General features: G+C 41.3%; 1 protein-coding gene across 5 annotated transcripts; it reads left to right on the top strand.

Moving 5' to 3' along the window:
• Nucleotides 1-1,713: 1,713 nt before the first annotated feature.
• RASSF3 (Ras association domain family member 3) lies at nt 1,714-108,023 on the top strand. Of its 5 annotated transcripts, none has more exons than XM_027738911.2 (6): nt 1,714-1,782; nt 30,489-30,613; nt 101,951-102,058; nt 103,381-103,648; nt 104,707-104,822; nt 105,179-108,023. In XM_027738911.2, the coding sequence occupies exons 2-6, from the start codon at nt 30,560-30,562 to the stop codon at nt 105,326-105,328; spliced, it is 696 nt and encodes a 231-aa protein (XP_027594712.1). In that variant the 5' UTR covers nt 1,714-1,782; nt 30,489-30,559; the 3' UTR covers nt 105,329-108,023. The 5 variants fall into 5 exon arrangements, with proteins under 5 accessions (XP_027594712.1, XP_027594708.1, XP_027594706.1 ...); XM_027738907.2 differs by lacking the exon at nt 1,714-1,782 and adding an exon at nt 1,970-2,027; XM_027738905.2 differs by lacking the exon at nt 1,714-1,782 and adding an exon at nt 16,001-16,233.
• The last annotated feature ends 3,970 nt before the right edge of the window (nt 108,024-111,993 follow it).

The raw sequence follows: 111,993 nt of genomic DNA, 5'->3' as shown, positions 1-111,993 counted from the left end.
TAGAATAGTTTTGGTTCTGATAGTATGGCAAGGATTGAAAAAGCTGAATGGGAAAGATTACTTTTGTGGGTTTTTATGCTTGAAGGCTAGAAGATGAATAAGCTGCAGTTGCATAAACTTGTTTGAGTAAAACTAAAGCCAGAGCTGTTCTTAAGTAGTTGCACAGCCTGCTGTTATTCTGAAATCCCTTCCAGAGAGGGCACAGTAATGGGTCTGAGTAGCCACATTTGGTTAGCTACACCTGTGCTGGCTTCTAGCTAAGGACCTGAAAAACAGTGGGATTCATGCCCACCCCCGTCTGTGCAGAGGAAAACTTGTTTGCCTGTGACCAGCCTGATGATGAGCACTTTTAAACTTAAAAATTAACCTTCTAAAACACTTTCAAAATTAAAAGGAATACTGGCCACTTAAAGATAATTTAGGGGAGAAAACAAAAGGATGGCTGGGGTCTGGACTGGGAAAAAAATGGGAGTTGTTGGCTGAAAGAAGGGAATATTGGAAGGAGAAAGCAAAAGTCTTTGGTAATCAATCTAAAGGCTGTTACAGAAGATCAGCATTTACCATGTCTGCAGTGAAAGGATTATAGATTATTAATATAAACTGTAATGCCTGAAACAAAAAAAATCCAGCTTACAAGTTTGGAAAAATCTTTCTACTAGTAAAGATAGGCCAGGTGCCAGAACAGATTATCCTGGGAACCAAGCAATATCGTTTGAAGAGGGGTTATAGGAACAGGTTAACTGTTGGGAGCTCCTGTAGCCGGTTCTGCCAGTGGCAAGGCTGCCTCACGACCTAATCTTCTGTGCTCTTAACAGCTTTTTTTGGGGGGGCTGTTATTTGTTCCATCGATCATTAAAAAAAATGTGGTTAGGGGTAGTATCCCTCAGTGGCGTTTGCTATTTTGACACTGGTACCTGCCCAGTCTGTAGTAGTTGTAGATATACATCTTTTGGAGAACTTCGCTGCTTGTTGGCAAGTAAGGTCGGCAGCGGCAGGTTGAGCTGCTGATGCGTTGCAAACAGGGGCACGCTGCGCTTGTTCCAAGTTGTGGTCTGCTCCTGGAAACGGACACAAGTGTTGAATGAGCGCTTTGACTACCCAGGCTTCCACCCAGGCTACCCTCCCCATCCAGGTGTGGGTTATGTCACCGCTGTCCAGCCCTGGGAAACATTTCCCCTAGTAGCTGCTTTAAGGCACTGAGGCATATCATTTTAATGGGAATCTACTGAAGCGCATCGCCAGCTCTTGCCAGCTCCCCCGTGCCAGGGGCTGCTTCAGCATCCCCGAGTGCGTCTATGCCGAATGACGCGGAGTTTGTTCCTCCCGGGCGCGGGGCCGGCAGACCGGCGAGACGTTTCACGGCGAGAGGACTCGGGAAGCGACGCGGCGGCCGCCAGGTCGAGGGAGGACGCGGGCGCAGTGCCTCCTTCGCCTCCGCCGCCTCCCCGCTCCCCTCGCCCGCGGGTGTCGTGCGTGAAGCGGGGAGAGGTGGCGGCGGCCGGCGCGCCCCGCTCCGCATGGACCGGCGGGAGAAGCCGCGGCGGGGCCGGGCAGTGCTTCTCCCGCCGCCGCTGCTCCCGCCGCCGGACGCGCCCGCCGGCGCCCCGGGCCCCGCGTTCGGCGGCCGCCGCCGCCCGGCGCCGCCGCGGCCCCGCCACGTCCGCACCATCTTCGACGCGGCGCAGCCGCCAGAGCCCCCGCACCGGTTCGGGCCGGCGGCGGCGGGAGCGTGGTGCGACCTGTGCTGCCGCTTCGTCCTCTCGCAGGGCCTGCGCTGCGCGGGTGAGCGGCTCCGCGGGGAGCGGGGCCGGGAGCGGCGGGGCCGGGAGACCTCGGGGTTCACAAAGCCGAAAGACGCGGGGCCAGGGCGGGCGTCTTCCGATCCGCCCCAGAAAACGTGTTCCTCGCCCGGCCCGGACGGGGGCCGGTGTTTCCCCACGTGAAGCGCTGGAGCACGAGGGGTGCCGAGCGGGAGCTGTATGGCCGGGAGTACGGGCCGGCATGGGGGTGGATGCAGTGTGATCCAGGTAAAAGTGGTCCGTCCCCACCCGACAGGAAGGTAACGCGTATTACAAGGTGTGGGTAGTGCTGCTCCGAAGGGTTCATGTGTACTCCCACCCCGGCAAAATCCATGCGGTCTGCTCCCTGTTCGTGAGGTGGAAGGAGGAGGAGGCTGTTTCCTGTGGTGTCCCACGTCCCATGTACACACCGCGTACATGTCCTTTTGCTCTCTGGGCTCTGATTCATAGAAAGCAACTTTTCTGCTTTCCATCCCTTTCATTACCACTGCTATGCTCTAAAATAGAGTAATTTAGTTCACCTGCTAGCTCCTGTCCTTTACAGTAGGAGAACATACATAATCTAGTGCTGGTGAAAAGTCCTCTTTTGCCATCCTTTGATTTGAAAAGGCTTTGGCCACCTTGTTGGGTTTCATGGTGACCCCAAGAGTTATTCCAGCACGGAACCCCATTGACGTGCTCACTTCAATGGCTGTTCCTCACCCATGGCTGCAGTGCTGCTGCACTTTCTAGGACAATCTAGTGCTTTCCCTAGTGGAGTGACATGTTAAGGTGTGTGGTTTGTTTTGATTTATGTCACTCTTTGTTTAACAGCTGATATTTGAAACACAAGGTGGGAAAGAAAGGTCAATGTTTTATTTTTTTCTGTCTTAAGGAGATGTAGTAACGTCATACTGTCTTCTGCTGATATATAAAATTTCTGTTATGAGACAGTGTTCTCACAGTTACATTCACTTTCAACAGCTCTATTTTTACAGTTACTCTGGGAATGGAAATACTTTGGCCGTGAAAATAAAATATTTTTTATTTATCATTTGCATTAGTGCACTGTTTGTTCTGACAGGATGTGTAGTGCACTGATGTGAAAATAGACCTTAGAAGTAATATTTTTTCTTTTATGATCAAATGCTCCATGACAAGGACTTCAAGTGTCACATTGGATTATGTATCTTCCAGCAACATTTTCTCAGAACGATTACAGTTTACAATGCTTTTCCCTTCTCTGTGACAAGCTCCATTTTTATGAGGCATATTATTTCAAGCTGCTCTCTTAAATTGCTTTTTAAGTAGCAGAGGAAACATTCAACTTTTATGATCTAGCATGAATATAGTATTTAGAAGCTGTAAAGTGCTATGGAGATTAACGGAAACAACTAAAGCAACAAGAATTGCTGTGAGAACCTCTGTTCTTGCCCAGTTTGCAGGTACAACCAGCAAACCAGATCGATGAACAGATCTGGCTGAAAAATTGGCTGAGGGCAACAAAGGAGTGACTGAGTCAGGACAGCTCAGTGGCTGGAAGGAGCATGTGACCGGCTGCCCTCCTGGCTCAGAGCTGCTAAATCCACTCTGTGGCCAAAGGTCAGTCTGCACCCATAGTCACCGGCTCTTTTGTAAGCAAATATAGGACAGGAAGATGTCCCCTGCTTTGGGAAGTAGGCAGACACTGTTGTGCTCAACATCTAAAGTGTGTCTAAACTGGCCTTGAGAGCTGATTTGGATACATCCAAGACTACGGCTGAATTTGTGGTAGCCTCCATAAAAATGCCATTGTCTCCTTTGGGTATCCCTTGGGAAGCAGAGATTACAATGGAGGTTAAAATTGTAAGTACCTTTCAAAGATTTTAATCTGCCTGGCAAAGTGTCATAGTGCTGGATGATTCCCAGATAACCCTGTGTTTTCCAGAGGCCACAAGTGGTAGAGAAGTTAATTTTATATCGTTTAAAAAGCAACAGCATCTTCCAGATGGCCCACTGCTGATAAAGAGGGAGGAATGTACTGAATTGTCATGATTCTGAGTCACAGACATAGTATTATATTTATTTAAGTTACCGTCTCTGAGTATTGACTGAAGTCAGTCCTCACTAGATCATTGCCGTCAGATGTATCAAAGTCAAAGGTGGTGAATTTGGTGACAAGAATTAAGAGCCATGAGAAATTTCCTCTGGGATAGGGATGCAGTCAAAGAGCACATCAAAGGAGTAATTTTAAAGTACTTAGATACAGACCTTTTTTCTAAAAGAAAAGATCTGTGACTTCTTTATGAGAATGGGTGTTTTCTTTGAGTGTCTCTGTTCTGCCTTCCCCACAGTGATTGGAAAAATTACTGAGCTGAACTTCAGCAGAGGCTAGACTTTACTCTTACCATTTTTCAGTGTGACTGTGGTCATCTTTGGGGTTTTGTACACATCATAAAGTGAGGTGGGATCCCTGGAGTGAATAAAGAACTACTGAAAAAAAGTCTTTCTGCCTTTTGTGAGATTTTTGTTTGTAATTCACAAGTTTGTTTTCAGACTTCTGTTAAAAATTGAAAAAATACTTTCATTTAATTCAGGGAAGAGAGATCAGAACAGAAAAAAAAATGTCAAGGAGATGAATGATTGTCTGTTCTAATGCAGTGCACAAGGTGAACATTATTCAAGCAACTTATTTCTTGAAAAAAAATAAGGCAGTGCTGATATTTCTGGACCCCAGCCCAGGAAGAAAGCCAAGTGTAATGAAATACCTCTGAAAAGGATGCTTTGTAGTATCTGACCTCTTGCTGTTGTTTTGGATTCCTTTTCAAGAGAGGCTTAATTGGTTTAGCAGTCCAGACTTGCTCTGCTATTCACCTTTTCACCTCTATTATTTGCGGTAAAAATCTGGTGCAGATGCAGAATTCCATTGCCTGGCCTGACTTCTCTGCACAAAGTCATTTGAAACAGAAGCAGTCAGGATTATTCCATGTTATACAATGGAATGGTGTACAGTAAAGAGGGTTTTTTCTTTTCCAGCATTCAGTTTTTCTTTCAGTTGAAGAGTGGTCTGGAGTGAAAAATCTTGGTTTCTTATATTTTATTGATGGTCTGTAATGTTAGGTAGTGTAGTTAAACTGGGGTTCTTGTGTTGTTTCGCCATGTCATTTGGCATTTGAAAAATGAGGCATTTCTCATGATTTTAGATGGAAGTCTGTACTTCCAGGCTTTGGAATTCAGTTTCTGAACAGTCTTACTTTCCTGACAGTCTGGTCAACAGACTGGGTGTACATAGGTGGGAGTGTGAAAGGAATTACTTTGTGGACTACTTGCTCTGGGCTCCCTAGTTAAATTCGGTAACTTTTGCTTTATATTTTACACTTTTTCATTGAACCAAATGGAAATGTTGCTAGGCCTTTTCAGAAGTTTTATTCTTCATTTAAGAGAATATAGAGATATTATAGGTCCTACATGACTTTCATTTCAAACTTTATAAGGTATTTAAGCAGATGGTGTTTAGATGTGCCATGGAAACCAGATTGCTCCTTTCCTGTATTTAGTGATAAGACATGGTTGGGAATTCGTGGATTTCATTAAAAGCACCGGTGAACTGATATTTATTACTCTTACCAACTGTATATTGCCCATGCAACAACATATGTATTGGTGTACATTCTAGGTTTGTGTGGCAAGCTTGGAGAGGCTGCAGGAGTGAGAAGACCAGGACATCGTAATACTTTAAGGACCTGAAGCAGAGACTCACAAGTATTTGTTAAGTGGCCTGTAAAAGGTTGCCTGCTAATGGAAAAAATAGAGTATTTCTATCAGATTTCTGGTGGTTAGAGTCCTTTATAAAAGTGCAATTGATGAGCATCAAGTCAGTGGGTATGCTTTAAGCAGTAGTTGGAAGTGATGTCCCCCAGCCTGTTTCCTGCTTGCCTATAGCGCTACTGCAGCATTATGCCTGTAGTGGTACCTGGGTGTCGTGTGATCCACGCGCAGGCAGACGCCACTGTCCCAGCATAGAAGCCTCTCCAGTTGCAAGGTGCTCTGCAGAGGTGCAGAAGCCCATGGGAACAGATAGACTTCTTCTCAAATCTACCAGGCAGGCATTTCAGCTTTGTTCACTGAATCTTCTCTACATCGTTCTTTTACGCATTTTTTGGACTTTGTTTTTTGAATGACTTTCCCTTGTGAAGTATATAGCTTAGTGTCAGGGTCTGTCAGGCCCCTCTGGTTGGTTTTTCCCTGCTGAAATGGGTAGTTTGGTGGGGGCCTCGTTCAATTTCTAACATGTTTTTATATTGGCTCTGAATATTTCATAGCTGACTCCTGGTTTAGTGCAGCTGAAGAACAGAGGTGTTATGTTTTAATGTGTGATATAGCTCTCCTACTACAGGGATTTTTAAATATCTGTAAAAACAAGCAAAGCTCAGAACAAAAACCTTGGAAAAAAGTAGAGTATATTATCTATATGCCTCCTAATTGTCAGGAATGACAAAGAAATAGATTCCCTTATAGAGCATAAAGTGCAGAGGAAAGGAGCAAACACAGGGATTAGCAGGATTTTTTCCTTCAGGAGGATATTTTTTTGACCATCAAATTTCTGTAACATATTTTTTATTATTCTTAAGTAAAAGAATAGCCATTGACCATGTATCTCTGCAGTAGGAGTACATTCATATTGAATTACATGTAATGAGGGAGTTAAGATGCTAAAACTACTAGAGATACAACTTGAATTACCAAAACTGTTCAGGGTTGAAGGAGCCTCCTAAACATTTTATCTATAGAGTGAGGACTGAAAGTCAGATTAGAAGTAATGGTGGTAGGAGCCTGCTTCCCTTTCCCATTCTTTCTGCAGAGAGTTGTTTAATGATGCACAGTTGCCACAATGCTATATATTTTCTTTTAAATCCAAAATTACTACATTTTCTCAGAATCCTTAGGGGCTGAAACAGCAGGAGGTAGCAGGGTTTAGGTTGTGCTGGTGGAGCTCAGCTCAGAAAAAGCCCCACTTTCCTCTTTGTGGGATTTGAAGGAGGGTGGATGGTCTGCTGTCCCAATGGGGTATTTGCTGGAGCTGGTGGAGCTGGAGAAAAAAATTATTCCCTGTGCAGCGCAGTGAGCACTGTGCTCTGCACTAGGCATTGGACCATTCCTGGTGCAGAGAGGAAGGCAGAGGTGTGGAAATGGAAAGCAAGAAGCAGCTTTGGTGGAGCTTTGGTAGAGCTCTTCAAGAGTAATACTTGCTGTCTTCCTTGGTGCCTCTCCACATCCTGGGGCGTTTCTGTGGTCTCTGTAGCCACAGCAAGGTTTCCACTGCTGGAAAGCTGAGCTGTTTCCCCCACTGTTTGCAGAGAACAGTAACTTCTCACCAAGATCCTTGGTTAGTGTGGGTCCTGTTTTCTTGGCCTCTGACATTTCTTTTCCTGTGTGAGTCCATCTTCCACCCCTAAACCATACGTCTTCATATGTAGAAGCTTTCACCTGTTTTGGAGCACCTCTTCCTTTGTCCTTTTCACCATCTCATGAACAGTTAATTATTAATTATAGTGTTCTTCAGAGTTTGGGTGTCCCAGATACAACCCTAAGAGACTACAGAGAATATCAGCACTTGTTTTCAGGTTGCATAGCAGCGAAGAGAAAAATTTTCAAAATCACCCTGTAACACTCAGATGCCAACACTGAAAGGCTCTGAAAATGCTGTGTGGTTTTCCCACTTGTCTTCCTCATAGGCTTTGGAGCTGCTCTGTAGGGAGCTCTTGTGGAGGCTTTTTTGAGTGGGCAGAAGCCCCCTCTGCCCAGGGCATCTTGACATGGAGATACTCTGTGTTTCATTTCATATGCAGGGGGGAAGGAGACCAGATGCTGTAAGGCTTGGTTTCGAACAAACGAACATTTGAGAGATGTTACAGAAGTAGAAAGGAGTCTGCTAATGAAAAAGTGATAAAACAGGTGTTTCTGCAGGCAGTGTTCATAACCTTGGATGTATTCAAGATGTGTAATAAAATATCAAAGCAATGATGTGTTTAGAAAAGCAAAGAAGATCTTAGTGCTAAAAATGTTGCCATTGCTCGCCAGCATGATAACTCCTGATGGTCTGCTTGCTGAGAAAGCCTTGGGGAATCAAGGAGAAACTTGACCTTGTCACGTGAAAGCTTTGAAGAGCTTCCTGTGTCTTGATGCCTGTTTAATGCAATCATACCATGCTCAAAGTTCAACAGATGGTTAGCACTACTTGGCCAGGAGTTTGGGTCATTGTAGGAGGTAATTATACAGGTGCCTTTTAAATGATGATGTGCCTATATGCTATATACGCATTGCTAGTATCTGTGCTTTTAACACACTGGTAGAATTGAAGGTTTTTCTGGATAGTGTATTTTATGATAAATGGCCAATACAGTTCATTACTAAAGGGTTTTTTTCAATAGCTTTTTTTTTTTTTTTGCATTTACTGATAGCAATATCAGTTGTCACACAAGTCCTCAATAGAGAGGACTCAATAGAGAAGCAGCCCCCACTCAGAAGTGCTATGAGCAAAGCAGACAGAGATGAAAGCACAGAGATATGAAGTGACTTTTTCAGTGTTACCTGTGAGGTCACTGGCCAAACCAGCATTAGAGTTCAGCTCTTGTCCAGGAACTGTGGTCGTCTCTTCCTTCTGTTGCTAAGTAGTGTTGACCAGAAACCTCCAGCCTGCTTGGAAGGATCTCTTTATCCAGACAGTTAAATGCAGGTCAGCGGTGTGGATTTGGAGCTGTTAGACGTGACTGTTTTCTCCGCACTGTACTGAGTGCTGATGAATGCCTTTTTTATTTTGCTCAGTAAGGGAAGAGTACATTGTGTACAGTAGCTTCGGTATAGCCTGACAGTGAGTGTAGGAGCTCGGAAGAAAGGATGAAGGGCTACATCGAAAGTTCTTTTGCATATTTTTCTCTTATAATCCTGTTTGAAATACTCACCTATTACCTAGGAGCTGCCATGGCTAAAGTAAGAAACAGTAGAAACTCTTCTAAGTGAGAAGAAATGTCCAAGGTGCACCCTTGTTAATCTCAAATGCAAACAGCATCTGCACTCATACTACATGCAGATATCTAAATAAGGATGGTTACAACTAATTTGAACCCTCAAAAATGATCAGGTTTTAATCAGACCAGATTAGGATGATCAACCTTAACTGTTTTAGCAACATTTAACATATATTTCAGTTTTTCTGCCTCAATCTGATTTCCCTTAATGATAGTTCCATGCAAGCTCTCACTGAGAAGTCTACTAATTTTGGCACAAAATCTCCCAAAGCCCACAGGCAAGTTGGTTTGTCATGTGCTGAGTCAAATCCTATGTGTCAAACTGTGTTACGAGGCAACTCAGTATCTTCTCTCTGGTTTTAGCCTTGAGTTTTATTTTTCTTGTACTCTTAAAGTGTAGCTGTTTATGTACAAAAGTGTTTTTTCTAAAGACTGTTCAGTAATTTCCCTGAATTTTCTACAGCTAGTATAATATCTACTACAAAACTAAAATTAACAGTAATCTGTTATTTTCACATTGCACTACTATTCTCTGCATTTAGCTTTTTAAGCTTATATTCAACTTTAATTTTGATGCACAAACCTGCAGACATATGGTAAGACCGTAACCAAACTACATTAAAATGAAAATGTGCAGCATATGGTACCAGCAGCAGTCTCCAGGAGATAGTGCATCATCTTCCCGATGCTCAGGTGGATCAAGGCAGCAATGCCCTCTCCCACACTCTCACTTCCATCACAGTACCGTGCCCGTCCTGCCTGCCTCTGCATATTCTCAGCATCTGCAAAAGAACATAAAACAAATTACAACAAATTTTACACATTGAAGTATTCTAAATGAAACCAGGAAAACCGTACAGTACAATGGATGATGCTGAAAAGAATCAAGCAGACATATTGCTGAAATACAGAGAGATATTCTTTTCCAGGTAAGCATGTTTGAAAATGTTTAGTTACAGTGTAATGTGTTGTAGAGTGAAACGAGAGCTAACTAGATGTGAACAAATGTGCTTTAGCACTGTGATTTTCTTCCTCAGAAACCAGGATGTGTTTCATTGGTCCTATTGGACCTTCCTACTCCTTACCTCTTCAGGGGAGAAAACCACTTATTCTCTAATAGATAGCCTGTAGAAAAAGCAGGCAATTCATCTCAGAGGACCTTGAGATGTGATTGATAGGCTGAGTTTGTGTTACATATTTTATTTTGAAGAAAGCTGACCGAAATACCACTACATTTTTGAGAGTGCTTCCGTGTGTTTGTGTCACAGTTTTGAAATGTTACCTGCAGTTGTTGGTTGCCTTCTCTGACAGAGATGGCATACCTGAAAAACCTCAGGATTTTTCTTTGAAGATGGTCTTAAGCTCTGCCAGGGGAGGTTTAGGTTGGATATTAGGAAGAAATTCTTTACAGAGAGGGTAATCAGGCATTGGAATGGGCTGCCCAGGGAAGTGGTGGATTCTCCGTCCCTGGAGGTTTTTAAGATGAGACTGGATGTGGCACTTAGTGCCATGGTCTAGTAACCACGGTGGTGTTGGATCAAGGGTTGGACATGATGATCTCAGAGGTCTTTTCCAACCTGACTGATTCTATGATTCTATGATTCTATATGCTCTGCCACAGAAGAGTCAGGGCACTGCTTCTTTTCTGTGCTGCTGCTCAGAGGAAGTGATGAGAAGGGCTCTCCCAGCCTCTGTTCTGCTTTCTACAATGGCATCCTGGCTTCTTCAGAAACTGTGCAGGGCACAGTTCATCTCATGGATTTTACAGCTTTACTGCAGGATGGGAATGAGTATGCCCAAGAGGCACTGGACTTTCTCTACTGACTGCAAAGGGAGCCGTGACGACCAGCTCAGCTGCAGACATCTGTATTCCGCTAGACAAAGCCTAACTACCTGCTCATAGAGAGACTTCCACAGACCCATGAAAAAGGGTTGAAGCTGCTCATGCTCGTTTAATGCTCATTAATGCTCATTTGCTTCCTCTCCAGTTTCATCCAAATCTCATTATATTTTACTTAAAAAGTCATTCCAATCAGGAATATGTCTGGACTAGAAGCGGTTTTTTTTCAGAAAAAAAAGGTCAAATGAGAATTTCTAGCAAACCCAAGCACAAACACAGGCTGGACAGAAAATGGATTGAGAGGAGCCTTGAAGAGAAGGATTAGGGGGTGCTGGTTGACGAGAAGCTCAACACGACTCAGCAATGGGCATCCACACCACAGAAAGCAACCGCATCCTGGGCTGCATCAAAAGCAGTGTGGCCACCAGGTCAAGGGATGTGATTCTGCCCCTCTACTCTGCTCTCATGAGACCCCACCTGAAGTGGGGCCCCCAACACAAGAAGGACTTGGAACTGTTGGAGCAAATCCAGAGGAGAGCCATGAAGATGGTCAAGAGGGCTGGAGCACCTCTCCTTTGAAGACAAGCTGAGAGAGCTGGGATTGTTCAGCCTGGAAAAGACTCCAAGGAGACCTTAGAGCAGCCTTCCAGTACCTAAAGGGGACTAAAGAGAGCCAGAGAGGGACTTTTTACAAGGGCGGTAGTGACAGGACAAGGGGAAATGGCTTTAAACTGAAAGAGGACAGGTTTATTTTCTGTATTAGAAAGAAATTCTGTACTGCGAGAGTGGTGAGGCACTGGAACAGCTTGTCCAGAGAACTTGTGGATGCTCCATCCCTGGAAGTGTTTGAGGCCAGGCTGGATGTGGATCTGAGCAACCCAGTCTAGTGAAAGGTGTCCCTGCCCCTGACAAGGGGGTTATAACTACATGATGATTGAGGCCCATCCCAACCCCAACCATTCTAAGATTCTGTGACACTGTGATACAGATCTGGTAGTGATTCAGTTTGATGTGCAGCAAGGTTTGTGTTGTGTGATCTTTTTGTGGTATTTTTGTCTCATCCATAGTGCTTGTGTAAGATTTTCAGCACTTCTCTGATGCTCTTTTGTCAGTAGTAGATCATTAAATCTGATAACAGATGTTTTACATCAGTTTGAATGCTACAGTTCTTCAATTTCCACCTCAAAGTAGGCAAGATTTTGGAAGTTGCAGATTGCCAATCACAGTTTAATTTTTAGTAATTTCTTTTTGTGTATGTGCAGCTGCTGAGAACTGAAAGTTTTTTTTAGAAAGCTCACAAATATAGCTGCGTGTTTGGATTAGGGAGGGATGAACAGCTGAGCTGGAAATTGGAAGTATTGTTCTAGTTTTGCTGAACTAAGGTAAAATGCAGCAGTTTTTTGTTTCTTTTCTTTTAGTAGTTGTGTTCTTTATAACCTTCCTAGCAACTGTGTAGCTTTGTCACATATGATGATGTTATAAATTATGTTTTAATATGAAAACAATGATGCTGTCTTGACAGTGTCAGGCTAATGCAGGAGTGCTGAAGCCCAGGGACTAGTTAGGCAGGACCCCTCTCTTGACAGTTGGATAACATTTACTCTGACACACAGCTGAACAGGTTTTAAGGAAGGAAGTGGGTTTTGTTTGTAATTTCTAGATAAATATGTTTCACACATTCCATTTTGTTCAGTGCATGGATACAGTGTTTCTCTGCATAACCCAGTTCTGGATTGCTAAAATCTTTTAGTCCATTTCAGATCTCTGTAAGGCAAAAAGTGAAGAAAAACAGCTCATGGAGGTCTGGAAGTCTCTTCTTTCTTCTCTGAAAGTTCAAGGTCCATTGATATGGAAAACATCCTTGTGAAGGCTGGCTTGTGAACACTTCTCCACACTGAACAATGACTGTTGGTGTGGCATATAGCATAGTGATACATACCCACACGGTAACAGGTTGGAAAGACACCACCTCATTTTCCAAATACTTTATTGCCTACAAAGAAAGCAAAACCTCATTTTGAGCCCAGTTAATGGGGCCATTTGCTAATGCACACAAACAGATATTCCTTAACACATTTAGCTTTTCCTACACAGAGCTCTTACTGTGAATAGGTATTTGTGATCTTTGTTCGGGAAACCAGACTAAATGGAGAAGTTCCAGTTGAAAGCAAATGAAATCCTGTGCTCATCCCAGCCTTTTGCTACCTAAGAAGTGGGGGGAGTGGAAATGGCCATAAGTCCTCACTGAGGAAAAATGCTCTTCTGCCCCAGAACAGAGAGACTTCTACATCTGCCCCACATCTGGCACCACTGTCTGTGTTCCTCCTCATTGTTAGACTTCATTTTTGTGGTATCTCAGCACTGCTGTGTTGCTCTACAAATGCTTGTCAGCAAAGAATTTGCTTTATATAAACTCAGCACACTCCAAGAGAATATTCCCAGTCAAACACCACTTTTTTTTACAGTTCATCATTTCAGACTATTTTATGCAGCAGTAAAGGTTAGTTATTTAGTTTTCTCAGCTCTGTCAGTGGGCATGGGAGGGCTGCAGTGAGGCAGCCACCAGGTCACTCTGTATCCATCTGTGTTCAGAGCTGGCCTGTCAAGGGACATGTCTGAACTGGTGGATGTTTCATGAGCACCTCTTTACTTTCCAACTGGTGTGCACAGGTTTCCATGTAAAAAGTGGGTTATGGGGCAGATGCTGAGAGCAGTATGGTGTGCCTGGCTCTCCTGCCAAGGTGGTGACTTCCCACACATCTCAGGCACCACACACATGGAGCCTGCATGTGCCATTTCTGCCCTTCTCAGGGGCCTGCTGAGATCTGACCTTTGCACTGGTGTGGGGAGGTAGGAGGTCAGAGGCTGCCTGCATAGCAGAGAGGACAGCTGCTCACCTCCCTTCCCAGGCAGGTGGGGTGGCAGTGTGGGCAGCAGTCATTCCCTCCCCTACTCCAGACACTGCTTAGATGAGCAGAGAATGACCTGGAGGTTGAAGTCTGCTGCGTGAAAAAGCCTTACATGGCTTTTTTCCTTAAAGGGAGTCAGGGATCATGAGCGTGACTCTGCTCACATTTCAGGTCCTTCTGTCCTCCATGGAAAGTATCTCTGTGTGCTGTCTCTTTGTCAGAGTAGATTGAAAGGTACACATGTAGCCCTGCGTAGTACCTTTTTAATACAGTGAATTCTTAACTTTAGTAAGGCATTGGTGTAATGTGAGGAATCAGAGTTGTCTTAGGAGGAGCTGTGTGGACTTTCCTGAGCCTGGTTGATGCTGGCTGACAGCAGTGCATTCCTGTGCAGAGCACAGTAGCTCATATTCTAAAGATGACAGTTCAGGTTGGGAGGAACCCCTATCATCGTCACAGACCCCTCATGAACTGTGGGGGACAGGCTATTGTTCATTAGCCCTACATTTTGGCCTAACTAGGGCCTAGAAATGTAAAGTGATGGGGCAGTTATGAAATTATTGGAAGGCTAACTACTGCTGCTGTTCAGTTTAGCTTGAATTTAGGTCCGTATTCACATTGGTATTAGCTGGTTTGTTGCATAGCATAATTGTCAGATTCATCCCACTGACTTTTTTTGTATGTAGTAAGTTCTGTTTGCCTTAAAATAATATAGGCACTAAAGGTATAAGCCTCCTGTAAGGTGTGTATATATATATATATGTGTATATATATATATATATATATATATGCAGGTATATATACCTGTAAGGTATAAACCTCCACAGGTTTGTTATTCTCATTAGCAAAGATAGTTTATCAACTTATATTGTTACAATCTGATATGTCTTACTAAGTATTTTTTAAAGCCTCATAAAATGCCAGTACAACAAAAATACTGTACTGGTATTTCTGTTAAGCAAAAAAAAAAAATTCCTGTGCCCTTCATAGCCTGCTAAAGGTCAATATATCTAAACGGATTCTTTATCAAATTGCAAAACTAGTCATCTTATTATATATTTATATATGGTCTGAAATAATAAAGGTTTTTATGCTGCTTTGATTTTCATGAAATTTTATATGTATAAATTTCAGAAAAAAGTAATTGTTTCATCTGGTATTTGGCAGATGCTCTTAAACATTCAGACCTGTGCTATTTCCTGAGAGAAGCAAGTTAGCTGTTGGGCCTTTGACTGTGCTCCTTGCCTGTTCTGAATTGGGTGACAGACCTCCTACTTGTGCTAAAACCATCACTTTGCTACTAAATTCCTTCTGATATGACAGAGTGGAACTGAAACAAGAGACAAAGTCCAGTGGCCTGAATCCTGCCTGCCTTCTGCTCTTCCACTGACACTGGCTGAAGAATTATGGCAGATACAGTATAAATAGAAATGTTTATTTGTTTTCAGAGATATTTGGACAACAGGAAATGCAATCTATCTAGCTTGTTCCCTAGAAGCCGCAGTATGTTAAAAAAGTCAGATGTATAAAATGGGGTTAAATACTTCACATATTTTAGTGTAGAAAAATACATTGTGAATTCTACAAGAGTTATTAACTATGTGCTGTGAACGTAGCTGCTGTAACAAAGCCCTTACTTTCTGTAGTTTAAAGGTTGATACAAAAGGATCTTTGTTTTGTAATGACATTAGTCATGATTTTTCAGGGGTTTCTACCATTCAGATCTAGCAGAAGAAAAAAATCAAATGTGAGAAGCTGAAGAGAAGCTTGACATACTCAAGGAAATCGTACCAAGCTTGGGAAATGGTTACATGGTCTTGCTGTTAAAAAATTGTACGCTAGAATTCATGATAAATGTTACAGGGGGCATATATTAGTTCATAGCATCTCTGTATTTATAATTTAATATGTATTGTGCTTGAAGCATGTGTAGTCTATGTACTGAGATGTTTTTAATTTCTTTGGGTAGTGATATTTTGATAGATGTTCAATTCTTAAGTAAACTTTGGCAGTGAATGATTTGGCTCCTATGTTTGCCTTAAAATGCATTAAGAGTAAAGTTGCATTTTTAATACCCTGTGTCTCTCTGTTAAATTTCCTGCTAAGAACCTTCAGAAGCAGGTCTTTGAGAAACACTCTCTCTAGAGAAAATCCCGATGATTTAAATCAAGGGATTTTGAAATGGACTTGTCCCTATCAGTTTTGGTATTTACTTGTTTACAGCCTAGAAAAGGTAGCTAGAGATGAACAAAGGAGCTCTTCAAAGCCTTTCTGCAGAAAACATGTTTTAACATCATTGGAAACACAGTAACAGGTTAAGACTCCCAAGCATTGGTCTTTCTTTAGCCAAAGCATCTATTAATATAGCTGCTTCTTGTAATAAAGGGGGAGGTCTGGAGGGCTCTGAGCGGAGTGACGGAGAGGGAGGGGATTTAGGACTAACAGGTGGTCCTGAGACGTGCTGGCTGACGCTGAGCTCAGAGCGAGCACACTCTGTGTGGGTATTCATGGGCTTTCCTCTCTCCAACTGGATATATGTGCCTGTTGTTCCTGGTGTAGCTGTGGAGCCCTTTCAGCTATGGCAATAAGAAATGACTTGAGCAAAACTATCAGGAGGATAGCACGTTTTTTTTACTGGTTTCCTAAATCATTGAGCAGTTCGAGGAGGAGGACAGTAAAACTTCTCTGGAAATCTGCTGGTAAGTCTGCTGCTCTATTTCTTCAGCCTTCTTTTCCTGCTTAAAAAAAAAAAAAAAAAAAAAAAATAATTTTCCATTCAACTGGTTAACTTTTTTGGTCCAGCATTGTTTGCATTTTGCCATTCTTTGAGGCTCATTAGACAAAACCATAAAAATATTCTGGAAATGCAATAGAAGGTTCGTGAGGCTTGTTCAGATAAAGAATTCTCTTGCAGATGCATAATTTATTCTTATTCATGCCAGTGATATTTGGTGTCCTGTTTTTTGTAGACCTTTTTTCTCCCTTAGATATGTATATAGGAGCTCTAATATGACTCAAATAATTTCCTGAAAATTATTTAGAATTGCCTTGAGCTGATAATTCATCTAGAAGGCTGTTGCAAAGACTGAACTGACTAAAGACCTCCATTAATTGTACCAGTGTTGACACAAAGCAGTGGGCAGCATTGAGAGGGCTTGTGTTCAGCAGTGATGCACTGGCCTTCACTTCCATTTTATCAGCTGAAATGCGTCTCAGCTCACCACTTAGTAAAAGGCAGTGCTCTTCATGACAATTCAGTGCTCTGATCCTTGTCCAGTCCTGGCAGAGCAGTGTTTGCATTTGTCAGATTAACATGCTCATAAACACCCTTAAAGCCCAAATACTGTTTTGTTCCCTTAGCATGGTCTGTTAAGGCCAGTGCTGAGGCGTATTCTCAGGGGGTTGGAAGAACACACGCTGCCATAGTGTAGGAAGCTGAGTTCTTTCTGTTCTTCTTAAGGGACTAATGGTACAAGATCAGTTTTCTTTTGATTGTGACTCTTTGGACCAAAATGGCGAACTTGTCAATTCTGCAAGTATTTCAACATTGGTAGCAAATTTTTATTTGTATGGGATGGAATTTGTGTAATTTCCACAGTTGAGCAATTTAGTATTGTCCTTCAGATAACAATCTGTGACTCTTGAGATGGGAAGGACAAGTCGTAACTTCTGAAATCTGTCACAGAAACATTGTTGGGCCACATGTCTAAATGACATGTGACTTTTTCCCTTGTGAAGGAGACCACAGATTTCAAATATTGAGGGAAATCCCAGCTCATCAAAGTCTGTACAAAACTTTCCTCGATGAAGCTAGAGTTTTGCTTAACCTCTCTTTGAATACTGGTAATCATCTCAAGTCTCCTAATACATAAAGTCATCGTGAGTCCTCGTAACACATCAGATCATTCCTGCTTCTCTTTTGTTACTGTAAAAAGTATCAATAAATGCTACTGAGAGCTTTAATTGCTAGCAGAGTTACACACGTGAAAATGTTTGCATGCATTATCTTTTCTCTCAGTAGTACGAAAAAATAATTGCATCCATGACTTGTAACAAGAAACAATGTGAACTCTGAGTTCTTTAAAAATAATACTTTTTCTGGGTTTTCTCCCATCTTCCTCTACATCTACTGGTTAGAATAAAATTTGCCTTTTTACTATTATTTTCATGTATCAGCATCTCTTTTGAACTGAATACTGTTTGAAGTGCCCTATATATCCTTTTCTACCTGTGCAGTGAGCGGATTACCAAAAAATTGTGGGTTTGATGGAAAAGTGTATTTTAACAGAGAATTACATCTGAGCAGAAAAATCTCAATGTGAAAATTCGACTCAAACTTCACATAAATTTAGAGAAACCAAGCTCATTGAGGACATCTGTAATAAACTGGAAGCTGAAGCCTGGTGCTCCTCACACAGGGGAGGGCATACAGCTCCTGCTTGCACTGATGTTTGCTCTTTAGTCTTTACAAAGACAGCGAGGGGCCTGAAACCTTAGCTACCCTGAAGTTCATGAACATTTCTGGCTTTTTCTTCAGTGTCCAGAATTCCACTTGGGTTCTTGACAAATTACAAAATTACTCACGTGCTTCCTCAACTCTGAAACACCCCGTTTTTGTAACACTTAACCAAACCGTCCTTATGTCCTTCTGAGAGAGTTCTTCAACACATAAGCTTAGTCTGAGCAGCATTGACCATCCCTTGGTACACAGAGAGATTTGTTCTTACCTCCAGCACACTAGAGTCTTCAACTCTTTCTGTGCCTCTGTCTTTCTCGTGGGTTTTACTCCACGATTGGCGCTAACAGAATTTTTTATTCAAGATGAGCCAGGACCCAGGATGAGGCAGCAGAACAATTCTGCATCACTGGGCTTATTCCACAGATGAATAATCCAGCTGACAATGAAAGCTTCCAATGATCCTTACTGATAGTTTTTAGCTACTTATGCTTTAATAGAAAAATTAACATTTTAACAACAACAAAAGAGAAACTTTCATGATTTGGACATGTTAGGAAGACCAGAGATTACATTTTCTAATATGCTTTGTCATAGACTTTATGTGATATCATTCGTCATGTGAACCAAGAGGTGTGCACTGTGCCTCTGCATAGTACCCTCAGACTTGTTGCTTTTGTTCTGCTTCTGTCCTTTCATATCTCAGGATGCCTTGTCCTCTCTGCTTGACCCAGATATAAAATCTGCCAAAGCACAACATTAGTTTTTAAGCATGAAAATGAATTCAGTACTGTTGTAGGTCACTGTGTTCGGGAAGTTGCATTTGGTGCAGTTTTAGAAAGAGCTATCAAAGCATAATTAGGTAGCTGTTCCTAAAAATCCTTAGTTTTCCAGCCTGTCCTTGGATGGATACTTTGGGATGGTTGACCACGGACTTTTGCCTACAGCTAATATGTTCTTTTCTAAGAACAAAGAAAATTTGAGAGTGCTCTTCAATAGCTGGTTTTTATTAAATTGCTTACTAAAGGACTAAAAAAATACCCTAGACATGCTTCAGAGTATATTAAATGTAGCTGATAGTGTTTTAAGTGCATTTAGTTTAATCAAGGGTACATAAAATTTTATAAGAGGCTTAAACTGAGGGATGTAGTAGTTAGGGTTCTGGAACCTTTATTTCTTTGAAATATGTTTCCTACAACATCTTAATAGAATTTGTGTTGACACATCATGTGACTGGAAGTTTTATCATGATAAAGTACATACATACAGGGAGATATATTGAAAGACAAAAGAATTAGAAAAAATGTGGAAGACCAAGATAAGACTATAGAAAGCAGTGATCAAAAAAAAAATCAAAATAGGCAAGTAGCTCCTATTTTCTCTGTCTTATAGCAGAGGAATAAGGTGAGGGGTGACAAATATAAAGGAGATAAAAGGATTTTTTATTATTTTAAATCCAGCATGTAATTAAATTGTAGGACTCATTACCAGAGGATGCTGCTGAGGTCAGGAATGTAACAAGATTTAAAGAGGGTCTGGAAGAATAAGAATATTCAATATTATGATAATTGAAGCTACAATAAGAGCTTTGAAATACATAAATCTTTTTGCTTCAGGGTTTAAGCTAATTTTTAACAATTAGTGATTAATTTGAGATAATTTTGTGGTTCAAATCCCACAACTGTTACTGTTTCTTGCAGTTTCTTCTGAAGCAACTAATGCTGTCTTTTGGTAGAGATGATTTTATGATCTGTATTGATTTAAACCTTTATGAAAATTTTCAGGCTTCTACAGGAGAAAACCAGATTTTGAACCTGTTTATAAAAGAATCCCATAATATCCTGTGGAAAACATGAAAAGCACAATGCTTGCTGTCATTATGTTTTACTTTGCAAAACTGCCCCAGGGGCAAACCCTGTTTGCTCTGAAGCCATTATAATAAATAAATAACTATAGAAATCAAGTTGATCTGAGGTGGGTGATTTTGTGTTGTTGTGTTTCTTACCAAATCCTGCTGGTTCATGAAGAGCTTTATTCTCAGGTCTCAACTGGGGAGAGTTCTCGTCATTTTGAGCTACTGTTTCTACTAGGTACTTTGGAAGGCTCTTTCAGAGGGCAGAAAGTGAGGATTTATTGACAAAATCTTAAACTAACTGTATTTCACACAAATGGAATTTGATTTTTACCCTTTACTGTTGGTTGGTGTTTTTGCAACTTTCCTTCTCTAGGGAGTTACCCCTTTAGTCTTCCTCTAATGTTAGAGTATTTTTATTGATTTTGAAGGACTTTTGGTCAGCATGGTCAAACATCCAATATAAAATCACGTTTACATAAGAATATGTATTATGGAAAATAAATGAAAACCTTTACATGGGTATGATATCTTTTAAACTTGTTACTTCTTAAAAGAATTAACATATAAAGCTTTAACTGATCATACAATAAGAAAAGTCAACTTTGAGCTATCTCTCTGAAATATATCCAGATGGCAAAATAGATCTATAGCGCGTATGGGAAGGGGGAATATAATTTTAGCGTGATATGTCAATTTAGAAAGTCTTAGTTTAAAATATTTGTAAATTCTCTTTTTTATTTTCATATTTGGCCAGCTAACATTTGATGGTTTATGCTGCAAACACCTGTGTCCTTATGTGATCTCCTTAATTGGGTTAATCTGGGAATAGTTTGGGTATGTAGAGGTAGCATCCCTGTCATTTGGGAGACTACGTAGCTGGGAAATTAATAAACAGATAATGCCACTGTATTTCTGTGTTCTTGTCAAAACCCAGTTGGTGAAAGCCATTGCCTCCTGGCTGCCTCAGACCAGTAGCATGTCACACCTCTGCAGTCTCTACAATCAGATCTGTGTCTTCTGCACAGATACTGCAACTGTCCAGTGAGCATCTATAAGTCTCCTGTGTTTTTAGCTGAAAAAAGTTCACCTGGTCATCCCCACAGTTCACTGAGGACCCTACATATCTGGGTTCACCAAGGCTCTTGCAGGACAAGCTTTCAGGGCTTGCAGAGGGGTACTCAGAAGGAGAGTGGAAGTGATGGAAAGAGTTTTGGCCTAACGTGGATGATAAATGGAGTGCAGAGGCATTTGGGAACTGCGGCTCTGGAGCATTCAAGCTCGTGTGTGTGGATAAGATGATTGCCTCCAAGGGAATATCATTTGAAGGATTAATTAGCTGTGTTTGGGAGAGGGAGCTGAAGGAGACTGTCTCAGTGGAAGCCAGCTAGGATATAAATCAGTTATATTTCAACCAAATGCAGTAGAAGACAAGGTGAGTTTATGATTGCAGGTGGCTGTTCTGGAGCGTGGATCCAATGAAAAAAGGTCACATCTTGTTGAGACCTGCTGGGGTGGGTAACCAAGACTTCTGATCCAACTTCTTCAGACTGCTGTACCTGTTTGTTTCCTGAACTATGGCTGTGATTTACATAGTGCTGGAGATGGGTAGGATACTGCAGAAGACTGGAAGCAGATAGGAGATGATGGCATTTTACCATCAGACCATCAGGGTGTGTAGACTTTTCCATTTATTTTGTTTATCTACTTTGGACATTTCAGCCCATTTGATTTGAATGTTCTTAATCATCCTTTAAGAGCCTGTGTCTAATATTCATTGAAGAATACGAGGATTATTGATGTAAGTGTGCCATTTAAAGATCCTTTGTGTTGTGAAAGCATGATTTTATTTCTAGTCTCCTTTTCAAAAACATCTCTCCATATGCTTTTCCTATGTCTTTTCATTTTAAGTAAATATATAAAATATTTTCCTTGTATGTGTGCTTAAAAGTGCAGTTACCTAGTTAGAAAGGAAGCCGTGCCTATATCTGTAAGAAAAATGCATTTATTAACAAAATGAAAAAGAAGATGAGTGTGGGATGTTAGTGTTGCCGGGTCACCAGGCTAGTTTAAAGTTAATTGTAGAACACTGTAGAAGAAACACATCGTACTGAGTGACTGCACAGTAAAACATAGCTCAGTGTGGATAAATATGAACTAAACCATATGGGAAAAATGCTGGCTGCACATATAGAGCAGTGGCTTCTAATTTAGCTGTTATCACTTGGAAAACAGAATTAATCAGGTGGACAGTTCTCTGAAGAGACTCATCTCAATGTTCAAGAAATCAAGTGAAACCCCAGAAAACTGTGCTGTGCCTGCATGTCACATGAAGCAATTTAGTCATCCTGCCCTCATATGGCAGTATTTGAAGATAAAACCAAAGATTTTGAATTAGCTAGGTTAGTAAACTCTTACAGACCAGGGCTTCTTCACTTGGTAAGAGGCAGCTTGAAGAGAATATATGTTTGTACTAATAAGAATAGTGTGGAGAATTGCAAACAGAAGAGTTGTTTACTGTTTGTCATAGTGTAAAAGTTAGGGCCACATCATGAAATGGCCAAGCAAGGGGCTCTTTCAAATACATATGCATGTACATAAATTCAGTAGTGGAACTGACTGACATGGGATGTTTAAGAGACTAGAAGACTCAAATTTGTTCAAGAAAGGATTACATAAATTCATGGAAGAAAGAGCCATCAAGGGATATTAAATAAAAAGATGCAGATACAGCCTCTGGATCATTTATTTGTTTTAAGTTGCAGATTGTTGGAGAGCAGAAAGGCATAAGGGGGAAATATCACTCAAAAGTCACTTTTGTTTTCATATATGTGTTCCCTAAGCATCTTCTGGCAGGCTCTTCCCAAGACAGGATACTGGCCTAGATAGATCTTTGGTCTAACTCAGTTCATCTGTTCTTGTGTTTTTCAAGTGCAATACTGATAAAGGCCAGGGAATACGAAAGCCTCTCTCACTATTGTTGTTTTCTGTGTGACTCTCCACCCATTAATAACTGATGGCTTTTTTGTTATTTGTGAGTCTGAATTTTTCCAAGAGAGATGCATTCTGTCAGTGTCTAAATAGTCCATGGCATGTTATTCTCTGTAGTGGTTTTCATTCATTGCTCTTGCCAGTCATGTGGCTTTTGCAAATTGCATCATGTGTTGTTTTATTCCATTTCTCAGATAATTAGATGAGATGAATGTGCCCTTCCAGTAAATTTCTTTTTCTTTGGCTCTATCAGTTTTAAATGAGACAAGAGAAATCTCTTTGTCTAATATGCCCCCCTTCCAAAGGAAAATCCTGATTTGTTCCTGGAGATTTATTCAGATTATCATAAGCCTGTGATAAATGTAAGAAAAAAAGTCTGTTCAGGGACTGAATTTCATCTAATGGGCCCAATCACTGCTTGGATGAGGGTTACCAAAGTGAATGTCTGTAACACACGAGAGATGTCAGTATCACCAGGAACTGCTAGTACCCCTGATGTCTATTGTGGGCTTGCTCTTCTGAAGTATTTCAGAAGATTTAATTTTACTTTCTGTTTTTCTGCTGCTACATTTCTTGTTTCCTTTGTCAGTGTCAAGCAATAAAGGCTGAAAGATGCTGTTTCTCTCCACTGCATCCCTGTGCTGCCCTGGGAGCTAGAAGGAAGATGAGAGAAAAAAAGAGGATGATCAAATGTTGTGCATTCAACTAAGCAACTCACCAGTACAGCTGCCTCAAGGTCCACTATTGGGGTTGGCGAAGATGACCTATAACATCTGAAATGAAAGCTATGGATTGGTCACTTATGAAGAGTAACATTAATAAATTAGTAGTGTGGAATTACCTGTTTTAAAGAGATAATGTAACATTAGAGCCCAGTATGTAAACATAGACCAAGCTTGGATGCGGTCTGCAGTAGCATGTTTAGAATTGAGCTGTACTCAGCATTAGAGGTGCACAAACACAACTATTTTTGTATTAAGCTTCATTTAATTTGATGGGTTTGATTCAACTTTTTTTCTCATTTCACATTTAAGCATAACAGACTGCAGGTTTTGTTTGGCAGGAAGTTCAAGCTTTTAAATTTCATGTGATCTGTCACTTAAATGTCTGGCTTCCATCCTGCTAGGATATAATTGCTGTTTTAACTCCTCTAATGGATTGATGATTAATCCTTCAGCAGCAATTTAGAATGAACTCCAGTATTGTGGCGAGGTCAGGTAGGAAAATCAGATTTCTTCTGGGCTCTCAGGACTGGTTTTCTGTGACCCATCTTCTCCATGGACTGGAAGCGGTATGTCTTGTTTGCTATTAATTCCATCAAGAACAGGGAATTTGATAACTCAGGTCTGGTTAGGAACTCACAGTTCTGGGAGTGTCCTAGGCAGCACAGACAGATAGATCTAAACTATACTTTTCTTTCCAGTTCTTCCTTTTTGGTCGTGTTTCTCCTAAAGGGAAAACAAAATGAAGTGCTGATTTGTGAGTATGCTTTATGCTGGCTATTTTGGGGATTCGGCAATAGAGGGCACTAGAGTAAACGCTTTCAAAAAGCAGTGTTTTAATTGGATTTGCATACAAGAGTGAGAGCTCACTTCGGTTTTTTATGTGGAAGGGATTTTCTACACATTTGTTTAGGTTTTTAACACTGGAAAGAGGATAACAGCCAGAACAAGTGGAAGTCCCAAGATACCAGCATGACACGTAGTGGAACTATGTAAATACTTTGGATCAATTTTTGACTGCTTAAACAGATATTCTTCTGTTACTTTCAATCACATTTGCAGTGCAGAAGTGTATGCAGCAATGTGTTCCTGAGCCAGGTGTTTATTGAATGTAGAATCTGATGATACCTTTAATTCTGTCAAAGGTGTATTTCAAATGAATTTTATGAAGCTGCCCCAAAAGGAAAACCAGGTGTGAGAATCTGTGTGCACCCACATCCCCATCCTTGTTCAGGCTCCGTTCTCTCAAAAGTTGGGAATTCAGCATGTGCTCTGGGCTGCTGCATTTTGTGGTTTCCACATGAAAATTTAATTTAAAGACAACCAGGGCTGCTTTTAAGCTATTGGTAGAATGTACTGGGTCTGGTGGATTAGGTAGGGAGTTGGGATTCAAATGCCTGTGGACAGGTTTGTCAGAGGAAATGGTCCATAGCTACTATTTTACCATCATAGCCACTCTGCTGCCACATTGCTGCTGCAAATGTAGATCAGTGCAATGCCAGGGCACTGTTCTGGCTGCCTGGCTGTGGGAAAAGTTGGAGAGAAGCATCCAGAACTTGTTGGGGAGCTGCTGATATCTGTCCCTCTGCCTGCTTCCAGCCTGACTCTGGGGCTGCGTCAGGTGGGGGGCTCAGCCCTCTGCTCTTCTCCTGTGCTGCTTAATGATTTGTAAAGATACCTAACAACTACTGCAGTCTTACACAATTTAAGCTTAAAAGGAAGAATTACTGGTTCTGTGGGAGATCAAATGTAAATAAATGATTGTAAATTGATTTCTAGGGCAGGTCAAATCTAGAATTTTATCTACAGGGCACTTTTGTGTGTGTGTGTTTGTGTCATAACTTCACTGCAGTTTTAACATCAGAAACAGAGAATCAGGTTTGTTTTCTGTGCCAGAAACACAATCGTTTTGCTCTTGAACTGAAGGAGAAATACAGCTCCTTTGCGGTACATTGGTGTTGTCACTGCTAGACATGGTCAATAAAACCTGTCACTCTCCAGGTTCATCAGATTTTCGCTGTCATTTTCTCCCAGTAGCCTGTGTGTGATGGGTGTGTGGTTTAATGTGTCTGCAGTACAAAAGCACTCTCTGAAGTCTGTCATGAAAGGATAGACAAGGTGATGCATCAAGTTATCTGCCAAGTTTTGTCTCTAATTCCTTGTTTGAAGTTACTGCACAGAGGAATTTGGCCTCCCCACCACTATCTGGCATGGAGAAGTGGGAGCCATAGGCTCTGTCTGCTGGACTTAATGAGCAGTTGTTTCTCTGGGGTCTCATCCCTGGAAAGGTGCCAACAGAATCTGAGCACTTAGTCATTCCTTTTGCCTTTGATGCAAAGCTTGAGTATGATTTATTAGTCTTTGAATTTATTAACAGGCTGAGTCTTACCAGATCTCACGATTTTCACATGTAGAGCTCTGGAAGACAGCAGGAACTGCAGTGCTACAGGGTGTTTAAAAAAATCAACTAAATCTTAAGGTTATCTTAAGGTTTTTGTCAGAGAGGGACAGTGTCCCTACAAGGGGACCTCAGAAAACTAGCTAGGTACATGGGAGGAGAAGCTTGCTTGCTTGAAACCCCTTTTTCCCAGTTTCATCGTTTCATGTTCAGTCTCACAGCTCAGAGCAGAAGGAATGTTATCAGCCCAAGAAGGTTGTTTCTTGAATTGTAGCCTGGAAGTTAAAAAACTAAAGAATGCCATAGATATGTGTGTATCAAGATGACCTAAGGAGAAATGAGGTCTCTCCTCTCCCTCTTGTTCTTGTGCCCAGGTACTTCCAGAGGAGCCCTTACAGGGAGGAGGCATTTCAGGCTGGGGAGGGAGAGCTCAGCCCTGTACCCCTCAGTTTGCCTCCCAGAGACTGGCATATCTAAGAGCTCCCAAAATCATGAGAGCCCTGGGACAGTCTCAGGAGGGGATGTATTTCAGCTTTCTAGCTAGCTGTGATACTGAAACAGATAAAGGAGATTATGAGAAGTAAATATAACCTAAACTTGTATTTTCTTGTCTTGTGCTTTTCTTTCTAAAGTGTTTCCACTATTGCAAATTTATGTTTTAACCCTTACCTCAATTGAATGAAATAAATGTTTTCAGCCTTGTTTGCAAACAGATTTTCTGATTATTTGCCAGGGTGGCCTGGCAAACAGTGGGTGTTCTGTTTCTGTGGGAGTGGTGACTGTAAACAGGACTGTACGCTGAGCATTATCTAGCCAAAAGAGGTGCAGTAGTATTCAGGAGCAGCAGCCTGTTTATAGGCTGGTTGTGTGGAATCCCAGGTTTGTGCAAGAGTGTCCTGTGACAAGTCTTAGCTGGATCCTGTTGGCAAGCACTGGAAGGAGGGAGAAGACTTGAGATTGTTGTCATGTTGATAAAAATACAAATGAGCTTTACCAACAGATTAAATTTACTTTAATTCTTTAATACTTCAGAGTAAATAAAAGGAGTTTGTGCCTGTCACTTAGGGTGAGGTGCTCAGAGACATTTAAGCACCTGAGAACCAGGGTGGATTTTAAGAGCTGAAAAACCCTTCCTCATGAATGGTTTTTACAGTCACTGGCATCAAGAGTGAACAATCCTCCCTCAGTAATCAGGGACCTTCTCTGTGGCAACTGCCAGCAAGCTTACCTGGCTAACAGTGGTCTCTTGGAGATGCTTAATCTATTCAAACACCTACATCCCAGTTCTTCAGTGTGCAGCTAGGTGGCAATGTCTCCTTCCACTCTTTGGGCAGGCTGGTAAGCTGCCCTGGCATGCCAGTCCTGGCCAGCCTGCCTCACAGCCCCTCCCCCCGGGCTGAGGATGACTTTGACATAGAACGCATGTGTCTTGGTGTTTACCATTATCTAGCAAACCCTCTGGCACGAACCAGGTTAAGATAAGCTTGTACAAAAAAAAAAAAAAAAAAAAAAGTATTTAGAAGCTCTAAAATAGACTACAGGATTATAGAGGTTTGTTACAGGTACCAGCAGTAGAAATTCACTTTAAGCTCTTTAATCTAAAATATCTGTCATTCTGTCCTGTTTTGCAGTTGGGAAGCTGAATTTATTTGTTAACCAATTATTTGCTATATGGTGCATACAATCAGAAGTATTGCTTTGCATTTCCTAACAATTCAGGACAGTTATGCATATGCAGTGTTCATTGATGCATCAGTTTCATAAATAAATGCAGTGTACAGGACAGTCTGAGCATTAGTAAAATAAACCTGTTAGCTTTTCTAGATGTCAGGGAATGCTTTTATCACCTGTGCCGATTTAAAGCCTCCAGATCTTTGATTTCAAAGAACAGAATTCATTTCAGATCACATCAGGAAAGAGCACCTGGTTCTGATTGCTTTCCAAGCAGAAATAATATGGCAATCCACACTCTGATGACCAAAACAGTCTTTCCAGAATAATAGCTACTTTTTGAACTCATGGAAATTTTGGGAGTGCTCCAGTAAGGGATTACCAGAAAGACATATTTTTTTTTAATTTGCTGCTGCCTGGACCTTTGTGAAACATTGTATGCCACGATTGGAATAAAATAATCTATTTAAAGCTAAAACAAATATGAAAAAAAGATTTAAAGTGTTACTGTTCTAGGAAAAAATCATCCTTTTTCTGATCTTTCTGAACTTATAATCAGTATGTTAAAATCTAGCTTATGATTGAATGTTTTATAGATGAAGCTTTTACATTTTTTGCAATTATGCCTACAATAGCAAGGTGGAAATTATGAGCTTGTCTTACAAATAATATTAGGGACTCACAAATTAAAATGAATATAAATGACAAACAAAACAGCATTGAGAGTTAATGTTTCCTAACTTAATAAGTAATTCTGTTTCAGAACACTGTTTAGCTAACAGACTTTTTCCTAATATTATTTGTGAAAATGCGTCTTTAGAATTAGGCATGCTCAGTATATATATTTGTGTAATCTTAGAAAGTTGGGGAATTAGCAAAGCCTGGTGTCCTACGGATTTGTGCCCCATTCCCCATAAGCTCCTCACCATGGAGGTGATATGCAGTAGCTAGTTGTCCAGACATTGCCAGACAATGGTGTAATAGGTGAATTTTGCCAGCCTTGCCTTGAGTGTGGGTATTAGTTTGGGTCTCCCTCCTTTAGCCAGGAGATAATTTTCATAAAACTTGTATGAACTTAATTAGCTTTTAGGCCATGTGTAGTTGAAATAGTTAGCTCTTACAGAGTTACAGGGGGAGAACAGAAAGGTAGACATGCAGTGTGATCTCATAAGCATTTTTTCTACTAAAGAAGGTAACTCAACTTGCAAAGTAAAGAACTCAGAAATAAGGGGAAAAAAAAGAAATTCAAAGATTACTTTCATTTGACCTTTTTTTACTTGTGCATTACTTATATTGGTATATTACTTATATTTTTAATGAAGTGCTCCCATCCTGGTTTTCCCATGGAGCTGCCCTGTTCCCTCACCCAATGAACAATGGCTCCGAATTTTATTTATTCCTGTCAGGTAAGGATGAAGCTTTTCAACTGTGTCTTAGGGAGTTCTTTCCCAAGCAAAATCATTAAACTTGCCTTAGTGCACGTGTAGCACAAATACTGTATCAGGCAAAGGAATGTGATTGCATTACCCACATTTTAATTTTTACTTTTGGATGATCTGCTGGTACAGGGATCTTACATTAAAGATCCAGTTCCCAGCCAAGAGGAACAGCATTTCAGAGAAGAGAGCACTGTCCTGTCTTGCCCCATAACACCACTGATGAATATGAATTGGAAATGGGAATGTTCAAGAATTTATTTTTCAGGCACTGTAACAGGAATCTAATCAAACATTAGGGAAACTGGTCTTTTTGAGAGGTTGATAAGGGAACAAAAAGCCCACCCAGAATTCCTCTTTTACTATAAATCTGGAAAGTGTAAATCTTTGTAACAGAAAAAAAAATAAATTTAAGTGTAGTTTAGTTAGACAAAATAAAAGCATTTCCTCCAAGAGTCATTCTTGGAAATGGCTGAATTGTTTTAGCTGAAATGTTCTAAAACAAATAGCATGATGTTCCCCAGCATGGTAACTTGAAGTACAAGTGGTTTCTCTTTGGCAAAATTATAAGCAATTTAAAACCTAAAAATAGAAAGTGACATTCAGCGCTAGACAAAAGTGTCATCATGAACTCTGCCCAACTTACATAGAAAACTAGCAAATATAACAAGGCTTCCAAGCAAATACAGGTTGTTTTTGTAAATACTCTTGAAGTGATTCTCTCTGAGATTAAAGGGCATATGAATCACCTGATTTCTTACTAGAGATGGGGTCATCTGCCCCTGTTATAATGAATTTACATTTCTAATAGCCATCTCAGTTGACTTCGCTAGCTAGGAAGTGAAATTTCTGAATTGTTACTGAAGGCAACTTTGTGATATGCCAGCTTAATTAGGCTTCAGATAAACCACTCATTCTGTTTTCAATATTCATGTGTATATTCTTAAGAGAAGCTAGAGCTTAAAACACATAAAACCAACAGTAATTCTACGTGGGTAGAATTTTTTATCTGTAAATCGAAAATATTGTGTCTTTTCTGAGAATGGCCCCTTTTGTGCTTACATTACAACAGCTAATACCTAGTTTGTGGCACGGACCTTTTGCAAAAACATCTAACCGAGGCAGCCCTGATCTAACCAAAGAACTGCTTAACTGCAGCGCTGCCAGTGTGACACTGGGAGGTGTGCTGTGCTGTCACCTTCGCTCCAGTGAATTTACATCTCCGCTAGTATGTAGCTATTATTATCTTTACGTGCGGATGGGGAGATTCAGTCGAGAGGTGGTAGTTTCTCTGAGGTCACGTAGCAAACGAGGATGTGTCTCACTCCTAGGTTCTGCCTGCAGCAACCTCATTTCTAAACACCACTTCTGTTTTTGTTTTTTTTTTGTTTTGTTTTTTTTTTGTGTGTCTGTGTGGGTTTTTCTAAGATTGCAAGTACACCTGCCATGCTCACTGCCAAGACCTGGTGCACCTGGGCTGCCGGCGGAATGGAAAATTAATGGACTGCCTCGCTCCGCATGACGCCTTAGATTCATCTTGCAACAAGGGTCAGGTAATAGATCTTGTGTTCTTGTAATTACTGCTTTCTCTTGTCAGCTCTGTAATGAAGTGGGGTCTGCCTGCCTCACCCAGATGCTCAGGAAGAATGTCTCACTTAGGCATGGCCATCAAACCTGGATTTCTCACTCAGTGCTGTGATTTTACATTACCGCTGGGTCAAGGTGCAACTGGCTGCTGCCAGCTGAGTCACTCCTGCTCCAATTAGTTTTCAGCTAAACTGACTGAAAAGTAGTCCAGCAAAACTGTTTTTCCTGTTGGTTCAGGTCACTGTGGGGTCAAAGCAGGCATGTACAGCAAGGGATGAGAACATGAGGACAGAGCTCCTCTTCATACAGACTTGTCCATACCACAAAGCAGTTTACAGAGTGATCATGATGGCCCAGGTGCCCTGTGCTGCTGGGTGTAGTGTCATAGGGAGGCAACTAAAACTAAGGGTGGGGTTATTTGTGACCATTAGAGATCCTACTTGTTTAGTGTTAATTCCCCAGTTCTTATCAAATCCCTGTTAGGGTAATTTCAAATTTCCTTGCCTGGATTCCCACTGACTTCAATGGCTCATGGTGTGCTTCCTCATTTCCTCATTTACTTTTTGTCCTCCACAAAAGTCCATCCAGTCTTAATCACATGTTACACTCTTGAACATTTACACCTAACCAGTAGAAACTTCAGAGAGGGCACCTGTGATAAAACAGAGACACACTCCTTTTTTATTTTTTGGAGGCAGGAAGGATGAAAAAATGCATTGGGTTTTTTGTGTGCAAGTTCCTTTCTTCAAGCCTTTTATTGAGGCTCTAAAAACCCCTTCATTAACCAAGGTCTGGTCTAAACTTAGACTTTTACTGGTTTAACTGGAAAGTGTTATTCAAAATCTAATTAGTGAAAATAAATTGGTATATACATATTCACAGTGATTGGTTTAGCCTTTATACTGTTTTTAGAATTCATATTCAAGAAATGTCCTTACTGGGGGAGAGGGAAAAAATCCCAATCGATCCCAGACCCAGCTATCATTGGGAATGTTCATTTTATTCACTGTAAGAATCAAGTGATTCATAGAACAGTCAGACCTACCCTGGCTTTCACTATCCACAGAATTTCCAATCACAGACTGCACCATCCTGCAAACTATCAGCTGTAGAACTTGTGCCCACCCAAAATTCTCCTGTCTCCAAGAAGTCTCCTCTCACTTCAGCCCCACCATAAGATGCATAAATGCATAAAACACACCAGTTGTACACCCTATATTGCTTTTCCTACCCAAAGGATATCATGTTATCAGGTTTGTGGGGTGGGTTGTTTGGGTTTGGGGTTTTTTTAAATAATATTGTACCGAATAAGAATTTTTCCATTTAAGTTAAGCATATTTTGATATCTTACAAATATTTATGTTGAGACCTTAAAAGACTATTTTGTACCTCAAGAAACTAGAACTCTTGGCTATTTTTTCTTGCAGTATTGCTAATTTTTAGTATAACTGCCTTTACAAGCTGCCCAGTTATGTACATGAAAGATTGTCCCATAAATATGTTACCATACTACAAAAAGTACCATTTTTAGACAGTAACTTCTGCTTAAAATTTTTGTTTCCTGAAATCAGTCTGATCTGAGGAACCAAACTGATGCCCCTTGTCTTCAAAGTCATTACTGTTCTCCTACTCCAGTTTACCAACTTGTCTGACATGCAGTCACAGTTCATTGTAGTAACAGCCTTATTTAAAGGCAGATACTAAATAATACTAGGGAGGACAAGGGAATCCTCCTTGAAGATTACAAAAGTTTATTCTAAGCCAGCTCCACAATTGTGAACCAAAGATGATGTACTGCCATTTCAGTGAAATAGTCTGAGGAAACACAAAGCAAAGCAAACTTAACTTAATGGAAAAAGCAGCAAGAAATGTTAACATATAGTTGAGATAAACCCCAGGACTTTAATTTCTCTGTGATGATACTCACCAGTAAATCAACTAAAATATTGTAAGTGCCTTCTCAGAGGATTCCAAATTAAAAAACAGCACAGCACTTTTCCTTCTCAGATTTCTATTAAGCAAAATTTCTACAGAATATATAGAAGGCCTAAAATCTTTAGATTTTAGACTTTATCCTCGGACCTTGCCATAAACATGTCAGACAAATTCCAGGAAGCATTTTTACAATTTCATTTTTTTTAGCAGGAAAAAAAAATGGAACTTGCTACAGACATGTCAAAACCAATTTTTATGAAAACCTAATTCTACCAAAAAAGTAAAACAACCCAGATAATTAAAAACCATATCTTGTCACACAAAGATTGTAATGACTTCTAGTGAACAGAGAATGTTCAGCACAGTCATGGAACAGGCTGCTCAGGAAAGAGATGGAATCACCATTCTGAAAGCGTTCAAAAAAACAAGTAGATGTGGCACTTAATGATATGGTTTAGTGGGCATGGTGGTATATTTGATCAGAGGTTGGACTTGATGATCTTGGAGTTCTTTTCCAATCTTAAAGACTCTAGGATTTTAAAATTTCTGAGACCCCTTGCTGAGCTTTCTGTGTGTCCACCAGGTCATCACTGAATTTTCTCTGCAAGTGCAATGTTTTATCTTGTAGGAGAGATGCTGCTCCAGCCACCCAAACTGTGACTGAGGGCAGAGTGTCTCTTGTGAGCTCCTCATGACTTGCTGTTGGAAAGAGTGAGGGGAATAACTCAGATGCTGAAAGCAAGAGTAGCAGGGATGGGGACAAGGAAGGACAGGGCAACATAGGTTTTGAAAGTGCGGGTGACTGTCAGCAAGACAATACCACTGGAGCAGAGAGAGAAGGGCATTAAAACTCATTTTTACTCAAAAAGACTCATACAGCTTGGCTGTGAGAGATCTAAGAAAGAGCTAGTGCTGTCTTGGGTATGAATACTGAGCAAGGAAACTGTTTCTTGCTCTTTGAGGCTTACAGTACTTAGGGAAGCCAAATTTCATGTGCATTTGTTTGTGTGCAACAAGATCGCATCAAAGAAGTACTGTTTTTTTTCCTACTGATTTCCTTCCTCTTGGAAGAAGTCACACTTTGGCTGCTTGCAGTGGATGACAGTTGTTGCAAATCTCCTCTTTCCTCACTAGCTGTTTGGGTCAGTGCATGTCTGACAACTGATACATGTAAGATGAGGATTCTAGTGCTGTTTTCAGCATCCGTCATCCGTTGCTTTTGAAGCAGCAATCATTTACGTGCAGAAAACCTGGAATGGTTCCTGTTGGGTCATTTTCTTTGCACACAGCTGTCCCTGATGCACAGCGCAGAGCTATCCCTGGAAACTGCAAGGTTTGAATTCACTCCTTCCTCTGCTACTGACCTGCTTGTACCTCTTTGTCTTTCTAGGACTTGCCTACTTTTCTTGTAGGTAAAAAAGGAATTAGAATTTTTTAGAAGAATTTTAAGATCTCTAAATGGGAACACTGTTGCAAAAGTCAGGATTTACAGGTTACTATTTAATTAGACACTCCCAGCTCAGCTGCTTTCTCAAAATTACTTTCCTTCCATGCTAAAATTTTCTGGACTTACCAACATTAAGGTGATTTTTTCCTTTCTGTTTAAAGTTTGAACCTACATCTCATATATAAAACTGAACAGGTGGTTTGTATATCATTGTGAAGGCGTCAGAGGATGGGAAAAAGACTGAATCTATTTTCTTTAGAAACTTATTCTTGCGTTCTTATTCTGTGGATGGTGTCTAGTCTGCAGAGTTTTAGTTAGACACAGGATCATGCTTTTGAAGCACATCATCCAGTTGTCTTCACTTCCCTTGTTTTGGTTGATATCAGGGAGCAGTCTTAGGGCACATAAAATTAATTCCACTTCAGGTGAAAATTAAGCTGTTTCCTGAAACCTCTGAGAAGCAGCACTCCAGGAGCCTACCTAACACTCATGGTCCGCAGGATCAAAGCAGAGATTTTTTTAAGTAAAACCTATGAAGTGTTTGTAATTAGGACTTTGGATTCTCAGCACCACTCACTTTCCTTTACAGAGCCGCTTGTGTTGCACTACTGTATTTGCTAATGTAGGTGTTAGATTCTTGGCACAGAACAGTCCCCAGTGAGAAGCAAACTGATATGTGTTCCAGCAATGCCCGCTTTTGCTTTATCTACATCGTGACTTTGAAAATCACATGGCATGCAAACCCAGATAATTTTGCATGAGCTATGCTAGTCAAATGCATAGCTTCAAAGATCGCACATGTATTTAGGATTGTCTCATCCATACAGTGAGCATCAATTTCAAATGCGAAGGGATTTCGCAGAACTGCTCGAACTTTATGGTATTAATAGAGAGGAATTACTTGCTAACAAGCCTTAGTCCTGGGCTTTGTGCCTTTTCATCCTACTGAGATAACCATTTTGTTTTGAAGTGCAATTTGTTTATGTGGGCAAAGCACTAGTTTGAAGTCATTATATTGGCATTCTTGTGCTGGTACAATTTAGATCTCTTCTTGTGAAGGTACATGGCACCTCTTTATTTGTATAAGTTCCTCTACACGGGTAGATTATTACTTTGAATATGATGGTGGACAGTGCTTTGAGCCCTAACTCTATATGGCCTAAAACCATTTTAGCCTGGTTCAGGCAATGTGAATATATATTCTGCTTTTTCCGAGTGGTATAAACTGCACTTCATGACCTGGTGGTGCCCTGAGTGCAGCAGAACTTGCAGCTCGGTTGTAGTTCCCGGTCCTGAATTCTCGTTCATGCCTGTACACTTTTGCATGTTTCCCGTGCCCTTTCACTCCCAGTGGCATCTGCACTGCTGCTTTTGGACAATGCTGTTTTAAAACGGGTCAGGAAAATGTTGTAGCTTCTGATATTCGCTCTTGCAAAGCTTGATCAGCTCTTCAGTTCACAACACAGCTTGTGAACAGTGCTGTCAGCACAACAGGGACTGGGTGTTGTGATGTGGCTGGAACACCTTAAACTCCAAATAACCCTGAACAAGTATCTTGTTGAGCCAGAGTTTGAGAATCTGGGTTTAGGATTTCCCTTGTGGGGAAGAGGAATTCCATACAGGCTCTTAACTGATTTTGCAAAGGGAGTTAAGAGATTTCCAAGGAATTTTCATCCTGTGCAATTCTGCCAGCCACTAGAGCACTTTGGTGCACACGAGTGTTCAGATAGTCTCAGAATCTGGAATATGGTCATGCTGCTTGACTTTGTTAACAAGTAATTGAAGCAAAAAACCTGAACTTCGAGCTCCTTTCTCTATGTGTGGAAATATATATATATACCTATATATATTTAATTACAAAAAGATCTAGGAAATTCCATGATGTAGCTGTTCTTAGAGATCATTAAGGCTGCAAGGTTAAATACTTGAAAATGAAAGTCACAATATTTAACATACTGCAAGTACCCAGTGGCAGAAATATATGGCTCAGATGAAAAGGGGATGGTGTTTTGCTAATTGTGTGGCCTTAAATACTTCCCTTCTGAACAGACTTCCTATAGTAGTTAAAGAGGAAATGATGGATATAGGTTCTCTGTGGTCTTGTAATAGAGCTCAGAAAGAACTGGGGAAAGAGTTGCCATTTTCTTCCAGGAAAAAGCAGAGTGGGATGAATAAAGCTCCCTTCCAGCAACCCTCTCCTAAGCTACCACATTGCCCATTACAGGCATACCACCTCTGACTGACAATGCCAAGGCCTTCTCAAAGTCTAAGAAGTACTGAAGCCATTATGTGGACTTTAATTTTTTCCTATTTTTCTATCACTCCGGATGGATCAAAATGTTGCCATTTTTTATGTATGAGCCACAGATAGAATTTATTTTCTCCTTCAAGATGACAAGCCTTCTGAAAGAGGTCTCACTGGACTCAAATTTTCCCAAAGGCAGAGGGTGGTCAGAGATGAAGTTTGTACAAGACCTGAGGCATTTGGTAAAGCATAGGAAGAGATATAGGCTGTCCCAAATGACTTGGACAACAACACCCCACAGATTGCTTTAAATTGCCTGAATGCCATGGAAAACATTGAGAGGAACTCACAGTGTCAGTATAGAAACTTCTGGACCTGGGAGGGCACTGAGGTTGTCACCTAAATGTAACGGGAACTGAAAGGGGTTTCAGTTCTGACCCTTCAAAAAGAAGACACTGAGAAAAAATTGACAGCACAGAGCAGAAGATCATGATTTAGATGTGTACAGCTCTAGATGAATAATGAAAGCTACCACTGAGCTATTGATTGCTCTCGTCTACTAACTCTTGGTAGTGGTATTTCAAATCTCTATTAAGCTTGGTCATGCTTGGTAGTAGTTGAAAGGAAAAGAAGAAAAGTGAATTATGTTTGTTTTGGCAGACAGAGTATGATTTCATTTTTGCCAGTGACTGAAATTTTTTAAACCAAACGTGAAGCTCATTTCAGTTCTACTTGTGTATATTGCTCACGTTACTATTACGGAAATCTATTTGCTGAAAATAAAAAACTTTATAGACTATACAAACTGGAAATTACTCCCAAGCTTTCAAAAAATAATTTGAAAGTATCCACAAGAGTTCCTGGGGCACTACCGTCTGCAGCCTTTTCTGACAGAGATATTATTAAAATGGGCTTTGTACAATACTGACTTGAGATCTTTGAATCATAACTTAATTGCAACATTCTATGGAGTCTAATTTACTATATCAGCTATTTGGTCTTCTTTAGTATTCTTTGGCATAAGCCTCCTGGAATAGTCTGTTGGGTTTGCTAGAGCACACTGAAGAAATGCTCAGGCTGATGGTGACTGAGGCAGTAGTTGAATATTGCAAGTAGGATAAATCCAAAAGTCATATTTAAATGAGGAGGGCTTTTTAGAACTAAGAATAGATTTCAAAGTCCAGTAAGTAAAGACTGGATGGGGCATGTGGTGAGGGGACTTGTATCATCATACCACCAAATAGTGTTAATATTAAAATTAATATTTTTGACAGGATGAACTTCAGCTTGTTGGCACCTGGTGGAAATCTTCCGCCCATAGAAGCAATCTGAATTGTGATCTTACACCACTGTTTTTTAAACATTTTTTAAAAACCACTGATTTTGATCAGTAAATCTATCTTTAAACTTTTTTTCTTAAGTTGGGGTTGTTGGGGGTTTTTTCCATTTTAAGTACATGGTTAATATTCAGGCCTGACCTTTCAAACAGAAAGGTAGCAAGCTCATTGCTTAAAGCACACATTGCTGAAACCTAGAGATCAGTTATCAGTTGGTTAGCAACCAGATCAACTCCAGTCAAACAGCTCCGATTTTCTAGTCCTGTAGAAGTCAAATTCAGGAAATTTGTTTCAGGAAATCAAATTACAGGATGAGGGGAACATTTAAAATGAGTTTTTGATTTTTGTAGAGCTGCGTGTTTTCATATTCAAGAGGTTTGTATCATCTTCCTAGAAAATGATATGTTTCCCTAATAATGTAGGCAGCTTCAACCTGCTGTTTTGTCAGCTTTCATTGTAAGATCAATGTTTTTCTTCCACTATTTATTTCTAATACAGACTATTCTTACCACACACATTTTTCCACCATCCTTTCTGGTTCCTGCTGTCAGTGTTGTTGGCTGAAGGATGTAAAATATACCAACTGTATTTTTTTATTGTGTCAGTTTTCTTCCTAATTCAAAGTTTTTAATATCTTCTCAGTATCTCAGCAGGCTCAGCAGAGCACAGATGATTACATTACAAATTTAATACAAGTAATACAGGCTTGCATGTCCTGTGTGTTCCAGGTGGTTCTCTGATATTCAAATAGCATTGCCTAATCATGCTGAGAAAAGGTTCAAGGAGAACTGATCCTCTAAAACATTAAGTTCTGTGTGTTGTGTGAGTTATAAAGTGTGATAAGTTGCAGACTGATGTAAGGGGTGGCCAGGCTTTGCTGGAGCAAGCGGAGGGGAGGCTGGCAACAAGCCAGGATCCTGAGGGTTGGGCTTGTGATAGTTTGCAGCAAAGGGCTCAGAGAACAGTTTCTGTCTTACCTTCAGGGTAGATTTTCAACATGCAGATCAGGACAGTATGTTTTGATGTGATGTGTGTAGGCAAATGGATGTTGCATCAAAACTTGGCATGCTTGAAGATGGGTATTTTGCTGTTATATGTTGTAGATTATGATTGTACATGGAAGTTGCCCACTTGCTAGCTGACAAATCACAGCCCTCAAAACATGCAAAGAAAATGAGCACTGGCTGGGAAATTGTTGAGCAGGGGGTAAATGCTGGCCCTTGCAAGTCTCTATCCCAGTGCAGTCCTAAGACTGACTTTTCTTAAAAGTCCATGGGCTGTAGATGACAGATGGACGACTGAACTTCACCTTTCAGTTAGAGACAGGCTGGTAAACAGAGTGACAGTGGCTTTCATTCCACCCTTCATGGGCTGATTATTTATTTTATATCCATTAAACACACCAATCTAAATGGAATTACCAGAAGCCATGTCAGGTCTGTCCTAATTTATTTATCCACAGAGGTGACTGGTTTCCAAACAGAACAAGGGTCTGAAGAGATATTTAATATCAGACACTTTTTAGTGCATTTATTCAAGAGGCTGATTTTATTTTGCATTTGAAAAGGAAAGTAGCTGGGCTGGTGATGTGACTGCAGACTACTTAATTCATCCCATGTAGACCTGCCCTGAGCAAATAACAAGATGGCAGTGAGAATCGATTAGAAGAGAAAGTCAGGACTGTTGTGAAACCCATATCCGATTTTCTCAAATATTCCTGGAGCTTCACTTTTTTTTTTTTTTTTTTTTTACAGTTTCAGCCTTTTTTTGTTTGAGTTATGGCATTAGCAGCTGTTGGAAATATACACAGAAGAGATTGCTTCTGCCTTTTGATTCAGTGCAGGAAGGGCATGATGCAAAACCTTCCCTGGTGGGGAAGGAAGGTGGGGAGTGGTTTTTGATTATTTTTAATGATAACATTGCTGGGTGAAGATATGAAAATATTTGTTCCCAGTCTTTGATCCAAGTAGCTTGCCAACCAGCCACCCCACAGACAGTGTTAGGAAAACAGGTAGACAACAGAGCTCTGTTTGTTCTGTTTGTTTATCTTACGGGAATGTAAAGCCTTGTTTCCCAGAGAGCAGGAATCAAACGACAGCAAGTATCATTTTTTTCTTACTGATTCATGGCTTCCTCTAACTGGTGACATTGCCTAAAAGCTGCTCTCCAGACTCTTCCTCAGTGCAGAAGAGCCCACCTGTTTGCATAAGCTCAGTTTCTCCCCAGTTATGTGTGTGTGCTGCATGGTGGTTCCCCTTCTCCCAGGGATCTCATTCTGCATTGAAGCTCCATTCTTGTACATGTTGTCTCGTATCAGTCTGCTCCACAGGAATTGTGGATAAGTACTTAAATGTTCTCTGCAAATAATGTGTATAAGTGTGTAAAGATTCAGCGATGTAGTGTTAATACTTCAATATCCTTACTGGGAAGGAGGAAACTGTCACCAGTTACATGCAATTTGAAAGAAATGACAATGAAATCATACTAGTTAAACTTTTGGGGAGTAGACTTCTTGTTCCTACCCAAAACATAAAAAACTAGCTGGCTTTCCCAGGATCAAAACATACTGAATTCTCTTAGCACTTGTGGAAGATCTCAAGTAATAGCCACTTTGTCGTGTTTTCTTTTCTCTTTTTATTTAAGCTATTGTAAACCTCAATTCCTCAATTCCTGCATAGGTCTCAGTGAGGATCCAGCACCTCTGGTTCCTGAGATATCATGCTCCTTTACTGCCAAGTGAAGGAAGCTGCCTAGATTCAAAAGGCTGTTGTATTGTTTCTTCTGAACACAGAGACAGTGCTACAATATGTAGACTCCTAGAAGATTTTTAGATCTGGTTTGTTCTACAAATAATATGTTGATGATCAGCTGTCATTGCTTTTTTGTTGGGTGGGGTTTTTTTTCTTTTGGTTTGGTTTTTTTTGTTTGTTTGTTTTTTGTGGCTGTTTATTCCACAAGTTATGTAACAACCCTTTCAAAATTATATAAAATCCCTTAATTGCTTCTTTCAAGATATGTACCTTACATTATGGTTGTGACATTTCAGATGAGATTTTTGATCCAACAGTAGTTTTCCATCTTGATCACCTTTCACCTATGACCTTTAGATTTCTTATGACTTGTGACCTGGTTCCTAATCAAGAAGCCCCTCCAATGGGTGAGTTTTGGATCAGCTCCTGGCCCAGATGTTCTGGAGCCATGCTGCATGGAAGCTGGACAGTGCCCCAAGAAGATAAACCCAGCTGGTCTCTGCATGCCTGCCCCATGTGGATAACCCCTAGAGAAAAATGGAAAAAATCACCTACCCTTTACATTTGAAAAGAAAACATTCATCATGGAATCCCAAGAGATCTTCAGACACATATGTTACAACTAGTCTTGTGAACCAGTGGAGAGCTGAAGATGCCCATTTCAGGTATTTTGCCTTCAGATGTGCTACAGTCAGATGGATAACTGGATACAATTACTTGCTTTGCCTAAATCATATCTTATGCTTCTCCATCTCTTTCTCTGCTGATGCTTGCAAGTGTGTATGTAACCGTGGTAAATCTCCTTTTAAGGCTTTGTCTTCTCTGACAGAGTGTTTGTTTTCAGCAAGATAAATACCATCATTGATTATTTTGCTTTACAACCCTAAGTGAGAACAAAGCAGCGATGATAGTTACCATGGGGCATTGGGATGAGGTCAGCACTGTGCATCCTGCCTGGGGCTGACCTCACCTAGCTGGCTTCAGGATAAAATTATGTTGTCTTAATTTCACAAGGCTTTTCTATCACAATTTATTATCAGACAATTCTGTAACATTACTGTCTAGGGAAGGAAGACCAGTGTATCACAAGCCTGAACACTATTTTACATTTCCCAGTACTCCTACACTTGTGTTTAAAGGAAGATTGCTCAGTCTACACTCTGAGTTTTCCATTTGCACTGTTCTCTTCCCTCAACCTTCCTTTTGCCATCCTAATATTTTCCTTTTACAGTAACCTTGAAGAAAGATCTCCTTATCTGCATATATGACTAATCAGTGAGGTCTTATTATTATAAAGCAATTTGTTGGAGGTGGGAATTAGAGCATGAAACTGGAATCAAGGAAGCCAGATTTGCAGTCCTTGCTCTACTAATGACTGATTAGATATGGCCTTCAGCAAGTGAATTTGGCCTTGGTTTTCAGATGTGCTGATTTAATTTTTAGTCTTTTGCCTCCAGCTTTCTTTTCTTCCTTCTTTTGGGGGGAGGGAAGTGCCCACAGTATGCAAACCTGCTATTTCATTTTACATAAAAATATGTCTCAGTCTGGGGAGTCAGAAGTAGAAGTTGTTTTTGGAAATGGGAACATGGTAAATAATGTTCCTTTCCTATCATCACACTGAAGATGAGCTCTTTCTTACAAAGTATTATTGGTGAATGAATGCACTATGTGGCACAGAGTTATGTTCTGAGAACTTGATTGTTATGAATATTCCTGAATTTGTTAAAGAATCTATCATCTGGGGAATAAAAGCAAAGTTGAATTCTTAAAATTGAGGATTATAGATAAGGTAAATTCTGAGGTAACTCAGTATGAGAGAGTGGATGGAGTAAAATCCCTGACAGCTTCATTTGTGAACTATGATTTTACTGCGTTCTTCATATTATTTTCCCCACAGTTAGCAGATATAGCTAGAGACAGGAACAATTTATTGGAGTGAATGAATACAGGAAATGTTTTGGAAATACATAGGACCCGTATTTCCGGTTGTCATTAGGCAGCTGCTAATGAGAACTGTCTGATAACTATTCCTAATGCTACTCTTCGGGGGTAGGTCAGGAGGTAGGTCCACCTTTGGGTGGACCATCTTTCCGAGACCCCATGCTCCATCTCCCAGCAGGAACCTCCCAAGCTGTGCCAGGCTGCACAGCTCCCACAACTTCCCCCCATAAACCTGCAGCCCAGGCTGCTGGGTTTCACCCCTTTGCTGCCAGATCCTTCTGCCCCATGCAGGAGTAGCCCATCACATGTGTACATCCCCCATGGTGGGGCTGGAGAGAGGAGAGACCTTGACTAGGTCTCTAGAGAAAGAGGAAGAGAGAAACAGAAAAAGGACAAGAGGGTCTGACATAAGCCATCTGGATTTTTCATTCTTGATTCCCTCTGTGTCCCATCAAGCTGTCTGGATCTCCCAGAGCAGCCCCACTCTTGGGGATTCTTGAGAATCACGGCATTATGTCAGACAGTGAAAAGGAGATGTAGGGTCCAGCAGAGTCAGCGAGAGCAGAGTTTTGCCCCAACAGATCCAGTTTCACTAACGGTTTGCAAATATGTAATAACCATTTCCTTTTTTTCTTTTAAGTGTCCTCAACTTGTGGTTTTGAGCCTTCTTTGGACTGAGATTGCCTCATGGGGAGTCAGCTCAACATGTCCCAGAGCTGGGGCCCAAACTGCCAAGCATGCCAAGCCATGGGGCCTCTGATGTGAGGAAAGTACATGTGCCTCCATCCCACCCACTCTCAGGCTACCTGAATTTTAAGATGAGCTGGCCATGGTCCAACGGCAGCATTTCATAGACAAGTCCTCTAGACTGTGCTAAAGCAGTATGTGTAAGAGCAGTCTTATTTTACACTCTTCTCCATGCTTTCATTTCTTATGAGTCACCTGTGGCTTTTGGCTGCTACTAAGAAGGAAAAAAACCTGGCAGTTCTGCTGTAGTCAGATTTGGCAGTTTCACTGGTTACTTCCAGCAATTATCTCCATGTCACAGATATGCTCTTCATGCCAGTTTTAGGAAAACCTTCCACCTTTCTGATGTCTGGGTGAGGAAATGGATTCTTTAGGAAATTGCTCTGGTCCAAGAACAGCCCCTTCTTTACAAATGCTCTCACTGTGATCTTTCACAAAAGGCTGCATTCAAAATTTGAAATATGCTGATGTGCAAATCATTTCAATAGCTGACCTGCAGAATCTGTTGGCAGGGCTGCTACAGGCAGTTTGCTCTGCTTCCAGCCCGCCTGCTTCGTTTTGGCAGCTGCACAGTTTGTGGCCCAGATGCTTGCAGCCTTTTGTCCAAGTTAGGAGCTAGACAAATTTTACACACTGTCCTGTAAGTGCACCTCAGCTTATCATCTACACGAAGAATTAAGACCTAAAGCTTGGGCTGCCTTTTGCCTCCCAAAGTTATTTTAAATGCACCCGGTAAAGCTGGATTACTGATGTACATTGGTGAATGTGCCTGCCGGAGCTCCACCAAGGAGGGGGGCGAATCATTGCATTGCCTTGTAAGGATATCTGCCTGAGTGCAGAGCGGTGGTGAATGCTGCCAGCCGTCCCGAGCAATCGCAGGAGGCCTTTGAAAGCAGCCCAGCACACAGGGGCAGGTCCTCCCAAAAGACCAGATGCCGAAGCAGATGTCAAGGCCACATCGAGGACTGCTGAGTGCAGCGTGGGGCGGTTGTGGCAAGACAGTATTTCCAGGATATGGATGTGAAATTCTTAGGTACAACTTGCAGTATTGGTGTGCCCCTCTGTTTCAAATCCTCACAGCCCTGCCACAAAATTATTTTTAAAAGTTTTGCAGAGTTTTCTTAATTTAAAAGCAGATCTTTCTAAAGAGATTTTCAGACCTGAACAAAATGAAGGTAGATGCCCTAGTGCATACAGCGAAGAGCATGAGCTTTTTAGCACTGTTCTGCTGCTATCATAAGTGACTTTTCTGACATATTTTGAGGTCTGCAAATAGACTGCAAGTTCACTGACCATGTTCTGACCTTGAGGTCGAACGCATCTTTCAATTATCCTGTGACTCTGGTAATTTGGTCACATGTCAGGGGTGGGGAGGAGCACCCACAGTGTTAAATTACCTGCACATATGGACATACATCTGTACATCTGTTGAGTCATGCAAATATAACCTCTCTTTGACAATGCCTTGCTCTCCAGGTCTGGCACTCCAGACACCAACTGCAGTCATGAAGACACGGTGCTGCCCCATGATTACGTGGGGATCTGGTACTGCCCCTGTGGAACAAGAGTGGAGAATAAATGATAAAGACAGCGTATGGTTGATGGGAATAAGCACTGATCTGCAGAACTCAAAGGCAAGGTGTAAGGAACAAAGACCATCCCTTTAAAAACAAAAGTCATGCACTGTTTATGCTGGATACAGTTTTTTAACAGTTGACATTGGTTTTGGGATTGCCTTTCTAATGGCAGCTACCTCGACAGATCTGAGATCTAGTTGGAAAATGGCATAAAAGAAAGTGCTTGTGGCTCCTGCAGTCTGACATTTTGTGTCCCAGAGTACTTTGTGTTCCTCTTCTATGTGGAGCTTTCCAAACTCTGACTAGTGACATCTTACCCTGGTATTTCTACAGTAGTCACCCCTGCCCTGGTGCTGAGGCTGTTTTCCTCTTGAGGAGCTCCATTTCTTCTGGAGGGATGGCTCAGTTGACGAGCTGCGGTACTGTGGCAGATTTCAGCCTGTGCTATTAAGCAAAAAAAAAAAAAAAAAAAAAAATGGTTCCAGTTTATCCTAACCATTTAAGCCCTAAATTAAGACAGTTCAGCAGCTGCCTCATGAACAGCTGAGCTGCCTGTGCAGAAGGACTGGGAACTTCTCAGAGAGGAACAGCTTAGATTGATAGTTAAGGGCAGGAGTAACTGCTTGTGTCATACCTTAGTCTCCAGGTGCAGAGAACGCATGGCACATTTCAACATAGTAAAGGAAATTGGAGTTGTGGGACATGTCTTTGTGAGTCTGTAACAGAGCATTTCTATGTCAGTGACACAAAAGAGAACATGTTGAAACAAAGTGTTCAAATGTTGTAGGAAAACAGCTATATTTAGCTGCTCTAAAAATTGCTCAGCATCAGTCATGAAGGAAATGGTTGTGGCATCCTACGCTCCTCCAGTTTCACCTGTTGCAGCGTTTCTTAAGCCTAGAAATATCTATAAAATAGTAATATAGCAGTTAAAACTTTCCCAGAAGAGGCGTAAACAAACTAAATTCACTTGCTGAAACAGCTATTGCTGAACTATGAATTGACCTTGAGCTGTGTCGATTTGCTGTAATGCAAACCATCTGCACACTGAAACAATTAAAGCCTTCACATCTCCTAGGAGTTTCCTTCCTCCGATTATACTTGCGTGCTTTGGTAGAAGCATAGAGGTAAACAGCTAGTTAGTGTGGCCCTCTGTGTCTGTGTAATTTTATGGTGCAGCACATACAAAACCATTTTCATTTGATGTGGCAGTCAGCTTTCAAGTAGGAAATACAGCATATGCTTGGTACCAAATGCTGGAGTCATAGCTTGTAAAACAGCCTGAGTTAGACACATCTGCTTTGCCTCCTCTGCTTCCCTTCCCCCAGCTTCTCCTTCAGATGTACCAAGATTTCATAAAGCACTGGAGAGGCAGCGCTTAAATACAGACAGGTCTGGTATAAGGCCCTCTGCACGTGCCTGACTGATACTCACCTGCCTTCTGCAATGGGGGTACATAAGTACTGCTTCTGTGCACCAAGTCTGAAGAGAAAGCACTGGATAGCAATTACAAGTGATTTTATAAAAATCTTACTTTCCAGCTAGTTCAGGTTCCGGAAGCTCAGAGTTTACACCTCTTTAAAGCCTTAAAAAAATCCATCTACAGCCATGGCATCAGAGCTTGGACATTGTTGCATTGGACAATGCCAGAGACATTGCTTCTGTAGGATGTCTCTACAATTTGCTATGTCCCACAATAGCTATGTCTCTGCACTATAAAACCCCTTTTTACGCATTCTTCCACCATTTCTGTCCATCCAGATGATAACAGCATTAAAACCTCAGATGCTCCCTTTTCAGATCACAGGGAAGAGTAATCATGCAAGCTTAGTAAAATAAGAAAATAATTTTATTTTGTAAGAACAGATTGGGTTTTTTTCTGATTTCAGAAAATGAGTTTAGAAAATTGTTTTAGAAACTCATTTTTAGAAAGCAGTCTTAACATTCTAGACAATGTAAACATAAGCAGTGACTGTAAAATAAAAATAATTAAATACCTTGCTTTTAAAATTAAGTCTGAAAAATAATATGTAGGTGCAGCACAGCTTCTGAGCCAGCCGCGACTACTTGTCTCTGTGGCCAAAGGCTTCCATTCCAGGGAGTGACCCCTGGCCTCAGGCCAGGTACTGTAAAGTAACTCAGATCCACATTTCTCAGAGCAGGCTGTGTCCTACAGCCCTGTACGTGTGGACTCAAGATATGGCATGCATGTTTTATCAGTTCAAACATGAGGGGAGGCTGAGTAGGTGACACTGGCTGGGACAGTGTAAGAGGATGGTGAAGTGCAGAGGAAGACCGGGGGGTCCACACTGCCATAATGATGTGATTTCTGTTGCTGACTACCCTTGGAAGCACCTCTGGGTTTTGTTTTGAAGGATATATACTAAGTTGATATAAAATAGGGCCCACAAATGAACTAACGTGAAATAAGACTTTCAGAACACCAGAACCCGGGACTGAGCTTGGCAGTGTTCATTGGTCCAAGTCTTATAAATTCTAGGTCATATACATGTTATGCATAAAAGGTTATCTATAACAAATTGACAAAAGTATATCAATTGCTACATTTACAGTTTCCTTTCTGACCTGAGTACTGACCCATGTCTGACCTCTGCTTCAGGCTAGAGAAGTAATGAGGGTCTTGGTCATGCCCTGCATGTGGGGGGCTTGGGGGCACATGTTAAGCTCGAGGCAGTCAGTCTTGAAGAGGCATTTCCCACCTTACAAGTATATGTCTTTGAGACCCAAATATATCTCCTTTGTGTTTATTTTTTATAACACTGGTGGGGGAGGTTGTTAATGAAACAGATAAAAATAAGTAATGTCAACTTCCCTGCATCAGCCCAGGGCTCAGGCTTTGACCTCCTCACCCACTGCAGGACCAGACATGGCAGTCAGCAGATACATAAATAGCTTCTTTTTCTCGGGGTGGGATGGTGCTTCTGCTGAACTTAAGTGCATATGTTGGGTTTTTTTCCCTCTGGTCATCTCTTTTTTCCTCCAAAATGCTGTCACTGCATCTGATTGATAAACTGTAGGCAGAAGAGAGCAAGAACTGTACTGAAGCAGGACATCTCTGACAGGATACAGCCCCATGTGGTCTGCAGCTCTGCTGGACTTCTTGTTGTATAAAGTGTCCACTTCTTCCCTTTCTCTTCCCTCCATATTTGAAGCCAAGAGGCTGACTTTAAATCTCCTAAATTGAGGATTTGAGATGCCATGTGTACAGCATTCCACAATTTTGAAAGAAAAACAGAGGCACCATATTTTCCTTTTTTTTATTTTCTCTTTTTTAGTTCTCCAGTATCTTCTCAGCCCTGATACATATGCTTTCCTTAGCTGCCTTTTCACAAAGTACTTTTTCCATAATTTTCATTTCTAATTTTTCAGTATGTTTTTTTCTCTAAATCTTCCTTCCAAATTACAAACACACATCTCAGCTTTCCGAAACACGTGCTCTTTTTCCACCCAGAAATCTCCGTGGACATTTTGTTTTGGAATTTTATGGAATTCTGGTGAGAAAAACCTTATTTTTATTCCAAAATATTACCTTTTTTATTTGGGTTTTACTTTTCTGATTTGCCTATTTCTCACTTCTGATTTTTTCCATTCCCTGCACTCCTGTCTTTTCTTCAAACTGTCTTACTTTTTTCTCCCCCTGCACCAGCATTCTTGCAGTGAGGGAGGAAGAGCATGACAGTGAAGGTGGGAATCAGAAAGCTCTTGGGCCAGTGAATGTGTCGCAGACCAAATATGGAAGGAGTTAGCGAGATTTAGGTAAAAGAAAGCTTGATTTAGGGCAAAATTTTCAAAGGTGGTCACATCCTACCGAAAATGTGAAAAATGTTCATCTGCAGTGCTGCAAAAGTCCAGGGGCCAGAAAGCAATTACCTTGCGTTAGCAGCTGGCAGCTCCTCCGCTGCCTGCTGGGCTTGCAAGTTGGAAAGTGAGTGGGCAGGCACGAGCAGGCAAGGGGGGCTGCCCTGCTGCAGTCCCCAGCATTTCAGCTGACCGGGCTGGATCTGCAGGCAGAGGGCACTGCACTTTCAGGCGATTTTTTTCAGATTTTTCCACCTAAGGGTGGACTAGATGGATCAGGCAACAAGTTGTCAGATCTGTTGTCCTGTCAAGCAGCCCTGTCTTTCTGGGACGCTTATCTTCATGTACTGTTGTCAAGATGATTTCCTACAAAGTCCTAAACTTATGTGGACAGTTTCTAGGGAGTTTCTACTATATCACAGTCAGACTTATTAAACAGAGCAAAATGTCATCTCGTACACAGTATGACAAGACAATTTCATGTTCTTTGTCTAAGAAATGACAATTGGAAAGTGATTCTCAGACCAGAAGGCCCCTTCCCCCATCAATTCACCAGTTTGAGGACAGATGCTTGGAATCAGATTGCAGCTACAGTGCATTAGGGCTCACATTTTCATGGTATCTACAAAGCATGCTGAACTTCCACAGTTGTGGTTTCTATACTTAAAACAGAAGGTCCTCATTAATTTTACTGCCTCAAGTATTTTTATACACTGTTAGCAATTAGGAACTGAATTAAAAGTAGGAGAAGGTCTGTTTTCTGTACATTTTGTTATAGAATATTTCCTTAAGATTATATAAGCAGTTCTACTGCTTACTCTGGCAAGGCATGGGTGCTTACAGAGAATTGGATGACAGCACTACCAGGCCTCTGAGCTTCCCTTATGCCAACCTTCGCTTATGTCTGACTATTCTCATCAATGGCACTGTGTGAATAAGGATGTTTATTCACCTGTTTATTGAGTTGGGGCTTCTGGGCTACATCTAGGTACTGACAAACTTTATCTGAAATTACTGGGGCTGGCTACAGCATAAGCTAAAAAGGCCATTGCTGCAGGGAACAGATTGCCACATGGAACATGGCTCTCAGCTTGGAACATGGCTCTCAGCTTTGAATTCTTACTGCTACCAACATATGCACTGATCTGTCAGTGCCACAGAAATCCAGCCTTTGAAATGAGAGTGAGAGGCAGGGCAAGACTCACTTCAGTATATTTGTGCAGCTCTCTGAAACCCTCTGATTAAACATATGACAGACATATAAAATACCTGATCATCATTTATATTATAAAATCTACCTTTTCAGATCTGTGACAAGAAAGTACTTGTTTAGCAATGCAGTCTATATTATTAGTCTATAATCAACAGGAGAGGAAAAAGGGAAAATTACTAACAAATCTTTCTGTTTTGGAGAGCACTTCTGCCTAACTGGGATGCAAAAAGAAAAGACTGATAGAAAAATGCACGCAAGTACGGGAGAAGATTGCTTTATGAGCTTTATCAAAATCCTTTCAAGGGCAATGAGAGTCTTTCAGTTGTTCCCAATGGGTTTTGGGGCGGGTCAGGATGTAGGAAGGTGCATGCTGACACCACATGATGAGGCCAGACTCCATGGCAGTGTCTTCAAACTGCAGAAATATTCCCTTAGTGAGGGTTGTATTTGTCATCTTATACTAGCTGACTTTGAGTCATCTTGCTAAGCTGAATTGATGACACATCTTTTTGCAATAAACAGGGGTATAGAATATTCTGGAAAACTGTCAGACTCTTAACACAAGGATGATGGTAATTCCAAAATTGTCAGGAAGGTAAAGTTTTATCTTTATAGCTTTACATAGCAACCAAGTCCCCAGTCCTCCAAACTATGTGCATGTTTAAAATTATGAGTAGCTCTACTGATTTCAGTCAAACTGTGCATGTAGGTAGGTGGCCACATGTTTGCAGCATTGCAAGAAAGGAGACAAGCACAGACTTCTCATTCCATCCGCTTGCTATCCCCCTTCAAAATAATGAAGGTCTGACTGCTCTGACCACAACCCCTGCAACAGGGAAGGTGAACTTGCTCTGATTTCTGTTACCTTCTGAAGAGCAATCCAAGTATGGTAGATGAAGAACACAGATTTGGTGCATGACTGCAAGTGTGCAAACATGTAAGAAAGTGATTACATGGGTTATTTTTCATTTCCAGCTATCCCTTTTTTTTTGAGGATTTTGAATGAACAACTTGCACCAAGGGGGCTTAAGGGTTGGGCAGAATCAAGAATTTTAAGAGGCAGAGAAAAATTCCTGACAATGCTCTCTAAGGTTGTATCTGCTATAACAAGTACGTGTCCCCATGGCATTTCTTCCCCAGGATATGGGGAGAGGCTGTTTACCTGGCTCCTGTTTGTTTTCAATCTGCACTCATGTGCCTATGTGGCTGGAATGACCTTGTTTGAATTAACGATTTGCTGAGTATGAATCAAAGGATAATTGTCATTGCTGCCAGTGGTACTAAACAGACCTGAGCTATTAATTCAACACAAATGGGAGAAATGAGTAAACACAAAGTTTACTGGTGTAAGGAAACTACAGGCCTGAGTGGATATTCTGGGTTGGTTGTATTTCAACTTCATTGCTTTGCTTTGATCATCTGAAATTACTACTGTTTTCAGCTGGAATGCAGAAAAAACTAAACTTACACAATGAATTATTTATTCAGATTTTAAAGGGACAGTTACAAACTCTTTTCCTCTGCAACTTGTTTTTAGTTAGTCTTTGCTATACACATATAATTTAAATAATTAAAATAATGGGTTTCAATCCTAAGTGTATCTTAAGATTTAGTATGTCCCATAGGAATGTACCTGAAGCAGCTCTTAGTTAGGGAAGAGGGGCTGACTGCATAGTTTTTTTGCAGTCCCTTCTATACTTCTGGTTTTCTTTAGTTCTTTAAGATTTTGATTCACACTTGGACGAATGTCTGCACAAAAAATCTCAAAATCAGTATACTCAAGCAGGTGTTGGCTACAGCACTGTCTCAGTGCTGGTACAGAAACAGATTACCTTTACTCCTTTCTTTTCCAGCCTCACATCATGCAGCCCATACTGTGCCTAGACCAGGAACATCATTACTGTTTAAATACAGGGAGTAATTTATTAAACATCTGTTGCTACCAGATAGCAACCAGCCCTAAGGTGTCCCTAAATTTTGAAAGTCCCTAAGTTTTCGAAAAGCTAAAAAATTTATTGAGAAAAAAGAAAAAAGAAAGGGAAGAATGACACAGTCATGCTGAAGCTCTGATAAATGATAAAAGAAAGTAAAACTATAGTTGGAAGTCAAAGGCATACTTTACACTGGTAAGGTTAATCCTTTATAGGATCAGGACCAGGGTTTGCAAAGACATGTGAAGGCAGAAAATGAGAGGGGGAGAGAAGGAGCCACAGTACTCCAGAAAAGAGCCAGGAGTTGGGGGCATCTTGCAAATTCATAGCAATTAGAATTAAATACTGCTAGGGTCATTAATGAAACTCTTCCTGCAAAGCACTGATGAAACAGGGAGGATAGTAATGCAGGTTTAGAGCGGGGTGAGAAAGTTGAGTGTCTGCAATGACCCTTTCCCTCGCACAGCCCATGTCCTGCTTCCTTTCACTTCTCCCATCCCACCAGAGGCTGCTGCCTGCAACTGCGGGACCTGCTTGCCAGAGAATGTAAGCATCCTTGCAGGGTTTCACCTGGGGCACTGAAGTCAGGGGAGGTAGAAAAGGAGGAATCTGTCAATTCTTCTCTTGAGATCTCCAAATTATTTTTTTAATTGTAATAGAAATATAGTCTTAAATGCTACAGGACTACCCAAACCCATGCTCTATCTTGCTTTTAGCTTTCCTGATCCTTTGACCCACTGCCTTTTGATGTAGTCTGCCACAAGTCTGGAGAGAAGACCAAGGCTTGTGTGCAGAAGTGAGTGTCTTGGTCCTGGGGCTCAAAGCAACATTACTGGCCAAGTGAATGTTTAGTGGCTTTCCCATTTGAATGAGTCTTCCCAGTGTCTATGTCAGAGGGTGGAGAGGATGTTTTTGATACATGTAAACATCATGCAGTTGCTGATGGAGTTAATGTAAACTCTATAGGATGTGTTATCAGTTGTCCCTTTGTTTAGTCTGGGAAGCAGAAAAATGGGAAGAACAAAGAGTCCCCAAATACCCAAAAAGTTGCTCTAAAAAACCAGCAATGGACTGTTCTCCCTCTATTTCTCTTGCTAAGAAGCAAATGGGCAAGGTTAAGTATTTAAAATGAGACGTTAGGAAAAACTTTCTAACTCAATAAATAACTTAAACACTAGAAGGGATGGCCTACAGGGGAGGTGCTACAGCACCGTACTGTGTTTTAAGAACAGATTTCTAAAGGTCTTTTAGGGATGGTGTAAAGTTGGGTGCTCTTCTTCAGAGCAGGAGATGAATGTACTGAACTACCTCTTGTAATCCCATTCAACTATATTTTCCTGTGGTATTGTGATTACTTCAACAAAGTGATATTTTAATACAAATAAAGTAAGGAAGCTGCAGGACCTTTTGCAGTAGTCCACCTCTATGCAATTCTGTGTCCGGTTTTAAGGGTTATTTCAGTCATGGTAGTTCGAAGTCCTAATTCTTGCCAGATTCATAAAATTATTCACACCTGTTTTGCCATTTAGGAAGTTCAGCTTTTATTTCCACTTTTCTGGAAGCTGTGCTTGATGTTCCATTTCTCTGAACTGACTCTCCTAAACCACTAAGTGATTTAAAGCTGAATTTTATCCTGAAATGAACAGTCATTTTAATTATTGTTTCCCCCCCTACACAACAAATAGCTGTATATCACACAGGTTATCTTTGCCTGTGATTGCTTTTTATTAATATTTTATTAATGAGATTCTTGCTTTGAAACACAAAGTGCCCATTACTATTTTAGGTTCTGTTACTTGAGCCACCACTTTTAACTGCCTACAGTTTAAAAATACTCTGAAATTCTATCTACGTCATCAACCCTCTCCCAAAACTTCTTTCTTCTTTTCTTCACGGGTGCATTTGTAGCACTACTTGCTACTAGAACTTAATTATTAATTGAAAAAAAAAGGCATCTCCCTCTTCTTGCTAGCTGCCTGTGCGATCATATGATAACTGATTGCCAGTTTATTTTCTCATGGGATTGAATTATTTCTTGGAAGGACTGTTTGAGAGCCTCGTAGTGCTTGTCTGTGTTGTAGATCTCACTCCTCTGCCACATTCCTTGGCTTTTAAGTTATTTTTTTTACCTAGTATGCTTCAAAGAACAAGTATGCTTTCAGAAAGCTTGTTACTAACTTTATCTTGAGACATGGCTGTCTTTGTTTTCATTATTCAGTGTTGTTTGGGGTTTTTTTGATTATTTAAGAGGCCTGTCAGAGCGAACCAAAAATAATGCAAGTCCGGTAGTGTAGATGTTTAAATGCAGCACCTAACAAAGAGCCTTGAATGAGTCTTACCTAGGTAAGATCAAAAAGTCAATCTGAGAAGGTGGAAGAGTACTTGTCTGGGTACAGAGACTGTAAAAATATGGACAGAGTAGTCTGGAGACAGTGAAATCAACAGGGGTACCAATTAATCTTTAAGTATCAGCCTTGCAAAATACTCGATAGGATTTGGTTATGTTACTTGCCAGCACTAAACAAATAAAAATTGAAAGGCATCACATCTGTTTGTACCTTCATGTGAATTATTTGATTCAGTGCCATGTCTGAAAAAAATTAAAGTAAAAAAATCTCTGTCAAAATTAGTAGGCTTAAAAACAGAGCCATAATGGAGGAGTGAACTCATACTGGAAGATATAGCACAGAGAACTTGGATGTATTCTCTTCCTCATTCTTTGTTGCAGCAGGAGAAAACGGTACTGTGAATCTTTCCGTGTTATCGATATAAATGATGCTTCACAGACAAGGTGAATGCCTTGCCTTGCTGACAGGGAATATGTAGACTCGAGCCCAGGACTTTCAACTGATCTTGCACAGATGGACTGGAGCTCCCTTGCAGCAGCTTATTGTCTTGATGATCATCTTTGCCAGTTTAATGGTCCACCCACGCACTACCAGGCTTGAGGCTGCAGCCAAGCAAACAAGTTACAAACAGTACCTTTTTTGCTCGGGAGTCTGTCAAGTGTGCCAGCAGGTAATATTTAAAAATACCTTTGTAGTTTGAAAACACAAATCCCATTTTGTAGCATATCTCAATCACTTAAAATCCTTCACCTTAATTATGATCATGGTCAGGGGCTTTTTTTCCGAAAGCTTTGTAAACTGGAGTTATTGGGTCTTGGGCAGGTTCAGAGGTGTACCCAGCAGGTCCCTGGTGGGACTTCCCTTTGGCATGGAGCTGGGCTTGGCGAGCCAGGTAACACAAAGCTCATTTGTCTAAAACAAGCATTTTAACACGTTTTAGTCGCATTCAAGTAACTTGGCATTCAACTTAAAGCTATCTTGCATACCATGGGGCTTTACAGTGCCGACAAGTAGGCTCAAGGTCTGACACATCCGCATCTACGCTATTAATCTCAATTATTTGTTTCAAAAGCTGTGCAACCTTCTAATCTGCCAGATGCCAAACTCCATACAAAAGTCTGGAAGAATCAGAGTTGATGGGAAAGTAAGGATTTAACACCTCCCAAACTGATTTGACTGGTTTTAGTTCTCAGTGTGAGTTGTTTTGTTGGTGTTGATGTGCCTTTATCAATATGTAAGGATACTGGTGTGGAAAGAGAAGCTTAGTGGCAGAAACAGACCCAGTCCCCACTCAGGTGGGGGATAGGAACAGCCACACACAGCAAATGAGGAGTGTGTGAGGGGCCAGAGAAATGGGGATCAGTAAGAGGGAAAGGAGGTGTCAGCTAATGGTGTAATGGTGTCCCTGATACATCTCTGAGTGCTGAGACCATGGGAACTGGCTTAGATGTGTTGGCTTAGATTGCAGTTTGGTAAACACAAAGCTCCAATTCTGTTTAATCTAAGGCTGTGCTGCTGCTGAAAGGTGTTGCCTGCTCTCCTCTCTGATCCCGAAGTCTCCAGAGGTTTGCTCTGGCAGCAAGTGGCTGATGTGACTCATTTCCCCTCTTGGGGCCACTGCTGTGGCATAGGGGACAGAAGGAACGCCGGACTAAGGGTGTGCAGGAAAGGCAAGTCTGCATTTATGGGCAGCTGCAAAGCTTTAGGAAGCGGTACCTTAAACCCAGCATCCTGTCGGTGACAGTGACCAGCCCTAGATAAACTAAGGGAAGACATGAGAAACTCTGAAGCAGGTAATTACGGAGCAACTTGGCCTTCACGCATTGTCTGTCATTTCCCCCGTTGGTGATGAGTCTGATGTTTGCCCTGTGTCTTATCAGGACTTTTGTGCTTTTAAATATGTTTTCCAGTTGCAGCTCTGGATAGTCTTGCTATCTGTACACATATCTAATCTCTGCTGAGTCTTCACAAGCCTCACTCCTCGCTACATCCCGGGGCGATGAATTCCATCGATTTAACAGTCCGTGGGCTGCTGATGGTGCCGGAGCGGCCGGGGCCAGGCACCGCCGCGGCTGCGAAACTCGGGGCTGTGACTGCTCAGCGCGGTGGGGCCGCCGCCGGTCGCGAAGCCTGAATTCACGGATTGCTGGGTGAAAAGGCTTTCGCCATTGTTTTGCCGTCGGTTATTTTTTAATAACTTTGTTCTTACAGTGCATAGAAGGTGAAAGCGGGTAATTATTGGGGAAAAGTTTGGGAACTTATTTCTTCAGCACGGCCTCCCCCTCAGCTGCCTCGTTCCTGGTAACTAACATGGGGACACGACATCGGGAAAGGGGGTCAGGGACGCGGCCGCCCCCTGCCCGGGCCTGGCGGGTGTTTGGAGCGCGGGGGCGGGAAGGGGCCACCCCTGCCCCTCACCTGCTGCCCGGGCGGGCGGAGGCGGCGCTGCCCGCGGGAACTCGCGCGGCAGGAAGGGAGCGGAGCGAGGGCGGGAGCGCGGCAGCCACAGCCCGGCTCCTCCTCCTCCTCCTCCTCCTCCTCCTCCTCCTCCTCCTCCGTCTCTTGCGCCCCGGACCCGCCGGGCTGGGCGAGGAGTGGCAGCGGCGGGGCCCCATGCGGCGGCCGGGACGGCGCTCTCCGCCGCCCGGCCCCACCAGCACTAGCAGCCGCTGCCGATGACCTGGACCAGCAGTATGAGCAGCGGGTACAGCAGCCTGGAGGAGGAGGAGTCCGAAGAGTTCTTTTTCACCGCCCGTACCTCCTTCTTCAGGAGGCCGCCGGGCAAGTCCCGCGCCGTCCCGCAAGTAAGTGCCGTGCGCGGGGCTGAGGGGCGGCTGCGCCCGCGAGGCAGCTCCGCCGGGCCGGGCCGGGCCGGCTCCCTCCGGCTTGGCCTCCACGTGTCCGCTGCCCCCTCCCCCACGGGGAAGGACCCGCGGAGCCGCCCGCACCCGGGACGGAGCGGGGAGCAGGCGGCCGGGCAGGGCTTCTTCCCTCGCCGGGCTTCGAGCAGGGCTCCCGCGCGGGCGGGGGTCTCCGGAGGGGTCTCTGGAGGGGCCCCCGCCGGCGTGCCCCGCTCGGCGGCCGGGCTGAGGGACCCCCAGCGCCCGGCGAGCAGGGGATGTGAGGGGGGATCACATGTCTCTGGTAAGCGCGCTGTCGGCCCCGCTGCCGGCTCGGCGGGCAGCGCTCCGCCGGGGCACGGCAGGGTCTGCCCCTCGCTCCTCTCGGAGCTCATTCCGCGATGAATGACAGCCTCTTCAGCTGGTTTGTTGGCAGAAAAAGGCCCTCAGAAGTGTTTTAAGTGTCTCGGTTTAAGCATTCAGGCTCAGGCAATGAGCTGCAAGTAGGCTTTGAAGTGAAGAACTGATTAAAAACAAAGCAAAAACCCCGAACCAACCCCTATTGTGGTCAGCGTTGAAATTTCAGTACAGGACCTGTCCGATCCAGAGCAGTCATTAAACCATATAGGGTAAACGTCACATTTCTTTAGCCGAGCAGTCTATTCCCTCTCATTTCTCTCATCCTAAAGCGCAGGACGTCTTCGTAGAGGTGTTTTGTGTCTTTGGAAACTGGAAGCTAGCGACCTGTTTTGTTTATACTAGTTCTTCTTCACCTGCTCCTACCAGCATCTGTAGCTTCTTTCTGTTCGGCGTTTGTTTCTTTCTACCAACTCTTGGAGTTTTTCCCCACTGAATTTCGGTTCCAGTATTACTGCTGCTGTGGGGACCTGGTTATAAACTTACTTGTCAAAGCCTGGGTACCACAGCTGCCCTCTGGTCCACCCGTGCCATATGTCAAAAACCATCATTCATTGCCCACAGCCATTTCTGTAGGCTATGTTCTGCTGCAGAAAGCAAATCTTGGTTTATGTTTCTCTGAGGTTGTCCATCTATTATGCTCCATTTCTGATTTGCTTAAAACTGAAAGCCTCTAGCTGCCCCTCGGGAAACTCTTGCTCCTGTTTGAGGAAGTGCACACAGCTCTCTTGAGCTTTTACTTCCTTTGCAAAGTTTGGCAAGGAGCCTGGGCACACCCTCTCCCTACACCTGAGCTTGGGCATTTGGTGCAAATAGGCTGGGACCAGCTACTTGTCAGGTCGTGGCTGCTTTTGTGCAGTGTGCTCCTCTTAACACCTCTCTTCAGGGGTTGTCTTTTTCTCATCCATTTTGAGTTTCAGCCTCCCACTAACCTCAGGTATTCTCTGGAAACTGGCGAGTCCTGCAGAGTGTCCTTGAACTTCATCTGCTAACGTATTTAGCCAGTGCTGGCTGTCACCTGGCCCTTGCAGAGGAGAATCGTGGTGTGACAGTACTATGTGAATAGATACCTAACTACTGTCAGGCTCGGTGTAGCTACTATATTGTGACATGTGAGAAGGCCCAGGTCTTGATTCAGATCTAAAAGCGTACATGTGTCTTTATAATGCTATTGTATGAGTTGTTTTACAAAATACTAGCTGTATAAGTAGTAAATTGTGGAAATGTGTAAATTGCAGTATGTGATGATGTTTCCAAGCAAGAGGGACTGGAAAAAAACCCCAAATTGCAACTAAAATTTGTTATTCTGTTCTAGTAATGTTTCCCAAGAGAATACTGCAGTGAGGTGTTGCAGGGTACATGTTTAAGTATGTATTTAGTAGGCTGGAATAAATTAATCCGTATTGCTGACTCTGCAGCATCAGAAATACTCAGCTAATGTTTCTAGTCATAAAGTTATTACCAGTTGCTCTGAGCTGCTGATTTATAGAGGAAAGAAAAAAAATCCCCGAACAATGCTGAATGTAGATTTCAACAGTCATGTGGCCAGTAAGAGTGAGTTTCCCCTTCCAGCAATAACAGTCATAATAAGCCTCTTTGTAGGGAAGAGGATGTTACTTTTGGTTTGTATTTGAGGTTTAGTCAAAAAATGCATACTATGTCCCCTTGAGCAAACAGAAAAGAGGGGAGCTATTAGTTATTGTTTCTGTGTGTTTCTCAACTATACAGATATTAAGTTTTGCAGTGTGGGTTTCTTTTTTTGTAGAAGATTTAAATGCTGGCCATTACTTTTATCCCTCTATCTTAGCTCCCTCTGCCCCCTTTCTTGGGAAGAAATGGGTTAGAGCATTTGGCTTGCAGCTGTGCCTGCAGAAAAACTCAGTACTAGTGTTTAGCCTTGTTTTGTATGGATTTCCAAAGAAAAGGAAGAAAGGAAAAAGGAAATTCACGGGTTTAAGTAGTGAAGTTTTGTCTTCCATTTAATAGGTCAAGGATGGGCTTTCATACCTCAGATCTGCAGCTGAGACAGGATTAATGAATTGATAGCAATTATGATGTAACAATCTTGTGATAATACCTTTGGTCTTTGCCTATGATACCTAATCTCTAGAGTTGTTAAAGATTTGTCTCTTCATCTCTCTGTACCACTTCTAAAATACTTGCAGCATAAAACCACTGCAGCATGTGATAGGCAGCATGATGTTTGGGGTTGAGCTGTGGCCCCAAAGTTGTTTCTTAGGCAAGAAATACTTCAGTCTGAGGGCAATATAGATAAAATGCAGGTTGCTTTATGCAGTGTTGCTGCTCATGAAATTTTAGCTTTATTTAAGGTTTCTTCTGTGGCTCTTGTAAAAAATATAGATTAAGCTCACTGTGGCCCTGTTTTGTGTTTGCAATGACTCATTTCATAAATGAAAAAGGAGGAACTGTAAATATATTTGTCCTGCCAGTATGACTACTCACGTGAGGTAAAGTTATCCATGTACATAGGCTTTTGCAAGATCAGACCTGTGCTTCTGTATGATCAAGCCTTTGGAAATTGTCCATTCCCTGTAGAGAAAATACCAAAATAAGATGTTTGGTAAACTTCTGAAAGCTGACCCCTTTCTCTCCCTCTTTTCTCCAGCCCACCCCCATCCTTTCAGGAAAATTGAAAACAGTCATGCCTGCTGCTGAAAGCCCCACCATATGTTGGAAGGATGCACATCTTCCCGTGCATGTTTTCTGCACTTTCCTTCGACACCCAGTTCCCTGAATTCTTCTACTTTGAACCACTTTGGGTTAATGTAAATCCTTCCAATACTTTCCTTTCTCAGGGGTCTTGATGGACAGTAGCTTTTCAAGCATTTTAGTTGGTGTCTGAGTTAGTTCTAGTTCCCAGCCTTGCTGAGCTCGTATCTTCCATGAGGATCCCTGTAAACGCTTGAGGATATCCATGTACTTGGTTCTGCCTGCTCTGCATTTGTCATCCCCTCCCAGTGTAACTGTAAGGGTTAGAAACATGAGAAGAGGCTGTGGTCAAGATCTCTCTCTGCCCTTTCATATGAGGGATCTGCGACAGAGGACACCACTGTGCCTTGGGAAACCTTGCTTCAGAAGCTGGCAAGTGCTATGAAGGTCATGTATCCTAGCTGTTAGAAGAGGGCCAATCCTGCAGCTCGTCTTCATCATCTGAATTGTGAATAGTTTGCACACAAAATGTGAGAGAGTTCTGCTTGATGTCTGATGCAAAATAGCTTGGATATAGGAAGTTTGTTGCTTGGATGCTGCTTTGCTCTTTGAAAAAAAAAAAGCTACTGTGTGTTCATGCTCTGTTCTACCATTTTGCAGGGGGCTCCGTAAAAGTATTTGCAAGAAAAATGCACATTACATTGCTTCTGTTGGCAGTTTCCAGAAATGCATGTGTTCCTCCTGCGCTCAAGAAGGTGCTCAATGCCTTGCTGTCAACACTGGTCCTTCTCTGTCTGAGGTCTGATTTCTCCCTCTCTCTTCCCCTTACTGGTCTCGGTCTTCATGGCTTCCAGACCTGCTGTCTAAGTTCCTTCCCCTGCACCCTCACCCAGTGCCCCCTGCCATGACATTGGCTTTCCGACTGTCTTTTCTGCCCATCAGCTGAATTTGCAGGTGTGGTAGTGGAGGTGGGAAAGGAAATCCATAAGAAAGCTGGAAATGGAAAGTGGATAGAGAAGAGCAGAGGAGGTATGAAGGGGAAAGGCAAAAGGTAGAGGTTGAAAGTAATATCCCTAACTAGTCCTGGCAAGGTAACCAGCCATCTCTCATTTCACTGTTGGAAGAGGAGGTTTGCAGGGAAAGGTGTAGCAATTTTTTTTCAATGGGCGAGCTCGTGCAAGTGTGAAAAAGTAGGACAAACTTCTGGGTTCAGAAGCCTTTCTTTAGGTCTCATCCACATGAATGTGCACAGTAGGTTGAGGCATTTCATTGAGAGGAAGAGAGATTAAAAAAAGGCATTTTATTTGGGAAGAAAACAGTTTCTAGGAATAAAATGCAATTTTTAAATGCTCAAGTCTAGTTAAGATGGCTTTGTGTTACCAGTGGCTGTTATTAATGTTTCACGTTGTTTGACCATTACGACTCTTCCTGGGTTTCCTTTCAGCAACATTCCCTAGGGAAAATGGCTCTCCTGACTACCAGAAAAAATGAGTTTCTAATTATAGGCTTGCTTTGGAGCCAAAAAGTTTAGGTTTTTGTTTGACGGGTAGTTGTAAAACTTATTTAAAAAATAAAAAAAACCCCCTAAAAATATCCAGTAATGTTTCTTTTTTTTTTCTCTTTTTTAAATCCATTTGGCAGTCTGTGAGTACTATGGGATAAACATTGTCGCAACTAAAATGCTTGAAAGTTAAGAACTGAAGGAATGAGCGGAGTAGAGATTGTGTCTATTTTAAGCTCACATTACTGTGAAAGTAAAATAGTGGTCCTTATTTTGTGTTTCCGCCTCACTCTTGGAGCAGTTGATGTGGCGTGTGTGTGTCAGTAGCTTGGAGGGGCTTGATGGCCATTTTGGGGTGAACTCTTGAGTCCCCTTGTGATGTCTGACAGCCTCTGGAGGCAAGATGAAATTCGTGCTCTGTGCAGAGGATGCTGGTTGCTGTATGCTGCTTTATCATCGCAGTTGGTTCTTGGAATCATCAGTTTAAATTTTGGGGACCTAACTGTATGAAATGGTAACTACCAGCATACAAAAATTTGAGAAACAATTTAGATGAGCTGGATTAACATACTGTCCCAAGTAGAGTTCAAGTCACTGAGTGCTGTTGCATTCAGCAGTTTAAGTGTCATGAGTGCAGCACCAGCGGCAGGCAGTATTCAGACTAGATGACAAACTCTTACATTTCTGCTTTTTTCTTTAGTCTGTTGTATTAATACTGTATTAGATGCATCTCAGGCAGTTACTTCTCTGTTAGCATAAGCTTTGGAAGCACAGACAGTGTGTTACTGTCTTTGTTATTGATACTTATTTGAATATCACCAGATAAACATGGATTTTTTTTTTCTTCTGTTTGGAGAAGATAAGGTTTTGAGTCTTCTGTCTGAGTCTTAGAGTAGAGTAGCTAGGTTTCACGTTGGTAAGATCAGGAGTACTTAGTAAGTACGGGTGTTTTGTGATTTAAGTGATGTAATTGAGTTGGGATAATCCTGCATCTTTAAGTGCAAAGCAGAAGGGCAGAGCTGCTGGAGCTTTGGACTTTCGCTGAAGTCAGAAGGTATTGGGTGCCTATGGCCTTATGGTCCAAAATGTTTAGACTTAGGCTTCTTTAGACACATGTGAGGAGACTTGCTGACACAAGGAGTTTTGTTTTAACTGAAGAATCTGGTGAATCCAGGAAAGTGCTCTGCAGAACAACAGAGCTCAAGGTCATCTGAATACACTAAAGAGATTTTAAAAAATGCATAAACAGTTACTTAAGGAAGTAGAGAATTTGGAACCCCATTTTCAAGATCTATTATTTCAACTGTAGAGTAGTGTATAAGAATAATATCAGAATGACCATTTTGGAGGAGGTTCTTGCTGGTTAACATTTAGCCACCGCAAGAGCAAAATTATGAAGAAAAAGTGAAGTAGAAACTGATACTGCAGTTTATCCCTTGTGTAAAAAAGCCGGTGCATCACTATTGGATTAATACATGCAAAGAGTACTGGCTCACGGGTCAGGCACAAAGGATTATAGTGAATGGGGTAACATCAGACTGGCAACCTGTCACTAGTGGGGTTCTGCAGGGCTCCATCTTAGGTCCAGTTCTCTTCAACATCTTCATTAATGACTTGGACACAGGACTCGAAGGAAGAACTGTTGACTCCCTCGAAGGCAGGGAGGCCCTGCAGAGAGACCTCGACAAGTCAGAGGACTGGGCAGTCACCAACCATAGGACGTTCAACAAGGGGAAGTGCCGGATTCTGCACCTGGGATGGGGCAACCCTGGATGTTTGTACGGGCTGGGGAATGAGATGCTGGAAAGCAGTGCCATGGAAAGGGACCTGGGAGTCCTGGTCGATGGCAAGTTGAAGATGAGTCAGCAGTGCCCTGGCAGCCAGGAGGGCCAACCGTGTCCTGGGGGGCATCAGGCAAAGCATCACCAGCCAGTCGAGGGAGGGGATCGTCCTGCTCTGATCTGCACTGGTGCAGCTTCACCTCGAGTGCTGTGTGCAGTTTTGGGAGCCACAATTATAAGAAGGATATAAAGTTATTAGCATCCAAAGGAGGGCAGTGAAGATGGTGAAGGATCTGGAGGGGAAGACTTATGAGAAGCAGCTGAGGTCACTTAAATTGTTGAGGGTGGAGAAGAGGAGACTGAAGGGAGGCCTCATGAAAGTCTACAACTTCCTTGTGAGGGGAAGAGGGGGGGCAGACACTGATCTGTTCTTTCTGGTGCCCAATGACAGGACCCAAAAGAATGGCCTGAAGTCGTGTCAGAGGAGGTTTTGGTTAGACATTAGAAAGAGGTTTTTCATCCAGAGGGTGGTTGGGCACTGGAATGGGCTCCCCAGGGCAGCAGTCACAGTACCAAGCCTGACAGAGTTCAGGAAGGATTTGGACAATATTCTCAGGCACTAGGTGTGTGATTAGTGTACAGGGCCAAGACTTGGACTTCAGTGATCCCTATGGGTCCCTTCCAACTCAGATTATTCTATGATTTTAAATAAACTGATTAGCAGAGAATTTTAGATGAAGTTGTAGATGTGCAGTGCAGCATTTGCCTGTGACACTATACAAGTGAGCCGAGTAGCATAAGTTTCAGGAAGATAGACGTGAGAGTGACAGGTCTCTGTTCACCTCCTCTCGTGGACAGACAGAGAAGGTCCTGGGGACTTCTGCACGCAGCATGTCAGGCTAGGCTCTTCAATATGTCCTGCATTTCACTCTTGGGTAGAAATAGTAGGGCTGTTATGCATGCATGCATAGATACACTCACACTTTAAAAAAATAAACATATACAAACACTTAAAAACCCCAAATATGTACATTATATATTTTATATAAAAATATTTAAAAAATACATATAAATATAACACGCATATGCATACACACACGGATTTGTACCTTTTGATACCAACATTCAGGAAAAGTCTTAAAACCAGCAGTCCCACAGGTGTTCTGGGCATGCCCTGGTGGGATTGAAGCTACCCCAGCATGCTGTCATCCCTTAGTTTCAGTGCAACACTTACCTGACTGCGGTGTTGTCAAGCTTTTGTATGGGTTCAGGTGCCTGTAACAAAGCCTGTACGTCTCTATAGACAGGTGCGAATTGACTTGGGATGAGTAATTGCTGCCTTCCTTCTGATTTTGGCACACTTGAGATGTTGATGAAATACTGCAGACAGTTCTGAGGAGACTGCTTCCTATGCAGACGTGTATTTGGCTATGCTAAGTAGCCACATGTGATTTATGTAGCAATTAAGATTGCTTTCTAGTTGTTCATCTGTGTGTGTGCTGGAGAGGAATTTGTAGTAGTGTATGAAGAGGAACCTATGCTGTGCTGAAAATAATAGTAAAAGCAGCACTGGCTCATCTGCCTCAGAGGATGCATCAAGTGTTAATGTGGGGTATGTAGGAGTACTCGGCATGCTGATTGTCAGCTTCTCTGTCTTGTTCTTTACCCACTAAATAATTGTGGAAAATGCTGTTTGCAAGTGTGTTTCTTTTAGAAATTATATAAAATAATATATTGGGGCAAATTACAAAGGCAGTTGTCTCTAATCTTTTACAGGTATCCCTGTTGTCCATAATTAGGGCTGCTTGTCTTGTTTTTTGTCTCCTCATTGATCAGAGGTGTGGTTGAGTGCATGGATACACAGTCTAACCATGCTGAATTCTTCCTGGTAGTGCACAGCCCTTGTATCTTGTGTTTGCATACACAATCAATATGGTCTCTCTAAAGCCTGAATAGTTGTAATAAAAACTGAATATCAAGTTCTGCTCTGGTTCAAGATGATAGCTTGCCAAATAATTAAGTACTTAATTTTATTTCTGCTGAAGCAGGAATCCCATGATTTGTCTTGTCCCCCTTGAAGTTTGTAATAGAACAAATTTGTTAATACTTCACAAGTAACTTAACAGTTTTATTGATGGCTAATAACCTGTTATAGAGGTTATTAGTAACTTTTTATAGTCAGTTGTGCCTAAATCACACTAGCCTGTAAACTTGAAAGAGTTTAATTCAGATGTTTCATTTAGCGCATTACTTTTCTTTTAGCGGGTTCCTCTCTTCTGAAGAATTATGCTCCTCAAAAACAAAACCTGCTTGTCTTGCTGTTCAGTTCACCAGTAGCTTGATTTAGTGTGTTCACTTAGATACATAAGCTGAGATATGAAAATCTTTTTGTGCAGAGTTACTCATCTCATTGCAAAGTATTTTCATGGTTCATCTGAGAAGGATCTGGTAAAGCCATATAAACTCCAACATCTGCACTAGGGATTTTGGCATGAGCCATTGTGATTATGTGTACAGAAACCAGCATATTCTTTGGCACTGCTTAAAAGATTAAGAATATGGTGGTTGTGTGTTGCATAATGGGAGAATTGACTTGCATTGTTTGTCCTAATGTCTGAAATGAGTAAGTTCAAGGTTCAGTGTTATTGTGAGATCAGCGTAAGAGTCAGTGCAGTGTTTTCACAATAGATGTAATTTGAACTACTATATTACAATTTTTTTATTACGTTGTTATTGCTGTGTGCAAAGGTTATATAGTGTAGGCATAGACAGGTATCTTGTGTTACCGTTTATGATGTAAAGAGTAAAAAATAAACTTCTGGGTTTTTGCGTCTCTGGTTAGTTTGTTAGTTGTAGAGAAGTTGTCATGTGGTAAGTGACCTAGGCTGTGCCTAAAGTGTACAGCAGGTACACGCTGTAGCCAGCTGCAGGCACCGATCCCCCAGCTGTCCAGACTAATGCCTTAAAGACTGATCTGTCTCTATTTTGTTACCATATGCTTTAAAAAGCAGTGGAGAGAGAGGGTTTCTGCAGAAGCATTTCTGGATCCATCAGGCTGTTGAACCTAAGCGTTGAAGACTAAGGAACAGAATATGAGCAAGAGAGTAGTTCTTTTTAATCCTGTCAAACATGCAGGCTCCCCATTTCCAGCAGCAGGAGTAGCTGTGATCCAAAAATTAGAGCCATGTGATGGCTGTGGTATAGTATAGGGGTAAATGCTGCGATAGGGAGTGCTCCTGAAAACTGCTGAAATCTCTTACTCTCCATGTGGCATTGACCTGGCATGTGAAAGCTTGAAGTAGGTGTAGCTTTACATTTGATAGTTGAGGAATGAAAGAGGAGGAGAAGGAAGGAATCTTTGTGTAGAAGACTTGTTCCATCTGTTGCAGGATGATAAATATGAGCACTTAACAAACTGCTGAGAGCAAATTGGAGTAAATGATCCTGTTTGCTATATGAGGCATGGTAAAAGTCTCATTTGAGATGGGGAGTTGGTTTGTGACTCGCTTGTCTTTCAGGAGTTCTGAATGAAAAAGGAAGGAAAAGTATTATATCTGTCCTGCTGTAAGTGTAGGCTGAAGAATGGCCTGTTCATATTTCTGCACCAGGGAACTATGTCTCGTGTCCTGTGGAAAAATGTCCAGTTCAGTCACAAGTTCATACGTGACACAGCTGCTGCATTAGGTGCCCACGTACAAGTGCTGGCAGTGTAAGAACACCAGACGCAGAGTCGGGGGAACATCTCTTGTGCAGGCAACCTGATGCAGCAGTAACCAGACTCCCATGCAGTCTGCACAAGAGAAATCTACTGTATTAAGGAGAACTTGATCTTTCACTAAAGAAATCTTTCTCTGGTCGTGATACTCATAGCTTTCATGAAGCCTAACAGCACAGTGTTACTTTTCTTATGCAGTGTCTACACAAACTTGTAACTCTAAAACCTTATTTTCTGTATTTAGAAGTGTATCCACATCTTTGGAGCTAATTTTGTTGCAAAATCTAATATTAAGGAGAGCTTGCCTTTTTTGCATGAGTTAGCAGCTCAGTTTAAAAGGAATTGGGAATATTTAACTTGATATTCAGGGGTCCTTTAGTTATTGAATTGAGGGAACAAAGAATATGCAGTATGGGGTGATGACTAATGACAGGAGTCTTAATCAGCTCTTTCTGTAATGAAAATAATTCAACTGCTTTTAGAGAGCCCAGTGAGTGGACCTCAGGGTCTAAGTGGATGAAGTCACAGTAGCTAAGTTAAGATAGTCAGTCTCATGGAGTGAGGCCATTGTAGAGTTCAAAGACTGGACTATCTTTTTTGTATTTGCTAATATAATTTAGTTATTTTCCTGGGAAAGTGACTCTTAAAATATTGAATTGCTTTAGTTACCTTTTAATTAATTGTAGTGATAAGAGACTACTGCATGTGCATATGGCTGTCTGAGGAGACAGTAAGTACTTCTGGACATCAGTTAGATAAACCTCTGAATCAAATCATCACATTATTTTAAACTTTGTTTTTCTACTCTCAATGAATATAAAATTGAATTAATTTACCTAGAGAGTTGCTTTTCTTAAGTGTTTTTTTTTTTTTCCTTTGGGCTCTATGACTATGTAAAGAATTATTCCTGAATAATTTTTTTTCCCTCCTTATTTTTCCTTCAAGGTCCTAGCCAAGCGAGAACTTCTTTTTATTCTTTGGGTACCAATTAATTTCCCATCTCCTTTTAGTCTGAGACTGATTTGCACTGCTGTGGTTTATAACAGAATTGCTGACAAATCTAAATACCTTCTCTCAACATTCCCTGCAAAGTATTGCTTTGAGGTCTGATTCGGGCTTCCTGGGAACAAGTTTGTTTTCACAGAAATTGAAAAATGGTATTAGTGTTCAGTTGACCATGTGATCCACTACTCTGAACTTTTGTTGGTCCCTTGCTATTTTTACTGCTTTTAAAAAAGTATAATGTTGGCAAAATAAAATTCAACTTATCTAAACCCACCACATTTTCATTAAAGTATGCTAAAGAAAATATCTTCTATAAGACTTCTAATTCCGTGCTGTAAATTGCAACCTTTTTCTTGAGAAAATATTCAGTAGACTGTGTTATTGAAGAGTATAATAATCAGAAGAATGTCCTTATTGCTTGCTCAAACCTGTGAGCAACGTCCCCTTCATGAAGTAGATTTGGTTCTAGGATTTCTGGCTTTTTGTCACTTTAGTCAGAATTTTTGATCTGTAAAATGAAGCAGACATCCCATATGCTTAGAATGATAAGATTTTTATATTCTAGATTAGGCTGGGTGCCCATTAGCCAGCCACTGTCTACACCACAAAGTGTAGACAGTTCCTACATCTTAGACCTGATCACAGCATACGTAACTTTATCCCAAATAAATGCCAAGTATTTAGGCAAGGAGGAGAACCACTGATGCTGTGTAAACCCTAGTGGCTTTGTTGCCAGTGGAGTGTGTTCCATCAGGATTTCTCCTTTGGTTTGTTAAACCACAGGGCATTTGTGGTTGCCTTGATATTGTGATGGAAGATTTATTATAAAATACAGGAGAAGTAATTCCTGATATACACCTTTCTTGAGTTCTGAATAAGAATGGAACTGTCCATTAAACAGTAACTCTAAAGAAGTGTCCAGCTGTCAGAAAATGAAGTAAGTTAGCTTGAAACATGGCAGGTGGTGTAATGCAAATTGGTTTGACTTCTTTTTGATCACCAAATCACAGTGAGGTTCCTGGGAGTTTAATCCTGTGTTTTGTCACCAAAAAACCCACTTTGTGCTCACCTGTGCCTGAGATGAACTTGTGAAGTGTGTTTTCAACCGGCAAAGTTATAGGAACACCCCCTTGATTTGGCTCACTCCTGTTGGGTGTCCTTGGTTCTCCAGTTGCCATTACCCTGTCCCCCAATGGCAGCAGTGGGCATGGAAGCTTTTGGAAGGAGTGTTGCACCTGCTGAGCTGAATCCTAGGAAAGAATTAATTTTCGTCCCTTAATATTCTCCCCTGCAAGGGATCGTTCCACTTGCAAGGGCTTTAGGTACTCTTCTGGCAAAGACCTTTGCTTTGATGGTCATAGCAGTTGGCATTTTGGGTATCCAAAGTGTTGTTCCATTGCCTCTCCTATGACTGAGAAGGGATAAGATATGCCTTAATACAAATGTTGAAGGATTTAAATAAGTTACATATTATTTCAGTAAACAGAAGTTACATATTTAGAAGTATCCTTCTAAATATGTTCTGCATTTGCACATTTATGAGCAAGAGTGTTTAATAGAGTTATATCATAGGTTTTGTTTTATGGGTAGAGTTTGTGGGTTTTTCTACACTGACAGCTGCTTTTGAGTCGGTTACATGTTCACATGGTAGGAAGCTTATCTCAGGATGGGGGAACATGACTGTTTATATTGTGCTAAAAGGCTGATATGTGAAGTGAAACATCAAAGCAGTTTCTAATGCTCTGAACTTTAAATCTCACATTTAATTGATTAGTTGATTTAATTAAAAAATAATTAAAAGGCACATCTTTCCCCACCCTGAATACAGACCCCAAATATTCTTCAAAGCATATTTGATTTTAATGATTTGGTGATTTCCTCCCTGAGGCGTTTTTTAAGTTACCGCTGGCATATAAAGACGTAGCTCTGAGTTGCGATGGTAAATAGACCATTAGTGCAGTAGGTGTTTGCATCCTAAGACAGTAAAATGACATGTTCTGTGGAAAGAGCCTGGTATTGCAAAAAAAAAAACAAACCCAAAAAAAAGTCACAAACCTAATGACTTTTGCTGTAACAGCCACAGTTAATGGTAGACTTCTTTTTTTTTTTTAGTGATTTATAGCTCAAACCAGCTCCTGAAGCAGCTTGGTGAAGTGCATGATAAGGAATGCTAGCATACCACCCTTGCTTTTTCACTTTTTTCTTCTTTCTTCTCCCCTTTTCTGCCCTTGAATTTTAATGAAGGATCTTGTTTTAAAATTAGTTTGGTTTTAAATCAGCCTTTATGGCCAATGCTGGAAAAACTGTGTATTATGTAATACAGATTTACTGCAGTAAGTAGTTATGAAGATGTTGTGTGGAGGATTTAGGATGGGAGCTCCATGCTATTTGTCTGGACTTAACCTGTGTGTTTTCTTCTTCAGAGATATATCTGTAAGATACAGGGGAGGAAAAAAAGCCTTTCAGGAGGCAGTTCACATGTGGTAGTGATTGTGTCAGAAACAAAAGGCAGCAGAGAGGAGTATTTATTAAAAGGATTATAGAAGCTGCATTATTAGTAGTAGCATTGCTATTTCTTTATGTTGTAGGTATGAGCATTACAGTACACTAAGTGCAATCATCAGAAATGTGGTGCCATTCCCTGGATATGGGAAGTAACTGGACTTCCAGAGATCCTTTCTCATTCTGGACACAGTCCTGAGTTATGTGCTCTAGGGGGGACCCTACTTGATCGGGGAGGTTGGACTGGATGACCTCCGGTGATCCTCTCTAACCTTATCCATTGTGTGATTCTTCCCTGTTCCCTAGTTATATGCTGCCATATGAGCATCAATACTGCCCTTCCAGAGAAATCCAAACCTTTGATCTGACTGTTCCCAACAGATAAGCAAAAAAGTGTGAAATATGGTGGGAATGCCATACTGAAACTCTGAGCTGGAATTGGATCCCTTTCTCTTCCAGATGTGTAACACCGGGGCACACTTCCCTGGGCAGCACTCGCTGTTCCCTCTTTGTTGTTCTCATGGTCTCTGTGCAGTTTCAAGGCTGCATGCTCACAAAGAGGTCTTCTAACCTGCAGCAGGCATTGGATTGCTAATCCACACAGGTTATCTGTAAATAGGTAGGTAGTATTTTCTTTTGGGTTCATAACTTCATTATACTTCACTTCTGGTAAAGCAGATGTATGCAAAACACTGGTGAAAACACGGTAAACTAAATGTTAAACATAAGTTGGTTCACAGGATGTAACAGGTTAAAACACAGGCCTGGTGCAACTCACAGCACTCTTTGTTTAGACATTTTGTAGGGAGTGCCAAGTACAGCCAGTTTTCCAGTCTCCTAGATATATCCTGTGAACCAGGAGGAAGTGATGTCTCACAAGGTAGAACACAGAGATCATCACAGAGCAGTTCATCCTACTTCTGTTGGCTGTGCCCTGTTGCATCTCAGCCACACGCCTACAAGGTGGATGTTGCAGGTTGGAGGCTGTTTCAGAGCATGACTGTCATTGCTTGAGCAGAGGGTGTGGTTCCACTGCAGCTTCAGTTTAAACTAGTTAAGTTAGTTTTTTTTTCAGATGTCTTCCTTGAACCAGATCTGTCTGTGGTTGCAAGAGGAGCAGTTCTGGTGCTAGAGCAGATGGAGGAATGTGCGCATGGGGAGGCTGACAGGGCGGGTGGGACCTCAAGAGGCTGGGCTTAGCTTGTGGAGCTGAGCTTTGGGAGGGAAAGTCTCAGTTGACGGTACAGTGAAGATGTGCTTTAGAGTGTTCGGACAGATTTCTTAAGTGGATAGAGATGCTGCAGGTAAGCAGAAGGTAGAAAAGTCTGGGCTTTTTGGTTTTGTATGGTTTAAGTTTGGCATTTTTGTTTTGTTTTTTTTTTTTAAATGAGTAATGCTTCTGAAAGGTAATAAACAAGGATAAAACAGTAGAACTTGTTGAATGGAAAAAATGGTTTATGCTTTGGTATTCGAGAGAAAATAGAGGAGCATATAGGATTGCAACATAAACCTTGGATTTACTTGCAGGTTCTTGATTTTCAAAATGCATTTTGCATTTGCATATTTCTAGCTCTTTGTATTTTCCGTGGCTTTAGAATCTTCCCTTAATTGTTCCTTGTAACAGGTTTAACAGGCCAACTCATCCTTTTAGAGAATAAAGTTGAGGGCACTACTTTAAACATTGAAATGTATTTTAAATGTTATGCCACACCAAAAGGTAACTGCATTGTTTTCTGTGCTTAGACCAGCTTCAGTTTCCAACCATTAGAAGACTTTTTCAATGCAAGTGTGAGCCTGTTAATGGAAATTGAGTCTCAGTCCTTCGTTTGTTGCCTTGCTTACCAGTTTTGACAGAACGTTGGAAGGGATTTATTAATCTATCTGACAAGTGTATCATCAATATCTATTTTCATGCCACTTCATAAACAGTTTCACAGTTGCCTGTGGTAATCATTGCCATAATCAACCTTGTCCAATGATTTTACTTTGTTGTTCTGGGTTTATTGGTTATAGCATGAACAATTACTGCTGTTTTCACAAGTGTAAACATAGGCAGCTTTTTGGACACTGTAACTGCTCGAGAGGAAGAAATATCTTTTACTGGATGGAAGACATAGAAAAATGCAGGTGAAAAAGAGGCTATAGCAAGGGAAGAGGCAGCTGCTCTTGGCAGGAGATCTTGCTCTGCTGGTGGACCACTGGAAGAAGAGAAGACTGATCTGTGCACTCCTTCTGCCTTTCTTGATTCACAAAATGGCAACATTTGAGCATTTTGACTTTTGACTGTTCAGTAATTTAATTTACTTGTTCCAAAGAGGGAGAACATCACCTGATAAGGTTCTGGACAAACTGGAAGGCATCACCACTATTCTTTTTTTTCTCTCCTTTTTTCGTCTCTCCCACAAGGCTGACGATAACAAATAGTACAGGACTCAAATGAGTACGGCACTAGTATTGTCAGGATCACGGTAAATAGCAGAGCTGTGTGTGCTGTTAATGTAAGAAAAGTACAAAGTTTAAAAAATACATAAAATGATGCCTCATTATATGGCAGATTAGATCTAGTTTTTTACCTTGGTTGTTTTTATTCTATGAGGCACAAAACGTTCCCTCCTTTCTTTTTTCTCTCAGATCTTTCTCTTACAAATGTGTGAATCTGCTTCAGGTACTTTGTTAAAGTAAACAAGGAACAAGTATGGACAGCGACCAGCGCACTGGGGAGCACCAGCAGGAGCAAAAGGACCAAAACCTGACTGACATTGCCAAGACCTAAAAGCATTTCACAGTTTCAAGGCAATCTCATTTTGTAATAGTTTCTGAACTCGGCACTTAGATGAATGCAATGCAGTGGGATGCTGAGAAATCTATGTAAACTTACATTTATGCACAATGAATTTTGGTTCTGCCGATTAGTAATAATTTTTAGGAGTTAATTGTAAAGTTCTTTGTATTTTATTAAGAGCTGAAAAAGGGAGCAGTGACCATCAGCAGCCATCAGACTGGAAGAGCATGTGTGTGTCTAGCCCTCTGGGGACATGGCGTGTCCTAGTCAGGGCGAGGAGACCAGGGGACGTTGCATGACCTCTGTCTCTTCCTTCTTCCCTGGCTCAAAGCTTCTCTCTGTGTAGCACCTACGTGAAGAATTAGAACATCTGCCCGGAGCGCAAGGCTGATGGGAGCAGATGTAAGAACCCCCTTGAGTGCTCCAGCCCCCACCTATGTGGCTGCAGCTCAGTCTTCACTCCCAACAGGCTGTGCCTCCGTGCCAGTGCAGTGTGCTAGCTTTAACAGTGGGAGAGGTTGGGACGGGGGTTCATGCCATAGCCTTAGGGAAAAGGCCACTCTGTCTGCTTTCCAGAGAGCTCCACAATGAGCTGGATGGGGCATGAGGCACCTGAGTGACTAAGCTGCCTGGAAAGAAGGGGCAAGCCCTGGGTCAGCCTCTCTGCAGGGAGAGGGACGCTGGGGTTGGGAGGACGTTGTGAGCCCTGTAGTTTGAGTGTTCAGTGCATTCTGGTTAGCGCTGTGGGAGGCTGGATAAGCCAGCATGCTGGGCCCCTTCTCCTAAGCAAGGGGAATCCAGGGAGCTGAACATCAAGGAGAAGGATGGCTCAGGGAGCTCCTCCTGGGAACTAGAGCAGAGCTTTGCACAGGCACTGGGTGCTGTGGGTAACCTCAATGGGGCTGGTGGCCAGGTGGAGGTGGTGGTATATATTGCAGCAGTGCAGGTGTTGGGTTGGTGGAAGCTCTGAAGATGAAGTGACCTGATCTGGAAGAAGTGCTGAGTTTGTGCTATACAAACAGTGATGCTTATGAGAGCAGCTTAGGTATGAGGAAAGGGGTGGAGGGTTCTTTTTTGTTATCTTTTCTTCCACTGCCTGTTTTATTTTGTTGTGTGTCAGGACTGGCTGGACTGGCTTTATGCTGATACTATCAACTTAACTTTTGTGTGTTCTTTTAAACCACTTCCTTCGTGGCTGTGATGCCTGAAGAGGTCACAAAACAATACCTTGCATGCAAATGCTTTTCTGATGATTTTTATCAATACCACTTACCAGACATCTGTTAAGCAACCCTATTTGTAAGCTCTGGTATGTTGGGTAGTAATTAATTGTAAATCCCTCCCTTTTGCATCTTGAAGTTTGAGGATGGTTACTGATAGCGGACAGGTGGTTAAAATACTTGTGCATGCTGAAGTTCAGTAACCAGAGCCTAATATCAGTCCATTGACTTCCTTTTCAGGATTAAGTATGTAGAGTTTAGATGTAGTTTGATAGTGAATTTGAAGCTCCTTCTGTCAGAGCGTTACTGTGCTGGAAATCAAACTGACTTTCTCTGGCAGGCTTCAGGATGCTTTGGCTGTTCTTCAGAGAACTTATTTGAAAATAAATGTAGAAAGCAGAATTTTTTTTCCCTGAGTTAACACAACAGATAAATGAAGTATAAACTAAATATAACAGTATTTAAAATTTGGGTGTTGACATACAGTGATATTGTGTAAAAGTGGGTGAGAGACTGAAATTTGTAAAACTGCTGTCCACTAATTGCACTTTTGTATTGCATGCTTGCCAGTAAAAATTAAAAAGTGCATAATTTAATTTTTGGCTAGACAGGCAAACACAGACCAGTTGCGTGGAAGTGTTTGCTCTGGCACCCTTCATTGCTTGTGAGAGTCTTTGCTTATGACCTGAATTCTGGGAAGGTGTCCAAGCCCTATGCAGGCTGAAGTGCTTATCTCTTGATTTTTTTTTTTTCTTATTCCTTTGCACAACAGAGTACACAGACCTACTTAGCTAATGCAGACCTACTTAGCAAATGCCCATGCAATTATAGCTCTGTGTCCCATTTCAAATTCTCCTCCTGCCCACAAAGGCTATGCATTTAAAGCTCTCCTTTCAAGGAGGTCTTGTTCTTCAGTTGCTTTGTTCTTTTGCCTTGAACCTTGATGGTGTCTTTTTTTTTTCTTTCTCTTAGATTGAAAATGTTCTGTGTTAATCTTATGGCTTGTTTTCAAGGTGACCTGTCACCTTATATTCTTCTCCAGAGGAGAAATTAATTCTCGGAGCAAAATAAGTTGTCTTCTGTTTTTATTTGAATAGCTGCACGGTTTACATAAGGGCATGAAGAATTTTTGCTTTGTGCTTTTGCATCCATGTTACTGATGTAATAATAGCCTCTTGCAAGAAGCTGCTACGAGAGTGGTATTTCTGAAACTTGTGAAGTCCCTTTTCATTACTGTGAGAGTCACGTTGGCATAACAGATCTGTAGCATTCACGCAGAGCCCTCAGCTGGTGCCTGGGGAGGCTGAAAGTTCTTCGTGCCTGCACAAGTAGAAACATGGGTGGCAGAAAGATGAGTGGGTTTTGTGCTGTCTCTCAGTGTGTGTAACTGTTTCGAAATCAGTTGTTGGTGTGGAAGAGGTATAACTTAACACAAAACTTTTCCTGACTTGCTGCTTGTGGTAAGATTTCAAAAGTGTCCATTTTTAGCTCTGTTTTCTGCAAAAGTGACACTTACTGCAATCTTTCCATTCCCTCTCCTAAGTTTAGATAGATAACATGTTGATTTATGGAGGGCTGGAAACACGCAGGTATTGTAGCTTCTACAGATATTTACCTAAGCTGTGAGCAGGTTTTGCAGAGAAACCCTGCTGGTGCTCTAGCTAAAAGAAGAGCAGCAGTGGGAGCAGATACAGTTTGAGGCATTAGGGCAGCTGCTCAAAAGAGAAGCTATATAGTTTATATGAGGGAGAAGAACTTCAATCTCAACTTACCTCTTTGGAGGCAACCATGTAAAAGTCTCATGCAGTTTAGTTTACAAGTTGTATGCAAGACTGTGGCAAAGCAGTCTTCATTAGTTCCTTTGCAAGCAAACTATTTGGGAGTTACTTATTGCTCTTTCAGAGGCTACTGGTAGAATTTTCAATATTAAGTGGACCTGTCTCTGACCTTGGGTCATTTGAGTCAGAAATGTTTTGAGAACAGCTTTGCTTTTTTAGAACAAAGGATGACCTGGAAGTTTTGAAAAGTTGGGTAAATAAGACTGTGTTTGTATGGCCTGCAGCAGCCTGGACTCTTTATGGCAGGGAGTATAACAGGAACATTGTTCAACATGTCTGTCCTGGCTTTCCCTCTGGGATTGGTGGCACCCTGGGAGTGTTCCATGTAGGGAAGGGGAAATGTATGGTGTCCACTGCTGCTGATTGCGGCTGTGCTGTTGTCAGTTCTGTGCGTTTATCTGGAGAAGAGTCAGCGTGCTTATTCTCTTACACAGTTCTTTGGCATAGTTCGGTTCTTGCCCTAAACAGTCCAGGGGCTGTCTCCTTAGAGAAGGCTATCTGCTTTTGTCTCAAAAGAGTGGAGAGCTGTGAATGCTCCCAGCAAAGGAGACTTAACATTACCTTTTCCCTGGACTTTTGTGTATTTATTGCAGTACAGAGGTTACCCCATTACCCCTTTCCATTTGGAGTGGATACTTGAGCTTCCTTCCCATCCTCCAGTTCTGCATCTCTTCTGGGATGAAGTGCTGCATGACTTCTTCAAAAGGCTTTTTTAGCTGTGAAGCTCCTGTGCTAGCTGTCCTCAGCAGCAGACCTGTTCTGGATTCTGCAAGGATTATGAATGCCTGCTTTCCCCGTATCATTTCTATCACAAGACATGGGTAAAAATGGACAGATGCCTCTTTAACGAATTTATAAACCTCAAAGGATTTGGCTTTCTTTTAAAGCAGGCATCTGGCTTTCTATCCTGTGCTTTGGCTTCATTTGTTACTTGAAAATCACCGTGTGCTCCATCCCCTGACTCACCTTTTGCAAGGTATTGGAGATGATTTCCTGTGATGAATGGAATTTAGGAATGGTTTTTAGAAGGGATGTGACTTGTTTCTGCAGAACTAATTTTCTTGAATAACTTCATTTGTCACTGTTACTCTAAATGACCCACGATACCTTTTGTGAAAACTCTGCTTGTAGGTCCATTTTGTGGCGTATGGCAGAGACTTGAGGGCTTTTCAACAGTCTAGTTTCCTCCAGTTGAAGCAAACCCTGGAAAACCTTTTATTAGGAAAAACAGATCAAATATGTCTTCATCACAACCACATCTTTGGTTTTTTTTGTTTATTTGTTTGTTTGTTTACCTCAGCATTTGATGTAAGAAGGACAAGGTTGAGAACCTTGTCATAGGTTAAGCAGCTCCTCCCCTGGGGGAGCTAGGGTGGTTAGTCCCAGGAGAGTTTCCTGCTGAGGGACCAATCGCAGCTGTTCTTTTTTGGTCCTGTGAAATTAGATATTCACAACAGCCAGAAGTTGTTGGCAGTTTTAGTTGTGCGTGAGGGAGAGAAGCCGGAGGGGTGGACAGGGGCCCTCCATAACCTGGGGGTGGCCCCTGTGCCCCCGCAGCCCTGGCTCGGCCAGAGCTGGAGGCAGCATGTAGGAGTGTGTGTGTGTTGTGTGTAAGAGAGAATCGGAAACACGAGGGGTGGCCAGGGGTGCCCCCGAACTTGGGGGGGGGGCTTCCAGGCTTCCTCGGCCTTGATTCAGCCAGGGCCGGGGTGGTCTCCTTGCCGGTTCTCCCCTTCCACTGCACAGGAGAGGCGATTGGAGTGAATTCGGAGGCCAGCCAGGACAGTTGCAACTATCTGACCTGACCCCCCCGTCCCCCCCAGCAGGAAAGAAATGGGCCAGAGGGGTCCGGAGCCTGGAGAAGTGGCTGTGATATATGCAAAAGCTGGAAGAACTCTAGCTGAAGGAATTGGAGACGGGCCAGAGGGGCTCGGAGGTGCCATAGGTTGGGTTTGGACGTGGGTTGCCGAAATTGAAAGCTGCAGCTACTAAAGAAGAGTGAGAGAGCCAAACCAGCAGGTTTTTCTGGGTAAAGACTTTTTGATGAAAGCTGTTTGGGGTAAAAAGGACTGAGCAGAGACCCAGGAGCCTGTGACTTGGAGAATGAGAATGAAGCATCTTATTCTCTGGGAGGAAACCTTCACAAACCAGGGGGGAAGGACTCAGAGCTGACTCCCTGGAGCTTTTGTGATGAAGATCCTGATGACGCAAGTTGTTTTCCTTGCAGCTCAGGATAGGACCTCAGCATGGAGCTGAGGGCTGGTGGGGGTGCACGAGAACCCCTTTCCCTCATACCCCAATGAGAGAGAGACTTTTTTTCACTATCACCCTGAAGACTTCTCCTGAACTGATGTGGGAGGGGCCAAGGGGTGATAGGATTATTATTAATACTGTGTATTTGTTTGCTCTTTAGGTTCTATAGTATCTATTGTGTATAGTAATAAATTGTATATATTCCCTTCCCCCATACTGAGGTGTGCCTGTCTGAAAATTTCTTTTCAGTGTTAAGGTAAATTGTGGGGGGAAGCTCAGAGATTGGATTTTTGTGGGGGTAAAACCCCCACAGTGGTTTATAAGCAAAGTGTTCTTACAAAAGACTGCATCAAATGGATTTTGAAAGCGAAAAAGGTTTTCATTTTGCAGTTTGTGTGACGTAGGATTTAGCCTTATGTGATATGCATTATATGTCAGAGCAGAGGATCCTGTATTTTCTTATCCTCTTTGCTACTTTTATCACTTCCATCTTTGGAAAACATCATTCCTTTTGAGTTCTGTGTTACTGTAAGCAGCTCATTGTAGCTGGATCATGCAAATGACTGTCCTTAGCAGCAAGTGGATAGGAAACATGTTGAAGTCTTACCTTACTTTTAAATGTACTCTGGGATGTCAGTAAACTGAGAGGTTGTTGAGGAAAGCTGGAGTATTTGTAGTTTCAGTAAAAATACCTCAAAGCAGGAAAGTGTTTTTGAATAAAATAACAGAATATTCAAGTTTATCATATTGCTAAATTTCAGTATGTTCTGCGTGTCTGCCTTTTATAGACATACTTCCTTTCCCATTGAGAATGTGTTGCTTCATTGTCACTTCTCAGCAGCTGCATAACATGACTTCGATGTTTTAAAGAAAGATGGTTCATCCTGCAGGGTGGATTATAAGCAAGTGATTTATAGGCAAATCATGAAGCACAGTAGGAAACTTTTAAACATTAAGTCAGATTAGAAATATTAATAGGGAAACACTTCTGAATGCAGGAGGAGTGTGACATTTGCAGTTCTGTAATTTTAAAATAGTTTCTGGATAAACCTTTCTCATTATTTGTTTCCAGTAGTAGTTGTTTTTAATGTTAATAGTTAACTACTAGACATGTGAGATTTGCATGTAAATTAATTAAATGTATATCTTTTTAAGTGAGTGTGTGAAAGTTTTGGGATGCATGAAACTTATCTCAGTGACCCTGTAGTATCTTAATGGGCACATGGTGATTTGTGTCATTTCAAGTAGCATTTTCCCATATTAATTCTCTTCATTGCAGGCCCTAAGTCAAAATTGGAATGGTTCTTTATCTGATAAACCTCACAGCTGTCCCTTGCTGGAGAGCTGACAGTTCATTCTGGATGCAGAGGAAATGTATCATCTGACTGAAGAAGTATTATGGTCCAGACTGGGCAAAACTACACAGGTGTGATTCTGCTCTGGTGCAGAGGAAACTTGTTAGGTCGTCCGTTAGCTCCCAGTCAAAAAATATCACCTGAGGATAGGTGGTTTGCCAAGTTTGAAGACACATAGTGAATTTCTAAGGCTGTCTGTTGTCTGCTTAGGTGTGCCAAATGGCTTCAGTATTACAAGTTCTGCAGTTTAGGCTTGCAAATCTGGACGAGGATTGGATTATCCATGCACAGGGACTGTTGTGGTTGATATAGTCTTTCATTATTATTTGGACTCTTGGGTTCTCTCTTGATAAGACAAGCAGCTGCAGTCCTGGTGACTGTTGTACTTTGCTACTAGAGCTGCTCTTTAAGGCCTTTGATCTCTCTGAAGTTAAGAATGAATAAATATAGGAAGAAAAAAAAATCTGTGTGTATAGTCAATTTGATGCAATTTTTCAAATAGCTTCAGTGGTGGTGAACAAATCTTTCCAAACCCATGTTAATATGTCTGAAGTCTGGATTTCTTCATGGATCTAATGGGTCCGCATCCTTAGATTTTAAACTTTTACCTACTGAGTTTTTGCCATAGTGATTTGCTCAGATAGCATTTTGAACTCTTCTCCAGTGGGTAGGGGGAGGGAAGATGGTTCAAAGAGCAATGTAAAGGATTCCAGTGAAGACTAGGGCATGTTATCTCCAGTTTTGCGTGAAAATGCCTTTAATTTCTTGCTATTAAGAAGTAACCAACCCAAACCCTAGAAACCTTATTATAGGGCATTTGGCACACACAATGCGAGTGGGTCAGGAAGTTGTTGACTGAGCGGAACAGCTGCTGAAGAAAAATCTTAGACACTCTGTCCGTCTGCTGCCTCCTGTACTGCTTGCACCTTGTTTTGCTAGCTTAGCTTTTCTTCTAAAGTTAGTTTCTTGACAGGTGAGCTAAATTTCCCTCACCAAAGATTTGAATAAATGCTAAGAGGAGGTGAGACCTCACAGCTATAGAGAAGGGGACCCCATTTGTCCTTGAGAGCAGCAAGCTGTTGGGTTGTGTCACACCTAGGAATATCTAACACTCATGTTTGACCAAGTCTGGATGATAATACTGTAGTGCTTGCTTTCCACAGCAAATAAATCCATTAGGAATATGGTATGACATGGCTGTGTTGCCCACTGTAACATTGGTTCCATCCATCCCTCACTTAAGCTTGTTTGATGGGGATGTATTATGTGAGATCAGGGAACTCCAGTACAATTACTCATCTAGGAAAAAAGAGGCAGTTGGGGCCATTTGAGTACCTGTGCCAGCAGAAAAGAAAGTATCTCTGTTTGGAGCTTTAAGCTTGCCAGTCAAGATGCCTGGGATGTGAGAGGGCTGATTGGTGTGTGGAGAGTTTTGCAATGTGTGGACTGCTACAGAGCACTGTAGCTCTTTGCAGTGACATGTGTTGCAGAGATGCCTTGGTGTTTGAGGAGGAGCTGACTGAGGTTCAGCAGAGCTTAGACAGTGGCTCAGTACCAGCCATATCAGAGCACAGAGACAGCTTGAATGTGGGTTCTTTGTATCATACTGTTCACTGCTTGTGCTTTGCTTCTCCTCATTGTCCTCCCAAGTCCCCACAGTAGAAGATCAACTAGACAACATGTTTTTTTTAATAAATCCCTTTCTTTAATGGTGGTTTAAAGTGACATTCTACACTATGTAGTGCCACCTACTGCTTGTAAATCTTGAGCATTAAGAAAATACACGGTAGCTTCAAGTTTGAATTACTTGCTGTTAGGAAATCTTAAATTGAATGCACAGGGTTCAAGTATGAAGATGCTGTCTGTCTTCTGGAGAGGTCTAATGAAGAGTATCTCTGTTCCAGAAGTACCTTCCACTTCTAGTCTGAATTGATATTATAATGCATAACTAATAGGTTCTTCAAAGCTTTTGTCATCTCATAGACAGCTCTTGTCGTTCAGTTGAGAAGTATCTGTATGTCCTGGACCATTGAGCATTTATACTGGGATTCACTGTAAATGGCTTCCCAACTGCTTCTCTGAAGTGTTTCCTCCGTGGGCTTGGGGGTTGTGGTGGTGTGACTTTGCTAGAAGACAGTTTTGTTTGTCATGGTGAACCACTGCCATATCCAAAGAGCACCCTGATGCTGAGGCATTTGCGATGCTGGGAAATGCTTGTGATCTAGGAAAAATGACTGTGTTTGCCTTTCACTTACACCAGTGGCTTTGATGTATTCTTTATTCCTCTTCCCTAACCCTACTTTAGCTGGTCCTTTTCGCTCCCTGTGATGATTTCTGCTCATGCATCTCTTGGGTGCAGCAGGACTCCCTTTTCTACCATGGCCTGAGCACTCCCTGGTCTTTTCCAAGCTGTTGTAGTGACTCAGCCTGGGTGGGTGTCTGCAGCTCGAGCCTGTAATCTCCTCCCTGCTCTACTACTTACTGTTTCTTTGATCTCTGGTACCTCCTAGAGGCATTTCTTTCCCTGGTCAGATAACACCTGCTTACCTGCTCTCCATGCAGGTGCTTGCAGCCTTGAGTATTTGTTCTCTCTAGCTGCTTTCTTTCTGTCAAATGCCAGTATTTCTGTTTTAATCCATATGGGATAGTGCAGATGATCATCTGACCTTTCTTCCTAACCCACTCTAGTGTGTGACAACCAGATGATTTATGTTCATGAAGTCTGTGGCTTTCAGAAACTCTGTGTAGGAGGCCACTGTGTTTTTTCAACCAGATGTATTTGCAGGAGCCTTCGCTCCCTGTGTCAGTTCAGCCACATCATAGGCGGAGACACCTGCACTTGGGCTTCCTGGCTTCCCCAGATCTGCTCTGAGGAGGTGGGCACAGAGCCAATTACTCTGTGGGTGGCTATGAGAAGTCCTTCAGATGGTAAAGACAAAATGTGACAGGAGAAGCCTCTCCTGCAGGGAGGCTATCAAAGGGACTTCCACTCTCCTTCCTGCTATGGGAGTGGAGAGGTATTATGAATTCCTCATCCGTGTCTTTCTGTAGCTGACATGACTGGGGTGGTTTTTCTGTTTACCCTGGTAGTATATATTGCTCTTCTGATCTGCTGGCAGCTGTTTGGAGCAGCACTATCCTGCTGTGTAGCTTGCTCTTTATCTCAGGAAAAGTTCGTGATCCAGTATCTCTCCACGCGTGCCTCAGCCCAAGGGTTTTCTGACAGAAGGTTGTAAAATCAGGGCAGTAGCAGAATTTACAAAGTGTTGAGGGAAGCTCACTGACTTTGGATAAAATGGAAGATACTTATGTTTATCTTCTAATTTCTTGGGGTGTAGCTGTGTTGGTGCTACTCAGGGCAGGATTCTCTGACTCTGACAAGAGGGGCCAGTGTGAGGAGCAGCGTGCTTCAGGGGATTTGTATGGTTTAAAATACACCCGTGCTTTAAATGGCAAGAGATGGTGGTGGGATTCTTTGAGGTGGATTTTTATTCGAACAACTCTCCCCTTACCAGCCTCCTTATCAATGCACATTTCTGGAAAAGGTGTGGAATTGAAAAGGGAAGGTTGACTTTGGTTTTTTGTTTTGCAGCTTCAAGGGAAACACTGTAGGACCTTTAGTTTCTTTTTTCTGTGGTGCCAGACATAAATTGTTTGCCTCTTGCCTGTACCACTCTATATTACTCAGACGAGAGAAATGTAAACAAGTGTACAAGTGGGGTTTTATGCTGTTTCTATGTATTTTTAATATATACAGTATATGTTGAATTGGCTAAGGATTGCCTGGCACTCGAGATTTGGTCTCCCCAATACTGAGGAACACAGAAACCACCCTGTTAGTTTCCGACTGATAATTTTTCATTTGTCCAGGGAGAGCATCCTGTTATGTTGGCTTCTGTGCAGTATCCAATTACTCCATGAAATGTGAATGCAGTCTTGAACTCTTGATCAGATACCCTATCTGCTCATACTTTGTCTTTTTAAGTGGATTTGTTGTTGTTGTGTTTTTATTTACTTTTATTTTTATTTAATATCCTTTGCAGCAAGATGAATGGTAATTCAACTGATTTTCCGTTTAGATCACTCTTTAATTGGTATCCCTACTTAGATAAGGTCGTATGTATTATGGGCTTAACTTCCCATGTTTCTACTTATTTCTTTCTCTGCCTATATTCAGGTAGAAATGGTGCCCTTTTTTTTTCCCCTCTAAATTTTTTTTGGTCTTTTATAGGAGGCTATTAATGCTTGCTGCAGTTGAAAAGTAGATGTTATGAAATAGTCTTTGTCCTTGAATGTTGTAAACAGAGGGGATAATTCTTGCCTTTTCATTTTTTTGTGGCCATATAGCTTAGTTTTCATGTGCCTTAAGTGTGTAGGATTTGCAGATTTCTCTTGACCTGTCAAAATGAAAGCCAGCTATAACAATTTGATATCTGTCTAATGGGTTGAAACAAGAGCTGGCTTCTCTACAGCTTAGCCTGGCATTCCAAATACCAGAACTTCTTTGGGAGAGTGGAAGTTGCTTTGGGAGATTTCTTCCTCCTCCCTCAACAGAGACCTTGGAACAGCTGCTCTCTTTAATATCTTCTGTATGTGTGATGGGTTGACTGCACTTTCTCCAGTCAGGGCAGCAAAAAACTTATATTACTTGCTTTCTCTGTGGGCTTCAGATAGACCTCTGAAGTAAGCTGAAGATATTTTTAGTACTAGAACACTGACTTCAGATTCAAGACTTGTGCTTGCAAATTGTTCATGCAACTTAAACAGGAGAGAGAGGAACATTATGGTCTTGCTAAACTTGAGGTAGCTCCCATCTTGCCAGGTGGCTGGACAATGCACTAACATGGTGCTGAGACAGAACAGAGGAGAGCATCAGTAACAAGAAGTTCTTGAGTGTCTTCATAGATACTTAATGAATCCTAGCTCCATGATATTCCAATTCTGGATTGTGCTTTCTAGGTAATAAAATAATTCTTTTATAAATGACCACTTTAAAGGGTGTGTGTGTGTGTGTGTACTTTTAAAAACACCTGATAGCTAAGTCAAATTGTCTCTAGTTTGGAAAAGCTAGCATTATTACTCTTCCCTGTTTCCCTGGGTTAGGTTACAGCTTTTAATTACATTATTGCCTGCCAGCATCCCTCCCACAGACTCTGTGCCTTATCCAGCACACTAAATAAATGATACTAATCTTGATGAGTCTTTTTCCTTCTCCTTATTGTGGAATATGTGGCATAAGGTCATAAATTTCCTGCATGGTACTCAAAGCTTGCTCTAAAAGAATTAATCAATTCAGTATGGATTTTTGTTTCCTGTGATATTTCACAAATGTTTGTGAATGTGCTTTCCAATAATAACAACATATTAACAACAACTTCTTCCCTTCTGCAAGTACACCACTACTCATGTTTCTGGCTTTAACTTAAAGCCCATTTTGTGTTGGGGTTGAATTGGGTGATCCCTTGCTATTTCACCTCAGACTCTATGCAGGTCTCATCTGGCAGTCACCTTGGTTAGCCAGGGCTTGGTTTGGGACCTGCTGTTTCTTTCTTGCACAGTGGTGATATTCCCATTCCATATGGATGCTGAAACGTAAGAAATGTGGATGAAGAAACTTGTATGAAGTCAAAAGCAAGATCTGTCTAGACACATGTTTGCAAGGATGTGAGGAAAACAGTGCTATATGGAGTGTAGAGAATAATATGCTGATGGCAAACTATAAATGAATTAGTTTGTTCTATGATTCTGTTTAATTATTGATGAGAAAAAGTCTAATGATGCAGCTCAAAAGGATGGATGCATTTATTTAAAGAGTAGTGGTCCGTGAATTGAGCAGAAATTCTGACAGTGGTAAGTGCATCTCCTTCAGTACATGGTCCTGACTTGCTGTGCCTGTGCTAGCTTTCCCTGCTGGTTCCCTGTCATCCTCCTGGACTCCACAGCTTTCCCTTTGCAGTCACAACTGCTTCAGGGACAATCAGATGAATTTCTGTTGTGGACTAACCCACTGTTTCCCTGCAGCTTCTTCCTCTGCTGCAATGGAGCAATTCTGGCTGGAGTTTTGAGAGGGGGATAAATGTATTCTGAACCCTGGCTCAGCCTTTTTAACGTTTGCTACAGTTGCAATCAACTAAAAAATAGCTGTTGCCATCTGCTGCAGTTTCAGTCAACACACACTTGTGTTCATAGAGGTAATGGTTTGTGTTCTTTTTAAATAATCTGTTGTCAAATTTGCAACAATAATTTGCAACCTGGATGTGTGCTCTATTTGTCTTCTGAAAGCATTTATAGTACCTTTCCCTAGCTTTATTTCCAGTTAAATTACTTAAACCCGTTACCTATTTGTTGTGTTCAAGTTCACAGTAATATTTATAGGCAACACTTGCTCAGCGCTTTACTTTCAGGGGGCACACAATTAAAGTCTCTTAGATCAAACCTCATCTTAAAACTGCATGTAGATTCATTGCAAAATCTGAAATGGATCTTCATTCCTGGTTTTTTCACTCCTGCTGGAGTGAAAAATAGTGACTTTTCCCATTATCCAGCTGCAGAGAGAGTAAATGGGAGGCCTCTTAAGGGGCCAGGTGTCCCTTGGCAGCATTTTGATGGCTCTTGTTTCTAATAAGCAAGCGGGAGATTGGGAGTTTCTAAGTCAGTCTGGATGTGGGGAGAGTCGCGTTGTTATTTATAAACCTAGTTGAGCATTGCTGTGCTCTTTTGGCTCCTTTTTCTTACGTTAATTCTTTGTTTAAAATCTGCGTTTGTTCAGTGCTTTTTTTACTTCAGAACTATGCAGTCACTTAAACAGCTTGGATCACAACAGCAAATATCAGTGAAGGTTTGGATGCAGAGAGAAATCACGTTCTGCAAACAGCTGTTGTGGTGGAGGGTGGCAGTAGCCCTTGCAGTGGGACTATTCTTTCTGAACTGAAGCAGTCAGACCTGGAAGATCTTGTAATGTTAGAAGAGTTAACGTGAAGATCAGTGTTCTGTTGCCAGCATTCCTGATAACTTAGTATTCCAAAATGTCCTGTTAAACAGATCTATGGGACTCACTGTAAACTGAAATGCAAGAGTGCTGAGGTTATGAGTGCAGGGATCATGTTTCCTTGTTCTGTGTAATGTTTAGAAAGGGTTTTCTAAGCCTACCGTTTACAGCTGATTTGCAAAATATTCCCAGGAATCTCCAGTTGTGCTGGCAAACTGTTCTCTTAGCCAGTAGTGGTTTGCAAAAAGATCCCAGAGGGAGTAGGAGTGCAGGTTATGAGAGCAGTCCTAATACACAGGAGCATATTTCCCCCCAGTTCATGGGCAAGATTCCACAAAGGGCTTGTACTCCAGTGCCTGCCAGTGGAGACCCTCTCTCCACCAACTGGCTTTGAGAGTGTCACCAGGTAGAGCAGTCAGTTGGTCATCTACTTATCATCTATTATTAACATACATAAAAGAATCTGCTTCTGAGGTGAAAATTGTTCTGTTAACCCATTTTATTGACAACACCTGAACTTGTTAAAACAAGAGCATGACCCCCTGGCAGCATTACACCTGCCTGTTTAGGTGCACGTGAATTTCTTTCAAAGCACTTTGAAATCAGGTTGGGTTCAGGTGTCCTGTGTGGGCAGGAAAAACAGATAGTGGTAGCTGATGGTCTCCTGAGATGTGCCAAGCAAGAAAGGAGGGCAGCTCAGTGAGGTTAATTCTGTTGGAAAAAACAGGTATTTCTTGCCCAGTTTCATTCTTTGCAGTTTGGAGCATGGAGCTGGGACTCTGGCAGCAGGAGGAGAACATGATGCAGGGCCTATGCAGTGCCTGCCCCCCTTCCGGATGCAGAGAGTGCTTTGGAAAGCCTCATCCCAGAGCAGGCTCCTTGGCTTTCCTGTGTATGGGCTGTGTGACCTGAACCACCTGTGTGGGAGGGTGCCTGGGAGCTGGGGTGCTTCATTTCTAGTATAATTTTGTGGCCATGTAAAACTGCTTAGGAGTACAAAGAGGGGACAGCACTTTTGATCAGTGTCTTTCCTTAGGATAGAACTAAGCTTCTTATGACTCACTAGAAATGTGGTGTTTCCTAGTCTGGTTAAGCCCATAAGGTGTTTGGGAGTCTTGTTAATTTTCCAATAAGGTAAATTAGTAAGATTTACTAGATTGAGAAATTGCAAACAAAATGCAACTTACTAAAGCACAAATGGAAGGTGTGGTGGCACCTCAAGTTGTACACCTCACAACATTATCTTTTCTTAGGATCACTTGCATGCTTTGTAGTTTGCTTGTTTAGATTGCTTGTGCTCTTTTTCTGAAATGCTGAAAAGCTGTGGCTGGCTTCCTCCCACTTGCATAATAAAAACCATTTGATTAAAAGCATGTAGTAGGCTTCCTTTTAGAGTCCTGTGTTTCCACGCTTTGATGTTGTGATGTTATTTTTTCTGAAAACGTATCTTTCCTGCATATGTGGGCATCAATGTGTGTCACCTTAGCCTATGTAACTACACTGATTTTCATTAAAATTTACTGATTAATAAGTGACTGCATGAATAATTCTGTTGATTTCATTAGGACTTACTGATGAATGGTCCTGATAATCGAGGACCAGGCTCTGCTATCTTGAGAGAACTTTCTTAGGCTCAGGGGTGCCTTGTAGTTTATGTGCAAAGGTGACACTTATTACTGTGCTACTGTAACTTTCAGCATTTATAATGTGGAACAGAAGTGATTGTTTGGATGCTAAATTAATGCCTTTTAAACCCCAGAAAACTGAATTGTTTCTTTGCACTGTTCTGTTGTCTGCAGAGTCCAGGTCTGCTCCTTGTATTATAATGGTACCGACTAGTGCGGATGCTGCGTAGGAAACAGCAGCGTGATCCTCTACTGCTTCCCTGCGCTGTGCAACCAGGCATTACAGGAGAACTTCTTACACGAACCTGTAGCATTTGTTAATTTGAGAAGTTTTTGCTATCACGTTATACAAAGGAGCTTCTGGTGGTCTACTGGTTAGAGTGCCTGACTCTCACCTCTGCGACCCGGGTTCGATTCCCGGCCCCCTGGGCAGGTGGAGCTCGTCAGCCTTGGTAGGCAATCCACCTAAGAGAAGGTCACTCTAAACAAACCTACATCCTGGGGACCTCACTGCCACTGTCCAAGCTTTGCTCGGCCCCGGCAGATGAACCTCAGGACTAAAGGGTGGGCTCAGTTCAGCGCATGCTGTGTCTCACCTAAAAATCCACTGCGCAGGCTGGAAGGGTTAATGACCTTTCCCAAAATCTTCGCTTGCGAAGACTGGCCATTCTCATACAAAGGAGCTACTGGTAGAAATTTGGCTGAATTTCAGTGTGCTGACTAAATTGCCTGTGCAGGTTTGGAACAGAAACAAAAACCAAAACTGTAATTCATTACATGTTTGGTAGAGGTGTGTAAAGCTGAGGCCCTTCACTCACATGTGGGAAGTCCGCAGTTAGAAAGGTCTTGTTAGTGCACCTATGTTATATATGCTCACTGGAAGAGCGGATGTGAACTGACTGATCTGTTTACAGGACTAATGCTTTTGTGTGCATCAGAAGTTCCAGATATGTTCCTCATTTTTCCAGCTCTTGAAAAGACTCTCCTTGACTATATAGTTTTAAGGATGCATGTGGATATTTGTAAGCTAAGAAAGGCTCCTAAGATTGATAAACATCTAAAAATATAAAATAGTGATATAATTTAGTAACTTAACAAGTTTAAGTTTATAGTCATAGGCAAATGCAGTGTTTCCAGTTGGGCAGTGGTTTGTTTGGGGTTTTAAAAAACCTTTAATTTTGATCCCCTGTCAAAATGGGGTTGAAATCCGGTTGCTTTGCTTTATTTTATCCTCTAAAATCGCAGGTGCTTATTTTCCATTAAAGTACAGAAAATGTTAACAAAGTATTTCAGGTACTTTTATTAAAAAGCAGTTTGTGAGTTTTCTTTGCAGGATTTGTTGTTTGTTTGAGGAAATTCTGTTTGCTTAGCTGATGCTTGCCCATAAGGTGGCCCATCCTTTTTAATGTGTCCTGTCTTCTAAGAGTGTTTTCTCAGAGGGTGTGGTGAGTACTGATTATCCCTATTCTCTTTAACATTAATCAGGATAGGTTTTTTTAATGAGAAATTCTACCAGACTCTCTTCTGCTTCCACCTGAAATGAATATCAGCTCTAACAGATCTCATACCTTCATGAGCTTCATAATTACATTTCCTGAAACAGAAGTCAGGCTTAAGGAAAGGTGGAGTAGGCAGCGCTTCCTTGTGCCTGTAACATCCTGCCCATAAAAGCAGGGAAATAGCTGTTTGGAAAGGAAAAAAGAACGACTTTTGAACTTTTTGTTGTAAAGTCAACACCCAATTGCTGCTTAAGAACAAAGCACGTAAACTTTTTTCCCCCTTCTCTGGTTTCCTGGTGGCTGTTCTCCAGGATGGCAAAATAACTTGTGTTTGGAGTTGGGCCATAGCATCAGGTTATAAGCAAGCCCTGATCTCCAGTGCAGCCTAATTGCTGGTCTCCAGACCTTTCCTCAGAAGGAGAGTTTGTTTATCCAGCTTTTCCAGTGGGATATTCGTTAACCGTGTTCTGAAGTCTTCTGTTCACACCTCCCTTGAATGCCTACCCGTTGTGACCTCCTACGCTGTTCTCCTCTCTCCACTGTATCCTGTCAGCACTGATCTAACTAGGACTGCTATCACCCCACTCTTATTGATGTCATTAAAAAAGAAATGTCTGAGTGTAACAATTGTCCTGTAATTCTAAAGTGATTTGCTACTACGGAATTGTCTGCCCTGGTACAGAAATTGTGAGTTGATGAGGAGGGAGCAGCATACTCAGATGAGCACTGGAGATGTTAATGGTATAAACTGTCTGCTTACACATGGCATCAGGCTAGCACAGTGTTTGGGTAAGCTGGGACCTGTGCCTGAAGTGTTTATTGCACTGTAGTTCTCTTATACTGCAGACTTGGTTAATGCTTGTTTATGTATCTGTGGCTTTTTTTTAATCTGTACAAAAATAAAACCTTTGCTAATTCTTCGGTTTTCAATTTGTTTATCCTGTTCTTTTTCACCTGTAGAAAGAAAAAAATTACCATGTTCATTCTAATTAAGGAGTCTGTTGCTGGACTGTGACTGCTAACACTGGTTTCTTAGACAGTGATAGCATCCAGCAGAGGAGCAGGCATATGGCTAAAAGCAGTTATCTTTTAAATTGTCCCAGCATGGAAGGCATCTAGATTCATTTGTAAGAAATAAATGTGTGTGTTCTGTAAAATAAATTCATACTGAAACTGGGCAGCAAGCATATTTTTGCAAAAAGGGTTGAAACAAATAAGTTGGTGGCAGTTTTCAGTTTTTGTAATGCCAATCATATGTCTTATCTGTCTTTTTAGAGAATGTAGGAGTTTTAAGGAAACCTTGTCCCTTTGTCAGTCCCACTCTGCTTGCAACTGAAGTGCTTGGTAGCCTGTTAAATGTGTGAGTGAGTAGTAAAAAAGAACAAGTGATAGAAAAATGAGATGAAAACCCCTCAGAAGCAGGTTATCATTACCATGCTGATGAGTTTATTCAAGACATAATCTTGCTGAATCAGTTGGTCGGTTACCTCACGATGCAGAGATCTAAGGATCGAGTACCACCTTATCAATGTGATCTTGACAGGACATGGCCTTCGGGTGGTGGCATGGGGCTGAATGGCTAAGGCCCAGCAGCCCCCACTGCCCTTACCAGTTTCTTCTTGTGTGAGCCATGAATGCTCTGCTGCATTCATCATCTGCAAGGTGAGAGGAATAACTTTAACCAGAGAGCTGCAGCGAAGTTGAATCCAAGACTGGTTCAAGCCTTTTATTTCCCTTCTTACTGGAGGAGCAGTCAAATCTGAGCTCTGAAGCTTTGCTAAGTTCAAACTGGAACTCCGGTCAAATTGAACGAAGGGTGCAGCCTTGAGATAGGTAATTGGCCAAGGGGTTCTGGTTTTTATTTTTAAGCATTTGACCTCTCAAGGCTGGGGATACAAAAGAGAGGTAAAATCCTATCATTAAGGTCAACTTAATTTGACAGTACAGTAGTACATGGTGGCGGTACTGAGATGGTTGCCTAGTTTGCCCCCTCTCCTCTTCTCTCTCTTGAATTTTTGCCAGATTAGATCAGGCAGTAGTAGGTAAAGCTAATGATTGTAGTTTACTGCTTTAGAAATACCATTTCAATACTATCAGATTTTTAATAAAACATGCTAAAATAAAGACTTACAGAAGGGTGCAGTCATTACAGTTTTAACGGTTAAATAAATGTGGCAGGTGATACAAATTCTCTGGAGTGTGAAAGAAATTTTTCATGCAGGCTAGACTGCAGGAGTGCCTCCTTTTGTCTGTTCTATGTGAAATATCTAATTTGGATGCCTCTTTGAAGAGACGGGTTTTTTAATATTTCTGTGGGAGCTGTGTAGAGTGCAGTGAGAGATGTAGTATTGGTGTAAAAATATTTCTTATGGACTTACTTAATAAAAATCTAACTTGAAGTAGAGCTACAGTCACTGTAAACTTTATTGGATTTTAGATGGAGTTAGTTTTTAGCTTACTGTTTTGTATATATATGAAGCAGCAGTTACATAACTTGACTTTAAATGCATGCAGTGGTTTTATCGTGATCATATTTAACCTACTAAGAAGATACTTCTACTTTGGCTTAGAGGTTGTGTATTTTACTGAAGATACCAGTGATTGCTTACAACTTTGAACATCTCCCAGCCCCCCTCCCCAAGGTTATTGTTATGGGCTTTTGGGGCCTTTCAAATGCAGACTTCATTTGAAAAAGAGATAGTTGTGCTTCCTTAATTTTGTGGGGTTTTGAGATGCATGTGTGGTGGAGGAGGGCTTTTTTCTTTCAGAAAAGTTTCAAATGTGATATCAGTGCCAGGTCGATAAAGACAGTAACAGTAACTTTTTGAATTTGAAGACTGTGTGTTCTTCAAACAATATACTCCCCCCTACATCCTCCCCATGGCCAGTATTTTCTTGAGAAGACTGGACCTCTTTCTGAACATTGTTTTCACTGCAGTATCCACAGTGAGGGAAAACTGTCAGGGTTGCTCTATGTCCGAAGAGCCAGTGCATTGCATGATGTTTCCTCGATGAGAATGGTTACTGTGCATTTTTGAGGTTTGTGTTTTTTAGTTGCTTTGAAGTGGAACGAATCCAAATAAAAATGACTTGGTTGGTGGGACTGTGACCATGTGCAGACTCACCATTTCTGTCTAACACCAGCCCTAAGGCTGGGCCTGGTTATGAAGTTGTTGCCTTTCCTTGATATGGGCAGATTTTGTCAGAAGGCTTAAAAAATAATTTGGTGACACAATCTTTGAACTGCCCAACCGAGCCCAGGAAGGGAATGTTACTCTAAAGATAAAACGGTGTCTGACACACTTGGCAAAAGCTGGGACGTTGCCCAGCTTCTGCTAAGACAAGGCCCATGACTGAGCTTGCCTCAGAGTGGACAGTGCTGGCAGTAAGGACAGGGAGAAGCCTGCATGCCTTGGCCTAGCATGGGGCTTGTGCTTCCCCAGGAATGGCTGGTTGGTTTCCAGTACCAATTTTAATGTAAAATGTAGGTAGCTGCATTTGAAGACTGGGAAGGTTGTTGTTGCAAACTGCCTTCTGTTGGATATGGAGCATGTTGGATTCTTGCATTGCAGAGTCACATGCAAATACTGTGGTGTAATAACCCAGAGCGCTAATACCACTTCAGTGTTTGATCGCTACTTGTATTAATAGCCTGGGTTCCAGACCATACTTAACCTTCAAGATATACTAATTAGTTTTCAATACAATACTTTGTATAAACTGGTTTCCTAACTGTCTGTTAAAAGCTTGATTTTGTTGTACAATTCACAGAGGCTGGTAATCCATTTTAGTTCATTAAATCTCTTATGTGCTAAAGTAGCCAGCAGATAAAACTCACACTTTCTAGAGAGGAGACCTGAAGGAGGTTTACTGTTTGTGATGTTTCTTACATCTAGTTTTACTGAAATGTGCAAAACTGAAACAGCTGTTGAATTTTTTTTAAATCACGTAATATATTTCTTTAAAAATATGTCTAATATGGAGGGGGGAAAAATGTACAGATACGTGTAAAATCTGTAGCGTCTTTGCGGACAAAATGTAATGCTAAACCTCAGTTACTATTATTCGTGTAGTTGGTTTTCACTTTAAACAGATGACTGGTTTTTTGTGAACTGGGTTGCATACCAATAGTTAAAGTACAGCCATGTAGGGTATGACTGGGTTTGGAACTAGGGGTTTTCAGAGGTGAGGTCATGATAAACTTAAATGAAACTTAAACAGCAATGTTAATGTCACTAACAAATAGTTTCCTTTTTCTAACCTTCCTTTCACAATGCCTGAATATGAACTGTGTTTGTATTACCTCTGTTTGAAGGAAAATAATTTCTTAAAAGGAATAAAGGGAAGTCACAGTTCTTAATTTGTTTCTCTGCTGCTTAAAAATATTCATCATGTAAACATCTGAGTGCTTACATCGGGGGAGTCAGCCAGGAGCCATAATACTTTACTTTGTCATTCAGTGCTTTCATTAGCATGCCTAGCCGCATGGTGGAAAAACTGAAAATAGTCTGCAAGTAACTTATTACCTGTAATGCCTGTACCTTGTAAAATTATGATAAAATTATAAACTGTGGTAGTTGCATGGAGATTTCTTTAACCACTATGGAAGAGCGTTGGAAGGGAGACTTTTCACATTGTATCACAGATAAAGATTTTTATAGACCTGTAGCATGCAAGATGTGTAAACAAAGAGCACCTAAGCTTTGGTGTACTTATGTCACAAGTTGTGATGCAGCTCTGGTCCCCACATCCCAGGAAGGGCTTACTGCGGTTGGTCACCCCTCTGTAAAATGTTTGAGAGGATGGAGCAACTACCTTAGTAAGGATTAAGGAGTTCAAGGCTCCTCACTTTGGGGAAGAAAAAAAGGAAGTGTGTGTGATTGTGGTTTACCAAATCACAAAGGTCATGTGTAAGCCGAATGTGAAACTTGAGTTCACGAGGTCCTGCCATATTAGGATTAAGGGGTACTCAATGTGTTTAAGAGAAGTTGTCTTAGTAGAAGATCAGCTTAAAGCAGATGGCAGTACTTCTTCACACAGCAGTCATGAATGTCTGGAACTTGCTGTAGTGTAGGGACAGGCAGTGTTGGCAGGTTCAGAAAGGGTTTATGTGCATGCATAGGCATCAGTGCCTATGTCCATAAATGGACACTAAATAGACTCGGAAGGGAGGTGCCCTCTGAATTCCTTCTACAACACTTGTGGATGCCAACAGAGAGACTGCAGAAAAGGCTCACGTGCTTGCTTGAAATAGCCTTTGTTTTTGCTGCTGCTGAAGGCAGAATATCAAAGAATTATCAAAGCACCGTACCCCTCACCTGGGAGAGTGCCACTTCTCTTACTCCCTCAGGAGGACATGATGCAAGCTATTCTTGAACTCTCTCTGACTGTCAGGATAATTGTTTAAGATTCAGGTCAGCCAAACCTGCTTAGAAAAACAAAATGTTTTTCTAAAAAAGAGACTGCTTCCTTGCCCTATGTACCACTGGGGGAACTGGATCTTACTGAGTGCAGAAAGCAAATGTATTACAAGAAGATACAGAGATTATTCTGCCCACATCCATCCGGTTAGAAAAATTCCCCTTGCCCTGACCTAGAGAGCAAACTCACCCCGTTCAGGAGGATGCAAACATTTCAAGGTGCAGCTGTGTGGTAAGGTGCAATGCTTGGAGCTGTTTGGATGTTAATGCTTCTCCCTGGCTACCCTGCCCCCATTTGGTCTTCTCCATACCTTTCTGGCTACTGGTGTCTCTGACTGGCTATTTGTGGATGGATGTGACCAGTGTCTCTACCTGGGTTCCAGATGAAGGAAGAGCACATATCCTAAGTTCAGGCTTGTCCCAGGGTGGAAGGAGAGATTGCTGTCACTGGCAAAGCTGCTCTGCTCTTAGAAGTTAGGATGAGGGAGAAGCAAAATGTGTTTCAAAATAGTTTAATTGCAAGGTTTCAATTTCTTTCTTTCCCGTGGGAATGCTGACAGGCTGTAGAAAAGAGAATGTTCTTGCTTGTAGAAGGAGCAACAGCTGAGATCAGAATTCCCTTTCTCTATTTTCCTTCCTGTATTCTCTGTTGGGCTTTCTTTGTTGTATGATAGCACCATTAGTTAAATCCCTTCTCTAAACGTGATATAAGTAGGATGCACTAGCTGAAATTTTTATGACTAAACAAGGCTTTTTTAAAAAAATGTGTATCAGGCTGCATTTCTCATTTGTCAAACCCTCAGTGCTTTATTTCAAAAATTATTCCTGGCCACCATTTATAGCAAGATCAGGGCATCTTCATTCATCTGACTGAATCATGGTCACTGTATATGAGGGATAAATGGGAAAGCTGGAGATAGGAACTCTGATATGTCTTAAAAGTTGGCTTGAGTTCCCACAGGTCTTTGGTTCTTCAGATTTCTTATAAAAATACTTTATATGTGTTCCTGGGATAGGTTTAACTTTTCACACATTATATTTTTCTTTGTCTTTCAAGCTGAAATATTAAGTGTATTAGGAGGAGCTTGGTTCCCCATTCTTCAATAAATGCTAATTTCTTGAAGCTTTTTGAAAATAATATGTTGGATAGAAGAGAGAGACTTTTCTTGTATCCCTCTATAAATAGAATACTGCAGTAGCAGTTTGGGGAAGCCATGCATCTGACTCAAGGCAAGGATCCTGAGGAAACAGGCTTCATGGCTTTGGAGTTTTCTTTGTGGAACTTTTTCTCAGCCTCATCCCATAGCAGATTGCTAGCTGTTGAGTTTATTAGCCCTTTCTTACTGCCTGAAGGAATAGGGTTTGGCAGCAACCGTGAGACTTGGACTTTCATAAAGTCCCTGATGTGATATGATTCTTCTTTTTGGGGACCACAAGTTGATTTGCACTTCACTTTAATTGTAATTTGTGCAATTTTAGTTGTGTTTCTTGAGGATTCATGCTGAGCCAGTCTCAGCTAGGGCTTTGCACTAAATGTTTGAAAAGAGTGCTGCTTCTCTAAACATCTGCGCTACAATAAATGGGATGAGCATGGGGGGTGGAGGTGATAAAGAAAAAACATTTTCTGCCCTTTTTGTTGAGAGGAAGCTCAACTGTGAAGAGGCATTGCATCATGAGCTCTAATGAAAGACCGGCTATTCCCCTTGGGAAAATGAAAGCACTTGCCTCATTTCCCTCTTACTGGCAGCTGTTGGTGAGGAATTTCATTTGAGAATAAATGCTGCTTTGGTTGACCTGAGAAATGGCTTTTATACAAATGGCTTCCAGTGGTGTGCACTCTAAGTGCTGGAAAGGACAGCATGATTTTCGTAAAAGTTAGTGGCTCAGACTAGAATTACTGTTTTGGTCCTCATCTGTATGGATTCTCATGTATTCAACTGTCTCCTTGAGATTAGTTTTTATCTTCTATATTTGTGCTGGGCTGAGGAAGTAGCAGATTACATGAGGAGCAGGGAATGGAAGGAGACTAGGAGTTCTGATGGGGAAAACACTTACTTGGGCCTGGTAGAGAAAGGGAAACACGGCAGACATTACTGAGAGTATTATTTGTCTAAGTGATAGAAGAGTCACACTTAGCTTCAGTTCTATATATTTTATTTTATTTTTACAAAAATAACATTGAAAAGTTTGTGCATTGTTTTATAGAGTAAGTTCATTGTTTGAACAGTAGCACCCGGAAGTGCTGTTGTTAATCCCAGCAGTGTCTAGGTCTTGGCTGACAGAAGACACAGTGTGAACTGCTCTGCTGGTTGTGCTTATACTTCACTCTGCTGCTGTGACATATGCAAGGATCTGTGGTTAGGAAACTCACCACCAGGCCTAACTTTTGAAGAAAGACATTTCACAATTCCCAGCATACAGGCATTGTGAGGCGTGTGTGCTGGGTGTTTTGTAGGGAGCTGGAGATGAATCAGCTGCATCTGAATCGGCCTAGAGCCGAATCGCGCTCCCCTCGCGCCTCAGCAGTGCAACTGTTCAAGAAGCTGTGCCATATCTCGCCTCCAAAATGCCCAGGCTCCTTTGTTTCAAACAGCTGACTTTGGAGTGAGTAATGGCATTCCCTGTAGTTGCACCCTGAGCAGGTGTGGCTTCAACTGCTTGGTAGCCATTTCAAGAGCAAGGTGTTAGAAGCACATTGTAAAGCATGGTAGAGATTAATTAATTACTGCTGTTACTCTGCTGTTGTATTGGATGACTCAAGGTCTTCACGAGTAATACATTTACCTGCTGAGATAACAAAGTGGAATTTAATCTGTTAGACAGAAGCAAGTTAGCAGAGGATGACTTTTCTTTTAGTGGGTCCTGATATGAAGGATCTGTTATTTCCTGTGGAAAATGAGTTGCCAAGTCTTTCTCCACCCACCTAAGTATGCTGGTGGAAGAAGACTTACATATTTTAACTTCTAACATGGCTAAACAAAGCTCTATGTCAAAATTTAAGTGCCAGCATATACTGAGAGCAGTTCAGCTCCAGGAAAGTTGGAGGAAAAAAAACCTGTATAACATCTTGTCGGCTTCTCTTTGCATGTTGGTTAAGTATAATTGGGAAAAATTTGAATACACAGGTGCCTCAAATCTGCGTGTTCTGCTTAATAATACCCACTAAGAGCAGCTGACCCAGTGAATCATGGTGGGCTGAGGCTTTCTTGATCATAATAAACCTAGTGAGGTGTTCTTTTGTTGGCTTTCACTTGACAGCAGTCATGTGGGACAGTAAACTGTGTGACAGCAATGTGATTTTTCTGTAAGTGCTTGTGTCTAGCTAGTGAGGAGTTTTTGTTTGCTTGGTTGAAGTTATGCGTCTTGATGTGTGAGCAGTTGGAGTGTTTTGAGCTTTTGTTTGGGAGCAGGAGGGTATTTCCAAATTAATTAATGAAGATCTCAGGCTTAGGTTTCCAGTGGCCATCAAGCTGTTTTGTGTCCTGGGACACTTGGCTTCACTGTTTGCTGTCAGTGGTCTTGATGGTCAGAGATGGTGGACTAGGATGAAAATGATGATTAAGGTAAACACCATTTCTGCCTATTATGTATAGTGTTTTTCTTGAATGATTTTGGCTCTATTTATTTGTTTTAATCCCTGTAGCCCTTCTTTGTATTTAGTTCATATGTTTATATAATCTACATGCTGTTAAAATTAGTCGAGGCACAGGCTTTGGTTGTTTAGAAAATGAGTTATAGCTCAGAAGGAGGTACTCTCAGCTTTTGCGTAAACACAGAGACGTGTTTTCTGTGTGCTTAATTAAGCTTTGCCAAAATTGCCCAGCCTCTAGTGCCACTGCAAGAAGGCGGAAATTCCTGTGGTATGTTCAAGTATGGAATCATGTCTAACTCAGTTGAGTGAGTGAATGACGGCTGCACCGGTGATGCCCCACGACCCATAGGCGGAGCCACACCTGACAGGGTTGACTGCAAGTCATCACCAGAGCAAGTCTGTTGGAAATTAGCTTGCTTGGGTGCTGTGCTTGGCTTTTACTTGTCATGGCTGGTTCCATGGCAAGGCCCAGGACTAGAGTGATCTCATGGGCTTGTGTCTTTTCCAACCAGACCAAATATCTCTCACTTTGTTAGAAAAACATGTCATCTTGGGAGAACAGAAATGTACCTGAAAACTCTCTTGTATGAAAACAGGAGAAAGTTTCTTGCTGTCTGTTTGTACTTACTAATTCACCAAGGTGGGATTGTGTGTTTGGTTTTTGGGGTTTTGTTTGTTTGTTTGTTTTAATAATGCATACAGGTTGTTTCCCAGCTGTCAGTCTTGTGAACTTACCCTATGCCATTGCCTTTAAAGGCAATAGATTCTTTTTGTCATCTAAGTTGATAAAAGTCCTTTTTGTGAAATTAAACTTCAAGGTGCACAGAAGTTAATGGAAGTGGTTGTTTATTTGTTAATTATTTCTTCTTATACAAAGTTTGAGATTTGAACACAGGAAAGGTGAGTTTCTTCCTCTTTCCTGGTTAGTGTTTTTGCTTGATGATAGTGGATGTTGTGGATGACTTCAGTAAGCATGGTGACAGTCGGCTCCAACAGGGTAGGTACCTGCTTGAACAATCAGAATAATAATAAATATTATCAGAATTAATAATAAATATTAAAACTGAGGTGTCCATTATTGGAAGTTCGATATCAGTAGTATTAACAGATTGGAGAGGGATGTACTCCACAATGTGCTTGTCTCTGAGAGGTGAGTCTTGGCTGGTATCTATATGAAGGGGTTTGTCTGTGGTTAGACAGACTAGGAACGTTCCAAGTTAAAGCTTCAGTTCTTGAAATGCATCATATGCCAATGCCAGAGGCCTGCAGACTGTTTCCTGTCCCTTTAACATCCACTTCTTTTTTTCCTTCTGTGGCTGCTTTGTTTCCCCCTGAATAAAATACTACTAAGCTATAATAGCCTTCGGAGAGATGAAGTGGGCAGTTTAGATGAAGCTGTGTCTGTCCTTGTTACGGCAGTTTTGGGGAGGGGGAAGGTGAAAAATAAAAGAGCAAGAAGGCTTCATTTCTCTACCAAGAATAGAGATTTGAATTCTGAATACGTTCAGTAATCTGGTATTTGTAATATATTAGGTGGCATCTGGCAACTGTGCAAGATGCTACACAATCTTAGAGTTGTGCTTAAGGAACTAATAGGAGAGTTGTATTTCACTAGTGTTCTTTTTGCCTTGGTTTCCTTATCTGTGAAATAAAGGTATGTTCTCTGTGTCATGCAGGAAATCAGTATCTGAGCTCAGATCAGAATTCAAGGTTTCTGACTTGCAGTTCCCCATTCAGACCACACTTTTCTTTTTATAGCTATGGGAAAAAAGTCTGCTCCAGCATGTCATTTAGTGAAATGCCATATAGGAAAAGAAAAACTAAACCCAGAAGAGCTAAAAGTAGCTGGTTTTAAATTAGGAGACATAAAAAGTTCTGCAGATTCTTTCTGGTAAATGGAAGCTTCCAGTGCCACAGCAGATGTGCTCATCTTTGAGGTCGTGCTGGCAAACTGAAGTGCCTGCAAAGGTGTGTGCCGAGTAGTGTCCAGTAGACTGTGATACAAGACTGGCCACTGAAGTCAGGGAAATCCTTTCTCAGGATAAGCTCTGCTGGGATGTGCTTGTGAGGACAGATGGAACACTGTGACTCAGCTGTTTGTCCATAGAGTGAATGAATATTCAGATGTTCTTTTTGAAAGCGTAAAGGTTCTTCAAAGCTTCTCCTTTTCTAAGTGAAGTCTTAAATCATTAAAGCTGAGAGCTGAAACTCTTTCATACTATATATGGCATTTGTGCTAGTGGTACAAACCGGAGTGTATTTATAACACTGGTTTGCTGTAGGAGTATGGATTGGGAACAAATGTTTGTTTGGAAAAAATCCAATTCTAGGGATTTGTTTTAATGCTGCAAGTAAAATCCATAGCAGCCTCGTAAAAGCAGCAGTTGAAAAATCTCAATAGGCCTTCCCTCCATGGAAAAAACATGAAATTGGTGTAACATTTTGTATCTGGAGAGTTGCTTGTGATGGTTCATGTTGTAGGCAGTGACCCTGTAACATACCGTGTGTCGCCTTGGAATTCAGGGATGCTGTGGTGTTGTTGCCACATGCTGGGATTGTTGGTGTTACTTATTTAATACATGCTGTTGTTTTCATATGTACTCTTCATTTGTTCAGAAATAGCTACTGATTCAGATATACCAACTGATATCTCATGAAAATTGTAGCAGTGTTCTTAACAGTATGGCGTGGCATTGACATGAACAAATCAAGCCATAAAATGAGATGAGCTGTTTTGTACACTGCTGCTAATATTTGAATGAAAACAGCTGGCAAAAAAAGGGCACAAGTGTCTTTTGGGTGTGTTGATTTAACCATCTCCCTTCAGTCCAAGTGTTGTTGTTTGATTTGCTTAACGGGTTAATCCTTTATGTTGCTGTACAGCTAATTAGTGTTATGTTGAGCCTCTGTGGAATAATTACCACTTGGACTAAGAATGGTCATATCCAAAATCTTAAAATAATTGTCTTTATTTTGTTTTCTAAAACTGCTGCCTCTTTTGGTTTTGAAGGATGTTCAGAAGGAGAGGGAACCTCATGTTTTTCTCAGTAAAGAAGAAGTTAAAGAGAAGATACAAAGCTATAATTCATCTGTCACCGATAAATTAAAGATGACCTTGGTAAGTTTTGCATAGAATTCCTGTAATTTTTAATAGGAGCAGTTGAGCTGTAACTTCGTAGCACATTGTGAATCATTTTAGTATCAGCATCTTACATATCAAACTGTCTCTGTTTTAGTGATTTTGTAAGAGACATTCCCTTAGATTCTGGAAATTAAATCTCATGTCCGAAATGTTCTTATTCATGTAATTCTTTTATATGGATCAAAACAAATTGTAGTAAAAACAAATGGATGTAATTTGAAACGTGTTTCAAATAAACTGTCAGTTGACACTAAGAAGTAAATTTGTTAGATGAAAATGCTCAGATGGTAAAAATAGAGATACATTTATCTTGTTTGTGTAGATGAATTTTTGTTGGTATCTCTCCGATCAAGATGCTCAACCAATGAAGAAAGTTGAAATATGCATTATTTATTACAGGAGACTTAATTTTCAGAGTAGTCATAGAGGTTTTCAGCTTGAGGAGACTTTCCCCCTGCCCCCAGGACACAGACAATATGGACTGGAATGCATAAGACTTCTCATTTCCAAGGATTGTGAACCAGGTCAAATACTCAGTCCAGCCTACTGAAGACCATACTAATAAAACTCACATCTCTCTGCCTAACAAGCTGTTACGCAGTTGTTACACTGTCTGTATTCCTGTGGGTGTATATGGAAATTTTAAAATTCTGTTATATCCTAAACCATATAAATATGACTATGAACTAAAAAAATTTTTGTTATGTGCTTCCATGTGGATCAGGACTTACTGTGCTTAAAACCAGATTGTCCAAACCTTTCTGGCTCAGTAAGACTTGATCAGTTTTGTCTTTCAGAAGCAACTGGAATAAATAATTTTACATGTTGATTGGCATTTATTCTGGGTTGTTTTTTTTTTTCAATTGCAACAGGATTTGAGCAGTTAAAGGCTTTAAAGTTGACAAGCGCAGCTAAAACGTGGGAGATAATTTCTGTATTTCTGCACAAAATCTGTTAAAGATGGGTTTAATGGTCTTTTTCACTTCATAGTTCTCTCCTAATGTGAAAACTTACCACTAGTTTGTCATATCTTTTGCTTGATGAGGTCCTAATATTATTAGAATTCAACAGTTATTAATAAGAAAAAAAGTAATATTCAGTAAGAAAAATTAATATTCAGCAGATAAACCAGAAAGAATAACTGAATTACTGAAACAATACCTTTCCTGTGAGATGTCATGTATTGCAGTGGCATTTAAATTCTCTTCACTACGAGTTTTTTAATCTGCCTGCTCCACTGTTACGTCACAATTGGTCATTGCTTATTTTAACAGTCGAGTACTTTCTTTCTGCTGCAGAACGCAAATGGGATTTACACTGGCTTCATCAAAGTCCAGATGGAACTATGCAGACCAATCACTGTGCAGTCTTCCCAGAGCCAGGGGAGGTGTGCTCACAGCAATAATGAAACTGCTTTTTACTTGCCGGACGGCTGCGTGAATACCCTGCACATCAGCAGCACCAACACTGTGCGTGAAGTTATCGAGGCCTTGCTCAAAAAGTTCTTTGTGGCTGACAACCCTGCGAAGTTTGCACTTTATAAACGCTGTCACAAGGAAGATCAAGGTATAAGCCAAGCTTGTGGCATTTCAGTAGTGGAGGGGCTTGGTGAGGGAGTTGTTCAAGTAATACTTGAAATAAGCCAGGTGGAAGGACTCAGATAAATGGAGGTGACAGTCCCACTCTTTTTTTCCTTATGAAAAGTAGCATGTGTAACAGAGTAAATGATTTGGGGATGTTTCAGGATAATTCCCAAGAGACAAAGTCACCTGTCAAAACATTTACACAGATCTCCTGTGTCTGGAAGTCCATTTTATTTTATGCCCCGTTATAAGGCTCTAACTTTCAGCTAGCCTTATACACTGCAGAGTTGTGAGATTAAATTACAGGATAGATTTTTAAAAAAAGGAACCCCTGGTGTCTGAGGAGCCTGAGATCCTTGCACTGGCAGACAGCTCTCGAGGTGCTGAGCGTCAGTTAGTGCACATGGCTCTCCCAGTTCACTGGCTGCTGTTAGGGCTTGGTTGTATGTTGTTACTGGGAAGACAAGAAGATGGAATAGGTGTTTTTAGGGAAAGGTGCGTTTTGCCAACATTGTTTTCTTGCACTTAGAATCCACCTTCTTCCATGGACATTGAGAGCAGTTTCAGGAGTCCAGATGTTTCTGGCTGTCAAGTCACGCCAACCATGTCAGGCAGGCGGAGTTGTCTTTTAGACTTTGTGTGTGAGATTTTTAAGAGAAAAAAGTATCAGAATGGTGTTCCTGCAGCTCTGATGTCTAAAAGCTTAGATATAGCAACAGATCTGTGTTGTTTTTTTTTTTTGTGTTGTTTTTTTTTTTTCCCCTGCCCTGCATGTATTCAGACGGTGTATTGTGTTGACTGGAGGCCATTTCATTCCTATGTGAATGCAGTGTTGCACTGTCACCATCAATCACCTGCTCAGCTCTTCCTGAAACTCATTTGCTCAAAACCGTTATGTAGACTAACACATACAATGTGTAAATTTTGTGGCTACCTATGCATATCTCCGAAGTTTTCTAACTTTAGCTAGTGTTAGTCATTCAAACTGTTTGAAACATGGTTGGTAAAGATGATAATTACTGTGATTTCCTTCTCCTGCAGTTTATACATGCAAGCTGTCAGACAGAGAACATCCCCTCTACCTGCGCTTGGTGGCAGGCCCCAGAACAGAAATGCTCAGTTTTGTTCTGCGTGAGCATGAAACTGGAGAAGTCATGGTATGTCAACACCCGTGCTGGTTCGGTGGGCTTGTGTAATTTCATGGATGGGCTTCTGTTTGGTCCGTGCTGACAAGGCAATCCACTTCTTGGAAACAGATTTTGGTTTTTTTTTCTTGTTAATTTACTTGGTGCCTTTTGCAAACATTTCATTTGTAGTTAGACTGACGTGTTGTTACTTGCAGAACAGAAAAATATTTAAACGAGTAAAATGTTTTCCGATTCCCTAAGGGGTGCAAGGAGGGTGCCCATTACTGTTCCAGCTTGAAATTTTTTTGAGTGTTTTGTTTAAAAATACTGTATCTTGTGTATTTCCTGTTCATCTCATCCATTCTTTTCGCTTTTTGTCTTTCCAGTGGGAAGCTTTCAGTATTCCTGAACTGCAAAACTTCTTGCGTATACTGGACAAAGAGGAAAACGACCAACTGCAGATCTTAAAGAACCGTTACGCAGCTTACAGAGGCAAACTTGAAGAAGCCCTTCGAGGAGTGTTTAAACCTGGTTAAAAGGGGGCCAAAGGACACTCAGGAAAAATGCACGCTACCAAATGTCAGTATAGCATGCCAAACCCAACGTACAAAGAGCAGCAGAGAGTAGTTTTCCTTATTCAGAAGACTGTTTTGTGATGCCAGGGTACCTGAATTTTGCTATAGACTTAGTTCCATAAGCCAGGTCACTTAGCATCTTGCACCCGCAAGTAAGGGATTCTGCATGTTTGTACATCAGTTTGCAATCTTCTGTGTTCCTAGAGAGTTTTCCAAGTTACCTTGGTGCAAGCTGTGAAACTGTAAGCAATTTTCTAGGATGCTATGAAATAAGATTTTTTTTTTTTCTTCTTTGCTTAATGGTAGCTTTACAAGTAAGGATGTGCAAATTGATGGGTTAAAAAAAATTAAAACCATCTGAATGAGAATTAGTTGGAGAACTATCTTTCAGATGAAATTGATTTGCACTACCTTTCTGTTTTCAGATAGTTACTGTATAATTTGTGAGAGAACTATTATAGATGAAAGGCACACGAGATCTTGTGGTTTGTACTGTGAAATTTGTGGAAAGCTTTCAAGTGGCCTTTCTGGAGAAGGTAAAGAGAAAGTTGGAAAGAAGGTAAGAGTTGAGGGAGGAAAACTGTAGAAGCTGACAGAGGAGAAGACTGGTTTTAAATGGAAATAGTACTTACACAGAGGAAGTTAAAATACTAATTCTACAAGGTTAAAGTTTTAGGATGCTTATAATATTGTGAATAAGTGTATGGTTTTTAACTGTGTAAATCCACACTGGAAAAGAAATAAAGATAATAGAAATAGTGGGAAGGAATGAGAAGCAAAAGCTAAGAAGGGAAATGAAGCTGCACATACAAGTCACTATTGGAGAAGCGGGTTCCATAAACGCATAGTGGGGGTTTGAAAAGTGTGGACAAGCTAAAAAGCTGCTTACTTGAATTCTGAAAAACGGTCCATGTCTCAGATAACTCTGTGAGAAATACCCATCTAGTGAGTGTTCAGACATAAGCTACAACTACAGATGCATTTGGTCTTTATTTTAAGTCAGATCTTTCCTCTGGCTCAGCAATCCATTTTTAGGCTGGATAATTTTGAGTTATCATATCTGAAAGGTAAAAATAACTTCCTCTGCTTCTTTGTTAAAGGCTCAGTCAGGCAAAGAAAGTAAAATGTCTTGTTCATATTTCCAGCTCAGCAGAAAATTAACATTTATTTAATTAAGTCTGTGTTGATGACTGAGCTTATTATGCTTTTAGTAATTCAGAAGGTTTTTCCCTTAAAGTTTTTAAGCTCTTAATTGAAAAACTGATTACCAGATTCTGCAGACTGCTGATTTACTTGATTTAAAAGTAGGAAAAATGTAGCAAGAAAACTTTTTACTTTAGTGTAAATATAATTGTTGGTCTTTCAAGAGTTATTTATCTAAAAAAGCATGTTCAAAAGAAACCAAAGAAGTGGGTGTGCAATAGAAGCATGAGGCAGATTTGAGTGACTGATACTTCAGTCATTATCATGCCAGAGAGGAAATGAGTTATATACGGGGGGTGGGGGAGTGGAGGAGTGATAACGATTGAAGAGCAGCAGAAGTTGTTTTAAATTCCCAAGGAATTGTTAAAACTTTAGTGACATCTAATGGATACTGTGTGAAACTCCAAGATGCTTCTGTTCTTCCCCTTAATTTGATGTAATTGTGCCTTTGTTTCCTTTCCTTAGTAAGATTTTTTAAAAACTCTTCACAGATTTTTTTTTTTTTGGTAAAAAGAATTTGCAAGCTTATGAGACAATCATAATGTTTTAAAGGGTTAAGAGAAATTAAGAGTAGTACTAACGATAAAGTATATATAAGGCATATCTTGTTTGTTTTCTTAATTTCACATGTAACATGGTAGTGCATGTGTGAGTTAGTAACATTATCTTCAAGTGAGACACTTTATAATGGTTCAGGGAATGTTTTTGTGTTTTGTTACAATTTGTTTTTCTAGGAATGCAGCAGCATGTCGGTGGATATTGTTAACATCTACTTATGTATCTGCCCATAGCTATGTAATCACTGTCAATATTGAATCATTTGTTGCTCAGATTCAAACACTGTTTGAGTTTAAAAGTGGAGTATAAAAATATGTGAATTTTTTGGTTTTACTTGAACTAAACGATCAGTCTTTTTAAGTAGGCACATCTGCATTTACTTTAGCCAAAAACCTCAATCAGTGTTGTATGCACTATGAGTCTTGATTTGGGGTGGAGGGGATGGGGGTGGGGGACCAAAATAAACTTATATTTTAATTTTGTCTTAGTCCACAGTTAATTATTGTAAGATGTCATGTGTGGGGTTAACTTTTCTCATTTTTGTTCTACACACTGGCAATTACAGCAGCTTTAATTTAAAAGAAATGGTCATGCCTTGTCAGTTTTATCTTTTTTTTTTTTTTAATTTTAGCATCAAATTGAACTATCAAAGTTTTTGTTGCAAAACTGTTTTCATATAATTGTATGATGGTACCAGAATGATTAAATGATAAGGGGAGGGGGAATGCAGGGAAACATTAAAATGTATGTCTTTAAATACAAACATTTAAACTATTTATAATTTTGACAAGCTTAGTTTTATTTTTGTAGGGAAGTTTTTATTCCCCTTAAAGTTATTACTGAAATGGCAAAAAAGCGATGGTTCAGTTATTAAAGTTGAAGTTGGCAATACTCAGTTTCGTGGCGTGTGTTTGGTTTTTCCTTTACCTGATGCTGGTGTTGTGATTGCTTTGAAGCCAAATGGATTTCCTTGTACAGCAGCAATAAATGCTGTGGGCAGACACAGCTTTATATTAAGGTTTGCCTGGAAGAAGAGGAAGGGGGAGCCAAGGGCAATGGGGCCACCACGTTTTGTCTCACAATGGCAGGATTTTCAGATCCCCTCATGGAGCCGAATCCACCACAGAAGGAATGCAGCCATGGGCACATAGTGGTGCTGGGTGGGAAACCCCATAGGCCAGAAGTTTCCTTCTATAAAAAAATACCTCACAGAAACACGAGGTGAATACAGTAAGGCTGGAGGTGATACCCTGGTCTGCGCTCCACAGGAAACGCATTTCACTCCTTCTTATCTTTAATGACTTCTTAGTGGTTTCCTCCAGTAACGTGTGTTTAATTTTCTGGCACTTATTTTGTGATTTCAAAACCAGTTTAATCCTCCCTAATTGAATTGGTAGAAGGAAGCTGCTGTGCTGCTCACCTTGGTCTCTGTGGCGCTTCCCTGGGCACTGTGGCCCTGCAGCAGAGGAGAAGGTAGTGGCTCAGCCAGTGCCTTGAAGGCTGGTTTATGTGAGACCTCGCAGCTTGGTATGTGCAACAACCACACTACAACTGTGTATGCACTTGGCAATGCCAAGTTAATACCAAATAGTCCAGCACTCAGCCAGGGTGAGATGGATCAAAGGCCTTAAAGATAGCGGAGTCAGTCAAGTTCCTGACCACACAAGTAACTGCGTCGTGTCTCTGCCTACAGCAGTTATGTACTACTAGAAGTACAACTTGGCAAAAGAAATCTCCTGTGTTTTGGCTGGTTCAGCAGCAGAATCATCCATCCAGATGGAGGGCAAAAAGAGAGGGCAAATGCAGTTGTTTTAAAATTTGCATAGTTCTCAAAAAACTATTTTTAGAGCAGCTCAGAATATGAAAGAACTTTTCACTGTAATATAAAATCTCTCCTTACCTATCCATGTAGTTCATCTTGGTTGCCTGGAAGTGAGGTGGCAAAACGGTAGGTGCAGGAACCTTACAGATGGTGGGAAGCAGAGGGCCATTGTTTTACATCTCCCCAACAACTCTCTTACCCAGAGTGTGATGCAAGCACAGACTGTGCTGAAAGTTAAAGGCTTGACACAGATCACAGACACACTGTGCTTTGCTGTTCAGAAGACAGGTTTAGTACTGTGAACTGAGGACTACCCTGTTCTGGAGGAGTTATTTTCCTCTTGATGTGTAAGTAGATAAAAGAGATTCCTGCAGTAGCTAGTAGGCAACTCCCAGTCCAGAGCAGTTTGAGCCAAGCAGTTCAGACACCCAGCACCTCTGCTGGGAGCTAGTTTTGTGGTGTTTTTCAAGGAAATATTGCATAGGCCAAGATGTGTTTGAAAGGACACCTTGTTGTGTTGTGTGCTACTGAGGTGAGAGCTAATCATCTGGAATGTTCTTTTTTGCCATTGTGCAAACAAATGAGAAGAAGTGCGTTCAGTTGCAACAATGGAGGCCTAGAAGGGACCCAGCTTAACACCTTGCACTGAGGCACCCAGTACTAGCAAATGACTTCTCAAAGCTGTTTCCTTCCTGCTTTCCTCAAAGGTGCTTTTAAAATTGTCTTTTTGCAAGGCTTAATTCTGCAAATGCTCAGTGCTGTCAAATCTAACATCTTTCATGATGCTGTATAAAGTACTGTCTTGGTCCTATTTTTCTTGAGTGTGTTTTCCATATGAGTAAGACAGGATATTATGGATAAATAGAGGAGTTCTGTTTTGCCTTCACTTTACTACAACTACCCATGAGAGAAGTCAAGTGCAAAGCCCCTTCTTTTGCACTAGCTCTATAAACCTAAAAATAGCATCATAGTCTTGTGCATAGCATGAGAGAAAATAGCAAGTCTAAGATTTCTCTCTTTAAATACAGAATCTGGTATGTGGTCAGAAATTTCAGCTGTTTTCAACGTGCCTTGGGAGGCATTAGAACACCAGTATATTTTATGACACCAAAGTTCAGCCTCTTGTTTTTTTACCAAGCAAAGTAGTTGTATTGGAACAGTGGCTCCAAAGTTCTCCCTTCAGATAAACAGGTGCTTTCTGTATGCCAGTAATCTTAGACCATTCTACTCTAGATCTGTCAACTGATATTTTCAAAATCTCTGCTCTTTGCTCACAACATTTTTCCATAGATGTGTGTGAGCAAATGTTAGACATTTTTGTATCTGTTTATCTATTCTGGTTTAAGTGCTCATTAGACACAGTCAGAACTTCTGGGTTTTTAGTAACACTGGCACAAAAAGGCAGCGGAAGTTGTGCAGAGTGTCTTTTAACACCTGCTGCCAAGTGAGAACACTCATTTTTAAATGTAAACGAGGCTGACTGAAAATGCAGGACACACATTAAAAAACAATGTCTACTTTAGTTCAATCCATGTAAATAAAAGACAAATCAGACAAATGTTTCCAGACAATTAACAGACTTTACACCAAAAGTGTATTTTGTTGCACAGTAAGTCTAGGATTGGTCATGTGCATTGTACTGTTTCAAAGCCTGGAGTAGCCAACAGGTAGGAGGATGCTATTTTTTACTGTCTGTGTTTTTCCTTTGATATTCCAGAGAAGCTTTTGGAATTACAAATACCATGTCAAAAGATTTGAATACTTCTGTGAGGTTTTTGCCTTGTTACTTTAAACACTTTAAAAGCAGAGGATTAAAAATACTGCTAAGCAGGTATCCAAGTGCAATATTGCAAACTTACACATTTTTGGTATTATTTTGGTAGTTCAAAACCAAAGCAAAACATCACAGCTCAAAAAACCCCACACTTTTTTTTTTGCTTAGGATTTTAATGCTCTAGGAGAAGGGTTACTTTCCTGGTTTGGATTGTTTTGGTTTCCATTGTAATGTTTTCCTTTTATCTACTGAACATTTTAGTTGGCTGATAATGTGGTAGAACCCTCAGAACAAAAAACCAGAGCATTTATGCTCTGCTTATGCTTTCACTCATTTTCATCAACGCTTTGAGAATATTTCTATGACTCCTTAGTTCCATCTTGATCCGTTTGTTTACTGCCAACCCAGAGGAGTCTGCAAAACCATTCTTACCAAGCAAGAGTCATGGAGCTGGCTTTTCCACAGAACTTGCACAGGAAAAATGCTGAAGTTGATGATTCAGTTGTCTTCCGTCAAGTCACTCTAATTCCTGTTTCTAGAAAATGGCTGGGTTTTGGCAGCTGGAATAAGTTCAGACAACTTCCATACCTTGAGCAAGCAGGCACTGACTATATTTTGAGATTTGTGAGCAATTACTGAACTCCAGCTTTAGACACAGTCCAGTGGGTATTATCAAAAGATTAAGTGACAGCTGAATCTGACTACAGCAACATCTGGAAAGCAATATATTAGCACTGCCCTTCTTTCTAATCATGGAATTCCCCTGCCTCACCCCTTGAATAAAGTATTGACACTGGGTTTCTTTTTCTAAAACAGGTGACTCCTTTAGCCTTGTAGCAGCAATTTTCTTCGCAAATATGGCTTGTTCTTAATTAATGGAAGACTGCTACCTTCCTTGCTGAAGGAGAAATGGTTATGCAGCAATGCAAATACAATGCAGAAATACTTGTTTCAGTAGCTTGTGAAAGCATCAGACTTAAATAGGTTGAAGGTGTACCAAATCACCTTCCTATGTAGTTCAGAAAAGTTATGTATATATTTTTAAACAGAATCATTCAGGGAATTCAACTCCTCTAACAGGGATTGAGGTGAGTAAGTAGCATTTATCTCGTTGTTGCTCACAGTTCCCATTTTGGAAAAAGCCCTTATGTGTGATTTTATTCTTCCTCTTTCCCAGAGGCAGAACACACTGCTCTTAATTATGAACAGCAGTTTCTCCATTGTGCTTTTTGTTAAAGTTTTCCATCTATTCACCTACATCAGTTTCCA

The sequence above is a fragment of the Pipra filicauda genome, unplaced genomic scaffold (genome assembly GCF_003945595.2).
Source record: "Pipra filicauda isolate LSUMZ 115617 unplaced genomic scaffold, ASM394559v2 scaffold247_size1415610_pilon, whole genome shotgun sequence".
NCBI classification, from domain to species: domain Eukaryota; kingdom Metazoa; phylum Chordata; class Aves; order Passeriformes; family Pipridae; genus Pipra; species Pipra filicauda.
This window is presented reverse-complemented; position numbering and strand designations above follow the sequence as displayed.

What these genes read in the sequence shown, in the direction of transcription:
- RASSF3 (XM_027738905.2), top strand. Translation starts at nt 16,113, where the DNA reads ATGGCAATAAGAAATGACTTGAGCAAAACTATCAGGAGGATAGCACGT. An exon ending in ACTTCTCTGGAAATCTGCTG is followed by an intron (nt 16,234 to 30,488) that starts GTAAGTCTGCTG and finishes GGTTTTTCTAAG; the next exon opens with ATTGCAAGTACACCTGCCAT. An exon ending in ATGAAACTGGAGAAGTCATG is followed by an intron (nt 104,823 to 105,178) that starts GTATGTCAACAC and finishes TTGTCTTTCCAG; the next exon opens with TGGGAAGCTTTCAGTATTCC.